We start from the raw sequence: 121,896 nt of genomic DNA on the forward strand, positions 1-121,896 counted from the left end.
ATTTATAAAGAACTCACCATCAATAAACCCACCAATGCTTTATTTATAAAGAACTCACCATCAATAAACCCACCAATACTTTATTTATAAAGAACTCACCATCAATAAACCCACCAATACTTTATTTATAAAGAACTCACCATCAATAAACCCACCAATACTTTATTTATAAAGAACTCACCATCAATAAACCCACCAATAAACTTTATTTATAAAAGAACTCACCATCAATAAACCCACCAATGCTTTATTTATAAAGAACTCACCATCAATAAACCCACCAATGCTTTATTTATAAAGAACTCACCATCAATAAACCCACCAATGCTTTATTTATAAAGAACTCACCATCAATAAACCCACCAATGCTTTATTTATAAAGAACTCACCATCAATAAACCCACCAATGCTTTATTTATAAAGAACTCACCATCAATAAACCCACCAATGCTTTATTTATAAAGAACTCACCATCAATAAACCCACCAATGCTTTATTTATAAAGAACTCACCATATTTATAAAGAACTCACCATCAATAAACCCACCAATACTTTATTTATAAAGAACTCACCATCAATAAACCCACCAATGCTTTATTTATAAAGAACTCACTATCAATAAACCCACCAATACTTTAAACCCACCAATGCTTTATTTATAAAGAACTCACCAATGCATCAATAAACCCACCAATACTTTATTTATAAAGAACTCACCATCAATAAACCCACCAATGCTTTATTTATAAAGAACTCACCATCAATAAACCCACCAATGCTTTATTTATAAAGAACTCACCATCAATAAACCCACCAATACTTTATTTATAAAGAACTCACCATCAATAAACCCACCAATGCTTTTTATTTATAAAGAACTCACCATCAATAAACCCACCAATGCTTTATTTATAAAGAACTCACCATCAATAAACCCACCAATGCTTTATTTATAAAGAACTCACCATCAATAAACCCACCAATACTTTATTTATAAAGAACTCACCATCAATAAACCCACCAATGCTTTATTTATAAAGAACTCACCATCAATAAACCCACCAATACTTTATTTATAAAGAACTCACTATCAATAAACCCACCAATGCTTTATTTATAAAGAACTCACCATCAATAAACCCACCAATGCTTTATTTATAAAGAACTCACCATCAATAAACCCACCAATGCTTTATTTATAAAGAACTCACCATCAATAAACCCACCAATGCTTTATTTATAAAGAACTCACCATCAATAAACCCACCAATGCTTTATTTATAAAGAACTCACCATCAATAAACCCACCAATGCTTTATTTATAAAGAACTCACCATCAATAAACCCACCAATACTTTATTTATAAAGAACTCACCATCAATAAACCCACCAATACTTTATTTATAAAGAACTCACCATCAATAAACCCACCAATACTTTTATTTATAAAGAACTCACCATCAATAAACCCACCAATACTTTATTTATAAAGAACTCACCATCAATAAACCCACCAATACTTTATTTATAAAGAACTCACCATCAATAAACCCACCAATACTTTATTTATAAAGAACTCACCATCAATAAACCCACCAATACTTTATTTATAAAGAACTCACCATCAATAAACCCACCAATGCTTTATTTATAAAGAACTCACCATCAATAAACCCACCAATGCTTTATTTATAAAGAACTCACCATCAATAAACCCACCAATACTTTAATTTATAAAAGAACTCACCATCAATAAACCCACCAAATGCTTTATTTATAAAGAACTCACCATCAATAAACCCACCAATGCTTTATTTATAAAGAACTCACCATCAATAAACCCACCAATACTTTATTTATAAAGAACTCACCATCAATAAACCCACCAATACTTTATTTATAAAGAACTCACCATCAATAAACCCACCAATAAACTTTTTATTTATAAAGAACTCACCATCAATAAACCCACCAATGCTTTATTTATAAAGAACTCACCATCAATAAACCCACCAATGCTTTATTTATAAAGAACTCACCATCAATAAACCCACCAATGCTTTATTTATAAAGAACTCACCATCAATAAACCCACCAATGCTTTATTTATAAAGAACTCACCATCAATAAACCCACCAATGCTTTATTTATAAAGAACTCACCATCAATAAACCCACCAATGCTTTATTTATAAAGAACTCACCATCAATAAACCCACCAATGCTTTATTTATAAAGAACTCACCATCAATAAACCCACCAATGCTTTATTTATAAAGAACTCACCATCAATAAACCCACCAATAACCATCAATAAACCCACCAATACTTTATTTATAAAGAACTCACCATCAATAAACCCACCAATACTTTATTTATAAAGAACTCACCATCAATAAACAAATAAACTCACCATCACCAAATACTTTATTTATAAAGAACTCACCATCAATAAACCCACCAATGCTTTATTTATAAAGAACTCACCATCAATAAACCCACCAATGCTTTATTTATAAAGAACTCACCATCAATAAACCCACCAATACTTTATTTATCAATAAAACCCACCAATACTTTATTTATAAAGAACTCACCATCAATAAACCCACCAATGCTTTATTTATAAAGAACTCACCATCAATAAACCCACCAATGCTTTATTTATAAAGAACTCACCATCAATATACCCACCAAAGCTTTATTTATAAAGAACTCACCATCAATAAACCCACCAATGCTTTATTTATAAAGAACTCACCATCAATAAACCCACCAATACTTTATTTATAAAGAACTCACCATCAATAAACCCACCAATACTTTATTTATAAAGAACTCACCATCAATAAACCCACCAATGCTTTATTTATAAAGAACTCACTATCAATAAACCCACCAATGCTTTATTTATAAAGAACTCACCATCAATAAACCCACAAATGCTTTATTTATAAAGAACTCACCATCAATAAACCCACCAATACTTTATTTATAAAGAACTCACCATCAATAAACCCACCAATGCTTCATTTATAAAGAACTCACTATCAATAAACCCACCAATGCTTTATTTATAAAGAACTCACCATCAATAAACCCACCAATACTTTATTTATAAAGAACTCACCATCAATAAACCCACCAATACTTTATTTATAAAGAACTCACCATCAATAAACCCACCAATACTTTATTTATAAAGAACTCACCATCAATAAACCACCAATGCTTCAATAAAAAGAACTCACCATCAATAAACCCACCAATGCTTTATTTATAAAGAACTCACCATCAATAAACCCACCAATGCTTTTATTTATAAAGAACTCACCATCAATAAACCCACCAATGCTTTATTTATAAAGAACTCACCATCAATAAACCCACCAATACTTTATTTATAAAGAACTCACCATCAATAAACCCACCAATACTTTCATTTACTTTAATAAAGAACTCACCATCAATAAACCCACCAATATTTTATTTATAAAGAACTCACCATCAATAAACCCACCAATGAACTCACCATCAATAAACCCACCAATACTTTATTTACAAAGTACTCACCATCAATAAACCCACCAATACTTTATTTATAAAGAACTCACTATGAATAAACCCACAAATGCTTCATTTATAAAGAACTCACCATCAATAAACCCACCAATACTTTATTTATAAAGAACTCACCATCAATAAACCCACCAATGCTTTATTTATAAAGAACTCACCATCAATAAACCCACCAATGCTTTATTTATAAAGAACTCACCATCAATAAACCCACCAATACTTTTTATTTATAAAGAACTCACAATCAATAAACCCACCAATACTTTTTTATTTATAAAGAACTCACCATCAATAAACCCACCAATGCTTTATTTATAAAGAACTCACCATCAATAAACCCACCAATGCTTTATTTATAAAGAACTCACCATCAATAAACCCACCAATACTTTATTTATAAAGAACTCACCATCAATAAACCCACCAATACTTTATTTATAAAGAACTCACCATCAATAAACCCACCAATACTTTATTTATAAAGAACTCACCATCAATAAACCCACCAATACTTTATTTATAAAGAACTCACCATCAATAAACCCACCAATACTTTATTTATAAAGAACTCACCATCAATAAACCCACCAATGCTTTATTTATATAATCAATAACCCACCATCAACCATAAAAACCCACCAATGCTTTATTTATAAAGAACTTCAATAAACCCACCAATGCTTTTATTTATAAAGAACTCACCATCAATAAACCCACCAATAAAGAACTCACCATCAATTATTTATTTATAAAGAACTCACCATCAATAAACCCACCAATGCCTCACCAAATAAACCCACCAATGCTTTATTTATAAAGAACTCACCATCAATAAACCCACCAATGCTTTATTTATAAAGAACTCACCATCAATAAACCCACCAATGCTTTATTTATAAAGAACTCACCATCAATAAACCCACCAATCTTTATTTATAAAGAACTCACCATCAATAAACCCACCAATGCTTTATTTATAAAGAACTCACCATCAATAAACCCACCAATGCTTTATTTATAAAGAACTCACCATCAATAAACCCACCAATGCTTTATTTATAAAGAACTCACCATCAATAAACCCACCAATGCTTTATTTATAAAGAACTCACCATCAATAAACCCACCAATGCTTTATTTATAAAGAACTCACCATCAATAAACCCACCAATGCTTTATTTATAAAGAACTCACCATCAATAAACCCACCAATAATAAAGAACTCACCATCAATAAACCCACCAATGCTTTATTTATAAAGAACTCACCATCAATAAACCCACCAATGCTTTATTTATAAAGAACTCACCATCAATAAACCCACCAATGCTTTATTTATAAAGAACTCACCATCAATAAACCCACCAATGCTTTATTTATAAAGAACTCACCATCAATAAACCCACCAATACTTTATTTATAAAGAACTCACCATCAATAAACCCACCAATACTTTATTTATAAAGAACTCACCATCAATAAACCCACCAATACTTTATTTACAAAGAACTCACCATCAATAAACCCACCAATACTTTATTTACAAAGAGCTCACCATCAATAAACCCACCAATGCTTCATTTATAAAGAACTCACCATCAATAAACCCACCAATGCTTTATTTATAAAGAACTCACCATCAATAAACCCACCAATACTTTATTTATAAAGAACTCACCATCAATAAACCCACCAATGCTTTATTTATAAAGAACTCACCATCAATAAACCCACCAATTTTATTTATAAAGAACTCACCATCAATAAACCCACCAATACTTTATTTATAAAGAACTCACCATCAATAAACCCACCAATACTTTATTTATAAAGAACTCACCATCAATAAACCCACCAATACTTTATTTACAAAGAACTCACCATCAATAAACCCACCAATACTTTATTTATAAAGAACTCACAATCAATAAACCCACCAATTTTTATTTTATAAAGAACTCACCATCAATAAACCCACCCATTCTTGATTTATAAAGAACTCACCATCAATAAACCCACCAATACTTTATTTACAAAGAACTCGCCATCAATAAACCCACCAATATTTTATTTACAAAGAACTCACCATCAATAAACCCACCAATACTTTATTTATAAAGAACTCACTATCAATAAACCCACCAATGCTTTATTTATAAAGAACTCACCATCAATAAACCCACCAATGCTTTATTTATAAAGAACTCACCATCAATAAACCCACCAATGCTTTATTTATAAAGAACTCACTCACCATCATCAATAAACCCACCAATACTTTATTTATAAAGAACTCACCATCAATAAACCCACCAATACTTTATTTAGAAAGAGCTCACCATCAATAAACCCACCAATGCTTTATTTATAAAGAACTCACTATCAATAAACCCACCAATGCTTCATTTATAAAGAACTCACCATCAATAAACCCACCAATGCTTTATTTATAAAGAACTCACCATCTATAAACCCACCAATGCTTTATTTATAAAGAACTCACCATCAATAAACCCACCAATGCTTTATTTATAAAGAACTCACTATCAATAAACCCACCAATGCTTTATTTATAAAGAACTCACCATCAATAAACCCACCAATACTTTATTTATAAAGAACTCACCATCAATAAACCCACCAATACTTTATTTATAAAGAACTCACCATCAATAAACCGACCAATGCTTATTTATAAAGAACTCACCATCAATAAACCCACCAATACTTTATTTATAAAGAACTCACCATCAATAAACCCACCAATACTTTATTTATAAAGAACTCACCATCAACCCACCAATACTTTTTATTTATAAAGAACTCACCATCAATAAACCCACCAATACTTTTTTTATAAAGAACTCACTTTCAATAAACCCACCAACTCACCATCAATAAAACCACCAAAACTTTATTTATAAAGAACTCACAAACAATAAACCCACCAATGCTTTATTTATAAAGAACTCACCATCAATAAACCCACCAACGCTTTATTTATAAAGAACTCGCTATAAATAAACCCACCAATGCTTCATTTATAAAGAATTCACTATGAATAAACCCATCAATGCTTTATTTAAGAAGAATTCACCATCAATAAACCCACCAATATTTTATTTACAAAGAACTCACAATCAATAAACCCACCAATGCTTTATTTATAAAGAACTCACAATCAATAAACCCACCAATGCTTTATTTATAAAGAACTCACTATCAATAAACCCACCAATACTTTATTTATAAAGAACTCACCATCAATAAACCCACCAATGCTTCATTTATAAAGTACTCAGTATCAATAAACCCACCAATACTTTATTTATAAAGAACTCACCTCAATAAACCCACCAATCATTTATAAAGAACTCACCATCAATAAACCCACCAATGCTTTATTTATAAAGAACTCACCATCAATAAACCCACCAATGCTTTATTTATAAAGAACTCACCATCAATAAACCCACCAATACTTTATTTATTCACCATCAATAAACCCACCAATAAAAAAGAACTCACCATCAATAAACCCACCAATACTTTATTTATAAAGAACTCACCATCAATAAACCCACCAATACTTTATTTACAAAGAACTCACCATCAATAAACCCACCAATACTTTATTTACAAAGAGCTCACCATCAATAAAACCACCAATACTTTATTTATAAAGAACTCACCATCAATAAACCCACCAATGCTTTATTTATAAAGAACTCACCATCAATACACCCACCAATACTTTATTTATAAAGAACTCACCATCAATAAACCCACCAATACTTTATTTACAAAGAACTCGCCATCAATAAACCCACCAATATTTTATTTACAAAGAACTCACCATCAATAAACCCACCAATACTTTATTTATAAAGAACTCACTAGCAATAAACCCACCAATTCTTTATTTATAAAGAACTCACCATCAATAAACCCACCAATGCTTTATTTATAAAGAACTCACAATCAATAAACCCACCAATACTTTATTTATAAAGAACTCACATCACCATCAAATACTTTATTTATAAAGAACTCACCATCAATAAACCCACCAATACTTTATTTATAAAGAACTCACCATCAATAAACCCACCAATGCTTCATTTATAAAGAACTCACTATCAATAAACCCACCAATGCTTCATTTATAAAGAACTCACAATCAATAAACCCACCAATGCTTTATTTATAAAGAACTCACCATCAATAAACCCACCAATGCTTTATTTATAAAGAACTCACTCACCAATAAACCCACCAATTTTATTTATAAAGAACTCACCATCAATAAACCCACCAATACTTTATTTATAAAGAACTCACCATCAATAAACCCACCAATGCTTTATTTATAAAGAACTCACCATCAATAAACCCACCAATGCTTTTATTTATAAAGAACTCACCATCAATAAACCCACCAATGCTTTATTTATAAAGAACTCACCATCAATAAACCCACCAATGCTTTATTTATAAAGAACTCACCATCAATAAACCCACCAACCAATACTTTATTTACAAAGAGCTCACCATCAATAAACCCACCAATGCTTTATTTATAAAGAACTCACTATCAATAAACCCACCAATGCTTTATTTATAAAGAACTCACTATCAATAAACCCACCAATGCTTTATTTATAAAGAACTCACCATCAATAAACCCACCAATACTTTATTTATAAAGAACTCACCATCAATAAACCCACCAATGCTTCATTTATAAAGAACTCACTATCAATAAACCCACCAATACTTTATTTATAAAGAACTCACCATCAATAAACCCACCAATACTTTATTTATAAAGAACTCACCATCAATAAACCCACCAATGCTTCATTTATAAAGAACTCCATATGAATAAACCCACCAATACTTTTTTGATAAGGAACACACTTTCAATAAACCCACCAAAGCTTCACTTATAAAGAACTCACCATCAAGAAAACACCAAAACTTTATTTATAAAGAACTCACAAGCAATAACCCCACCAATGCTTTATTTACAAAGAGCTCACCATCAATAAACCCACCAATGCTTTATTTATAAAGAACTCACCATCAATAAACCCACCAATGCTTTATTTATAAAGAACTCACTATCAATAAACCCACCAATGCTTCATTTATAAAGAACTCACTATCAATAAACCCACCAATGCTTTATTTATAAAGAACTCACTATCAATAAACCCACCAATACTTTATTTATAAAGAACTCACCATCAATAAACCCACCAATGTTTTATTTATAAAGAACTCACCATCAATAAACCCACCAATGCTTCATTTATAAAGAATTCACTATGAATAAACCCATCAATGCTTTATTTAAGAAGAATTCACCATCAATAAATCCACATATATTTTATTTACAAAGAGCTCACAATCAATAAACCCACGAATGCTTCATTTATAAAGAACTCAACATCAATAAACACACCAATGCTTTATTTATAAAAAACTCACTATCAATAAATCTACCAATACTTTATTTATAAAGAGCTCATCAATAATAACCCAGCAATACTTTATTTACAAAGAACTCGCCATCAATAAATCGACCAATATTTTATTTACAAAGTACTCACCATCAATAAACCCACCAAAGGTTCATTTATAAAGAACTCACTATCAATAAACCCACCAATGGTTTATTTATAAAGAACTCACTATCAATAAACCCACCAATGCTTCATTTATAAAGAACTAACCATCAATAAACCCACAAATGCTTTATTTATAAATACTCACTATCAACGAGACCACAAGTACGTTATTTATAATGAACTCCATATGAATAAATCCATCAATACTTTATTTAAAAAGAACTCAAAATCAATAAACCCACCAATACTTTATTTATAAAGAGCTCACCATTAATAAACTTACCAATCCTTCGTTTATCAAGAACTCACTATCAACAAGCCCACCAATACGTTATTTATAAAGAACTCAATATGAATAAACCCAACTATACTTTATTTACAAAGAACTCACTATCAATAAATCCACGAATACTTTATTTACAAAAAACTCACCATCAATAAACCCACCAATGCTTCATTTATAAAGAACTCACTATCAATAAATCTACCAATACTTTATTTAAAAAGAACTCACAATCAATAATCTGACCAATACTTTATTTATAAAGAACTCACCATCAAGAAACCCACTCATGCTTAATTTATAAAGAACTCCATATGAATAAACCCACTAATACTTTATTTACAAAGAACCCACCATCTATAAACCCACCAATGCTTTATTTATAAAGAACTCACCATCAATAAACCCACCAATACTTTATTTATAAAGAACTCGCTATGAATAAACCCACCAATACTTTATTTACAAAGAACTGACCATGAAGGAAATTCCTTGGACTAACTTATGCTTCAATATGAAAAATGTTCTGGATATGTTAAAGAGAACGAAAATCATCTACAAAAAGAAAACATTTTACAAATATCGACATCACACTGTAATGCCAGCTGAGTTTAATGTTTCTTAAATCTAAATAAAGAACGAAAAAGTAACGACAGCACTCTATGAACAAATAAGTTAACAGTCACCTGTTTTCGTAACGAGAAATATCAGCCATATATCTGATACACTTACGATAGGATGGTGAAATATTTCCGTAACAATTTATATAAAACGAGTTACAAAGTGAAATAAAAAGATACGTTACACCTGGTGGCAGTGCACTTATCCCCATTAAATACCTATATTAATTACAATAAATAAGCCACCGTAATAACTTTATTAAATATTGGCATACAACATCAGTAACGTATTACAGGTATTTTTTGTCAATGCACTCCTTGTAAGGTCATGTACGGAAAAATGTACAGTTAACGATCGAACTGTTAGCTTGGATAAAGATCTACCTTGTTAGTTTTTGTTTTGGAAATAAGCACAAAGCTGGATTCTTTTGGTGTGAATCTACAGACATATCGCTGTGTCATTGGGATGCCCTTGTTAAGTACAAAGTATTAACAGTGTACCATAGATGGGGAAGACGCAATGAGTGGATCATATAAAGCATTGAAATGAATGCAAACTCTAGCCCTTATGATGTACAACATTTACTGTACTACAAGAGAAAGGGGAGAGGTTATCAATGTACCTGACCCCCTTTCCCCCTTCTATGGTCGACGACCAAATACCCATAAATATACTTGACTGACTGATTCGCTGTTACGCCCGAAGTACATTGGGATTATTAAATAAGCCCTTGTAGTTCACACCTACAGCCCCATGTTATTATGAAAAGCAACAGTAAATGAAATACTGAAATACTTTCGAACAAAAATGGCCCGGCACGGTTAGGCCAAGTGGGGCGCTCAACTAGTAATCTGAGGGTCGCGGATTAGAATTCCCGTCACATCAAACATGCTCGCCCCTTTAGCCATGAGCCGTTATAATGTGACGGTCAACCCCACGAATCGTTGGTAAAAGTGTAGCTCAGGAATTGGCAGTGGGTGGTAATGACTAGCTGCCTTCCCTCTAGTCTTACAATGCTAAATTAGGGGCGGTTAGCTTAGATAGCACTCGTGTAACTTTGCAAGAAATTCACAAGAAACCGAAGAGAAATCATTAATTGTCATTAGTTTTTTAACACTTATTTTTGCTTTGGTATCTGTTACGTTAACTTATTTTACTTTTAGTTTCGGACATTATAGTTTTAACTTTCATTAAGTAAAACTCACTGGTAAAGCTACTTGGTCCGATGTTGTTGAAGTGATGTACTGTTCATCATCACTTCCTTCCTTGGGATTGGAGCATTACGTCAAAGAAGTCTATTCAATTTAACCTTCAAAAACTCGTTATAAATTTTAAATAGATTGTTATTTTGCTTTTTTCGCCGAAATCCTTCAATGAAAAGATGGTTTGAGGAACTGATTCATGGTTTACACACTTGTATGTTGTGTGTTAACAAAACAGTGTTATGTTTCTTAGTACGTCTTATACAGAGCTAACATTTAATATATATTTTTTACACCATAAATTATAATATTTAAGATAGGAAAACTGATTAAGATTCGTCAAGCCTTGTGGTAAAGTTATGTGATTATTAAACTAATATACATAAAATTTACTGAAAAGTAGAGCTTATTCACATATTTAACAAAAATCCTTATAACTAGGTTAAGGTAACGTTTAAATGTAATAACGTACAACTTTTCACAGTTTACGGAGTTTTTCTTAGGACATAATTGTCAATGGTCATATTTGATGTGACCTCCAAGTGCGTCACATGAAGTAGCATGCTCTTTACCATGGACACCAGGGTATGGGTTAGAATATCTCGCTATGCAGTGAGAACATGCATGTCGATAGGTTGACTAAGTATTTGATAAAACAATTGAGTTCTATCCTGGATTCCTCTACTTGATCGACATTTGGTGATACTGTGGACACACTCCATTATTTTACCTCTTACTGTAAATTCTGGATTATTTGGACTCTGTTAGGTCTAGTGTTGTTTTTTTGGAAAATAGGTTTGTTTTTTCTGAAAGGAGAAACAAAGTTGCCTCTAATATACACTTGTATTTGTGTTGATCCAAGTTTCCACCAACGATACAGAGGCAACTCTTATGTGCAGAGTAGAATCCACTCCATGTTTGCAAGATGCAATCATCACTGTAAGCATTGTTGATGTGTCTTCACATTATGACGTTGCCGACAAATCTAAAGTCAACACTAAACATCACATGCTGCTGGTGTCTCAGCTTCCATCTTAGCAAGGTGTTTGTTCTCGTTCCCACTGTATCATTATGGACTTTCTTAAGGGCGTTTTGCATGAAAAACCAACTTTCAACAGTCGATCATTTACCTGTTATTAACACGAGCACATTTCCAAGTTCCTTCCCTTTAGGGTATCATTGTTGGTAGATTTTGTATGGCTATTTGTATATAAACGATACAGCTGACGGTCATCTCTAATCGCGATCTTCCATGACCATGTATCTCTCGTTTTCCAGTTGCATTATTTCTTTTCATAACCTTAGAGACGGTCCCTTGGCTTATATCTATCCGGCAATACGATGGTCTTTAATGTCATCATTATCAAATATTCAATGACCCCGTAGTAAACTTCAGTATCTAACTGACCAGTCATTGTTTATAGAACATATTACAACGTTCTGAAGTGATACAATGACACTACGAAGGAATAGAGTGAATCCAACAAGCTATCATCAGTATATAACATAACCCCATATCAGAATATTATATCTTTGATTATGCCACACGCAATTTCACGTACCTATTAGCCTGAACATGTTATCTAAATACTCAAATGCATTTGCAATAGAACATGGCGGCTGAGATATATCTATATCAGAACGATTGGGTCCAACTAACAAATATCCAATTAAATGCCAACCCTGTAGCTATTATTTTGAAAGAACAATCGATATATTACTTCCAATACAATCAAACAATATTTCGGTTTAATATAACAACAGCAAAAAAAAAAAAAAAGACAATATGATGGTTACCAAATCATCAAAAACTCTCCTACGATTTCAACCAAAAAGTCGTAGATACACTCTTTTACTTACTACCTATATTCTCTTTTCAATACTAAAATTCTTTCTTTCTCCCCGCAAACTGCGGACTTATACTGCTAGAAACCGAATTTCGACACCCGTGGTAGGCAGAGCACAGATAACCCTTTGTGTAGGATTTCACAAAATAATAAACATATTTCGCCCTCTAATGGCTCGGCGGTAAGTTTGAAGGTTAAGACACCCGTGGTGACCGCGTAGCTTTGCGCTTAATAACAAAACAGACTTTTCTTTCATGTGAGTACTATAGAAGTAAAGAAAAATTAATAAATTATCAAGGTAGAGGAAAAAGTTACTGCTGTTTGATTGTATTGATTAAATATCAGCAAATATACATTGTTTCCTACGTGATAATACTTTGTTACGTATGGTAAACAACCAAATAAATATTTTTCTTTCTTCTAGTAATAAAATCATGAAATTTAAAGTAATGTATAATATGTACACTTATAAACTATAAACAGTAGTGCGAATAGAATAAAATTATTCCTTTACTGAAATATCCTGATAAAATCATTAGGGGCCCCGGCATAGCCAAGCGTGTTTAGGCGTGCGACTCGTAATCCGAGGGTCGCGGGTTCGCATCCCCGTCGCGCCAAACATGCTTGCCCTCCCAGCCATGGGGGCGTTATAATGTTACGGTCAATCCCACTATTCGTTGGTAAAAGAATAGCCCAAGAGGTGGCGGTGGGTGGTAATGACTAGTTGCCTTCCCTCTAATCTTACCCTGCTAAATTAGGGACGGCTAGCACAGATAGACCTCGAGTAGCTTTGTGCGAAATTCAAAAACCACAAAATCATTAGGTGATACTGTGTGTGTATGTTTCCTTATAGCAAAACCGCTCGGTGGGCTAAGTCCACCGAGGAGAATCAAACCCCTGATTTTAGCGTTGAAAATCCATAGACTTACCGCTGTAGGTGATACTGAAGCATCCACTATTTAAAAATAACGTGGGTGTTTAATTACTTTGTTTGAATAAAAATTCACAGTGGAAATTTTGGTCTGTTTGTATTACCCGAGTTAAAATCGTCTGGAGCATATAGATGTATTATCTTAAAACATTCATGTACTAAATTTATGTTTGGTTCGAGAATGCTCTAACATAATTAATATTCGTTACTACTAACTAAACTAATATTGCGATTATATTTCTAAGCCCAATTTCTATCAGCAGTTACTTTCTCAAATATAGGCCTACTCACTTTAAAATCATTTCTCCAATCCAACTCTTTATGTTACTTTCGACTCATGTTTATTCGATAGGTCCTAGACAGGCGTTAAAACATTTATCCAGCAAATGCGTCTTGCAGTACACACATTCTTGTCGCTATGCCTATTAGAAAACATTTCCACTTCAGAACGAGAAAACTTAATACATCACTAACAGTAATGCACGTCTGGCATATGTTCTTTTCGAAACATTAGCTGTATACACTTATTTGTTGCTAGGAGAGAACATAGTAGTAGCACAAACATGTACATGTAAAGAATGAATAAGATTAAAGGAAAAAGGTTCCTCACTGCCCTTGAAAAGGTTTCTTTTCTATTGAACTCTATAGGGAGGATTACCTTAATTAGGCTTAATCTTGTTGAAAACGGATTTAAATCACTACTTAAAAGTCTGTCGATGACAGTACCACCTTGCGATAAATGCAAGTTGTTACTAATTCATTCCTATAGAAATTCTGCAGGACTTTTGTTATATCTGGAAAATGCATGTTACGTAGAATTAAAATACAAAATCTTCATAAATAGCATTACAGGAAGTTGCAGATGATGAAATATAAAAACGTAACGTGTGAATTTCAAAAGTTTATTTACAAGATTACAATTATTATCTAAAGCAGTTTCATCTTTTAATTACTGTTCGTTGTTGTACAATGGTTGACGTGTCGGACTGAGGACTCAACCTTTACATCTAGTTATCGTAATAAGTAAATAAATAAAACTAAGGCTCATGTGGGGATTATAATATAAGGGAATTCAACTCTTACGATTCGGTCAGGCAAGAATAAATTAATGGTGGGTAGTGTTGACTCGGCTCTACTCTATAAGATCTAAGTTATGGTGGCCCTTGCCTAGACTTGTGCAAGCGTACGAAAGAAATAAACGCTTAATTATTTTTCTAGAAAAATTGATATACATACACAGCGTCCACATGTTATATACCTACAAATCGTCGAGGAACAAAGACCCTAGGAATAAAGGGGCAAATGTGGGGGTAAAGAGAGTTCGGACGTGACCGAGTGGTTAATGCCCCCGATTATAAATTCCATACGTTTTAGTCGCAGCTCCACATTTTCGGGCTGTAGATGGTGTTGAATAGTTTTATTTTTCTTCAAAATCAGAGAAGACTGGGAACACACAGCTCCTTTGTGTCGTTTCAAGTGAAAATTTCAAAACACGGAAATTAAAACGCTGAAAACCAAATTTCGATACCCATATTGGGCGCATGACAAATAGCCTATTGTTTAGCTTCGCGATTAAAAACAAATGAACAAACGTGTTGATTTAAAATAGTGTTAGATCAACTTATCAATTGATCAGTCATTATGGTGTTATACTTAATATGACAGACAAGATAACAGCATCAACTATACGTAGGGAATAAAATCAGCAATACAACACAGTAAACACGCATAACCGTCAATGTAACACACACACAGTTAGGGTTACATCAGTTGTTAGAATTAGCTTATAGTTTCAAAAAAAAGCCACATTGGACTATCTGCCGTGTCCACCTCGGTGAATCCAACACCGGATTTCAGAGTTGTAAGTTCATAAACTGGAGATACTATTTGTAGAAAGTTACCAAAACGTTATTTCCAAAAGACTACAGTAAATAACGTCTGAAAACAACAATCATACCCTGTCTGGAAAGAAATTATGTTTACATTATAAAATTATTACAAATAGATTAGAAAACGGTTCTAGAACTTAGACTCTTTGCTTTAAGCAAACACTTATACTTTGGAATTATTTAAATGTACTACACTATTAAGTATGAGATGAGTTAAGCTTCTACTGTGGAATGAAAGTGAAATAACACAAGAGTTTACTGAAAACCTAAATACATTGATAATAGGCCAAATACTACATCATCATGGTATCAAGGCGAAAATCATTATCAACATACTTTCCAAACTTAACCTAAGATTCATAGACTCCATAGTTTCCAAAATGAACCCAAGAATAAGAGACTTTATACTTTCTAAAATGAATGAAAGAATCATAGATTTCATAGTTTCCAAAATTAACCCAAGATTTATAGACTCCATAGTTTCCAGAATGAGCCAAGATTCAAAGGCTCCATAGTTTTCGGAATTTATATGTGTTTACTTATAGCAAAGCCACATCAGGCTATTTGCTGAGTTCACGGGGAGGTTTCCTGAATGAACAAGTTTTGCAGTATAGGAGGCGCTGAAAAAGGAAGGAAGAAAATGAATTACTAAATCTGCCGGCTAAAACATGTTTCTAAAAATACGCGATAACTAACGTAGTATGAAAGATATCAAAAATAAATTTAAATAAAATGACAGACATATTAGTCTAACACGAAAAGTTTGTAAACAGCATAAAGTAAGACGGTATCCAAAAGACAAACCACAATACAATAATAAATGATGCAATCTAAACCATTTAAAAACTCATTGGATACCCAAAACTCACACAGGTGGACTGTAATGGCTGTCAAGTGGTGTTAGCGACATGTAAAATATATCATAACATTCATACAAAGATTTGCCAAGTGATATTAGTGGCATGAAAAATATATCATAATATTCACACTGGTGGACTGTAATGTCTGCCAAGTGGTGTTAGTGACATGGAAAATATATCATACCATTCACACAGGTAGACTGTAATGTCTGCCAAGTGGTGTTAATGATATAGAAAATATATCATAACATTCACACAAAGCTTTGCCAAGTGGTGTTAGTGACATGGAAAATATAACATAACATTCACACAGTTGGACCGTAGTGTCTGCCAAGTTGTGTTAGTGACATGAAAACGTATAATAATATTCACACAGGTGTACTGTAATATCTACCAAGTGGTGTTAGTAACATGGATAATATATCATAACATTCACACAGGTAGACTGTATTGTTTGTCAAATGGTGTTGCTAACAAGTAAAATATATCATAACATTCACACAGGTGGACTGTAATGTCTGCCAAGTGGTGTTAGTGATATAGAAAATATATCATAACATTCACACAAAGCTTTGCCAAGTGGTGTTAGTGACATGGAAAATATAACATAACATTCACACGGTTGGACCGTAGTGTCTGCCAAGTTGTGTTAGTGACATGAAAACATATAATAATATTCACACAGGTGTACTGTAATATCTACCAAGTGGTGTTAGTAACATGGATAATATATCATAACATTCACACAGGTAGACTGTATTGTTTGTCAAATGGTAGTAAAATATATCATAACATTCACACAGGTGGACTGTAATGTCTGTCAAGTGGTGTTAGTGACATGGAAAATATATCATACCATTCACACAGGTAGACTGTAATGTCTGTCAAGTGGTGTTAGTGACATGGAAAATATATCATACCATTCACACAGGTAGACTGTAATGTCCGTGAAGTGGTGTTAGTGACATGGCAAATACATCATAACATTCACACAGGTAGACTCTAATGTCTGCCAAGTGGTGTTACTTTTGTTTGTTTGTTTGTTTGTTTGTTTGGAAATTTCGCACAAAGCTACTCGAGGGCTATCTGTGCTAGCCGTCCCTAATTTAGCAGTGTAAGACTAGAGGGAAGGCAACTAGTAATCACAACCCACCGCCAACTATTGGGCTACTCTTTTACCAACGAATAGTGGGATTGACCGTCACATTATAGCGCCCCCTCGGCTGAAAGGGCGAGCAGGTTTGGCGCGACGGGGATGCAAACACGCGACCCTCAGATTACGAGTCGCACGCCTTAACACGCTTGGCCATGCCGGGCCTAACGAGCAAACTATATCATAATATTCACACAGGTGGACTGTAATATATGTAAAGTGGTGTTAATGACTTTGACAAATGTGATTTTTTTTTTCTTATACTATTGAAAACAAGTCTATTGAAGTAATGTAGAAATTTCTATAACAATTTTAAAAGAAATTAAGTTGTTTTCTTTTTGTTAATAACCTGTGGATTTCTACAGGAACTGGAAATACTTCGTCAAGACGAATACTTTCAAGTTGATATTTAAACAACATATCTTCTACTGACAACGTAAGTTAGTTACGTTGTTCCAATATACTGACTCACAAATGTACCATTAAAACTTAAGGACTTACGTTGCTCGAGGCCACGTCTTCCCTATCTCTCGTGTTATTGTTGCGTCTTTATAGCCCCGTATGACCTCTACCAGGTCTTTAACCCATGTTTTCCCAGAAGACGTTCGTGGATTTCATAATTTCTTTTTGCCTTTATTGTCCTCTTAGGGAGGGAACTGTCGAACTAATTTTCATTTTGATTATTTTTCTTTCTGTGTTTCATGTAAACCATGATCATGTTTTCGTCTGATATTTTAATACCTTTTTGTTTCATCGTCGGCTGTTTTCCTTGTTGACGTTCTGTTGTATACTAGTTTAGTTCTCGTTCAGAAGTGTCATTCATTTTTATTTATGGATTAGATATGGCGTACATTTCGGTTTTGAACAGATTGGCAAGTTTTGTTTTTTGCTTTTTATTCAATTTCATTTTTTTCAGAACAATTAATCCAGTTTCAAATTTTCTTTATAAATAATAATAAACTGATAACAAACATTGTTTGTTAATTATTAATCCAGTTTCAAATTGTCTTTATAAATAATAATAAACTGATAACAAACATTGTTAATTATTAATCCAGTTTGATTTTCTCCCTAAATAAATAATACTAAATTAATTTGAAATATTTTAAAGTAATACTATTCCAGTTGCACATTTTGTCTACTGAACAACACTCAATGTGATAAATAAATAACAAAACACGTGCAGTTTTTATTATCAATTGAAGACCTTTTGATTTTTAGCGATTCGTCGACTTTCAGTACTGAAATCGTAACGTAAAACTTAACGTAGTTTAACACAAAGCTAAGCAATAGACTAGCTACGCTCTTCCCATCTCTGGTATCGAAATTCGACTTTTAACTTCATAACTCAGCACACTTGACGCTGAGCCAGCGTGGGTAGCCGATAAGCAGCCTAAACGTAGAACACAAATAAATTCATAATTTATAAACAAATTAGTAGTTATTTAACAATTAGACTCGTCTTATCTTAAAAACGGACATATCTTTAATTTATAGCTGTTTTTCGTTCATTACTAGTAAAAAAATGTTTCTAAGAACATTTATTTCACACAGATAGCAAGTTCGGTTCTAAACTCTGAGTGTAAGACGTTGTATTGTAACGCTTTTCAACATTGTTTACTGTAGCCAAGGCGACCACTTCCTACGGTAAAGTGAAACTAAAACCATTCTTAGTTCGAATACTTTGGTCAGTGACACCTGAAAGGATTAAAAGCACATTGTTAGGTGATGTTCTCACCCTGTTGAAAACAAGTTCAATACCTTCTAGAGGTGACGTCATATTTTATGCTCATAACCTGTGTAACCTTTTTCAGGTATTTTGTAGTAGGCTTAAGTAAACATATTTCATAAGTTACAGGTGTTTCCTCAAATTAATGTATGAACTGATTTTAACCAAGCAATGATTCATAAGGAGTATGTCAGAGAACACTATAAACAGTGAACATAGAAACAATGTACCTATAGAAACAGTGTAATATAAAAACAATGTACAATTGATAACAATGTACTTATAGAAATAGTATAATATAGAAACAATGCACAATTGATAACAATGTTTATCGAAACAATGAATCTATAGAAACAATGTACAATTGATAAGAATGTATCGAAACAATATACAATTAGAAACAATGCACAACTGGTAACAATGTACCTCTTGAAACAATGTATCGTAGGAACAATTTACTTGGCTCGCATGGACAGGTTGTTTAGGCACTCGACTCCTAATCTTAGGGTCGCGGGTTCGAATCCCCGTCACACCAAAAAGGCTCGCCCTATAGCCGTGGGGGCGTTATAATATGACGGTCAATTCCACTATTCGTTGGTAAAAGAGTAACCCAAGCGTTGGCGGTGGGTGGTGATGACTAGCTGCCTTTCCTCCAGTCTTACACTGCTAAACTAGAGACGGCTATCGGAGATAGCCCTCGTATAGCTTTGCGCGAAATTCAAACCAAACCAAACAATTTACCGATATCAACAATATATAATAGAAATAATGTAAATTAGAAATAAAGTGTAAGAGAAATAACGTAACTTAGAAACACTGTGTAACAGAAATCCAACTATCATAAAAAACTGTGTGGAAACTAGTGCGGTATAGTACGCCATTATATCCAGCAATATATAGCAGCCCCAGGCCTACTGTGTGTTTTTCTTATAGCTAAGCCACATAAGGCTATCTGCTGAGTCCATCGAGGGGGATTGGACCCCTGATTTTAGCGTTGTAAATCTGTAACTCACCACTGTACCAGTGGGGGACCCCAGATCTAATACCATGTAGTAATAAAATATCATGCCTAATATCGCGTACTAATATTAAAACAAAACGGTTAGTAACCATTTCCTTATCAACATCGTAGATAAATGTTAGACATAGACTCATTTCAAGCTTAGCGAGCTGAAAATGATGTATTTTATAAGATGTATGTCTTCTGTATAGCGTGTGTATATTGTCTGAACGTCATAATTCTGTGTTTACACAAACTTTAACTAATAATTTATCTAATCAAGCAGGACTATGAATTAATTACGCTATTAAACAACCTACATTGCACTCCAATCTTTGTTTAGTTATTATAGGCCCGGCATGGCCAAGCGTGTTAAGGCGTGCGACTCGTAATCTGAGGGTCGCGGGTTCGCATCCCGATCGCGCCAAACATGCTCGCCCTTTCAGCCGTGGGGGCGTTATAGTCAATCCCACTATTCATTGGTAAAGAGTAGCCCAAGAGTTGGCGGTGGGTGGTGATGACTAGCTGCCTTCCCCCTAGTCTTACACTACTAAATTAGGGACGACTAGCACAGATAGCCCTCGAGTAGCTTTGTGCGAAATTCAAAACATAGTTATTATATTGTCTTTCCAGTTTCAAATGAGCACGCTGCTAGTCCCCAACCGCAGGTAACCTTGAAATTTAAGTGATTAGGGATGTTTTCTATATCAAGTGACCACGGGGAAGAGGCGACCTTCAAATCACCTATACACTGAACCCATCGCTTGACAACCACAAGAATCTGTCACCTGAGCGAAAAAGTCAATTTAAAGTGTGGAATAGGAAGAGGTTGTTGACAAGTTGTAAGAGCTGCAATTAAAGTTTGGTTGTTGTGATCACATCCAATAGGTTATCTTCAGGAAAAGAAAATGAAACTTCAGCATTGGAATTATTTCCTGAAGTTTTTATTCATTTCTGGGCTGGCAAGTTGCGGTACGAAACAAATTTCTTTTACTCCGAATCTGCCAAACGTCCGAGTCCTGGTACCCATTCTTACAACAGAAGAGTTAAATCAGGTCATCCAAAGAGCTCATCTCAGGTAAGGAAACGTACAATCACGAGCTTTTACAATAAATTAAACTAGTTCAGACTTCCAATTGTTGGCACTATGATGTTGTGTCTTAAACTTTACCTCCTACATACTTGGATAAGATGTTTTTTTTCACTTCAAGTCTGATGACAATGTCACATGGCACATTGTACCATAATGTAATATCTTGTAGAAAACTAACCGTTTATATAGTGACAGTGTCACATGGTACATTGTAACATAATGTAATATCTTGTAGAAAACTGACAGTTTATATAGTGACAGTGTCACACGACACATTGTACCATAATGTAATATCTTGTAGAAAAGTATTAGTTTATATTGTGTCAGTATCGCACGACACATTGCAAATTACAGCTGGCTGTGTCTTGGGATGGTTTGCAAAGCTTCTTAAGTTTTGATTTAAGTTGTCTCCTAAGAGCCAAAAATTACCAGTAGGCTTTCTATGTTCTGCTCAGAGTAGGTATAAACCTCCAGTAGGCTCTCTATGTTATTTTGAAAACAGATAATATATATATAAACATGTTTTTTTTGACATAATGAAATATCAGATCTTTATTATACATTTCAGTTGACTAATTCCGATATCATAGTTACCGTCACCAAAACTGCATTACTGGCATTAGTTGGCTGATTAATTAGTTTTCATTTTTTTTACTCTACTATGGTAGTACAGTATGCTTGAGAGAAATTACAACCAACTGCTTATTGGTTCTTCATTTGTGGAATCTGTACAGAGATTAATAACAAAAATAATCATTAGCAGTTTTCAGGTTTCGAGAAATTCGTTAAACAAAGGTTCTTTTTTTAATGGAAATAATGGGCAAACATATAAATATAAATTTAATACGCATCGTGACTTTGCTATCGAAAGAAGAAACTTGTTTTGTCTCTGAACATTCGCTTAAAGCTACACTAAGATTACCTGCTCTAACCCTAAGTTTGGAGAGGTAGAAGGCAGTTAGTCAACAATACTTCTCTCGCCAAATACTAGGATTTAACCGTTACACTTTTAACGCACCCACAATTTTCTAGTACGAAATGCGATTATTTTCCGGTAATAGGTCTCACACATTTACAATCTGACTCGATAACGATTGAGCCACGCTCGAACCGCCAGGAAATAACTTTCAAACATAACTCAATACAATGTTTGTTTCAGGCATTTTAATGCAAAAAGAAAGCGTTGGTTTGAAAAGTTCATAAATGTTGTTTTAAAGCTGATATTTTTAAATAGTAAATAATGAAGTAATTGTACATATATATATTCAAGGTGCATGTGTTCTATAAAGATGAGCCATATATGTATATAAAATTACGTCTTTAAACTCCAAACGAGAAACCAATAAACTTGATAGTAGTGATAAAAACATATATTTTCCTTCTTTGTTTAACATAATTATAGATTTCATAACACACGTGTGTAAAACATAACTTTTCTATTCTACAAAAGGCCTCCAAGGCATTGAAAAAAAAATGCAGCGTAAGTGATATTTTCATCTTTGTGTAATTTTCGTTTTCTATATTAAAGGGAAGAAGAAATACGTAATGAAACGTTCGACAGTACCGAAAACTTTCATGAACTAAATAACTCTTCTTGTAACATCGACACAATTTTCAAAGCACAAAAAGACATCTCGAATATTTCTCAACTTGCACTTCTTGTAGAAAAGACGTCGCTGTTAATCCACGAAAACTTTAAGTCTTTTGGGTACAATGTTCGGCATGGACTACAGAAAGTCAACATAACTGGCACAGAAATTGACCAGAGCTGTCCTTTCAAGGAGACAGGACAATGTATACCTACCAAATACAGAAGTATAGACGGACATTGCAATAATCTAGACCATCCCTTCTGGGGTAACTCATACACTCGTTATATTCGACAACTGCCGGCTGATTATGGAAACGGTAAGTAGATGCGTTTAAAACGAGTAAACAAATACAAATGTAGACGCTGGACTTTGAAAAGAAGGATATAACTCGTAGACTAGAATTAAAGTTAAATATATAGGCCTAGCTGTAATGATACATGACTTTGAAAAGAAGGATATAACTCGTAGACTAGAATTAAAGTTAAATATATAGGCCTAGCTGTAATGATACATGACTTTGAAAAGAAGGATATAACTCGTAGACTAGAATTAACGTGTCTGTATATTCCATATAATGTATAACATTATGTAACAGAAATTTTGTTTCTAGATAGTATGTGTTATTTCTTAATTGCTTATGTTGTAAAAGTACAAAAAATGGCTAGTAATCCCTTCAAAGTTTGCTTTTGTGACCTGGATAATGAAATTTATAAATTAACCTATTTTCTATGTAAAACAGGCAAATTTGCACACTTTCATTTACATAAGGTCTGAATAAAACAATATATGAATCAAGATTTACATGTATTTGTACTAAAGTTACACAAAAATGTTTAGAAGTAAGAAGGTTTGAGACTGTAATGTAAATCACTTTCACGTATCAGCCCCCAAACATAGTCTCCCATCCTGTTCTCATTACACGCTCCTTGGTAGCAGCATTCAAAGTCCAGTATACATTGGTGGAAGTGCTAGCCCTGCTCTTCTGAGTATGTTCCCATGTTCTCCTTGAATTTATCAAGATGAGTGTCAAGGTTATTTACTTTCAGGGACATCCTGCAGCCCATATTGCCATAGTTCTTTACCAGAGCCTCAACCAGTTTCACATAATTTTTGGCCTTATGATTACCCAAGAAGCCCAAACCACTGCAATAAAGCTGCCCCAAGCATTTTTTTTTCCTTCCTACTAAGTTTCTTGGGGAATTCTGTGTACTCCAGAATCTTCTTTATTTGCAGTCCAACGAAGACACCAGCTTTGACCTTTGCCTCAGACAGCTTAGGGAAGAAACCTCGAAGGTACCTGAAGGCTGCATACTCCTTATCAAGAGCTGTGACAAATTGTTTCATACAGCCCAATTTTATGTGCAATGGTGGGAACAATGCCTTCTGGAGGCCCATTAATGGCTGACACTTGACATTGTGCCTCCCCATAGAGAAATCAGTCCGTTGTGGCCAGTGCTTCCTGTTGTAGTGCGCTGCAGTGTCCCTGCTGTCCCAAAGGCAAAGATAAAATGGAAACTTAGTAAAGCCTCCTTGGAGACACATCAGGAATGCCACTATTTTGAGGTCTCCAATAACCTCCCAGCCATACTAATCATACTTCAAGTATTCTAGCAAGGTCTTGACCCTGTTGTATTCCTCTTTAAGGTGCATCGAATGAGCCAGTGGAAAAGTTCTACAACACTCTAAAAAATTCTTGTAAGTTCTACGACATTCTAGAAAGTTCTTGAAAATTCTTGTAACTTCGAGAAAAGTCTCTCTCAGCTACTCAGTACTGAATCTACCTGGAATCTTCTGGAAAACTGGTAAATTTGAAACTTTCATTACCCAGGTCACAAATGCAAAGTTTGAAGAGAAAAATAGGTCTTTTCCATTTACTTTAGAGATAAGCAACTGGAAAATAACACTTTCTGCCCAGGAACAAGAAAAATTAAAAATTTGTTTTTACATCTTGTCATTTACACATTTTGTATCTGTATATTTCGCATGTGTAATTTACACACTTTGTAGGTGCATGTTATACCAGGTCATCCCATAAGTAATGTCCGAAAATTTAATACAGAAAGTGCATCATCATTTTTGTCTTTGTAGAAGGCATTTATGACTAAAATGTGTAGTAGAACGTGTATAAAAATGTTCAGACAAATAAAAGAAACTAACCTAACTCCACCTATTCAGATCATTAATCAAATAAACCCTTATATAAGATGGATGTGTTTGAGGAGCACATCAGGCATATAATGTTTTATGAGTTTAAAAAAAAGATAAAAATGCAGCAGAAACTACATGAAACATTCAAGGTGTTTATGATGCGCAGTCTCTCAATGAAAGAAAATGCCGAAGGTGGTTTCAGAAATTCAGATCTGGTGACTACAGCTTAAGTGATGCACCACAATCAGGTTGTCTTGTTGAATTTAATGATGACTTGCTGCTGGCTGCACTTGATGATGATTGTCCTGTAACAGTTAAGAAACTAGCACAGAAGCTTAATTCAATCCATTCAACAATTTACCGTTATCTGCAACAGTTTGGAAAGGTGTCAAAACTTACGAAATGGGTTCCCCATGAGTTGACAGAAACCAATCTTAGAGCAATCTGCTCTGCACTCTCATGAACGTAACACCTTTTTTGGATAGGCTAGTGCCTGGAGTTGAAAAATGGAAATTTTATGAAAATGTTAATCGCCACAGACAATGAATGGCTCAGTGCAGGTAGACTGGCTGAAGCACAGCTCAAAATGGACCTCCACCCAGAAAAATCTTGTTAAGCATTTCATGGGATATTGTTGATGTGATCCACTTTGAGTAGCTACCACGTATTATAACAAGTATATCATACTTCTATTGTCAACAGTTATAGTGCTTGAATGTTGTACTGAAAGAAAAGAGGCCTGCTTTGATCAATCATAAAGGTGTTGTGTTACACCAGGATAATGCACGGCCCCATACAACAAGGATCACATCTGCAAAGATTGAAGAACTAGACTGGGAAGTCTTTCACATCCTCCTTATTCTCCAGACCTTGCTCCATCAGATTATCATCTATTCCGAAGTTTGCAGATTTGATGGAAAAGAGCTTGGAACACATGAAGATGTCAAAATTACCCTCTCTACATTCTTTTCCTCCAAACCACAAGAATTTTATAGAAGTGGAATTCAGAAGCTTGTGAATCGTTGGCAGGAAGTAATTAATAATAATGAAACATACATTATTGATTAAATAACATTAAAAGCATTTGAAATCTTTTCTCTTTTTCTGAACCTAAAATCGGACATTACTTAATGGATGAGCTGATAGTTAGACCTACTTCTGTATAAAATTCATAATTTTTAATGCTCTTGTATGCTCCGTTCACTTTATACGCTTTACCTGTATATAATATATAACTTATCTTCAGAAACTCTCCATTAGTATGTAGCGCCATCCATTGGGTTGAAAAGATATTTTAGGTACGTGTATGATATGTTTACCATTTATATTATACCTGTATATGTACATATGTAACGAAATATCAAAAACAGATACTTACAGATCAGTCAAGTAAATTAGAGAAAGTTTGTAGTGATAATCCGAGCCGTGATTGGGTAGCTCTGTAATGGATAAAAAATTACTGATTTAGAAAATTTTAAATTGTTATACCGTAAATTTTAGCAACGTTTTATACGTATTATGAGTATATATGTACATAATGTATCGTAACTAATACTTTGAATGGTAGGTTTATCATTTAGTAAGGTGGTTTTCTGACGCGTGAATTATTTGGAAATCTTTTTTATTTCTACTCTCAAGTACTACTGTATTTAAAACCAAAATCAGTTTAACTTACACATCCTCTACGTCTGTTTTCACAAAGTAAGACAGAGGCCAATATTTGATATATAAGTTTGATGGTAGTTTTAACAATGCAGTTTACATCTGTGTTGAAGTTATTTAATTTTTGACATTTCAGTTAATAATTTATTTATTATGTAATTGACTCATCCTGCTTAGTTCCACGTTTTGACAAATTATATATCTTTTCTTCTTTAGAAATCAATTCTCCCCGTATTAGCACGAATGGAAAACCTTTACCGAGCGCTAGACTGGTCAGTTCTCAGCTGCTGGGCGGTAAGGACAATCACCCACAGGGTCATCTGTCAGTGTTAGCAGTAATATGGGCAAGCTTTATGTTAGATGACATCAGTCATACAACCAAATTCACAGGTTAGGTCACATATGGAGTTTTATTTATACTCACGTAAATGTGTTTCAATAAACAGAACTTGATATATACTCGAGCTGTCTTACTTGGTACAGAGACGATACTAATATAAAAACAACTTTTGACCATCACCAACTAACAGTCTTACTTATAAATAAATGCATGAAAATATAAAGGATCGCTGTAAGAGGAAAACATATATTTAATCAACATGTATAGGATTTTTGTCTCTCTTTTGTTTACACACAGGTTTCCGATCCACAAACTTGAAATGTTGCAACGTCACAGAAGAACCCGAACATCCAGAATGTTTTCCCATCGATGTAGTATCCGATGACGTCTGGTATGGTAAATACAATCAAACCTGTCTTCAGTATGGTCGCTCAGCCACAGTTTTAAGAGAAGGTTGTACCCTCGGCCCCAGGGAACAAATTAACCAAGCCACATCGTTTTTGGATGGATCTGTCATCTACGGAACAACAACTAAAGCAGGCCACAATCTACGAGTCTTTCGAGATGGTTTACTTAAAACCCGTCAAAATGAGGAAGGAAAAGAAATCCCCACAGCTAGTACGTGCACAGAGACTTGCTGGCACGAAACGAACAGTTCTTGTCTGGATCCTCGTCTGTGGTCAGATATTGGTACCATGGCTCTCTATATTGTGTGGGTTCGTGAGCATAACCGCATTGCTCGGGTTCTCAAGCAGCTCAATCCGTCTTGGAATGACGAAGTTCTCTACCAAGAAACCCGAAGGGTAGTCGTTGCTGAACTTCAGCATATCACCTACAACGAATTTATACCCGTCTTTCTTGGATTCGAAACCGTTTCTAAGTTTGGCCTTAGTTTAAGACGAGGAGATTATTTTCGTGGATATGATCGCGAGAAGATAGCTGGAATATCAAACGTTGTAGGCCTAGTGATGAGAGGAGCGTTATTGTCGGTCACCCCTGAGTTTTATGAACTGATAGGTCCAAAAACCCTGGGATTCGAGGGAAATGTATCATGGACTACAACGCTATTTCATTCTTCCAGTCTTGTCTACACTTCAAAATTACGTCACCTAATAATGGGGACTTTGATACAGAGTGCAATGCCTGTGGACATCAACGTCAATAATCAAGAGCTCTTTAGTGAAGGTACTAAATCTGTTTCTTTAATATAAAAGACACAGTTCTACAAAAGAAATAATTTTTCTTCAGTGTAAATGACAGAGGGTCGCAGGTTCGAATCCCTCTCGCGCCAAACATGCTCGCCCTTTCAGGCGTGGGGGCGTTATAATGTGATGGTCAAGCTCCCAATATTCATTGGTAAAAGTGTAACCCAAGAGTTGGCGGTAGGTGGTGATGATTAGTTGCCTTTCCTTTAGTCCTACTGCTAAATTAGGAACGGCTAGCGCAAATAGCACTCGCGTAGCTTTGAGCGAAATTCAAAAACAAACAAGCAAAAGTGAGAGAAGGTTGCTAAAAGAAGGAGAGCATAAAATACTGTAAAAAATAATTATTTTTAATTTTATCGTTTCTTGTAGACACAGTTATGCCCTCAAGTGGCACAACGGTATGTCTGCGAACACACGTAGCTTCAGACTGGGCAGAGCACAGATAGCCCATTGTGTATCGTTGTGCTTAATTACAAACAAGACACAATTATAGTAGAACGAGACAAACAATAAGATGAAGGTATAAATGAGATTTTAGTACGTTCTTTGTTAAGTGTAATATATGTTTCATGTTTTTGTTTTTACAGTTTACACTAATGCTAACGCATAGGTGCAAACATAGTTAAAATTGATAGTGAGGATATATGGAGTTTTATAAAGTGTTGTATGCTTAAAATATGGCTTCTGGTACCTGAATCATGAGTGGAACTTAAAGAATGTTTTGGTAGCTTCTGCGTGGTTGTTGTGCCAGTAATAAACAAATAAATATACATTATCTTAACATCAGAAAATACCAAAACAAATTGTTAAAATCGTCTCAAAAACAAATATCCGATCAACATTTCAACTAAATGATTTTTGTTTGTTTGTTTTTGAATTTCGCACAAAGCTACTCGAGGGCTATCTGTGCTAGCCGTCCCTAATGCAGTGTAAAACTAGAGGGAAGGCAGCTAGTCATCACCACCCACCGCCAACTCTTGGGCTACTCTTTTACCAACGAATAGTGGGATCGACCGTCACATAAAAACGCCCCCACGGCTGAAAGAGCTAGCATGTTTGGCGCGACGGGGATGAGAACCCGCGACCCTCAAATTACGAGTCGCACGCCTAAACACGCTTGGTCATGCTGGGCCTCGATTAAACGAGATAGAGCGATTTAAACGAATGTGATACACATATTTTATATTATAATTGATAGTAATAATGACGGATTCTATTGTTTCCATTTCCAGGTATAGATGTTATGGCTCTTCTTATCCAGCAAAGCCGCGATCATGGAATACCAAGTTACACCGCTTGGCGAACGTTTTGTGGGTTTCCACTTGTGAAGAGTTTTGAAGATCTCGAAACTTTTATCGACAAGACTATTGTAAAGCTCTTTCAACAGATATACAAAGTTGTAGAGGACATTGACCTTCTTCCTGGAGTACTAGCAGAAAGGCCCCTAGAAGGGGCGATGGTTGGTGAAACCCTAGCCTGCCTTCTAGGATACGAATTCTATCTACTTAGGGGCTCTGACCGATTCTGGTATGAAAATGACCTCCCCCCTTCAGCGTTTACGCTCGAGCAGCTTCAGGAAGTCCAGAAGGTCACGATGACACGGATATTGTGTGACAACATTTTTAACGACGGTTATATTCAGCCCAATTCATATCGAATCCCAGATCCATGGCTCAACAACTTCGTTTCATGTAAAGATAAACTTATTCCGTCAGTGGATCTTAGCAAGTGGCGCTCCGAGGTCTCGTTTGAAAACATTCCACCGGAAGCCATTGCAAATGCTCTCAGAAACACCTTGCGTTTTTTAGAGCCTTCGAGAGCAGAGGTGAATATCACGAACTTCTTTAATCAATCAGAAAGTCATCTGGAAAACACTCTTGATCCATCTCAAAGTCGGGGTCTTTTACGGGCTACTGTTCAGTCTCGTTTAGTCCATACTCAGTCCGTCCTTCTCGAAGAGGCAACAAGACATGTGATCCAAGAACTAACTAGAAACTTAGACCCCGTTAAAAAGAAAGAGAAGATATTAGATATACTGCCCTCTCTCCAGCACGTCCCTTTACTCCAGTACAACCTACATTTCGAGGAACCTAAAGTTTGTGACGATGTACCCTATCCTTGTGACTACACCACTCTTTACAGGACTGAGAGCGGACGTTGTAATAACCTGGATAACCCTGAATTTGGAAAAGTTGCTCAAAATTTTATTCGCCTTTTGCCTCCAGCATACGATGACGACATTTCTTCCCCCAGAATCCGGAGTGTCAATGGTTCAAGTCTTCCTAGCCCTAGGTTCATATCTGTTATGGTACATGAGGACGGGAATGATTCGCACTTGCGATACACCAAAATGATGATGCAGTTTGGCCAGCTAATTGACCACGACATCACACATACCCCGATTCATGAAGGTATGCTAGATTTTATGATGTGCACAAATACAACAGTAAGAGCAGCATCACGTCACACTGTATTATGATTTATCTAAAATACAACAGAAAGAGTAACGCCTTTTTTGTGTTATGATTTATCTAACATGCAACACTAAGAGTACATCGCGTCCCACTCTGTTGTAATTTATCTAAAACACAACAGTAAGAGTACATCGCGTGCCATTGTCTTATGAATTATCAAAAATACAAAGTAAGAGTACATCGCGTGCCATTGTCTTATGAATTATCTAAAATACAACAGTAAGAGTACATCGCTTCTCGCTGTGTCATCATTTCTCTAAAATACATCAGAGTACATCGCCTCTCTTTGTGCTATGACTTACCTATAATACAGAATATCGCTTCCCGTTGTTAAACACATGAATTGAAACTTTACACCAATTTCTCAACACTTTAATCGCCAGGAACCGGACCATAAACTGTAAGAACAACGAAACCCAATACGATTTACAGAAGAATAATCTGTCTGAAACAAAATTATGCTTAAAGTCAACTGTTCGGTCAAAAACAGAGGATGTTGTACACTAGTTTTATTCCCTCTGATCTGTAAGACTAAAGTTAGGGAGGATTTGACCAAAAGCATAAATAACACCTTACTTTACAGAGCTGATAATTATTAACCCAATTTCTCTCTAATAATTATTCTACTGTCTTAGCTGTCAATTTAATTAACCATTATCAGAGACTCAAAAACAACGGTAATAATTATTGTACTACATTGGGTGACAGTGTGATTGGTCACCATCAAAAACTCATATACAACGGTAATAATTATTGTACTACATCGGTGACAGTGTGATTGGTCACCATCAAAAACTCATATACAACGGTAATAATTATTGTACTACATTGACTGTCAATGTAAGTGATAGCCAAAGACTCAAACAAAACTTATGATTGAGTTGTCTAATTTTCTGATTTGGTTTATTTGTTAAGTAAGAATGATGAGTTTAATTTCATTTGTTGATAACCGTCCGATCTGATTTAAACGATTTTTGTTCTTTTCAAGGCATGAATAAAGAGAAACTCGATTGTCGAGCCTGCGATTCTGCAGTAACAGTTCATTCCGAATGTTTACCAATTTCCGTTCCTTCCAAAGACCCATATTATCCTGCAGTTCACAAAGCATCACAAGAAAAGTTCTGTTTGCCATTTACTCGCTCCATGTCTGGACAGAGGACACTAGGAGTTAGGGAACAGATTAACCAAGTAACAGCTTACATAGATGGTTCTGCTTTTTACGGGTCCGATGACTGTGAGGCCAGAGCTCTTCGCACGTTTCATGATGGCCAACTAAAGATGACAAAACATCCTGACGGAGGGGGACATAAACCTCTCTTGCCAGAAACCCTTACCATAAAGGATTGTGTTAGCCATAATGGAGTTTGTTTTCTCGCTGGTGATCCTCGCGTGAGCGAACAACCAGGACTCACGACAATTCACACAATTTTTGCACGAGAACATAACAGACTAGCCCTTCGACTGCAAGACATCAATCCACTATGGAAAGACGAACAACTGTATCAGGAAACAAGGCGTATAGTTTCTGCCTCTTTCCAACACATTATCTATTCTGAGTTTCTACCTAGGGTTCTCGGTTGGGAACTCATGGAGAAATGGGGACTTACTCCTCTCAAGAGTGGCTATTATTTTAACTACGACCCCAATTGCAATGCTGCTATCTTCAATGAATTTGCATCAGCAGCTTTCAGATTTGGACACTCGTTACTTCCTCCTAGTCTGAAACGTATGACAAGTATGTACGACAGCACCGAGAATATTACGTTGGTAAACAACTTCTTTGACAATCATCTGATGTACAACGGTCAGTATTTAACTTATGAATCAGTGACCAATGGAAATATATGTATTGTGGAATACGATATAAATACACGTAAACAACAGCTACCAAAGTAATACTTATTTTCAGTAGGAAAGTGTTATATATACATGTGTATATTTCAAGTAACGTTACGAAATAAAACTGGCTAAACATTTTTTCTATATGTGTGTATATACCGTATTTTACACACTTTTATCTTTAAAAATACTTTGAAAAATCTCCATGCGTCTTCCAACACAAAAGTAATGGGTTGAGACAAGAGGTTAGGTTAGGGTCTACTCAAAACGTCCTCTCATACAGATCGTAATCTAATTATTTACCAATTACAAGTATTTTCAATAACATAAAACATTCAAGTTAACTAATACTGTGGATATACTGTGAAGAATATGAGTTATTTGACTGTATTTACTCAGTAGGTTGAAAAAAAGTGAAGGCTACATCAAGATGTTGGTTACTGATTGAAAAACATTTTTGGTCTTAGAATTGTCTTTACAAAATTAGGGTGCATCTTCCACGATGTAGCGTCTTACAAGGCGTAAAATACCGTATATGGTTTCATTAATAATTTGTATCCTATAAAGGAAGTGTTTCAACAACATATAGTCAATGTTTTTGTACCATTAATCAAAACAACATGATTTCTATAACCACTCGATTTTAAACGTATTTGTTGTAAGTTGTTTTTGTTTCGTAACTATTAAAAAAAATTACTGTAGGAGTCGGCTAGAAAATATGATACAAACCTAATGATAAGTTCGTTGAAAAGATGTCGTTTAAAAACATTGTTTTGCTATTTACTGTCCCTCTAAAACTACCATAATTACTCATACGGCAGCATAATATATAAAATTTGTTCCCGAACCTATGATGTTCCTGGGTCCTAAGGAGGGTCGTGGACTTCGACCTCTAGCGAACGTTTAGTCGCTTCGTTTGGTAAGATGAACTCTGATGCTTCTCTTTAATTTGCTTCCTTCACCTGTCATTTATTTTAATGTTTTCCTACTTGAATGTGTACTGACAGACGTACTTGTAAATTCCAGGTGGTATGATAGACGACATACTTCGGGGGTTATGTGCTGACCCTACCCCCTCGTTTGATACTCAAGTGACAAAGGCAGTGACTCGACACTTATTTGAAGATAAGAACAAACACTTTTCGGGGCTTGACTTGGTAAGTCTCAACCTACAAAGAGGGAGGGACCATGGTATAAGACCATACAACGATTACAGAGAGTTCTGTAACATAACTCGTGCATCATCATTTGAAGATCTCGTGCAAGACATGCCAGAGGACATTGTTAAAAAGTTGTCTCTTGTTTACAGGTAAGTTAGTACAGACATCTGTAGCCTTACTTCTTTTATGTGTCTTAGTAAGCACAACATTATTAAACAACCGTTAGAGTAACAACTTCAAGACGTCACAGTAAAAGTGCATCACGTTATTTTGGACTTGAATCTCACGTTGATCCCTAAACACACGAGGTAATATTTGACTTATATTATAAAAACACGTTTATATTCACTAAATGAAAACAGCTATGAATTTAATCTTTAGACATTTTATTTTATCGTTGAAAATATTTTTACAGCTGGACAAAATCAAATCAAAATAATTCAGTTTCACACTCAGTGTTTTGAAGAGCTTACCAGAGGTACAGCGTTATGTTTGAGGGCCTATAACGTGACAATTCAATGTTTAATCCCTTCGATGTATGTATCAGTAACAACAAGCAGAAGATTTTTAAATGTTTTCTTTTCCTGTTATACCAGAAAAATGACTTGATCTGGAAAACTGATTGTTAAATCTGATACCCATGTATCACACACTAGGAAGAGACATCTGATATTGTGGACACATGTCATCTTGGGCAGCGTAGTTACGTGCTGTTTTTATTTTACAATGCACGAACAGTGTTTCATTTGCATCTGTGAACTGTCAAACAGTAATGCTGTTATTACAAGTGTAAGTTGATATAAGACCAGCATAATAAGTTCCACGTGATCCTGGATTACCTTATACGGCAAAAGACGCCTCAAGGAGCTAAGGCTTCATATACCGTAGTTAGAAACACAACGAATGATGTTTTAAGTCGATTTAATTATTTATTGCCCGATAAGTCTGTTAATTGAAATATGTAATTTTCTGTTTCTACTAAAAAATTTTGCAAACTTTCATTGGATTCTTGTAATTTTTAGTCACTGAATATCTGGAGTGGAAAAAATCAAAAGGTCTGTCAAATGGTCTTATAAATATGGGCTTATTTCACATAAACTCAGGTAACTTCAAGTCTTTGTTGCAAAGTTCAGTAGCATCTGGAACTCAAAGTTTGTGCTGTAAAGTAACCCTTCATTTTGTACTTCTGCCATTGAAACTTTATTGGTGTCAATTTAGTTCCTAGAGGTAAACAATAATGTGCTCACAGTTTGTGCAATGAACGGTTTGGTAAAACACAAAGCTTCTCAGTGGGCTATCCATGCTCCTCCCACCACGGGGGCACAAATCAGTAATGAAACTGCCACATAATATATTCACCATTGTCTTTTTCATCCCAGCTGTAAAAGTGTTTTATGTTTTTCTTATAGCAAAACCACAGCAGGCTATATGCTGTGCCCACCGAAGGGAATCGAACCCCTGATGTTAGCGTTGTAAATCCTTAGAGTTACCGCTGTCCCAGTAGAGGACAAAAATTTGTTGATTGAGCTTTAGTATGTAGAATACATAGAAAACATTTGGAATATATCAGCTATATTTTGATTATATCAGACATGAGAAATTTTTTAAATGTATCAGATATGGCAAACATTGAGAGTGTATCAGATATGGCAAAGATTTGGATTATATAAGATATGAGAAATTTTTGGAATGTATCAGATATGGCAAACATTTAGAATGTATCAGATATGACCAAAATTTGGAATCTATCAGGTATAACCAAAATTTGAAATATATCAGATATGGACAAAAATTTGAATATATTATATATGAACAAATTTTGTAGTATATCATATATGGCTAAAATTTGGAATGTGTCAGATATAGCAGACATTTGGAATATATCGGAATTAGCAAAAAATTGCATTTTTCATTACTAGGGTGTAAAAACCATGGCTACAAGTTTCTGTCGACACATTAGCATGTAATACTTTCAACAAGTATAAGTGACAATTTGAATAAAGATTTCTCAAGCATGTTCTTATGAAGTTTATTAGTTCCTTCCCTGTGACCTTTAATAACGAAATAGCCGACAGGTACCTTCTAGTTACTATTTAGAGAAACATTTATAAACAATTGCTTTGTCCATTTTTTACTGTAGCTGTGGTCTACAAGTACATGATTGTTAACGATGTTAGATAACTGGACCCTGAGCAACGTTATTTAGCCTGCTTGAATTGTACTGATGTTATTTTGGCAAGTTTCTAACAAAACATAACATATACTTACATTCTGTTTAATTGTTATGTTTATTAACTAACAACTCTCAAGTATAAAATTATTTTGTGTCTATATAGCCAGGCATAAAAAAAGCATCGTTGTTGGGGCTTACACAAAGCAATTTATTTTTTAAATAATAGTGGTATCATAACTAATTAATAAGTTTCAAATATATTTTTATTAATTTTACAAAGAACACAACACAATACCATGAATATTTAACTTCAAACACAAACAGTTTTATGTTGAATAAATTTTTGATAGCACTACTGTAAGCAATATTTTTAATCTTGTTTGCTAGATTTAGCTGGAGAACATAATGATGACGTTAAAATACAAGTGTTTAATAGTATAAACGAAGAAATGTTTGAAGATTGGACGTCAATATTTCTAGTAATTTCGAGGGTATATTATAAATATGAGGTTTGTAAAAGACAGTTAAGAAAATATCACTGTTTATCTTTTAATGGTTCTGGTTCCATAGTAAGACAGTTGAGAAAATATCACCGTTTATCTTTTAATGGTTCTGGTTTCATAGTAAGACAGTTGAGAAAATATCACTGTTTATCTTTTAATGGTTCTGGTTCCATAGTAAGACAGTTAAGAAAATATCACTGTTTATCTTTTAATGGTTCTGGTTCCATAGTAAGACAGCTAAAAAAATATCACTGTTTATCTTTTAATAGTTCTAGTTCCATAGTAAACTTTAAGGTTCTACATCTACCATGCTTCAGCCTGGTCTTCATACCTTCATCTGTTATGGCGTCTATAAATTGATCATTTGTCAATGAATCCATCACTTTATGAGGAGTCTGGACACATTAACTGGACAAGCCATTTGAAATCTGCAAATTTGATTGAGGTCTTTTCTCCGTACCCTCTTCTGGAACTTTGATCTTGATACCTCTTCATGGTGCAACACCCCAAACCTGTTAGATAAAGTAGCTACCATTGCTTGATAGTTGTTAAACTCTCAACTGGGAGATTACCTAATATTAATTTAAATGGATGGATTGTTGTTCACTGTTAAAATAATTTGCAAGTTACACTGGTATGACTTCCATGGCACCTCACCGTTACAGTTCCTTGGTTTGTTTATTGACCAATGTTGAACTGGCTGTCTTAGTTCTGGAACTGCTTTTGGTAATGACATGTCTGTTACTCCAGCAAGGTCCTACAACAACAGATGGTACGGTGGTAATATATGTTGGATTGGTTTGGTGTTTTATGGCGCAAAGCAACTAGGCTATCTACGCCGGTAATATCTGTAAAACAAGTAAGTTCTATTCTATATTTTTACTAGATGGCATTGCAGTTGGGAAATCCTGACCCGATAGTTTTAATCTTTGCATTTGTTAGTTCATATTATAAATGTGTTATTCTGTATTTAATAATTATTTGTTCCAGTTTTTGGTAAAGCTACGGCTGATAACGAGATGATGTATTTTATAGGAGTGTAGATGATATAGACTTGTTTACTGGTGGTTTGGCAGAGCTTGCCGTCCCTGGAGGACTGGTGGGTCCTACTTTCGCCTGCATTATTGGTTTTCAGTTTCAGAAGCTTCGAAGGTGTGACCGATTTTGGTACGAAAATGCGAATGTGGTCGTTCGATTCACGAAGCAGCAACTCCAGGAAATCCGGAAAGTGACTCTTGCCAAAATTATTTGCGAAAATGGAGACGATATTGATCAAATTACCACAGACGTTCTGGACAGGGAAAATCCGTTCCTGTGAGTCTTGTACTTAGTTATAATGTGTTCTATGTGTTTTCTGTCATGGATCCTTGAACTGAGTCTCGCTACTTTTCCTTGAACTAACTTTCGGCAAACTTTTACAACTAAAAATTATACAAGACTGTTTTGTATTTTATGACTTTACGTAAACATTGTTAGCCTCAAAATAAGTGATATTTTAGAGAATCTGGCTGGCCTGGTGGTTAGGGCGTTGTTTGACTTGCGAACTGCGGAATCGAAATCTATAATCAAGCATTCTCGCTTCTTCAGCGGTTAGGGTGTTATGATGTTACGATCGGTTTCACTAGTGGGGGGTGTTGACTAGAAAGTTCTGAAAAGTTGACGTCACGTTTTCTAGTAATTTCAAACGCATATTATAAACACGAGATGCAAAAAGTTGTTTCAGAATAGTATAAGTGTTTCGATTGTTATTTCTAACTGATAGAGTGAATCAGCCAATGTGTTTCACTCCAGTCGTTAAAGTATACAAGTAAGTTAATTTTTACATTCTTGTAATGTAATTAACGCCATTTTTAAAGGTGGTCTTCACGTTACTAGAAAGTTCAATCTTATAAATACGTTAAGAAAGAAAGAAACTAATTGTTTAACGTTTATATGGACTGAACTTCGAATTATGTTTACCAGATAATTTAAAATGACCCGCCAACGAAAGAACAGTATTAAAACAATAGAACTATTCATTAGTATGATGGTTTGTGACAATCCTAGCATGGCCAGATGGTTGAGACACTCATCTTGTAATCTGAGGATCGCGGGTTCGAATCACCGTCACACCAAACATGCTCGCCCTTTCAGCCATGGAGACAATATAATGTGACGGTCAATCCCACTATTCTTTGGTAAAAGAGTTGGCGGTGCGTGGTGATGACTAGCGCAGATAGGCCTCGTGTAGCTTTGCGCGAAATTAAAAACAAACCAAGTCAATCCTAGCAAACTAAACTTCATGATTTGTCCAGAAGTGTTCTACAGAGTACACAATAAAAAATTAATTACTAAAAAAATAAAATGAATGGGGCCAACTGTTCGTGAGGAAAAGCAATTTCAATAAGTAACAAATAAATAAAAACAATTCAACAACCAGGAAAATTTACTTGAGATAATTAACACTTAAACGAACTTTACTTATCCAGTAAACTATAGTTGTAATATCAAAGAATAGGTCCATTAAAATCAAGGAGTTTCCAGTTTGTAATTCTATTGATTCAGCTGGCCTTATGTTCAGACTGTACACGACATCAAAGTTAGCTTGATAATGAACTACTCTCCCAGACTTGTTAATGAAAAGAGAAAAATAATTCAGTTATTTCAAACAATGAAATTATGTTAACTGAATAAAATAATTACAGGAAATATCAGCCCCTAACAGAAACAAAAAACAACACATTTCTCTTTCAAAGCCGATGCTTTATATGAACAAACGGAATGTAAGAGTTGAAATATATAGCGAGAATAAGCGGAAATTCACTAACATGGGTGTCCACAAATTATGGGTCGTGACCTCATGAAGGCTGCAGTAGGCGTGAAAGAGATCGTTTTTATTGTAAATCTTAAATATTCAAAGTGGCTTCATATTCTCAGGCTCTTCGCCTTGTGGTTTTGTTGTAGAAAAGATTGTTGTTTTTTTTAGATATCTGTGCCTAGCCAGAATTTGAAGTGATAGACTGTAGAAGACAATCAATCGCTCGAACTTTGGATCTCGTTTGTAAACCGTTACAACGTTGGTATCCTAATAAGAACAATACTCTTTAGCAACTTTGAGTGGATTTTACCACCACTATTACAGTGCACTGTTAAAGTACAACGAGCATTTATTGCGTCAACAGGACTCCCAGACTTACGGTTTCGACTACGCATTCCTTGGCCATGCTAGTCGAAGTTAATCTTCTAGATTAACAGAGGCCCTTAGTTCATAAGGAAGTTAATCACTGGAAAGTTAAAGTGCTAAGAAAATCACATGAGTTGAATAAATAATTGTTTGTAATGTGTGTCATTCCTGTTTATAAAGTAATCTTAAATACAATACTTGGAGTGCGCCATTAAATTTCCTATTTAAAAAGAAATCTTCAATGTCCACTTCTCAGATACATGCCAGTTACTGTGCAATCACATGAGATTAATCAGTTAACATCTAAATGATTTAAACTTCGAATTAAGGATTCAATATATATACATAAGTCCAAGTTAAACTTCCCACATAAAACTCAAAGTTAAATATCCCAGATATACCTCAAGTTAAGAGTCCCACATGAGAGCCAAGCTAATGATCCCATGTATAACTCCAAGTTAAAGGTAAAACAATTAACTCAAGTTAAGGATACCAAATATAACTCCAGGTTAAGAACTTCAAATATAACTCCAAGTTAAGAACTTCAAATATAACTCCAAGTTAAGAACTTCAAATATAACTCCAGGTTAAGGATGTCAGATATAACTTCAAGTTAAAGATCCCAGATACAACTCCAAGGGTCCCAGATATAACTCCTTTACCAGGTCTAATTTCTACTTTGACAATCTTATATTTTTAAAATTATTTGGAAATATTTTCGTTAAGGTAGATTCAAATGACGGTTATAAAGAAACCTTTACTGTGATGAATGTACTGTGCATGCGTTTACTTTCTCATTCTGTTTCTTTCTGATAAATTGCTGTGATTTTCAGTAATCCTCGCCGATCGTGTGAGAGTTTGCCCTCCATTGACTTGGGCTACTGGATAGAGGCGTCGAAATGTCAAGTCGAAGGTCAGCTGATTGACCGTGGCAGATCTAAACTTGTTACACCGTGCATGTCATGCACGTGCACCACTGAAGGGCCGATATGTCGATCGCTGAAGATTGATAACTGTTCACGTCTTCTTCGAGATTTTTCGAGATACGAAATTATGGATGACATTGTATGCAGAATCCAGTGTGCACACATTCCTTTATAGTGAACTAATGTGTATTGTCAAATTACGTCCGATTTATGTACTGTCAAACATTAATATCTGTATAAAAAGGTTTCAAAAGTTGTTTATCTTTGCGTCTTATTTGAGAAAGGGATAACATTACAAACCTGGCATTACCTCTCAAAAAGGGAAATACAAAAGCTTACAAAACATATCATTACATAGATAAAAAGTTCGACTCGCTTCATTGTTTAATGTTGAATTATAATTTATCAACCAATAAAAATACACATTTTACAGATAGCCAGTAAATATTCAACTCAAGACAATGTCCAGATATGACTTGACCTACAACGTAAAGTTAGTTACAATGTCGGAGTATGTCATGGATGCGTCACACAAAATACGATGATTCAGTTCTTTCAAAGAAAGCCAACAATTGGAAAACTGAAAAAAAAAGAAGTTTTGTCTTTTGTTGTTGTTTTTGGAATTTCGCACAAAGCTACTCGAGGGCTATCTGTGCTAGCCGTCCCTAATTTAGCAGTGTAAGAACCAGAGGGAAGGCAGCTAGTCATCACCACCCACCGCCAACTCTTGGGCTACTCTTTTTACCAACGAATAGTGGGATTGACCGTTACATTATAACGCCCCCACGGCTGGGAGGGCGAGCATGTTTGGCGCGACGCGGGCGCGAACCCGCGGATTACGAGTCGCACGCCTTACGCGCTAGGCCATGCCAGGCCCAATGCATCGTAATCATAAGATTATATCATTGTTTTAAGAAAGACTTCAAAATTGCTGTTGTTGCCATAGCATGTGCCTCCATCTGCTATCAGAGAGGGATTTTAACACACTTTCATTTCCAAAACAAGCTTTAAGAATTTTCCACCAGCTGGTTGAGGCTGAGAAAAGCAGTGTAGAGATAAAATTAACTGCCACTTGACAGCATTCAACAGCACTACCAGGTTTAGTGAATGGGCTGCACAGGGCACATATATTGCAAACTTATTTCTTCATAAACTTATGCTGCATCCCCTTATAACGCCCAGACATGTCAGCAGCACTGTTGTAAGACTGACACTTACATTTTGAAAAATTAAGTTTGCAAACTTCACGTAAGTACTGCAATACCTAGTTTGCCATTTCCTCACTGATATGGCTTTCCAGTTTCAGAAAGGTTAAAAAGCGTTCAGTAGGCTGCCCATCTTTTAAGTATCGAAGTACAACACTTAATTGAGCAATATGTGATAGATCTGGCGTCAAGTCATGTTACTGCATCAACAATGAACGCGTGGGCTTTCTGAACCATTGGTTCAATTAGTTCTTCACAGGTGGTTTTGGACAAACAAGAAGAATTTACTTTTCCAGAATTTCCATATTTCGAAATGTGCCCTGCTAAAAATTGATCAAACTGACTTATGAGCTCAAGCAGCCCTAAAAAAATTCCATTCTGCAGTGAACCTAATTTTTCATCTGTTCCTTGAAAGGCTAGGTCACATTCAGCTAACGCACGAATAACAGCTATTACACGCTCCAAGACATATTCTCAGTAATTACACTCTTCTTTAATTTGTTTCTCAACTCTTTTCGCAAGCCTAAACCTTGTCTGTAAGTTAAGTATGTTAGCATAGAGTCTGGGTGAGTAGTGCTTCTTTCATGATGATCAATTATAATAGTATTTCGCCAGTCACTGAACCCTTCTCTTTCAACAATACATAAGGAAACTTTAAGGGCAAAAAGTTTACAAACAAAGCAGTAAACTACCCCTGTTGATGTTGAATACAATAACCACTCTCTCTTGTATTGCTCACCATTGGCTTTTACCCCAAAGAAAAGTGTTCGCAAATAGTATCTCGTTGGTTTGCCACTATTGAAAGTCCGGCAAAATTTGCCAAATGGCCCATTGTGGTATTGACAGTCAGTGGGTCCACAAACAATCCATAAGCCACATCATCAGCAGAGAAATCGAGCCACAAACCTGGATCTTTTGCTTTAGTTTTTTCATCTTTTGTGGACTAAAGTATTTTACCATAGTCTAGTAGATTGTCATTTTCAGCAATTATTCAACTTCAGACTGTCTGGTAGAGCATCTTGCATCAACATTAACACTAAAGATATCAGGAGAATTTACAGGCAAAGTGAAATCAGTTGTGAGACTTGTGCCAGTTGAGCCAGCCTGTGACACCTCAACGTCACCATGATGTTCTGACCTTGAAGTGGACAAAGTGGTACTTGTGGGTGTGAGAGCTTGGTTCAACTTCAATCTTGTTAGACTCAGAAGCAGTACAAGTGACTTATGATGGAGGAGATGGGTTTTGGTTTGGAATATCATGTTGTGTAAGTTGAGTGAAAAATTAGTCAGCTTTCCAGTCTTGGTTCCTTTTTGCCAGTTTTTTCTTTTGTGCACCACTTAATTGAACATGTTTCATCTTGCAGTCTGAAAAATACAGAAAAAAAACCCAAAAGAATATGGACCATATATAGTCATAATGATTAAAAAAAACACTGAAATTCATAAGGAAAAACGTTGGTAATCCAGTCAAAGATACTAAACTCTAGGTCTACATTTCGACAAATATTGTCAGAAAGTTATCCTAAGACCTAGTTCCTCAGCACATAAGTATGAATTCATAAATACCTTTATTGATTTGCTGCATTCTAATTGGTTGAAAACCATTCGAGACCAGTCTCAAATCAATTTGAAACTGGCTTCAATCTATTTTAGGAGAATTAGTTTTCAGCCATTGCAAAAGTTTCATTAAGGTTGTTGCTACGGTAGTTGTATGCAACAAACAACGTCAGTGGTAAGATGCAAATCAATTGTGAGTCAAAAAGTATTACAAAACAATTTGTGATCAACAACACATACTGTAGTAGACTATATACATAGTGATCATCCTGTACTGGTACACATACATAACATAAAGTCAATTGTAAACTGTACTGCACATTGAACTTCTAAACACTGGGTTAGGCCTAATCTAGAGTCGTCAATCCTAATAAAATATCTGAAGAATGAGTTCTAACCTCAACTTTGAGCTCAGTTTTGACCAACAAAATAGGCATATGTCTGAAACTTTATCTACATGTCTGGATGGGAAGGCAAATTCAAAACGACAGTCTTAAACTGGGAATAACCCACTTCATTATTCCAGGTTACAAGTGTTTCCAGTGTATTTACACTAAACTAGTCACAGTATTTAGGCTTAACATTATTGTCAGTCAGTTCTCAGATAACAACACTAACGTTAGGTCTAATGCTAATACATTGCAACTGAGGCTACTAACGTTAAGCCAAGTACTCAGTAATAACCTTGCTCACATGAACTTGTTCAATTCATGCACTTTTTCAGACAATCCTAAATCAGTTTTGTTGATTTGTCGGTTCTTCACAGTATCCTTGTATGACCATGTTGCCACGGTACTGTACTACTACTAGTAATATAGTGTATATATATATGTTGCCGTACATGTCGAAGTCTTGCGCAATTTTACCTAAAAGGTCGAATTATCGCCTTTAGACTGCTCCGATCAGTCAGTTGTTTTCAGAAATGTAATAGAACACATATTGATCTGAATTTATAGCCGCAAAATAGTTGAATTATACCTAAAAGTTTGTTGTCGTTGTCTCTGTGTTTTCCCCGGGATTGTTCGTTGTCTTATAAAATATATCACCAGAGGGCCGAGCTGGGTCGGGCATTATGACGTCAGGATAGGATCACGAAAGAAGTAAGGAGAATATAATTGTGATCACTATTTTTAGGTCTAAAAATGACATATTTAACAAAATTTTGTTGGTTATTTATGAAATGGGATAAAAACAAGGATGCCTGGTCTTAAATTACATTTAAACCCTTGTATTTATCCCCTATAGTAAATCTCAGCTTCAGATCTGTTTATATTATTACATAATCACAAGGGAATACATACACACCAAATACTCTTAGATGTGGCTAAATAAAGCAGTAAAAGGTAAAACTAAACAGTTCCACTGTCTATAATTTCTTATAAATATCCACAGAAGAAGAAATGATTGAGAAAAATATTTCATCTTCAAGGTCAGACATCATAACATACGATCGTATTTTACCTGAAGTTTTATCAACATTTTATACTGCCCTTTACAGTAATCTTTCGCAAATCAATGACTTCTTACTTCAAATACATAGTTTAGTAGTTTCGCGAAACTTTAGTCACTCACCGAGCCAAAGAAAACGTTATTATAACAATGCAGAGTAAAGTCGAACACGGCAGTTAATGACAGTTACAAAAAAATTGACTGAAGTTGAGTGTGGCAGTGAAAGAGTTAAGGGCATGATGGCTAGGGAAAAACCTCTGTGGTGCTCCCTTTCCCTTGGTGCTCTAAGCACGTGCTTATTTTGCTTAATAGTTAATCCAGAGCTAATCTCTACTCACTCATAAAAGTTCAGCTATGAGTATGAAACTTCTTGCTACTTTGTGTTGTCCTGGTCAAGAAACTAGTGTTTGATTTAACACTACCAAACCAAGTTACAGGATCTAACCAGACTCAAACACATAAATATTTACTATTACCTCATGAAGTTTGTTTTATAAATCAATGACGCAAGCACTCTATTACAAACGTTACTGCAAGTAAAAAAAAACCGCTAAGTTATAAGCACTTAATATTTCCTTTGAGCCTTTGAGAAACTTTACTTTTGGCCAATAGCCCTTAATAAGTTCAAGTTCTTAAGTTTACCACGTGGAATCGTGAAGGAATATGTTGACTTTCAATGTGTTTAAAGATGATCCATTCTCTAATTGTTAAGTTAAACTTGTGCAGTTGGTAATAAAATTATGTGTACACCGAATGTTGTTGACAAAAGCGAAAACTAAAAGTTGTAAGTCAATTAGTTACAAATATCAGTGCAGTAAAATTTCTATAAACTAAAAGAGGGCGCTAATGTATTATTAAAGTCGTGAGACCCGGCAGTTCGTCTGGTAAATCGTTGTCTGTAAGAACCAGTGCTAGGTAAACGTTAAACGGTAAGTGTATTGATGGTTTTATTGTGAATTATTAAAGTGTAAAACTAATTAATCATGCATGTTAAGAATGGTAGTGATAAATAAAAATGAAAGCAACTACATGAATATTGGAAATTCTGAGATACATCCATGTATCTGTTATTAATGATAACTTAACATAAAAGGTATTTGACAGATTTAAATTATCATACGTACGAGATGAAGCGTGTGGCACGTTCATTCTATAGTACTACAACTTTGAGATTGTAGTAAGTAGTAAAGCAACGTGGCGTTACTAGAAACAAGTTGTAATTGCTAGCTAAGCGGGGTAGCTGGCTATTAAAGTATAATTTGTAGATGTAATCGTGGCATGCTACATTGCCAGATTTCATTTTTTACCCCCCGCTATGTTTACTTTTGTGGATTTCAAGTTAAATATCAAGAATTCATTTAACAAATAATAATTAAAAGGTACCGTGACCTTTGTTCATAAGTTTGCATCTATCAAATAGTAATTATTATTTGATCCGAGGCGTATTGTGAGTAATCAGTTGATGACACGTTAAAAGATACACTAAAAATGAAGTCCGAAGACAAAATAATATTTTACTAAGAAAGGGCTCAGAATCATTCTGGAGATTTAAGGATTATCTTAAAATTTACATGGATAAGTTAAGACTTCAGACTTCAGTTTATTTATTGAAAAAAAGATGGTTAAGTGATGTTAACAGCATTCCTTAAATAACATTTACCCATAGAGTATGGGACCCGTACGTGTGGAACTATTCTTACACTCGCTTGCCCTAGTAAAAATAAATTATGATAAAGAGAGTCTCACATTTTGGTCACATTAGCAGTTTTATATTATGAATTTTAACCAGGTTAAACCAAGACAAATCCAGAATCATGCTGAGCTAGGAAATGTAGCTTATTTTACCAGTTTGTTCACTGAATATTTTTTTTCTCTGAAGGCAAACTTGTATTCTGTGTGCACACTTGACCATATGCTAGTTTCTCATTCAGATTCCTATAGAATATTTTCTATGGGGTCAATAAATAAATCTGATTTGTCCGAGCTATATTATGATGATAAAAGGACAGAATTTTTAAGATTTGAAAGTGATAGTTTTAGTCTTCTAATATGGTGCTTGTTTTATGGAGTGACGTCTTGTTGGCTGTAGTAGAAGCTGACACTTTATACAAGAATTGAAGACGATAATTTATGAATTCGTGAAAAAGTAAACGTGAGGTTTAAGATTTTATTTATACGTTTTATCAAGGGTAGGCATGGAAAAACAGCATGGCAACACTAAATGGCTCTTTATTGTCTGTTTGTTTTATGTTATTATGGCTTTACTGAAATGTAGAATTAATTTTCAATATAAATCTGAAATGTAAACGTTTAGTGAGTTGTACAGAGACATTCAGATGTCTTATGTTTTTCTGCTAAAGATACATCTATGAATTGAAAGTCGTTCTGACTTAGTGAAAGTACCAGATGGTATCTGTGTGAATATATTCTTCATAGCACGGTTTCAATATTATGTTTGTATAGAATTCTCTATATGCTTATCTACAGTTTTTTCAACATCATCATGTATCGTATCTGATATTTCCTCTAACATGAACTGTTGCAAAATCAGAAGTGTAATGTGAAACGTTCCAAACTCTGACGTTAAATTAATTAATGATACCATGTTTAATGACTAAGGTTTTAGCATGTGGACTTTGATCTCCACCTGTACTAATAGGTTTCAGGACATCCAAAATGCTCAAGAACCCTTTTTATCTTAACTTGTAACATACATACCAGTACTGCTATATTATATATTTTATCTTGAATATAACCTCTTTTTTAGAAAAATTCTTGCGTTGTGTTTGTAATTTTTAAACTTGTTGAAAGTTAATGTGAAATATTATTATTATTAAAAACGCAGAAAATTTTTGTCAAATACACATACATAGAATCTTACTAAAGAAAATAGTGATTTATCATTTTTTTATCTTGATAAAATTCACTATAAGCGTAATTCATTGTGTTTTATTATAAATACAGTGTGTAATCATACAACGAGCCTCTATCGCCATGCATTTTACCACAAGTTCATGGTTTAGTGAAGTGAATGGTTATGTTGGTGAGTTCAAGAATATTTAATACAGCTCTGTTAATAGAGACAACGGGTGTACGCAGTACTCCAGATTCATAGAGACAACGGGTGTACGCAGTACTCCAGATTCATAGAGACAACGGGTGTACGCAGTACTCCAGATTCATAGAGACAACGGGTGCACGCAGTACTCCAGGATAATAGGAACAACGGGTGTACCGAATACTTTAAAACTTTATCCCTATTAAATAGCCTATAACCATGTATTTGAAGAAATCTTCTGTCATCAAAATCATCTACATTTAACAATGTTTCAGTTATTCCCATTATATCAAAAATCAATCTTCCATTCCAACACTAAAGTTATCTATTTTATTTCTAGCATTACAATAGTTACAATTAAACCTAGCGTTATAACTCTTCTATACTTATTTCTTATGTTAAACTTTTCTCAGCTTCTTACTGTTTTTTGTATTCAGTTTTCCTGGCCCTCACCACTCTCATGGGTTAAAACCTCCCTTACAGCTGAGTTAATAGCAAACAAGCCAGCCCCTAGCCTATTGGAATATATGGTTTACATGGATCCCACTAGTTGAACCCCCCCCCCCCCTTTCCTTCATCTGTTCATTTCTACATACGAACCTAAGCCCAGCATCATATAGTTCGAGTGGTCTATATGAACTTCATTCTCACAGTTAATTCTAGGCAGTGTTCTTGACACAATTAAGTTATGACCTGTTTCTTTAAATAATTTTATCAACTATTTGTACGTATTAATTAGCTCCTCTAACCTAACTTTTCCTTCATCATTAGCCCATACATGCACCACGAAAAGTTTGCATCTCTTCTAGCTCTTATAATGGGGCAAGTATAACCACCGTTACCTTTGTACTAACCTCTCACGGCTAAAATAAATAAATTTTGTGAAATCAGGCTTGACCAACAACAACAAAAAAGTACAGTCGAGGTAGTCAAACGTCATGAAATTCCTTTATGAGTCAATCAAAATTAAGATCATTCATGAAATAAATTCGTGGCATATTCATAAAATAATTATTCGTAAAAATCAGTAAGATAAACAACAACTAATATACATAAAAACTAGTGTGTTTTGGTAACACTACGTCCCAAGAACGAGTGTTATTGTAGGAACGTCGAAGTGTTACCTAATTTATTTGTTAGTCTATATACTGAAAATAAAACGTACAGGCAACAAAACTGGAAAAATTTGTTGATTTCTTAATTTAGAGTCACCGTTCACTGAAGAGGTTTGTTTTTATTAAAAACATTGGTGATACAACAAAAACAATTCAGAAACAATACAAGTTTAATATTGAATCTATATTTACTTTCATGATAAATTGTAGACACTTGACTGTAGGCTAGGTGATCCCACACTACGTCTTGGAGCTTCTTATACCAACACTAAACCTTCACCAAAATTGTAATGAACAGACAGTAATTGAACTATTCTATTTGTACAAATGCATTTTAGGTTTTATGACTTGTCCTATTTCGAGGAGTCAAGTGTGACGAGAAACACAGTCTTTTATATAGGTTAATGAATTTATCAGTTACAAAACAGTCAACTAATCCTCCATGTACCTTTATAATAGTTAGTATACTAATTATTATTGATTATTAATTAGTAACTTATTTCTTATTTACAATTCTTCTCACTTCTTGAATCTGTAAACAGATTTTTATTGTCATATCTTTTTTTCTGCTCTTTCTTCCTGCAATAAAATATTCACAAATCGATTTTAAAGAATACTCTAGTTTTATAGAACATGACCTCCTGATACTCTAGTTTCTTATCAAATCTAAACATTTTGACGACATTTCATTAAGCACCACACCAGAATATTTCTCTTTTACTAGATCGTTTGTGTTCTGCTAAAAGATTGAAGTTTCCCTACCGGAGATGCGTGTATTCCACACTTCATTGTTAAAATATATTTGCTCTGATAATAAAAGAAATAGACCCAATAATATCAGTTACATATAGATTACTTACATAATAAATTTAACGAAGTATCAGAAATGGTGTTCATTCCCTTTTATAAAGAAATACATGTACCAACATCCTTCTTTTCAGGACACACATATACGCCTTGACCTAATTGGCTCCAGGCAAAACTAAAAGTATGTGATTCACTTGTACATATACTGCGTCTCAGCCGAAAGCTAATTTTCTAAGTGGGAAGGTACCTAACTCTCACTCTTATTGGCTAATTCGTTGTAGTCCTGTACAGTCTGATTAAATTAAACATGCTTTCAACCGTAGATGTGAAGCTAGACTAGATTATTCTGTGTTATTAAATGTTAGTTTTTGTAAATTCTGTATCACATTAAACAGTAAGTCTCGTGTCCTTTGGTAGTTTTGTTGTAAAAATAAAATTGTTTGCTCTCATGGGTAGAATATTGTGGATGTGAGAAGCTTAGAACTGTATTGTAGGTTCGTACTGAAGAAATTACGTGAACTGTAAAAATACTTATATTATGAGCAATTATAGAACTGTTACATTTTGTGAGTGGAAAAAGGGGTTGAAACTTGTAATTTAAAAATGTCAAAACTTGTGTGTAGTTATTAAATATTGTATATGTGTGTGTGTTTCTTATAGCAAAGCCACATCGGGCTATCTGCTGAGCCCACCGAGGGGAATCGGACCCCTGATTTTAGCGTTGTAAATCCGTAGACTAACCGCTGTAATAGTGGGGGCAGTTATTAAATAACAGAACAAGTTGATGAATGAACATCAAAGTATTACCTAATTTAGTTGTTAATCTATGTACGTCTGTTTCTTCATCTGAGGAGAGTAGTATTTGTTGTACAAGACATCTTTCCACTTTAACTAGAAGACTGATTTCACATTACAAATACTATTTTCTTCTGTTTCTTATAACTGACTTTCAAGGATATAGCGAACACTTAGTTGATATAAAATATGAATAAGGCACAAGGACACCATATTACTTTCATAATCGACTCAATATAATTTTTTCATGCTTGATAAAAGAAAAGAACAACATCATGGACAACACTAGTCTCACATTCCTACAAGTTTCAGACTATCAGGGAAATAAATACATGTGATTAGGTCAGTAAAGGTAATTTAAGTTAATTAGTAACATTAACAAGAGTTACTTTCATCATTAATATCAATGACAAATCTACCTTGTTACTTAGTTTTATAATTAGATTTTCTGCCAAACATTCATTTCTTCATAGAGAAAGTAATATAACTTTTCATAAGAGAATGATCAAAATATAATTTGTTGTATTTGGGTTCTCCCATGGAAACACTGATATCACCATCTAGATCATTACCATAGGTACGTTGATATTACCATCTAGATCATTACCGTAGTTACGTTGATATTACCATCTAGATCATTACCGAAGTTACTTTGATATTACCATCTAGATCATTACCGTAGGTACGTTGATATTACCATATAGATCATTACCGAAGTTACGTTGATATTACCATCTAGATCATTACCGAAGTTACTTTGATATTACCATCTAGATCATTACCGTAGGTACGTTGATATTACCATATAGATCATTACCGAAGTTACGTTGATATTACCATCTAGATCATTACCGTAGTTACTTTGATATTACCATCTAGATCATTACCGTAGGTACGTTGATATTACCATCTAGATCATTACCGAAGTTACGTTGATATTACCATCTAGATCATTACCGTAGGTACGTTGAGATTACCATCTAGATCATTACCGTAGGTACGTTGATATTACCATCTAGATCATTACCATAGGTACGTTGATATTACCATCTAGATCATTACTATAGGTACGTTGATATTACCATGTAGATCATTACCATAGGTACGTTGATATTACCATATAGATCATTACCATAGGTACGTTGATATTACGATCTAGATCATTACCGTAGTTACGTTGATATTACCATGTAGATCATTACCATAGGTACGTTGATATTACCATCTGGATCATTATCGTAGTTACGTTGATATTACCATCTAGATCATTACCGTAGGTACGTTGATATTACCATGCAGATCATTACCGTAGGTACGTTGATATTACCATGTAGATCATTATCGTAGGTACGTTGATATTACCATGTAGATCAGTACCATAGGTACGTTGATATTACTGTCTAGCTTATTGGCATAGATACAGTGATATTCGACTCTAGATCACTGCCATGGATATCTTATTCTTACAATAGAGCACTGTAACGGGTACATATAGGTGGCACCTTTCCTCCCTCGACAGTCTTCGGTTTCACTTTTGAAAGGGTGTTATTACATAACTGTTTTTGACGAACGTATATTCAGTAAGCAATTGTTCAATTATTAAAATAAATTTTTGCGTTTAAATTTGTAGTTTTATGAAATAAATGCATGCATGGTTTCCTTACTTTATATTACTTTTAATCGGGTAATTAATCTGTGAACTGTTTTTGTAATTAACTTTATTGTTTACATGAGAAGCAGTAAAGATGATATATATAATTGTACAAAAGCAGATCATGTGTGTTTGTAGATCTAAAAATAAACCTGGCACTGGAGGAGTCGTTTATCAAGAATACTAGTCATAGTGAAAGAGTAAAGGACTTAACTCTTTGGCTTATTACATTAATCACATAAACACTGGAGTATTTTTATTGTTTGTAGATTTCATAATTAATAAAATATTTTGTTTTGTATCTCAGCTTTCCTAATTCACATTCCAGTGACCAAAGTTACGAACTGAAGACTCCAGTTTTTCTAATTGTAAAGCATTCGCTTGTTTTCAATGTGTATCACGAGCCAAGTAGTTCATGGCATATATCAAAATAGTTCCAACTCTGACCGACACAGATATTTTACTAGTCACAAACGTTTCTGGTACTGTACCGAAAAACGTCATTGAATCCTGGTTTGAGCTTTCTATTTTCATATTTGTATATGCTAATATAACAACTTGAAAAAAGACGTTATTGAAAGCGTGAATATATTTTTACGATATATAAAAGTTAATTAACACTTTTACTTATGATATTTCTCTTTCCCGTATTAAAAACAATAATTAAATAGGTTTTTTTGTGTTTATTTTTCAAAAATTAGAATACAGATGTTATGATGTGGAAATTCAGCCAAACAACCGGAAGTGTGAAATTCGGTCATTTATTTAGAAATTGCAACTTTGATATTGGTCTTAGATGTAGCAGCACGGGAAAAGTAAGTTGGAGAATGTTTCTGGTTTTTAATATGCACGGTAATCAAGCTGTTGACGATCACATAGTTGCTGTTAATGTATACTTTTGTAATAAACACAAGTTATTTTCTTGACCAGAACTAGCATTCGTAAAATGCTGTGATTCCCATTACACTTTCTTCCTTTACTGTAATGAATTCTCTCATTAATATTCTGTTGTATAAAACTGTACAAATCAGGTACTTCAACATCACAGTGTTCTGAAAGTATACCAGTTTATTACTTGAAGATTACGAGAAATGTGATTATTTACTTCTTAGTTCTCATTTGTATTTGTAACATTCTAAACTTGGGCTTGTTGTCGTCAAAGTTATTACAGTTAGTATAGTTTAACTAAGTATAAATCTGCTTTGTCTCTTTAAGTTTTTAAAATAATTTACATCATTCAGATACACTTGAGTCCACGGAAATTAGCAGCATGCATAAATAGTTTTAAGAGACTTTAAGGCACTGAAATATACAAAATTATTTATTACTGAATAAAAATAGTAAACTGTATGCGAACGTGCTTGAGTTTTTAGTACTTTTTTGAAATTCATTGTTTGTTTGTGGATGTAGAACATCAAAGTTTATAGGATGTGTACATATTGGCTTCACCAGCCAGATGTATTCTGTTCTTGAAGCCTAACATACTTTGCTAAGTTCTGCCAACAAACATGTCTACATAACTAAATATGCTAGTGGTAAAACATTAGGCAGCTGATTGCCTTTTGTTGTGATATCAGTCTTTGTCATGTCTGAAGATATTCTCAGATGATGATTTGATATTCACTCAAACATCTTAGCATGTCACAAGTATAGTACTTCATTATTTCTTATTTAAAGCCAGAGCATATGTTTACAGTATAAGCCACAATTTTGTACAGGTTTCTGTATCACTTGCTTGAATAGGCTACATTTCTAGAAATATGTACAGAAATTAGCACAAACTAGCTTGAAATGTTTAAACAAAGGTTGCATTATGTCTGTCTGAAAGTATTTGCATGTTTAATAGCTAGTAATTTAGTGATGAATATAATTAACTACATGCAGTGATATTTATAAAAACATTATCAGAATATACCAGAATAAAGATATATCCCATACTAGTTATTGAAGGTTGAAATTACTAGCTACCTCAGCTATAAAATTAGATCAATTCTAGAACACCAGTCATACAGAACTTTCTAACACTATAGAAACATGTTACTGTTCTGTATGACTATGTGTTACATCATAGAATCAAGTGTGAAGGTTTCTTGTAAGACTTGTGCCTTCACCACTAACAAGTTTTTGTGATGTAGATCTGAGTCATACAGAATAGGAACCTGTTTCTATGGTAAAGGCATAATTCGTACAAGAAATCTTTACCTGTGTTTCTAATGTGTAACAGAGTCATACAGAACATTCTAACACATGTTTGTATGGTGTAGAATTAAGTCGTATTGAACAATTTAACATGTATTTTCATCAATAGTTCTGTGAATAATTTTTAGTTGGTAGCAATAAGACGAGAAGATGCTTCTGTGTGGGAACGTCGAGCACCACTGGCCCCTAGTCATGTTAAAAAAGTTGGTGCGAAAAGGTATAAAAGTGATAGTTCAACCCTCAAACAGAAGAGCTTATCCTATGTTGGTAAGTAAGGATGTACAAACTTGATGTTAGTTTAATATAAATAAACTGTTTTATAATTAAGTTGATGTAATGTAAATAGTTTTATAATTAAGTTAATGTAATGTAACTAAATTACACTATGTAACAAAATTTTTACTTTTTCTTGTTCCTGGGCAGAAAGTGTTATTTTCCAATTGCTTATGCCTAAAGTAAATGGAAAAATCCTATTTTTCTCTTCAAACTTTGCTTTTGTGACCTGGGTAATGAAAGTTTCAAATTTACCAGTTTTCCAGAACATTCCAGGTAGATTCAGTACTGAGTAGCTGAGAGAGACTTTTCTTGAACGTACAAGAATTTTCAAGAAGTTTCTAGAATGTCATAGAATCTGTAAGAATTTTTAAGAATGTTGTAGAACTTTTCCCCTGGCTTATTCGGTGCACTTCAAAAAGGAATACGACAGCATCAAGACCTTGATAGAAATCTTGAAGTATGGTGAGTATGGCTGGGAGGTTATTGGAGACTTCAATGGTGGCATTCCTAATGGGTCTCCAAGGAGGCTTTATTAAGTGTCCATGTTATCTTTGCCTTTGGGACAGCAGGGGCACTGCAGCACACTACAACAGGAAGCACTGGCCACAATGGACTGGTTTCTCTATGGGGAGGCACAATGTCAAATGTCAGCCATTAATGGGCCTCCAGAAGGCATTGTTCCCGCCATTGCACATAAAATTGGGCTGTATGAAACAATTTGTCACAGCTCTTGATAAGGAGTCTGCAGCCTTCAGGTACCTTTGAGGTTTCTTCCCTAAAGCTGTCTGAGGCAAAGGTCAAAGCTGGTGTCTTCATTGGACTGCAAATAAAGAAGATCCTGGAGTACACAGAATTCCCCAAGAAGTTTAGTAGGAAGGAAAAAAAATGCTTGGGGCAGCTTTATTGCAGTGGTTTGGGCTTCTTGGGTAATCATAAGGCCAAAAATTATATGAAACTGGTTGAGGTTCTGGTGAAGAGCTACAGCAAAATGGGCTGCAGGATGTCCCTGAAAGTTCATATCCTTGACACTCATCTTGATAAATTCAAGGAGAACATGGGAACATACTCAGAAGAGCAGGGTGAGCACTTCCACCAATGTATACTGGACTTTGAATGCTGCTACCAAGGAGTGTGTAATGAAAACAGGATGGGAGACTATGTTTGGGGGCTGATACGTGAAAGTGATTTACATTACAGTCTCAAAACTTTTACTTCTAAACATTTTTGTGTAACTTTAGTACAAATACATGTAAATCTTGATTCATATATTGTTTTATTCAGACCTTATGTAAGTGAAAATGTGCAAATTTGCCTGTTTTACATAGAAAATAGGTTAATTTCTAAATTTCATTATTATAAATTTCAGCTCACAAAAGCAAAGTTTGAAGGGAATAATGGCCATTTTTTGTATTTTTACAACATAAGCAATTAAGAAATAAGACATACTCTTCAGGAACAAAACTTGTGTTACATAGTGTTATGTTTTATAATTAAGTTTATTAGTTTAATGTAAATAAATTATATATATTCAATAATTAAGTTAAACATTTTAAGTTGTTTTTTCAAAATTCCCTTAATTTGAAGTTTGCATCTGTTTTTTGTTTTTGTAATTTGTATAATTTATATAATAAAACATTATAATTTCAGGTTAACAAAGAGTTTGCAACTGACCACTGCTGGGCACATGTCTTAGGGATGAGAGTATAAACAGGTGTGGGTGGTAAGGGGCATTGCAGTTGAATGTTAGGTTATTAATTAGTATAGATATAAAGATGTTCTTTTATATTGGTTTTGGTTATTGTATAAGTAGGGTTTCTTTGATTTTGGATTTGTTTATGTTTGTTTTCCTACTTAATATCAGGGTGTTTTCTATGGTTATGTTGTGTTTATTTGATTTGCAGTGTTCAAAAATGTGTGAAGGTGTTTGTTTGTGTTCTTTGAATCTGGTTACAATTTCTTTGCTTGTTTCTTCAATATAGAAGTTGTGGCAGTTGTCGTATTGTATTTTATAAATTGTTGGTGTTGTGTTTGACAGTGTAGTTTTTAATGTAGTATAGGTTCCAGTTTTGTTCCTGGTTTTTGGATAAATGTAGTGTTTACTGGAATGTTGTTTTGTTACAAGTTTTTTCCAAATGTTAGTTATTTTTCTCTGATATCAGGAGTATGTGATATACAGCAGTGTAGAGTTTTGTAGTTTGTTGTTTCTGGGATTTATTGTTGACCTTGTTGTTGATTTAGGTGTGTGTGTAATTTTTCATTGGTTTTTTGGAGGAAATTTGTTGTTGATGAAGTGTTTTATTTTGTTGATTTTATCAATAATTTTATCGGGTGAGCATAGTTTTGTGGCTGTGTTTATTTCATTTCTTAATGTGTTGAGTTTTTGTTTTGTTTCATGTACTGAGTTGCAGGGAATGTATAGTCTAGTGTGGGTGATTTTATTGTGAATTTCTGCTTTGAATTGTGTATCAGTTCCAGTGATCTTGAGGTTCAGAAATGCTATTTGGCTAGTTTTTTGTGTTCACAGGTGAACTTAATGTAGGGATGCAAGGAGTTGATGTGGTTGAAAAAACTAAGTGTGTGTTCTGTAGGTGTGAATCTCGCAACTGTGTCATCAATATACCTGTACCAGTATAGTTGTGGGTGTAAGGCTGAATTAATCACTTGAGATTCAATCTTTGTCATAAAAATGTTGGCCAGAACTGGTGACATGGGATTCTCTACATTTAAGCCATTTATTTGTAGGTAGTTTTGGTTATTGAACATAAAGCTATTTTGGTGGTAGTGAATTCTATAAGGGTTGCTAATTGGTTGCTGGGGATGTGTATCAATGGGTTGGGGTCTTGGATATAAAGTTCTAAAGCTATATTGCAGGCTTCAGTTATTGGAACGTCTGTAAAGAGGGAGATTACATCAAAACTGGCCATTAAGGCTTTATGATTTTGTTGATTAAGAATATATTTAAAGTTAAGAGAGTCTTTGAAAAAAGGATCTGGCTGATGTTACATATTTAGAAAATGACCACACTATATATTTACCGAGGTTGTAGTTAAATGATTCATAGGTTGAAATTATGGGTTGTAGTGGAGAATGAAGTTTGTGAGGTTTGGGGGTGCCATATAGTTGTGGTGTGTGTGGATTGGTCTTGGGTAGGTAAGAATAAAGGTTTTCTGAAATTGTGTTGGTTTTTCATTTGTAGTTGTATTTAGTTTAAATAGTTTTCATGGGTTTTGTTGGATTTTTGTGTTTAGTAGTTTAAATTTGTTTGCATCTGATAAGATGTTCATTTTTTGAATGTATTAATTTGTGTTCATTATAACTAACATTGCCTTTATCTGCTTTTAGAATTTTGATTTTGTTATCTTCTTTTAGATTGTTTATATAATTAATATTTTTTGATGTGAGGTTGTTTTTTAATTTCTCTCTTCTGTGAAATTATGTTGATGGTCTTGTGTGAAAATTCTTTGAAAAAGTTGTTTAAGATACTGTTTTGAGGTGTTTCAGGGAAATAGATGTTTTCAGTTCTGCCTGGAAAGTTAGATTGTTGGTTGTCGATGGAATTTTTCTATTCTGCACAAACTGAAAACATCAACAAAGCAATGGAAAACAATCAGCAGAAAGAAGATAACTAACAACCTAACTTTCCAGGTAGAACTGGGGCCCAGTATGGCCAGGTGGTTAAGGCACTCAACTTGTAATCTGAGGGTCTAGGGTTCGAATTCCGATCACATCGAACATGCTCACCCTTTAAACTTTCGGGCTTTATTAAATGGAGGTCAATCCCACTATTTTTTGGTAAAAGAGTAAGTAACCAAAGTGTTGGTGGTGGATGGTGATGACTAGTTGCCTTCCCTCTAGTCTTATACTGCTAAATTAGGGGTGACTAGCACAGAAAGCCCTTGTGTAGCTTTGTGCAAAATTCAAAAAGAAACAGAACATTACTAAATTAAGGATGGCTAGTGCAGATAGCCCTTGTATAGCTTTTCATGAAATTCAAAACATATCAAACCAGGTAGAACTGAAAACATCTATTTCCCTGAAACATCTCAAAACAGTATATTAAACAACTTGTTCAAAGAATTTTCATGCAAAACCATCAACAAAATTTTACAGAAAAGAAAATTAAGAAACAACCTCACATGGAAAGATATTAATTATATAAACAACCTAAATCTGGATAACATGAAACAAAACAAAAACTCAACATATTAAGAAACCAAGTAAACACAGCCACAAAACTATATTCACCTGATAAACAATGAAATCAATAAAATAAAACAATACTTCATCAACATCAACACATTTTCTCCAAAAATCACTGAAAAAATTATACACGCACACCTAGACCAACAATACGGTCAACAATAATTAATCCTAAGAAAAATCAAAATACCAAACCTTATACTGCTGGATACCATATATTCCTGATATCAGAGAAAAAATAACCAACATTTGGAAAAAAACTTGTAACATAATGCAACATTCCAGTGAACATCAAATTTATTCAAAAACCAGGTACAAAACTAAAGTTCATACTGTGTAAAAAACCACACTGACAAACACAACATAATTTATAAAATACAATGCAACAACTTCCATGACTTCTATATTGGAAAAACAAGCAGAATAATGGAAACCAGGTTCAAAGAACACAAAAAACACCTTCACACATTTTTGAACATTTCTAATCAAATAAACTCAACATAAACATAGAAAACACCCAGATGTTAAGTAAGGAAACAAATATAAACAAATGCAAAATCAAAGAATTCCTACTTATACAGCAGCTAAAATCAAAATGAAACCAATATACAGAAACACCTTTTTACCTATACTAATTAATAACCTAATATCCACCTGCAATGCCCCCACAATCTTGTACCCATTTACACTCATTCATTAAGACATGCACCTGGCAATGCTCAGATGTAAACTCTTAGTTAATTTGAAGATGACTTGAGGAGGTTGAAACATTGTTCTCTACTTTGCTGTAATAAAAGTTTTAGTACTCTTGTATCATAACCTTATGTTTTTGATCACAAGTATGGTTGTGGTGAAAATTATAATTACATGTACAGTTTTTATTTATTTAATTTTTTTCGCACCCACCTTCCTGAAAAAAGAAAAATAAATGATATTGTGAAATATCCAATTATTGATGTTTTTAAGTTTTCATTTAACATATTTTGATAGAATATTTATATCAACAGTGTCAATGAATTATATTCAAGATAAAATGTTAGAAATGAACAATAGTTAATAATTGAGTTGAAAATATATATTTTATGACAATGTATTGGTGTTTAGCCTTGATGTTGGTGTATAAGTGGGTGTAGATGAATATGAAAACAGTTGTTGAAAATCATATTCACACTTTCATTAGCTAATTGCAAGTGAATTTTTTGTTTTCTCAGGAAGAGACTGCTTTTATCATCTGAGAATTTTTACTCTCTTAACAAGTCTTAATGGATTTAGTTTTTAAAGCTTTTAAAGAAATTTATTATAGGATGAATATTGATGTTCATTTATTGAAAATGTATTTTTCCTACACTTGAGGTCAGATCTATAAAATCCGAACCTGATTGGTTTGTACTTATTATTGTTTTATCTTGTTAAACCTAACATATAAGGTTCACAAATAAATGCTGTTAAATTGTTTTTTTTTCAGGCTTATGTTAATGCAGGTGCTATTATTCAGGAAGATATTAGTGAAGCTTCCATTATATTTGGAGTGAAACAAGTTCCTGTTGATGCATTACAACCTAATAAAACGTATGTGTTCTTCTCACATACTATCAAAGCTCAAGAAGCTAACATGTCTTTATTGGATGCGATCCTAGAACGAGTAAGTGCACTTATCTCTTGAACCAACTTTTATATTACATCCCATTAATCCAAATATTATGTACAGTTTTGTATCTTGCTAAGAACTGTGTATGTGTATATTTTGTGTATATGTTGATAAAAACATGCTTCAATTTAGGCTTCATTTTGTAAGATTGGTAAACAGATCATAACCACATTAATCAGATTAAATAATTTGTACAGAGGGTTGTAACTAAGAAATTGACATTTTCTTCATTTGACCAATTGTTTCTTTGAATTTTAGAATATCAGGCTTATTGATTATGAAAAAATGGTTGATAGTGGTGGACAGAGAGTTGTAGCTTTCGGAAAGTATGCTGGTGTAGCAGGAATGATAAATATTCTCCATGGACTAGGGTTGAGACTGTTAGCCCTAGGACATCATACACCTTTCATGGTAAGAGTAAAATTTATTTCTGTATTATGGGGAAATGTTTAATTTTTTTTTATTTCTTATTTTTTGTAGTTACTGAATGGTTTATTTAATATATCTTCTGGTTCAAATTTGCAGAGCCTTTTATTTAACTCTGTAGTTTTGTTGTGCCCTTTTCTGCATAATTGTATTGTAATCAGTAATTAACTGCCAGATAAAATTATTACTTTTCATACTTGGTAAAAGCAATACTATATCAATATTACTGGATTTATAATTTTTTTGTTTTTGTTGCTTGGTAAGTTGTGGCTGTTGACTACACATTCTGATTAATGGTACTCCTTGAGTCTAAAGGTTTTTCTTGATGCAGTTTCATAAAAAAAACAAGTGTTAAGTTGCTGTAGATAGTAGAAATTCACTAATTATGTCTTTTCTTTAAGGAAAATATTTCATAATTTTATATAATACTGTATTATAAGTGCATAATTTATTTTTTCTGCATAATTGTCATATAATCAGTAGTTTAATAACATAAAATTATCTATTCTTTTGCTGTTGAAAACTGTGACTATGAATTATTTACAGTGTGTATTGTTAGACATTTGTTGTTGGTGTTGTAGACATAACACAAGTACAAATGGTATCAAAGGTGCATTCTTTTTGTGTTGCACATATTTACTAGATATTACACAGTTACCTGTGATATTAGAGGTGCCCAGTGTTGGCATTGGTGTGAGACTTGGAAATCAAAAATATTCATTCCACCCCAATCTGTATTGACAAACAAAAAATTAGTTTACATATTTCTTCATGTGGTTGGCAGTTACGTTTCATAAACTTCTAAAAATATATAACTTTTTTAAGTCATGTTGTACAACTAGATCACCACTAGACAGGTGTGTTTCCAACTAGATCACCATGAGACACGTGTGTTTATTGATGTTGTACTACTAGATCACCATGAGACACGTGTGTTTATTGATGTTGTACAACTAGATCACCACGAGACACGTGTGTTTATTGATGATGTACAACTAGATCACCACGAGACACGTGTGTTTATTGATGATGTACAACTAGAGCACCACGAGACACGTGTGTTTATTGATGATGTACAACTAGAGCACCACGAGACACGTGTGTTTATTGATGTTGTACAACTAGAGCACCACGAGACACGTGTGTTTATTGATGTTGTACAACTAGAGCACCACGAGACACGTGTGTTTATTGATGTTGTACAACTAGAGCACCACGAGACACGTGTGTTTATTGATGTTGTACAACTAGAGCACCACGAGACACGTGTGTTTGTTGATGTTGTACAAATATATCACCACGAGACACGTGTGTTTGTTGATGATGTACAAATATATCACCACGAGACACGTGTGTTTGTTGATGATGTACAAATATATCACCACGAGACACGCGTGTGTTTGTTGATGATGTACAAATATATCACCACGAGACACGCGTGTGTTTGTTGATGATGTACAAATATATCACCACGAGACACGCGTGTGTTTGTTGATGATGTACAAATATATCACCACGAGACACGCGGTGTTTGTTGATGATGTACAAATATATCACCACGAGACACGTGTGTTTGTTGATGATGTACAAATATATCACCACGAGACACGTGTGTTTGTTGATGATGTACAAATATATCACCACGAGACACGTGTGTTTGTTGATGATGTACAAATATATCACCACGAGACACGTGTTGTTTGTTGATGATGTACAAATATATCACCACGAGACACGTGTTGTTTGTTGATGTTGTACAACTGGAGCACCACGAGACACGTGTTGTTTGTTGATGTTGTACAACTGGAGCACCACGAGACACGTGTTGTTTATTGATGTTGTACAACTGGAGCACCACGAGACCGCGTGTTGTTTATTGATGTTGTACAACTGGAGCACCACGAGACACGCGTGTTGTTTATTGATGTTGTACAACTGGAGCACCACGAGACATGTGTTGTTTATTGATGTTGTACAACTGGAGCACCACGAGACACGTGTTGTTTATTGATGTTGTACAACTGGAGCACCACGAGACACGTGTTGTTTATTGATGTTGTACAACTGGAGCACCACGAGACCGCGTGTTGTTTATTGATGTTGTACAACTGGAGCACCACGAGACACGTGTTGTTTATTGATGTTGTACAACTGGAGCACCACGAGACACGCGTGTTGTTTATTGATGTTGTACAACTGGAGCACCACGAGACACGCGTGTTGTTTATTGATGTTGTACAACTGGAGCACCACGAGACACGCGTGTTGTTTATTGATGTTGTACAACTGGAGCACCACGAGACACGCGTGTTGTTTATTGATGTTGTACAACTGGAGCACCACGAGACAGGTGTGTTTATTGATGTTGTACAACTGGAGCACCACGAGACACGCGTGTTGTTTATTGATGTTGTACAACTGGAGCACCACGAGACACGCGTTGTTTATTGATGTTGTACAACTGGAGCACCACGAGACACGTGTTGTTTATTGATGTTGTACAACTGGAGCACCACGAGACACGTGTTGTTTATTGATGTTGTACAACTGGAGCACCACGAGACACGTGTTGTTTATTGATGTTGTACAACTGGAGCACCACGAGACACGTGTTGTTTATTGATGTTGTACAACTGGAGCACCACGAGACACGTGTTGTTTATTGATGTTGTACAACTGGAGCACCACGAGACACGCGTGTTGTTTATTGATGTTGTACAACTGGAGCACCACGAGACACGTGTTGTTTATTGATGTTGTACAACTGGAGCCCACGAGACCGCGTGTTGTTTATTGATGTTGTACAACTGGAGCACCACGAGACAGGTGTGTTTATTGATGTTGTACAACTGGAGCACCACGAGACACGTGTTGTTTATTGATGTTGTACAACTGGAGCACCACGAGACACGTGTTGTTTATTGATGTTGTACAACTGGAGCACCACGAGACACGCGTGTTGTTTATTGATGTTGTACAACTGGAGCACCACGAGACACGTGTTGTTTATTGATGTTGTACAACTGGAGCACCACGAGACACGTGTTGTTTATTGATGTTGTACAACTGGAGCACCACGAGACACGTGTTGTTTATTGATGTTGTACAACTGGAGCACCACGAGACACGTGTTGTTTATTGATGTTGTACAACTGGAGCGCCACGAGACACGTGTTGTTTATTGATGTTGTACAACTGGAGCGCCACGAGACAGGTGTGTTTATTGATGTTGTACAACTGGAGTGCCACGAGACAGGTGTGTTTATTGATGTTGTACAAGTAGATTACCACTAGACAGGTGTGTTTATTGATGTTGTACATACTGTGAGAGTTAAATAACACTGGAAACGATTATGTTTTAATGCTTTCCTTTTAGTATTAAGTAGTTTGAAAAATAAACGTCACCTACGTAAACATTCAGTATTATGTGTATTATAAATATACAATTTTTAGATCCATTGATTACATCCAATAGTATTCAGTCAGTCACTACTATTGAATACTATCTTTGAATGTTAGAACATGAAGGTTTCAACATTTCTAGACCAACTGTCAAATTCAACTTTTCTTTATTATTCATGAATATAGTTTTGTTTTTTTTTTATTTATTTTTAAAGTAATCTATTTTTGTCTTGTTAAAGTTTGGTGTTTGTATGGGAATGTATTAAATTGTTATGTGGTTTTCGTAAGTTCTTATTTCTTTGTTTTGAACAAGTTTAAGAAAGTTTTAAAATGCTATCAAACATTTTAAACAGAAAAGGGAAAAAAACAAAGAGTTAGTTTTGTTAGGTCTGATATTGTACATCAAAACAAACCAGAGAGCTAGTACAAGACACAGTAAAGTGGTGTGTTAAGTTTATATGTGTTGGCATAAGATAGGACTGATATACGTATTAATGAGACAAGTTCTCTGTTTCTTACTGTAGTTTTTATTATTCAACTTCATGTGGTATTAAACAGATGTATTTGGCATCTCTTTATCGTGATATTTACTTAACAGCACATAGGACCTGCTCATAATTATCGAAGTAGTGGAATGGCTCGACAGTCTGTAAGAGATGCTGGATATGAAATAGCTCTAGGAATGATGCCACGCTCCATTGGTCCACTGACGTTTGTTTTTACAGGATCTGGGAATGTGTCTCAGGCAAGTGAATATTTTTATACATGTAATATGTTAGGGAATTATAACTGTCTTTATACGTGTAACGTGTTAGGGAATTATAAATATTTTTATACATGTAATGTGTTTGTGAATTATACAGGGTGTTCGAAAAGTCACTGTGCAGTTTTGAAAGCAGCGGTAACAGCATTCATTCAGTCTATTTCGAGCCAAAAACTGATAGCAGTGTTTAGAAACAAAATAAGAAGGATCCAGGCCTGTATTGATGCCAAAGGGGGTCACTTTCAACATTTTCAATATTCTATATTGAAACATGTTTGTTAATAAATATATAAGTGCAGAGTGACTTTCCAAACTCCCTGTATATGTACACTGAACATTTATTGCAAAAGAAATATAATAATTTACAATTTGTAAGCATACTTGTCTTTTCTATCATTAATTAAAAATTCCTTTAAAGTGCACATTTGTGAATTTGTGTATTTTGTATATGTGTATAATATCTTACATATAATAGTTTTGTCTACATAGAATGGAAATTTATTACAAATAACTGACACCTGGATAAAGGTGTATGGTACATGTTAAAGCTAGATTTACAGAAGAACAGTCATGTTCAGACATTTTGTGTCATTTTGATTTTATTGTTTCATTGTATAAGAGTCTTGTAAGTATTGCCTCTTTCTGTTGTATTTACTCAAACAGACAGAGCTACTTCACTTTTACCTGTTAGAAAAAGAAAAGAAAAACCTATGTAAATCACAAAGACTTTTGAACAGTTTGAAGTTAAATATTCATGGTTTATATTATGTTGTTCACTGTACATAACACAAAATTCAATTTGGATATTATACACTATACATCTCATAAACGTATACATACATAACATTAAGGAAGCACACAGATAATATCTAAAATTTAAGAACTATGAATAACTGCAACTGTTTGATCTGTAGTAAGTCTGAGAGCTTATAATGATGAGTGTTTTGTATGGTGTAGCCTCCACAAGCCTAAATTGTAATCTCTACACATTTTTAATGTGTGATTTTTGTCCTGGAAGTTATAAGTATATTAAATCACACTACTGCAGAGAATTCTGTGAAGTAGGCCATCTTAGTTACATTAATTACACAAGTGTTGGGAGTTCTGTGGGGTAGGCCACTTTAGTGGCTTTAATCACACAACTGCTTGGAGTTCTGTGAGGTAGGCCATCATAGTAGCTTTAATCATTCATCTGTTGGGAGTTTTCTGAGTTAGGCCATCTTAGTGGCATTAATCACACAACTTCTGGGAGTTTGGTGAAGTAGGCCATCTTAGTTGCATTAATCACTCTACTGCTAGGAGTTCAGTGAAGTAAGCCATCTTAGTTACATTAATCATCTTAGTCATCTTAGTGTTATTAATCACACAACTGCTGGGAGTTCTGTGAAGTAGGTCATCTTAGTTACCTTAATCACTCTTTTGCTGAGAGTTCTGTGAAGTAGGTCATTTTAATGGCATTAATCACACAACTGTTGGTAGCTCTGTGAAATAGGTCATCTTAGTGGCTTTAATCACACTATTTCTTTGAGCTCTGTGAAGTAGGCCATCTTAGTGGCATTAATCACATAACTGTTGGGAGTTTAGTGAAGTAGGCCATGTTAGTTATGTTAATCTCTCTGCTGCTGGAAAGTGTTGTTTATCTTGATTAGTTTTATGAACATTTTTGTTCATATCTCATATATTTTATTACTGTGGAAAGTCTTGGTGTAGTTTTTACCTCCTTGTTTTTTACTGCAAACCGCAGGGTGCTCAAGAAGTGTTTCAAGAACTACCCTATGAATATGTGGAGCCAGAGGATCTTCCACAAGTTTCTGAACATGGATGTAAGTTTAAAGTGTTGTTTAACATGTTGTAAGAACAAACCAGTAAGTTTTGTATCCTTTCTGCTTTTTAGCTAGTCTCATTATTAAGACAGTAACTGGTCCCATCATTAACACTGTGAAAAATAAAAGTATAACTGTATATCTAATAAAGGTAAATTATAAACTCAGATGTGGTGCTTCAATGGGGTGTAAAATCATCTGAAACCATGAATTACCTTTCTGTAGAGATAATTAACTTATTTTAATAATATGAAGTAGTTTTACATAGTTTTCATTGCTACAACATCTGATTTAATTAGTAACAAGTTTGGTGATCCTAGAAGGCCAGGTATCACACAATCATATATAAAGGCTGGCTACAAAATAACATTTAGTTGGTTATTCTACAGGGTGTTTGGAAAGTCACTGTCCTGTTTTGTAATCATATTTTATTCAGTCTATTTCAAGCCAGCAACTGATAGCAGTGTTTAGAAACAAAATAAGAAGGATCCAGGCTTGTATTGATGCCAAAGGGGGTCACTTTCAACATTTTTATAATTGTCATTCATATTTACCTCCTGTATTCTATATTGAAACATGTCTTAATAAATATATAAGTGCTCAGTGCCTTTTCGAACACCCTGTAGAAGGTAAATTATTTATGGACTGCAACATCTTGTAGTAGCAGTGGTTGAAAAACCTTGGCTTACTTCCCCATCACATCTTGTGGTTTGGTCTGCAAGTAAGTTATGGTATATTTCTTGATAACTGACAAAGTGAACATGTCTGTTATTGCATGTTTTGTGATAAGACAGAGAGAACATAACTGTTATGGCATGACAATAAGTAGCAACTTCCATCAGTAAAGTTTTTTAACCAAACAGTTTTTTTTTAATGTCAACATAAGTATATACAGTTAAATAAGAGTTTTCTTTATTGCTGTTTTAGTTTTCCATTCTGTGCTTTAAACTACATTATCTCAAGGTGGTCCAGTGTTAGTGAGGAGCTGAACTCGAGCACTGCGTCACACACAACTGTTACCTGTAGTTTAGAATAAAAGCCAGTAAATGTAAATTTAGTGAGAGATAACAGTGTTTAACTAATACTAACGTATACTGAGAGTGAAAAATTTCTTCGGTGTTTTTATTGTAATTTGTAGTCATACATCTACAATGGTAATTATATATCAAAAGTATTTTTTTTTATATTGCAATGTCAAAACATATGTGTATGATCAAGTTTTAATTTTGAGTAAAATTAATTTATAACCATTTTGTACTTAGTTAAATAGCCAGCCTTTATTAATGGGTGGATATTCTGCATTATTTGATAAAAATAAATTATAGATTGGCATTTTGAATTACAGTAAAACCTGTTTAAGGTGGAATTGCATGGGACCGAGTAAAATTTTTGGCTTAAGCAGGGAACATGTATTTCCTCAAATATATGTATTTTTTTGAGTGGAATGTTATACTTGTTTGACTCAAGGAAAGTAAGACATTTGTGAATAAAGTTATTATACTGTTTATGCTATATTTATTAGAATAAGAACAAAAATAGACATTCAGAATATACACAAAATCTTAATTAAATTTATTTGAAGAAAGTATCCAATTTCAACTGTTGCTATCTGATGTGGTTAAAAGAGAACGCTAGTTCTACGGCCTTTTCATGAAGTCCATTTTCCCCCTTCATTTTTGCATACAATTTAATAGCATTAATATAATTTAACACTTGCAATGAAGAAGGAATTTCTGTTTCCTCACTATCTTTCCCATTTTGTTCACCTTATGAATCTCTTTCGCTGTTACCGTCTTTTGATTCTATTATATATTTTAAATCTATTTCATCAGTTTCTGTTAAAACATTCTTGTCAATGTTCACAAAACTTTCCACATTCACAGAATCATCTACATGAATCAGAGTTTGAATTTCACTAGAATCATCATAACAAACAACTTCTTCACAATCTCTGCCATTATCAAGAATAAATCCACAGTTTTGAAAGCACCTTGTTACACATTTGATTGAGTTAAAAATGCAATTGCATCTAACGTCAATTTTTATGGTCATTTCATATACTCTTACAGTCGTCCATGTTTGCAACAGTATGCTGAAGCATCAATTTTCTGTATTCCAATTTTATACACTGTATAATTCCATTATCTAGTGGCTGTAGAATTGATGTTGTACGTCGAGGTAGAAGGACTAAACAAACATTTGAAAGTTGAACTTTTGAGTGACAAGTTGCATTATCAAGGAAAAGTAGAATATTCCTATTTTCTTTTTCCATTCTTTTGTTTAACTTGTTCAAAAATTCCTTGAATATAACACTTGTCATCCATGCTTTATCATTCCCTTTCTATTCACAGGAAATTGATTCTTCCTGAAATTTTTGAAACAGCACATATCTTCACTTTTACTTATTACCCATAGTAAATTTTCCCTAAATTTTAAAATTAGGGAAGATATGAATTTTTTTTTGTGAGAATTATTTAAAGAGTAGAAATTTGCACTTAAAATTCAAATATATTTCTACATATCATGAATCTAATTTAACTGCAAAAATAATGACAGCAGAAAAAAGAACAGAATATATTTAATCAATACTTACTCTTACAAAATGTCCAAGAATTTATTAATATTTAAACAAATTATTAATTAAACAAGAATTTATTAATATTTAAAGAAAATCTTAATTAAATAAGAAATGAAAATTTAATCAAAAACATTTTTGTCTTACTCAGGTTCTAATCCTACTTGTTAATAGATGAGGTAGGTGAAAGAGTTTTCCATCTGCGTTACTTAGGTTCCTCCATATAGAGGGCCTTAATAAAGGTAAAGGAAAACTCTGGATTGACATTCTGCATTATTTGATAAATAATGGTAAAGGAAAACTGTGGATTGGCATTTTGAATTATTTTATAAATAAAGGTAAAGGTAAATAGTGGAGAGACATTTTACTATAAAGTTAAATACTTTTCAGATAAACAAAATAAAAAGAAATATAGTATGAAACCTTTGAATTAATTGACTTCATTTTCTGTTTATATTTTATGTATAATTGTAATTTTATTTTCTCATTTGATAGCAATGAACAAAGTATATTCAACAGTGGTGAGCCGAGATGACCATTTGGAACGAAAAGAAGGTGGCAGTTTTGACCCAGAAGAGTATGACCAGCATCCGGAACGTTATTTTTCAACCTTTGCTAAAAAGGTGTGGTAAAAGATAAAATCATTTTTAATTAGATGATATACACTAAAAAACATTGGACTTCATCTGATTATAAATAATTATTTGTGAAGTGAGTTTAGGGTAACGATCAAAGTGAGTGACCATTTTATGTTATTGTGATAATTATATTGTAAAACAATCTTCAACAGTATGTTTTAGATTCTCCTTTAACATGACCTAGTTTGTGTACATTTCAGTAAAGGTCAGTTTAACCTGTTTGAATGAGAGTTCTTTTGTAAATGGTGTCTACATCTTTAATTATGTCCCATAAAAATAGCACGTATGCTATGTAGCATCACAAACACACACCATACATTGTATATATGAATTTTTTATTTTTGTCTCTACTCATAAAACTGTATAAATTAATAAATATATATATATATATTTAAGTTTATGAATACTCAAAAAATACAGCCACATTAGAGGCTGTTAAGAAAGTAATACAATAGTTTTATGATAAAGCCACATTAGATGTTGTTAACAAGGTGATACAATAGTTTTGATACAGATGCATTAGAGGTTAACGAGTTGACACAGTCGTTTTATGATACAGCCAGATTAGAGGTTGTTAACAAGGTGACACAGTAGTTTTATGATACAGTCGCATTAGAGGTTGTTAACAAGATGATACAGTAGTTTTATGATAAAGTTGCAGTAGAGGTTGTTTACAAGGTGACAGTAGTTTTATGATACAGACACATTAGAGGTTGTTAACAATGTGATCTAGTTTTATGATACAGTTGCACTAGAGGTTGTTAACAAGGTGACAGTAGTTTTATGATACAGACACATTAGAGGTTGTTAACAAGGTGACACAGTAGTTTTATGATACAGACACATTAGAGGTTGTTAACAAGGTGACACAGTAGTTTTATGATACAGTTGCACTAGAGGTTGTTAACTAGGTGACACAGTAGTTTTATGATACAGTTGCACTAGAGGTTGTTAACAAGGTGATACAGTAGTTTTATGATACAGTTGCACTAGAGGTTGTTAACTAGGTGACACAGTAGTTTTATGATACAGTTGCACATAGAGGTTGTTAACAAGGTGATACAGTAGTTTTATGATACAGACACATTAGAGGTTGGGAAAAAGGCAATATAGAAGTGAACAGTGAATTCAGTGTTTAAGGAGAAGGCCTAGTTAGGTTGATAGTTTGCTAAAAGACAGAGGCCTAGTGAGGTTCATAGTTTGAAATTTAAAGGAGTTGGTGTGGATATTTACTTTGAGTTTAATATGACTATGTTTTAGCTCTCTTGATAAGTTTGGATGTCATGACATTTTAGAGATTGATGTCCAAAGGGGAATAAACTACTTTATAAATAAAGACATCAAAACATGTTTAATAAATCAAATTTTAGTACTGCATAAAAATTAACTTCCTAAATTCAAAGTAAATATTTAAAGAAATGATCAGTGTCTGAGTATGTGTAATGTGACATTTATTAACTCTGACTTGTCCATTTTCAATTTTTTCTTCACCCCTCTGTGATGTTTTGAGTTTTACATAAATTACACATCATTTACATATTACTAAGGTATAGCCTGATATTTATCGACTTTAATCTTTGCACTTACTACATTAAAACTTGTGGTATCTGTGGTTTAATGGTTACAAGGTCAGTCATTTTGCATAGCCTTTCTGTTGGTAGTATTGTTATCCATACACTAAAGATAACTGAAAGTTGCAATAACAATATAGGAAATAAGATAAATGATTATGAAGAGTTATTTGCAGAATATATTGGGAAGTATACTATATGAATAGTCTTTTATTTTGGAGAAATGGAAATATCCATGGAAATTTGCATTGTCAAATGATGAAACTGCTGTTTCAAGCATACGGTATTATAAATATTAGTTACATAAGAGTTTGCTAGTTAGCTCTGCTAGGATTTATAGAATAAATTTATTAAGCAAGGTTTAATAGTGCTTCCAATCTTTGTAAATGCCTTAAAATATCTCATGGACAATAAAGAATGTATTAAGGTTAACACTGTACTATAATGACCTATAAATATAAAATATGTAGCACTACATATAGTTGAAAAAAGGTTTTTGAAAATTAAGAATTTTGGTAACTGTTGGATTATCCTATTCACATTTTGTTTCATTCTAGTTAGAGCCAAAAGAAAAAATGTTTAATACTTATAATGGGAAATACATTGTTGCTTGGGAAGCAGTAAAACTCTACACTGGACACAAATATTTGGATTTTATTATCACTGTTGAGATAAGTAGTAGTATTTGTTAAGTTACAAAAACCATTTCAGATTGCTCCTTATGCATCTGTAATCGTAAATGGCATATACTGGGGAGTTGGTTCACCAAAGCTGCTTACCATCCCTGATGCAAAGCATCTCCTACAGCCAAGTTATACACCATGGTTACCTATAAGTGTTGGTTCTCCTGCTCTTCCACACCGTCTTCTGGCCATCTGTGACATCAGTGCTGATCCTGGTGGCTCCATTGAATTTATGACTGATTGTACAACCATTGACACTCCATTCTGTTTATATGATGCAGACCAGCACAAGAACAGTGAAAGGTAATCATTTAAACATGTATAGTAACAGTGAAAGGTAACCATTTAAAGGAATATGATGACAGTGAAATGTAACCATTTAAAAGTGTATGGTGACAGTGAAATGTAACCATTTAAATGTACATGGTAACCGTATAAATGTATGTAGTAAGAGTGATAGGTAACTGTCAGAATGCAAATAGTGACAGTAAAAGGCAGTGGTTCTTAACCTTTTCTGACTTGAGGCACACTACGACAATCTGAAAATTTTCATGGCACACCTGGAAAGCCTTAACAATTTTTTTAGGTACATGTTATACGGCAAGTGTTAAAAGCCTTAGAACGAAAATCATGGCCAAAGCAAGTGATCATCATGTCATTGTACATCATGTTTCGATACACGTAACACAGAAGAGTTAACTTAAAAAGTCTTAGAATGAAAATCACGGCCAAAGCAAGCAATATTAATGTCATCTGCACATTGACAATACTGTTGCTTGCTTTGGCTGTGATTTTCATTCTTACACTTTTTAACGATTTTGTGGTATAGCAGAAAAATCAAAACTTTTTATTTTTACATATATTTTCAATGTGACTCTTGTGCCTGCTTCTGAGAGCAAATCAAATTGAAGCGAGGCTCTAATGTTGAAAACAAGCTCACATTTCATCATCGACTGTAAGAAGTCTCTCTCTCTTTATGGCTTTAATTTCAGTCAATGCTGAAAATCCAATTTCGTAAAACCACGAAGATGCAAATGAAAGCAGAACTTCAACTGCTTTTGAACTGATTGCAGGATATGAATTTTTAATGGAGATCCAAAACTCATCCAATCTCTTTTCGGGAAACAATGACTGATAAAATTTGTCGTTTCGTAAATCAATGAGCTGTTCTTCCTCCTCAGTTGTAAGATTTGTTGTCTTGTTGATTCTGAATGGATATGTAACCCAGTTATTTTTGTCAACATCAAGTGACGGGAAGTAATGTTTTAGTGCAGACTGTAGGTTGCTTAATTTGTTCAAAATATGAGGGACAGTTTTCTTCAACAGACATCTGTTAACAGAAGGAAAATGATCAAGGACTCCTTTTGAGATCTTGTTCTTCCACAGCGTCACGTTTTCATCGAAGGCCTTCAGTTTGGACGTTGTAGTAATAATATTTCCAAATGGTACTTGGAGACTTAATTCAGAGAATTTAATTTGTCGAAGAAGACAGAGAGAAATTGAACCGTCAGTCACCAGATCTCATCACGAAAGGAAAATTCAAAATCTGCTTCCTGAACCTTCAAGAAAGAAATTACTTCAGTTTTTAGTTAAACAAGATGCTTTAACACCTTTCCTTTTGAAAGCCATTGAACTTCAGTGTGATACAGTAGCTTTTTGTAGTCTGAATCCATCGCCTCACAGAGAAGAGAGAAAATTTGAGATTGATGTGGCCAAGACTTGATGAAATTCACTACTTGAATAACTTGATTCATAACAGACTGCAAATCTTTCGGCAAAGATTTGGAGGCGAGCACCTCTGTGAATCGTGCAGTGAACAATCCTAATGTTTGGATTTTGTTGGCGCACCAGAGTAACGAATCCCTTCTTTTTTTGCTTGCACTGAAGGACAGCCATCGGTGCAAACGCTGACACAGTTATTCCAATGTAATTTGAAGACTAAAATATTTTCATTCACCAACTTGGAAATATCTTGGACTTTCGCTGCACTTTTTAAATCTTTGCAAAATAAGTATTTGTTTATGATTTTCCCATCTTTTATGAATCGAACAAAAGCCAAAACTTGAGCTTTTCCACTAACGTCAGTAGATTTATCAAATTGAAGAGACCATAGCAGAGACAATTCATCTTCAGGTGCTTTGAGGTGTGTGCAAACTTTATCCTTCAAATCCGACATCAAATCTACAATTCTGCATGAAATTGTGTCATTGGACAGTGGAACTTGCTTAACCTTTTTGGCGGCATCCGTTCCAAGCATAGTTTCAACAATGATTGCTAATGCTGGTGCAATGACTGATTTGGCCTCCATATGCACTTTCTTGCATTTTGCCAACAATTGAGCAATCTTATGACTTGCAATCAATCCTTTTCCGGGCAGCTTCATGTAGTTCACAAGCTTCCCTGATTGTTCATGTAGTTGATCTGTGAGATTCTCCAAGTATCCTTTTGGTTTGTCCTTCACAGCTGAATGTTTTGTTTCCAAGTGTCTCTTCAGTTTGCCAGGAACAAGCGCCTCGTTCGATAAAGCTGGATTGCAGAGTAGGTAGAATGGTAATTGAGAATGTTCCTATTCCAAAACGATAAAACCGTATTTGATGTATTCGTTTTTGTACTTTCATTTGATTTCTTGCTTTTGATTCAACACATTCTTCTTTGCAGCACCAGTCTTACTTAAATATTTTCCGTGGATAAAATGACAAAGCTAATTCATACACGATAAGCACGGAGTTCTGCAGTTGATATAAAATTCCTACCTACAGCGTAGTAGCTGTAGCTTACTGCAGAGTGAGAACATATTCCAGAAAGCAGTTTGATTGTTTGATGCATCATTTATGACGTACGAAGCGTTTGTTGTGCCACAATTGAACTAACAGTCGAACCGTTGCAGTCGAGAATGAAATTTGAGTATGAACTTCTCAGTGCTTCACTCAGGTTCAGTGAAAACCATCAACTGTTTGGAAAGGTTTTAGAGTGTTTCTATAGTAGCTTTTATTAACTGATGTGTTCGACTTGCTTGTAAAATCCCAAGAAAGTTAAATGTGTTTCAAAAACACCGAGGCACACCTGCCAATCTCTCGCAGCACACAGGTTGAGAATCACTGGTGAAAGGTAACTGTCAGAATGTAAGTAGCAACAGTGAAAGGTAACTATTAGAATGTAAGTAGTCAGATTGTGTGTACAACAATCTTGTTGTATATGTAATGTTGAACCTCATTTGTTGCACAAACAGGAATACCAAGAACATCATTTGACTTTCATAGAAGTAATTGTATATTGTTTTATAATTTTTAGAATGTGTGAGATGAAAGGTCAAATGTTTTATAATCAGTTGAATTCTGAGTTAGTCTGCATTGTTTATTGTTGTACTTCTTCATTTAAGCTTGAGTTTTTAGGTAGGTTATGAAACTATGCGGATTAGCATCTTAGATTTTTTAAAGCAGCCTGAACAGTTCTTCGTTGCTAAATCTTAAACCTGTTTTTTTTAACAAAACTACTTCCACTGTATGCCTCTTTTTTTCTTATTTATATAATTTTTTTTGTCCACAATAGCTTTGCTGGTCCTGGAGTTCTTGTTTGTTCAATTGACAACATGCCGACCCAGTTACCGAGAGAAGCAACTGATTTTTTTGGAGATCTTCTTTACCCACACACATACGATATGGTAGGTAGTTTTATAGTAAAAGTTTTACTCCAAACTCTGTACACCTGGAAAACAAAGAATATTTCAAAATTGTACAGTTAGTACTTAATTTCGTTGTTCATTTCAAACTTCCAACCATTATTAGAAATAATTATTTTATGAATACAGATTCATGGATTATTGATTATGCTTATTTTTATCTTACTAGATTAAGTCTGATGCAACCAAACCTCTTGAAGACCATGATTTTACACCTGTGGTGAGAGGAGTAAGTATTATGGTTATATTTCTTTATCCTTGGAGATAGTGTGATGATTGTATTTAACATAATGGGAAAGCACCATCTAGACTATCCTATTCACAATATGAAACTAAATCTCAAAGCCATATTTATCAACCTTTCCATTAAACTGCCTTAAATTAATTGCATCTACCACATCTAGAGGCAACCCATTCCAAAGCCCAACTACTCTGTTTGAAAAATAAAGCTATTTTCGTTAAAGATGATACCTACCCTGCCAAAACCTATATTTGTTTCCCCTAATCTTACCATTAAATATGAAGAAAAGCTGGTGCACTAACAGTATTAAACACCTCAGCTAGATTCAAGTGTACTAACCTGTCTTTTGTGTGACAACCTTGCCATTGTGAGTTTTTGTAGCTTTTACACTGGAAAGGGATATATATTCTAGCTAACCAATATTTTCAATAATTCTATATGCAGTGAATTATTGAAAATAATGCTGGTTTATTCATTAAAAGGTGCATGTAGTGTTATGCACATTAAGGCAATTTGTGCCCCTAGTGGCACAGTGGTATGTCTGCAACTTGCAACAGTAGAAATTACATTTTGATACCCATAATAGGAAGAGCACAAATAGCCCTTTGTGTAGCTTTGTGTTTAATGACAAACAAACAACCATTTAAGCCAGACATACCTGTTCAAGTACAACAATAGAACACCCATATACTTTAATTATAGTGCTATTGAAACCAGTTTCCAACTCTGAATTCTGGCTTTAGATCTGTGCTGCTACTGTATGCAAATTTTATTAAATAATGGACAGGTTTGGCACGCTATTAAATAATGAACAGGTCTGGTGGTTAAGACACTCAATTTGAAATTGCAGATTACAATCCTTGTCATAATGTATGTTCATGTGTTTAGCTGTGGGAGTGTTGCAGTGTGATGGTCAATTACATTATTTGTTGGTAAAAGTAGTTTCAGAGTTTTGTGGTGGGTGGTATTGCTAATTGTTTTCCTGTAGTCTTATCATTGCTAAATTATGGACAGGTAGTGTAGATAGTCTTTGTGCAAAATTTAAACTAAACTAAATGATGAACGTTACTATTTACCACTTAAACAGTTGTCAGTTATGAAATGGCTTATGAAATATAGTTGTCCATTAGACTTGGTGCAGTTGACATAAAATGCTAGGCAGTAGTAGTGGATTTGGCTGGAGCCTTTTTGACAGGTATTATTGAGCTTTGACAGTTTTTAACTTTAGTATCACTAATGTGTTTGCATGCAACTTTCTAGAGAATGGGAATGCACATTATATGATATTTAATAATCCTATGTTTTTGTCTGTTGTAATACTGTGAGGAAAGTACTGTTCTAAGTGTTTGGGTTGCTCATCTTCTAAATAAAATATATGTATAACACCCTTGCATTTGTTTAAAGACAATATTGATGAAGTCTTTGTTTATCTTTATTGTAACTTGTATGTATTTAGACATCCTGTAAACAAGATTACTTTTAGAAAGGCAACTTAAACATTATGAAATATTCTCTTTATTAGAGTTCTGTAGTGCACTTATATTTCAGGTCACATTCTAAATGCTCTGCTAGTACAGTGGTAAGTCTATGGATATACAACACTAAAATCAGGGGTTCGATTTCCCTCATTGGGCTCAGCAGATAGCCTGATGTGGCTTTGCTATAAGAAAACACATTATAATACTTGAAGGTTACAGTAAGTGCTGTGAAAGCTGAAAGTAAAATAAGCTACTAAATTATTTGTTCTATGTAAGTGACACTGTGGTGATGGTACAAAAAAACGTTTTCTTAAAACCTCTGTTGGGTCTATGAACACCTTGCAACCACTATTAATGATGCATGATTAATTGATTGATGTTTGTTGTAACTATTACTTACATATGATATGGTACCTGGTCTTTTAGTTTCCAGTAGTTTCATGTTATACTGTATGGTGTATTGTTTGCATGTAACCATAGACACCAATAAGTTTGGTAGGAATGATGTGTTCAGACTGTGTTACTTATTTATCTAGATCTCTTTAGATTACTTGTTTCATGAAAACTTATCCCAGCAATTTCTAAGGAAATGCAAGTTATAGCTTGTAGACAGTTTCAATCAGATCTCTTCCTCTTTCTTTTAAACATTATGTTGTTTGATGGTTAATTACTGTTATAGATGAAGAATAGACCAATTATATATTCTATATTTGTTTGTGTCAATACATTATGGTTACTTCTCAGTTTACCTATATTACTGTATAAACCTTTTCATACTATAACTAGGCCATCATAGCAAGTAACGGACAACTGACTCCAGATTTTGAGTACATCAGAGAACTAAGAAAGGTTTCAAGGTTAGTTAATGTAACTATTATGAATTCCTTTTTATATAAACATCCAGAAAACTTTGGTTGTAATGTTAAATGCCCCTCTAGTTGTCAGTTGGAGGTAATGTATAATATTCGTCATTTTATCCTGGTATTTGAAGTTTTTCTATTCTTTAAAATTTAGCCATAGACAAACTTTGTATCTTGTGTGTATTGCAAATCCTGGTGTTTGTCTCAGCACTTATATGTCTGTAGTTTACAATGGCTGCTTCCCACACTGTGTTTGGAAAGTAGCATATGTAAACAAAATTCAGCATTCACTTTTGAAATGACAGGAGAATATTTATGAATTATGTTATTGTTAAATTTCAATTCACTAGTAGGATATTAATTGTGAAGAATTTCAGTCATGCTAAGAGCCACTGAACAATTACTTTTCACAGTGGGTGGTATAAGTAACTTGGAGTTTTGACTGTGAGTGAAACCAAGAGTACAACACAATTAACCTTTTTAAAGATCATGAAATGATTTAAATTGATACAATAACATAACCTTTCCTTGTCACTGGGGATGAGTACTTTTAATTGTAGTATGTTAATTTTTTGCCACTGAGTAGGTTAATAATACATACAATGCTGGAGTAGATTTTGCTGTCATTTTTCTGTTTGAATAATTCAGAATAAATTTTGAAGTATTATTGTATTAAAATTCTGTGTTCCAAGACACTGCACATGTGATATGTGAAAAACGTGATGTGTAAAAACACACAAGACATGGTAAACATAAGACACATTTCACTCATGATGGTAATATTCAATTGTTTAATCCCTAAAGCACTGAAGGTAACCGAGGTTATGTTTTAATCCCTGTGTGTGAATGTTTTGCAAATGTCTGAATGGACTTGGATGATAGTTGCTGTACATTTGGACTATAAGCAGATGTAGTGATTAGTTTTTGGAGGGTCAAAGTCACAAAATAAAACAAATATTTCTTCCTGTTAATGTAGGAATTTATTATTCACACTATTTGTGTAATTCAGTAAAGAGTGACTAGAATTTGATGAAACTTGTTGGACATATGTTACATATTATTCCTCATTGTTCTTCCAAAATGGTTTGTGTTTGTTTGTAATGATGGACATATTTTTGTATTTAAGGTTCAAATATGATAAATGCTGCATGGTGGAAGGATGTGTGTAGTTCCTCTACTTCATGTTCTAATGTTCTTAGAATTTACATAATATTTCTAATACATTGGGGTGTGTAATAATGCTTATGTATAGTGGTGACTGTAGAATTTACAGGATATTTCTAATACATTGGCGTGTGTAAGAATGGTTATCATGTGTAGTGGTGACTGTAGAATTGACAGAATATATCCTAATACATTGGGGTGTATAATAGTGGTTATCATGTGTAGTGGTGATTGTAGAGTTTAAAGAATATTTCCTAATACATTGGGGTGTATAATAATGGTTATCATGTGCAGTTGTGATTGTAGAATTTACAGAATATTTCTAATACATTGGGGTGTTTAATAATGGTTATGTGTAGTGGTGATTCTAGAATTTACAGAATATTTCTAATACATTGGGGTGTATAATAATGGTTATCATGTGTAGTGGTGATTGTAGAATTGACAGAATATTTCCTAACACATTGGGGTGTATAATAATGGTTATCATGTGTAGTGGTGATTGTAGAGTTTACAGAATATTTCCTAATACATTGGGGTGTTTAATAATGGTTATAATGTGTAGTTGTGATTGTAGAATTGACAGAATATTTCCTAACACATTGGGGTGTATAATAATGGTTATCATGTGTAGTGGTGATTGTAGAATTGACAGAATATTTCCTAATACATTGGGGTGTATAATAATGGTTATCATGTGTAGTGGTGATTGTAGAGTTTACAGAATATTTCCTAATACATTGGGGTGTATAATAATGGCTATAATGTGTAGTTGTGATTGTAGAATTTACAGAATATTTCTAATACATGAGGGTGTTTAATAATGGTAGTCATGTGTACTGTTATACCTAGACTTTACAGAATATTTCTTGCTGATACTTTGTCAAGTAACTTATTATAGCTGTTAATTCAATAAATAATCATTTTTGACAAATATCTCATTGTTGGTAATTCATGTTATAATAATTTATCAAGTAACTTATTGTAACTGTTAATTCAGTAAAGAACCATAATTTTTGATAATTCATGTTATAATTTAACAAACAGCTTATCCTATCGTAATTAATGAAAATAAAGTTGTAGAATTAATGGGGAATGTCATAGGTGTAATTTGTAGTCTGTGGCATGACACTAATGAAATACCATTTTTGTTACTTGTATTTATTTAAAAGTAGGATATATTTATGACATTTGTGATTCAGATGATGCGAGGATAACTTTGTCAGATACGAAATTTAATTTTAAGGTTTTTTCAGTTCACATAAGAAAGTGACAGGATCATTAAGGACAATGAAGAAGGTTCTGGTGCTGGGTGCCGGGTATGTCTCGGGACCACTGGTGGAGTACTTAACCCGTGATGAATCCATATTTGTTATAGTTGGTTAGTTTGTAGTTTATTAAATAATTGGTTTTAATAGAATGTGACTATCTACAGAGCTTTGAAATGTTATTTTTGTTTTAAAAATCAACATAAGCTGATTTACATTAACAATTTTATTCTTGTAACAGTTAAACATTAGATAGAATTAAAGATTTGTTAGTACCAATTCAGTCACTTTAACACTCTCTTTACCTTTCAAACTAGAAAAGAATTTAGCTAATTAGAGATGAGCATGTTTAATAATTTCAATTGTTGGTTTACTTGTACACAGTTATTATTGTTAAGTCTACTATTTTGTTTAAACCTACAGTTGATGTTAAGTTTACTATTTTTATTGTTTAAGCATACTGTTGGGTTATTTAGTTTACTGATGATATTATTAAGCTTACTGTTGATACTGTTTAAACTACAGCTATTTGTATCTAATTATATATTTAAAAATGGCTGGTATGGGTAGAGAAAGCACCAACAGAGGAGCCAACAACATTTCGACCTTCTTTGGTCATCGTCAGGTTCACAAAGAAAGAAAGGGTTAGTAACCTGTAGCTAACCACATGTTTGCTCCTTTATTTGTGCTTTCTCTATTCATACCAGCTGTTTTTAAATATATAATTTTCTCTTCAAGTGGGTTTTCTTGTCATCATGGATTATTTGTATCTAAATCCTGTTTGAAATATTGCAATATATTATGGGCTGTAATTTTTTTTACATGATCATTCTGATCCATAAACTTTAAAACATAAAATATCCAATATTAAAAATATACATAATTTATTGTATAAAAAAACCAAATTTATAGATGGTAATATAAAAAAGGAAACAAGAAATTTATCTTTCAATAAACATTTAGTTGGAGATGTTATAAACAGTTTATACAGTATACTTAGGTAAGTTAGCAAAGGAATGAATGTATTTTAATTTATTTATGAAATTATAGCTTATTCTGTGGATCTGTTTAAATAACTTATAAATGTTGGTAATGTATTCTAGTCATTGTGAGATATGTGAAATGAAACCAAATTGCAGTTGGAAACAGACAAGAAATCTGGAAATACACCTTGCTATAAATGTTAATCAGTCAGTTTGATAGTCTTGAAAAATATAATTTAGCATTTTAGTAAATGTTACATTGCGGTACCACTTCACAAACGTTGATTGTTTGATAGAAATCATCTACTTAAATGGCTGTTTTATCTCTGTTAATAACTTAATAATGTACTTTTTTATAACTCAGACTAGATATTTAGTGTCTTAATAAAGTTTGATTCCATCTCTGTACCAAAGCATGCATCCCTTCAAATGGTATTTGATATTTAGTCCATGGGAATATTAACACATCCACCTACCAAAGAGAGGGGAATAAGAATATTTTAAATGAACAGAACCAGGTAAATAATTTACATTGTGTATTCTTATCTATGTTTAACTGTAGGTTCGGCTCTACAGAACCAGGGTGAGGCCTTAAAACAGAGGATGACAAACACAGAATATGTAGTTCTGGATGTTACCAAAGGAGAGGACAAACTAGATCATCTTATTAGTGAATCAAGTTTGGTGATCAGGTAATACACTTCACCTGTTTAATTCTAATTAATCATCTTCAAAGTGATTGTAAGACTTGTACTGTCTTTATTATTATTGATAGTTTTTGTTTTTATGTACTTTCTTCACTCTTTCAGTGAGGCTTTCTTTACGTACCTTCTTCACTCTTCTAGTGTGTCTTTCTTTATGTACTTTCTTCACTCTTCTAGTGAGTCTTTCTTTATGTACTTTCTTCACTCTTCTAATGAGGCTTTCTTTATGTACTTTCTTCAGTCTTCTTATGAGGCTTTCTTTATGTACTTTCTTCAGTCTTCTGATGAGGCTTTCTTTATTACTTTCTTCACTCTTCTAGTGAGTCTTTCTTTATGTACTTTCTTCACTCTTCTAATGAGGCTCTCTTTATGTACTTTCTTCACTCTTCTAGTGAGGCTTTCTTTATGTTATTTCATCACTCTTAAATTTTAATGAGGCTTTCTTTATGTACTTTATTTATTCTTCTAATGAGGCTTTTTTTGTTCTTTCTTTGCTCTCTTAGTGAGGCTTTCTTCATGTACTTCACTCTTCTAATGAGGCTTTCTTTATGTACTTTTTTCACTCTTCTTGTGAGGCTTTCTTTATGTACTTTCTTCAGTCTTCTAGTGAGGCTTTCTTTATGTACTTTCTTCACTCTTCTTGTGAGGCTTTCTTTATGTACTTTCTTCACTCTTCTTGTGAGGCTTTCTTTATGTACTTTCTTCACTCTTCTTGTGAGGCTTTCTTTATGTACTTTCTTCACTCTTCTTGTGAGGCTTTCTTTATGTACTTTTCTCAGTTTTCTAGTGAGGTTTTCTTCACTCTTCCAATGATACTGATACATCAGTAGTATCATATTGCAGAAGAGATTAGTTTTTACTTCATGTTTTCTTTATTGAAAAAGATATTGTGGTGAAGAAAAGAAATTAACAAATAATTATTTTTATTGTTAGTTTTTCTGAGAGTTGTTTTCATGTTGTTTTGGTTAATAAATTTGCAACTGAAATATAGCTGTTTGGTTTTCTTCACATGTATGATTCAAATATAGGTGTGTGGTTTTCATCATATGTATGATACAGATTTCAAGATAAAACGTTGACAGTATAAAATCTGGCCACCCGTGAACTGCAGGTCATAGGTTTACTTACATCTACTTTGAGATTTAGTTGACTGATAGCTTAGAAATTTGTACACTGTTATTAAAACGAGGTAGAGAAGCACATGTTGAAGTGAAAAGAAATTAAATGTACCCCTATACTTAAGTGTATATAGTTTAAAATTTTGTTTCAAAACCTGAATATAAAAAGAACATAAACCTTGTGTATAAACAGCAGTGGCCATTAAGAATAACCTGACATATATTTTACATCCATCAAACTGATATAATTTTTTATTGTCCACTTTATAGTTTATTTTCTTTGAAAGAATAGAATGCTCATGTTTGAAAATGCATGTTTAATTATGTGTTTTTCATTGTTGTATACCAATTTTTCCTTTTCTCAGCAAGTATAATATCCAGCCCTCTATAATTTGTTATTTGTAAAGATAAAAAAAAAAAAAAAAAAAAATAGAAATTAACATTACCAAATGTGTACTTTACTTTTACTCGTGAACAGGGACTTGCTTTATGGAGATCACAATGCAAGTTGAAATATTTTTCTCAAATAATTCTATCAACAATATTTTGTTCAAAAGTAAAGTATAATCCTGTCATATAGTTCAGGTACAGTTACAAGGTATAAACATTGCTTAAAAATTACAGCAATGATTACGTAATAAGTACTTATTTAGTATCCTTAAGTTGTGAGGTAAATTAATAACTTAAGGGAAAGAATGTTTGTTTGTTGAATACAGTTCTTCCTCTATGTAACATGCACACCGTGGACTAATTCTGAAAATGTAAGTGAGAATTTTGAGATATTTATTTTGATTTTGTTTTTCATTAGTTTTGTTTTTAAAAAAACCCAGAAATTGTAATCAGTGTAAATTACTTGTTTTTTTGAGGAAAAAAAAAATAGGAAGTGGAAAATGGAAAGGAAAAAAAGTATTTAACATTTCTGGTGAAAGAATGTTTTGTGCACTTGTGTAAATGAACAGTCTTGCAAGGATGTTTAAATATCTTTTTGGAGACTATTAAAAATATTTTCCATCAGATTTTAATGTTTAGAAATTTTTTTGTTGAAGAAATAAAAGTGAAATATATATTTGTTATTGTCAAAAAGTTGTGTATTTTAATTGGAGAACAAGGAAATTAGTAACTACAATGCATTTTATGATACAGATGATATATTTTCTAGCTTGCTTCCTTATTCATTGCACCCTCTGGTGGCAGAGAAGTGTATTAAACTCAAAATCAACATGGTGACAGCGAGCTACCTCACTCCAGAAATGAAACAGTTACATGAAGCGTAAGTGTGGAACAGTTTTCTTTTACACCAGTATCTTTCTGATTACTGTTGCAGTGAATTTAATGTTTGTGTGTATAAACCTTGTTAACATGAGATTTGTTTCACTTCAGATAGACATTATATTCTTGATGTATTCTTCTAAAATTTAAAAACGAAAAAATATTTTATGATTTGTTAAAAGAGAAAACAAAAATAAGTATGTATCAACTTGAAACAAATGTCTTGTAGAATATATACATGTGAGATAGAAGGCTTTAAATTTCCTTTGTCAACACTTTCTTTATTGAGTTTCATAAAGAGTAACCGAGTACCACAAGGGTTATACCAGACAGTAGTGGAAAATTCATGTGTGCAACAACAAGTAACATCTGAATGAAAGAGAGAAACATTTTCATCATTTAGAGAGAAAATTCTGACTTGTTTAGAACTAGTTTTTTATATAAATTCTTATGAGTCAAATAGTTGTAGTTAGTTGCTCTTGAAGAAGTTTCATAAATCAAATGTTCAGTAGAGAAATAACCACAGTTTTCTGAAGTTGTTGTCATTCATGTGATTATTTTATATCTTGCATTAGTACTTCAGTGTTTTAATTACTGTACTAGTTATTGAAGATTACTTATGTCTTCAAGATCATAGCTCGTGAAGAATTGTTATTTCATTGCATGTTGAAGAAGTAAGGTTAAATCTGGATATCAAGAAAACAACTTGTGTTTTAATTACTTGTTAATGATGAAAATCATCTTGAGAACCTTAACATTCATGGTTAAATATTTTGTTTTATAAATTTAAAGATATCAGACTGTAACACATTGGTTTTTAACCTTCAAACTTTAATGAAGTTCAATTTTCCATGTTGAATCTACTTTCATAACATCTCAATCCTTTTATTGTGATGCGAGTCTTTGAATGGGCTTTGGGAGACTTTAACAGACTTTGAGAGCATTGTAATGGTTTTCATGAGTCTTTTATTAGCCTTCACATTAGTTTGCTATATACTCAAATCAAATTTTTGATAAGGAAAAACTTTTATGATATGATTTTTAATATTAGATTTGATTATAAGACTGGAAACATGCATGAGAACAGTGAATAAAGTATTTTCAATTCTGAACTCAGAAGTGTTGGTACTGAATACATGGTAGATGTATTATAGAAAATAACTGGGTGAAGTTAAGCTTACGTACAGGGTACGTAGACATAGGATGTATAAAGCTTACGTACAGGGTACGTAGACATATTATGTATAAAGCTTACGTACAGGGTACGTAGATATATGATGTGTGAAACTAGGTACAAGATATCTGGGTTTAGATACAGGATGTATGGAACTAGGTATAAGATAAAGGATATTTGGATCTACTGGTTACACAGTTCTTTGAATCCTTTCATGTTGAAACATTTATTAAGTAATCAGTGCTCAGACGAAACACAACTGTAACACTGCACAACAAAACTTTTGCTTCTTGAACACTGTTGGGTGTTCCTTATAAATTTTGGTTGCTGATCACGAAAATCACATCCAAATTTGCCCATCTTGTACTGTTTCATTGAAATCTTTAGTTTTGTCATGTTTTTTCTTATATTTGTGTCCAAAAATTTTCGTTTCTGTAAGAGACCTATGAACAATGTTTTGTGCAGTTTGGGCATGTCCAGGCATGAAATCAGGCCAGATTGGAAGTTGTTCTGTGGAATTATGCAGCTCGGGCATGGCTGGGCAGGCCAGAGCCAGCTTGACACTGTCTCAGCATACACAGATGCTGCTCATTGCATTAATATAGACCTTATAGTGTGTATGTATTGTTTCAGAATATAGCATTGCCTCAGTAGCACTGTAACAAGTAAGTTACATGTTATAGCCGTTTTACAGGACGATTGGTCTTGGTCAGCATGTCTCGTCAGGGTCATAACAGCCACGATACATTCTGCTATATTTGTGACGGGTATACTCTTGTTCATCAGAGACGTTCAATGACTGCTCTTGTGAAGAAAGCATATCATCTCTACTTCAGCTGTAAAATTGATGATCAAGACCAGGAATGGACGCCTCACATTTGTTATACAACATGTGCTGTCTGTCTGAGAGCTTGGCTCAGAGGCACTCGAAAGACAATGCTGTTTGCTGTTCCTATGGTATGGCTAGAACAGAAAAACCATGGGACGGACTGTTACTTCTGTTTGACTAATGAGTCTGGTTTCTCTGTCAAAAACAAGTCAATGAAATACCCTAATCTGCCTTCAGCAATGAGACCCATGCCACATGACAACAGTCTTCCAATTCTGAAACCACCAGGGAACTGGCAGTGACATTGATCAGGATTTTGAACCATGCTCCTCAGGTGATCCACATCTCATAACACAGTCAGGATTAAATGATCTGGTCAGAGATTTGGGTCTGTCAAAAGGAAAAACCGAATTGCTGGGTTCGAGACTGTAGGAGTGGTGTTTGCTGTCACCAGGTACGAAAATTTCTGTTTTTTGAAGCCGCCAACATGATATAATAAAATTCTTTGCACAAGTTGGCAGTCTCTGTTTCTGTGTTGACATTGAAGAATTGTTCTCTGCTTTGGGTTGTGACCATGGCCTGCAAGAGTGGTGTCTCTTTATTGATTCATCAATGTTAAGCCTCAAAGCTGTTCTGTTACAAAATGACAACATTCACCCTTCAATACCTGTTGGCTATGCAGCACACATGAAAGAAACATGGAAATGTTGCTGAAGCACATCCAATACACCAAGTACAACTGGAATATCTGTGGAGATCTGAAAGTCGTTGCTCTGTTACTGGCAACACAAAGTACTGTTGTTTCATCTGTGAATGGGACAGTCATGCCAAAGGTTTACATTATTCTAGACAGAGCTGGCCACTCCGTAAAAAGTTAGTTCCAGGACAGAAAAATGTGGTGCATAAACCGCTTGTCGACCCGGCAAAGATTTTTTTGCCTCCTTTTCACACAAAATTGGGACTAATGAAGAATTTCGTGAAAGCATTGAACAAAGAAGGTGAAGGTTTTTGTTATTTTAGACAGATGTTCCCAAGAATAACTGAAGCCAAGATCAAAGAGGGCATTTTTGTTGGCCCTCAGATCAGGCTTGTTATGAGTAACAAGTGGTTTGAAGATCTGTTAGTTGGGCCAGAAAAGATTGCCTGGAAAGCCTTCAAAGACATTGTTGACAATTTTCTTGGCAATTACAGAGCCCCATATTACATTCAGCTGGTAGACAAACTTCTCAAAACATACAAAATAATGAAATGCAACATGTCACTCAAGATTCATTTCCTCCACTCACACTTGGACTTCTTCCCTGCAAATCTTGGTGCTGTCAGTGACGATCATGGTGAAAAGTTTCAGTAGGACATTGCTACAATAGAAAAACGATATCGGGGCAACTGGAATCCATCAATGCTTGCTGACTACTGTCGGACACTGCAACATGATGCACCGCACATTGAATACAAATGAAAATCAGGAGCAAAACACTTTTAATTATGTTGAACTTAATAGTGTATTAGAAACATAAATGCAATTAAATACGTTATTGCCGGTGAAAAGTTAACTGTCTATTTCTCAGTTCATATGTGATGAAGCAAAACCAAAACTATTTGTGCACACCCACCAACTACCTGTCACAATCAGCAAAAACTTTTCAGGAAGCAAAACTTTTCAAAAAACATTGTTTTACAGTGAATCAGTGCTTGGATGGTACTTGACCATATTCAGTGCTCGGACAATACATAAGTATCCTGAAATGCATGTATTAACTTAATACCACATTGACATAAACATTCTTTGCATGTTCTTTATTTTATTAGACAATATAGTATTGATATCTTTATATGAACTAGCACAAATGCCATCCTACAGGGAACTGTACTCACCTTATTGGTAGCTTTTTTCGCTTATAGTATTCATGATAAAAAATTAAGATTTTGTAAAAATAAATTTTTTTAGGAAACTATACAGGAAAAGTATGTGGATTGTGCCCTTTAGACATATGTAACTCAATGGATCAAAATAATCCAGTGTGCAGAGCTCAAAGTTTTACTTATATAAAATGTAATGTTCTTATGCATTAAAAGTGGTACTGTTTATGGAAGAAATCATAGTTTTTTAAGAACTATAGTTTCTCAGTATTACATTTAAAAATTACATGAGTAACAATATAATCAAACTCTTGCTACAGTCCTGGTGAAAGTCCTGTTCTTATTGGGATAAAAGTAATTTTATTGAAAACTTTGTTCTGTTATAAATAAATGTTTGATTTTATATACCACTGTTATCTTTTTGATTCTCTGAATATTGAAAACCTAAAGTATGAAATTATTTTTCAATAGATGGAGCCACATTTCATAAACCTCACTCACCATTTTTGACAAGAAGTGTATTTCAGCAAAATGGAATGCTCCATTGTATTTATTTCAGTAATGTAGGTAATTAGATATAAATGTGACCACATCATTGCTCGGTTATAGACTTTATAGCTGATTTATTAGATGTGATCACTGTGTATGACTATTTTTACCATTTTGTATAGAGCTGCAGATGCTGGTGTCACAATCGTGAATGAGGTTGGTCTCGATCCTGGAATTGATCACCTTTTGGCAATGGAATGTTTTGATTATGTTCATCAGAACGGTGGAATTGTAAGTGATACGATCTGTTTGTATTTGTCTGAGAAAGTTGTTTTTGTTTTGTAGCACATTGATATTTATGTATGTTATGATTATAAGTTATGGTTCTGGTTGGAAGGCATTACAGCCTTATTAGATGATAAGTTATGGTTCTGGTTGGAAGGCATTACAGCCTTATTAGATGATAAGTTATGGTTCTGGTTGGAAGGCGTTACAGCCTTATTAGATGATAAGTTATGGTTCTGGTTGGAAGGCGTTACAGCCTTATCAGATGATAAGTTATGGTTCTGGTTGGAAGGCGTTACAGCCTTATTAGATGATAAGTTATGGTTCTGGTTGGAAGGCGTTACAGCCTTATCAGATGATAAGTTATGGTTCTGGTTGGAAGGCGTTACAGCCTTATCAGATGATAAGTTATGGTTCTGGTTGGAAGGCGTTACAGCCTTATTAGATGATAAGTTATGATTCTGGTTGGAAGGCGTTACAGCCTTATCAGATGATAAGTTATGGTTCTGGTTGGAAGGCGTTACAGCCTTATTAGATGATAAGTTATGGTTCTGGTTGGAAGGCGTTACAGCCTTATTAGATGATAAGTTATGGTTCTGGTTGGAAGGCGTTACAGCCTTATTAGATGATAAGTTATGGTTCTGGTTGGAAGGCGTTACAGCCTTATTAGATGATAAGTTATGGTTCTGGTTGGAAGGCGTTACAGCCTTATTAGATGATAAGTTATGGTTCTGGTTGGAAGGCGTTACAGCCTTATCAGATGATAAGTTATGGTTCTGGTTGGAAGGCGTTACAGCCTTATCAGATGATAAGTTATGGTTCTGGTTGGAAGGCGTTACAGCCTTATTAGATGATAAGTTATGGTTCTGGTTGGAAGCGTTACAGCCTTATTAGATGATAAGTTATGGTTCTGGTTGGAAGCCAGCCTTATTAGATGATAAGTTATGGTTCTGGTTGGAACAGCCTTATCAGATGATAAGTTATGGTTCTGGTTGGAAGGCGTTACAGCCTTATTAGATGATAAGTTATGGTTCTGGTTGGAAGGCATTACAGCCTTATTAGATGATAAGTTATGGTTCTGGTTGGAAGGTGTTACAGCCTTATTAGATTATTTTAACATTTTTCGTAATTCCTTCATCACAGATTTCAAATATAAACCTAGTTTCTTCTTACTACACAAATCCTTGAATCTTGGTAAAGATAGATGGTGATAATATTAGTTTAACACACAATTCAGATTTTAAAACTGTGATGGATGAATTAAAGAGAAGTTGGTAAATGTACACCCTAGTTTGATTTATGAAAAATACCAATTCATGTTTTTTTAATATTTCATCAGTGTTTGATATTCAATGTTTTATTTGACTAGTCAAACATTTAACTTTACCAAAATATATAATTCTAATCTTTGTCAGCAAATGACATTAAAACATCTTAAAGTGGCTATCTAGTTCATTTTACAAACAAAACTTTTAAAATGTCTGAAAGTTAGCTTGTGTAGATATCTGGGTATGTCTGAAATGAATATTTTATTTATTTATTTGTTTTTCTGATTATCATTTTATATCATTATTTATCGATAAATTGTACTGAATTATAAATAAAGGTATTGTGAGTTGAGTGCTAATTTTATTGGTTGTATGTATACCGTCTATGGAGAGACTTGACAAATGTATACATATCTCAAGTGTGAAACTAAATTAGGGAAATGTGTTAGATGTACATATATTATCCATAGAGAGCTTGACAAATGAGTATGTAACTCAAGTTTGAAACTTCAATTAGGTAATTTTTAATCGAAAATGATTTAAATATAGCAGTTGTCTCTTACAACACTTTTTTACCCACAAAAAATTTGAAGTAGTCCAGTAATGCTGCTGTTTAAGATTAAACATGGCATATTAAAAATAGTTTCCAGTTAATTAACATAAAGGGAATTATTTCTTATAGTTTTTGGTGATGTTTTTTTTATTGCTGATACTAGGTTTGTGTTATATTATTTCTGTTCGAAAGTCATAACATGAATTCAGTTTAGGGTACTTAGAGTTAACATGTGTTGGGTTTAGAGCTTTATGTTCATGTTTAATTATTAGTCGAGCGTAATTTAGATTCAGTAATTGCATCATTAGGTAAAATAAACATACAGAAAGAAAATATCAAAGGCAAATAAATTATCTTACTTCTTTTTTGACTATTTTTTACATTGCATAGTTTAGTGATTGTGTGTAAATTTCAGTACATTTGAATGATGTTATTAGGATAAACAGAGAGATTTAGTTTTATTGAAACAAGACATGATTTGATATATTAACAAGGTATTTAGTTCACAAACTACAAATTTATACAAATGCTAAATATAACAGTATATTTTTTGTTACACAGGGACTATATATTCTGTAGAACGTTTGTATTAATTTTCCTTTAGCTTGTTTATTTAATGGGAAAACAAATCTACAAACATTTTGTAATGGACATGTCAAATTTGTTTTGCACAAGTTTTTCATTATCTTAATCCTCTCTAGTTGGTAAGTTCTGATATTGAATGAAAAGTTGTGACTTGTGGCAGGTGATAAGTAGATCTGAAACATTATTTTATATGCAACTAGGATTTGAAATCTGTACTGACAAATGCGAGAAAATGTACCTGTCTCCTAGCATAGTTTTCATTATGAATATCAGGCTTTATGTTTCAGTAAATCTAGCTTCCTTTTCAAGGGACTGTTCTTGCCTATTTCTAGAGGGGAATGATTTAGGCTTCTATGCTAAGACTTTCATGTTGTAGTTATTAATTCTCTAGTGTCTTGATGCTGGTTAGCATGGTTTTGTTCCTTCCTGTGTACTTGTTTTTTGATATTAGTGTGATATCATCATCATTTTGTCTAGTTTGCTAATAAATACTTGGTCTTGGTTAAGTGTAAATGATATGATGTATAGGAATCCCTTAATTTTCTGATTTCCTAATGTGGGTTCTAGTTTATAATATAACATGTTTTGTAATTATGTTCTGTTAATAGTGGCTTTTCCCTTGTGTCAGTCTGGCTGTGTCCCTATGTACTTTTAGTCTTTGTTTGGTCACCTGCTCTGTTTCTCCATTGTGTGTATTTACACAGAAACCTTGTTTTGTTGATTTGTTCTTTTCTCTAATCTGTTGTTTCATTAGTGTTTGCAAAGTTTTTCCAGATGTGAACTGTTTCTCATGTAATGCAAGGATGCATGATAGTTATGGTTTTCTGTTGTGGCTGGGAACATGGAGACATGAGGGGAAGCTTGTTAGGATAACCATTATTTTTAAAAACTTCTTCAAATGGTCTACAGTAGAAAGTTTTCTGACTCTGTCAAACATTATTGTGGAGAATCTTGTTTGTTTTGCTGAGAGTTTGTCTGTGAATAAGGATGTCCAGCAATGGAAGATTTTCACTTTCTTTGTGAAGTGTATGTTTTGAGTTGATGGAATTTAAATGTTAGATGCAACTAAATGATAAAGGTATTATCTACATAGTTCTTATAGTACACATTTGTAAGACTGGTTTGTAATAATTTCACATAAATGTCATTGAGGATTTGTGAAGATAACGTTCCCATTGGTATGCCATTCTTTGTTTAAAGAACCTATTTTGCTACTGAAAAGTAGGTAAACTTTGTTGTACAATAGGAGAGAAGCTTCACAGTATTACTTACACTGATGTTAGGAGAGCTTACAAACTTCTAAGCGTTACCTACATTTCCAAAACTATCGTACTTTCCTTGCACTACATCTATTACTTAACTGCCAGGGTTTTATCCCTTTGTCCATCTAAACATTGGTCTGAATTTTTTTCACTTGCTTCAGTCTTCTATTCCCTACTTAATTGCCCCTTACAAAATTTGTTACACCTACGTCAGTGTACTCTCTAACTTAATATTGTATATAAACACACTATTCAAATAATAAAATATTTTTTTAACAGAGACCTCACTAACAGGTTTCTGTAATATGATTATTGTAAATAACATGAGAGTTCTCACCTGCTTGTTGTTTGTAAAAAAAAAAAAAAAAAATCTTTTCACTTGACAAGCTGATATATGGCACAAATTCCCATATTAATGTAGTGTGCCAATGCAAGTTTAGCACCCTAGTGGGGGAACCATAATATATCCAAAACAAGTATGCTGTTTATTCAGAATCTAAATCATACTATGCAGGTGGAATTTGGCATGATGTTTTATCAGTATAGACAAAATCCCAACCAGACAGCCAAGGGCTGTGGTTCCTAAATCCCATATTGGTGGCTCAGGCGTTTGGACTGCAATACATGTATGTGTATGTTTGTAAATGAATCGCAATCTGTGACCATAAAGTGATGTGTTCCAAGCTACCAGAATCATGATGAGAAGGTAAGCAACACCGAAGTAAACAAACCTTCTCCTTAACCGAAGAAGTGTGAAAGACAACATCCGAGTCTCGAAATGACAAGATGCTGTATACCATCATCAACCTGAGGAAATAGAACTTATCCTCACTCCTCAGCCATGTGAGCAAGGTAAATTCCTCTTGCCCCATGAATTACAAGTAGGACTTGGAACAAACTGTACTCAACCAAGAACCCAATATGATCTGGGAATTGAGGCCATATATTGGTTTGCCAGATGAAAAAAAAACAAAAAAAAAAAACATCAAACAGATAAGAACTCAAATTACTTCCAACAATCACAGTACAAAGAAACATGTTAGTGAGCTCTCTGTCAAGAAAAATTATAATATTATTTGAATGATGTGTTTATATACTGTACCAGGATAGAGGACACATTGACTTAGGTAGAGTGTCATGTAACAGATTTTGCCAAGGGCAGTTAAGTGAGGAATACAAGAATGAAACAAGTGAAAAAAATTCAGAACAATGCTTAGATGGGTGAAGGAAAGTAACAATAGCAGTCAAATAATATTCAAAGCATGAGAGGGGTAAGTATTATTTAAGAGTTTCTTCTAAATACTAGATGCTAAATTCAGTGAGAAACTCAAAAAGCTATTCTGCATGTTCAAGATGCATTTATTTTACATTTGGAAAAGAACAAAGTTGAAAACACCTTAATGAAAATGGAACAACCCATCAACATGTTTAAATAGAGAGAACCAATCTGTAGAATACTTTATTTGTACAGAAACACTAAACAGGTTTGCTTAATAGACTTTGAAAATGAAACAATATCAGGAAACAATAACTATTTATAAAACAAGAGCATTATATACTGATGTGATGTTAAAAATGACAATAATTGATAGTTTTATATACATAATAAATTTGTACATGAACCAAGATCAATAAAAATGCATTCCAGTGGCACGGCAGCATGTCTGTGGACTTACACTATTTGATAATGGTGGGCAGAGCACAGATAGCCCTTTTTGTAGCTTTGGCTGAATAACAAACAACAACAATTAATAAAAATTATATGAGCTAGAAAATTTGAAAAGGTATAACATTTTATTAAAAGGAATAATTGTACCACAACACTGGAATTGCTCCAGTTAATTAACTGGAAAAGTTGTTTCAGAAGAAATAATTAAATTACAAGATTTTATTTTAAAGTTAAGACTCGATACTCTAGCCTGCAACATGCTGAGTATAACTATTTATCTGCAGCCAGCTGTAGTCATGGTGGATACTCTTTAAAAACTGTATTAGATAATAATACTGATGTTCTGTAGACATTATTACAGAATAATATAGACCTGTAGTACCATTTTGGTATAGTTCCATGTCTACCATTGTAGATATTGTTGCAGAATAATATAGACCTGTAGTATCTGTCTGGTATAGTTCTATATCTATCACTGTAGATATTGTGACACAATGATGTAGACCTGTAGTACCCTTCTGGTATAGTTTCATGTCTACCACCATAGATTTTGTTACAGAATAATATAGACCTGTAGTACCCTACTGATAAGAGTTCCACATCTACCAATGTAGATATTCTTTGATAGATTGTTTAGGCAGAGTATTCATGATAAAACTTTGTAGAATGGATGGCAACTGCCTGTTGTGGAGACACAAGTGTAGAGGACAACATTTTGAAAGTCTTCTGCCTTTCTTCTTCAGGTCAGTGTGTGTTGGTGTTGTCAGTCTTTTATGTTGTCCTGGTGGATTGTGGAGAGCATGTTATGAGTGGAGGAGAGATTTCCTGTAGATTCAACCAATGGCAGCCACAGGTTACTCACCTCTAATCCAGAATATCTGTTTAGTGAAGGTTTAATAGTGTTAATATAAAATGATTCTATGATTTTTCTTGTTTTCCAGAATTTGTCTGTGCCAATGATTCTAGTTTTCTCCCAGTTTATTCTGTTTCCAGTTGATGTGGCATGCTCTGCAATGGCTGAATTATTTGTTTTCATGAGTCTTGTAGTATCTTTATGTTCTTTTATTCTTGTTGCAACATGCACACTGACCTGAAGACGAAAGGTGGAAGACTGTTGAAACGTCATCCTCTACATTTGTGTGTCCACAACAGGCAGTTGCCATACATTCTACAAAGTTTCAACAGTGTAAATATTGTTACAGAATAAAGTTGAACTGTAGTACACATTACAGTATAGTTTTATGTCTATCAACATGATATATGATACTATCATAACTATATCAAAATAAAACAGAAGTATTTTTCTGATCTGAATTTCAATGTTTAAGTTAAACATTTCTTGCAGGTTACATCTTTTGTGTCGTACGCTGGTGGTCTTCCAGCACCAGAAAATTCTGATAACCCTCTGAGATACAAGTTCAGGTAAATATACAGCCATTTTATTTCCTACAGTGTCTGTAAATACACAGCTGTTTTATTTCCTACAGTATCTCTACATATTTTGCTTGTGAAGTAAAACATGTTAATAAAGTGAAAAACATTATTACTAGTGGTTTTTTTTGTACAGTATTCTTAGACATTAGTAATTTAACAACAGCTTACTGACTAGACTTATAAACAAATTAAAAAAATATTTGCTTATTCTTTAATACATGTAATATTACGTGATGTTGGCTGAGTATTTACTTAACTTTCAGAGCGACCTCATACACCCTCGTCAGTTTTAGTGTTTTGTGACATTTTTTTGTTTTGTGTTAAACAGTTGGAATCCAAAAGGTGTCCTTATGAACACTATGGGAGCTGCAAAGTATTTGGAAAATGGTAAAGTAAGTACAAGTTCTGAGGTTTATAAATCATTGATAACTGAAGTTCCAATACTTGTGGTATTCTTTGCATTTTATTCTTCTGTCAGCTCCTTTTCTGACTTGAGGAACACGTTTCATGTTCCCACCCTTCATCAAATGTTGTAGACACATAATGTCAAGACACAAGTCTCTAACAAAATACGCCTTGACAAGAATTTAGCTGAGGACAATAAATAAGTATAGCATGTTTGACAAGTACCAAACACACGTGTAAGTACTTGTGGGTAGTACCAATTTACCATGTGTGTATCAGAACTGATAGACATTATTTTCATTATTGGAAAACAGTTAATTTGTGTGAGGACATTTTGAAGATTTTTTCTTGTTTTGACACATTTTTCTGTTTTATTGAAGGATTTATATTTATTTATTTTTTTACATGCTTATTCAATAAAAATCATCAAACATCACATGAGAAATTAACATTTTTGTTCTAGGTAAAAGAGAGACTTCAGACTCTGTGTATGGTATTCTTGGTATACTAAGTTTCAACTTGGACTTTTACCTGTCATGTATGTTAATTTTATAAAGTTATCTGTGTAACACAAACCTTGCTAACACTGTAAAGATGAGTGTGACTTATCTGTGGAACATAAACATTCCTGAAACTGTAAACATGGCTGTGAGTTATTTGTGTGACACAAACATTTCTGAAATTCTAAATATTATGGTGAGTTACCTGTGTAATACAAATATTTCTGAAACTGTAAACATGAGTGTGAGTTATCTGTGTAACACTTATATATCTACACTCAGTTTTTAACCTTTAAAAAATGACTTCTTATATCATACTGTGAAATGGATTTACTAAACCTATAGTGGAAGTCATGTACTCATGTGTTATGGTAGTTTAACCTTCAGATTACCTCACATTTCTGCACAATATTGTATTATGAATTTTGGTATGTTGTGTACACTGTCAGATTTTTTAAGTGTTACTTTATTGGTGCATACAGAGATATTTCATGTAGTGTTACTGTGTGTTGGTCCACATTTTTTTTTTATGAAACATTTTAATATATTTTTAGGAGGTGGAAATACCCCATGGAGGATCCCTGATGAGTTATGTAAAGGATATCGACTTTTTCCCTGGGTTTAACTTGGAAGGCTACCCAAACAGGGACTCAACAGTTTATAAAGACATTTATGGTATCACCAGAGCATCTACAGTGTTGAGAGGAAGTTTGAGATTTAAGGTATGAATGTTAGATAATCTCTTTGTAAAGTTTCAGCTGTTTTATGTAACTGCCTGCACTATATACATACTGACATAAAATATTGGTTTATTATAGGCCTTAGTAAAAAAATCATTTCTCTAAATTTTAATTAACTAGTTATATGAATAAAAAAATAAAAGTTTCAGAGATTTGGGCCATGAATAACACATCACACTTAAAAAATGAATGAATCCATTCAGGTTAGGATTTAAGTGATGAAAATGCTAAAATACATCTTTGCATGATAAGTATCTGCAAAATAAGATGTTCATGAAATTATAGATATACTGTTAGATTTTACTTTTATTTACATGTCTTGTTTGTAAAATACATTCTCACACTGCACAGAACCAGTTATTAGAATTAATTGGTACTCAACTACATATTGTCTTGTTCTGTGTACAACCAGTTGTTGGTATTAATTGGTACTTTCACTCATTTTATATCATACAGTATACAACCAGTTGTTAGAATTAATTGGGACTTTCACCCATTTTTTCTCATGCTGTACTCAACATGCTGTACTTTTTCTCATTAATTGGTACTCAACCACATATTGTCTCATGCTGTATATATTTATTGAAAGACAATATTATTTGTAGACAAATGGCTAGGTAATTGTTTACTAAAACTTTTTTTTACAGGGATTTGTGAATGTTGTTAAAGGGTTGCAGAAGTTAGGGCTATTGGATGACAACCCTCACCCAAGCTTACATGTTAGAGGTCCTGAAATAACATGGGTAAAGTAGTAAGCTTTGTTTTAAAAATGTTGTTATAATGCTTGGTTTATAACTTGGTTTAGTTTGAAATTGAACTGAAGTAAGATCGGTTTAAGGAAGTTTATAAAAATTTCAAATCTTAAGATGTTAAAAAAAAAAACTCCTGGCTTCTCATTAGTGGTATTAACTTCATGGAACCATTTGAACTTTATAACATGACTGTTGCTTGAATAATTTAATGTACATATTAACCATAACCTTCAGATTATTAATGTTGCTTTATTTGATTTTTTGTATTTATTAATCATGATCTTTGACATCTACATGACTGGTGGATGTAATGGAATAAAGTTACTTTATAATGTTCCTGGTATGCGGTGTAAATAAATGTATGAAACTAAATTATTTTAATTTTGATATGTAGCTTACTAGACATCTAGACAACTAAATACAATTTATATAAAATTATAGTTTTAATACAGTCAGTTTATTTCATCTTTATCTCTTCTACATAGTTAATTATATTTTTACTTTTATACACTTTTACATTGTTTAAAAGATTCTTTTGTACTGTTTAGAAAAGTAAACTTGATGTTTATGATAAGAAAAGTATTACTGAACTGGTTTAGCAACTGGACGTGTTCAAAGTTATAACAAGTTAGTAACTTGACATGTTCATTGTTATAACACAAGTTAGTAGCTGGACATGTTCACTGTTATAACACAAGTTAGTAGCTGGATATGTTCACTGTTATAACACAAGCTTGTGGCTGGACATGTTCACTGTTATAACCCAAGCTTGTGGCTGGACATGTTCACTGTTATAACCCAAGCTTGTGGCTGGACATGTTCACTGTTATAACCCAAGCTTGTGGCTGGACATGTTCACTGTTATAACCCAAGCTTGTGGCTGGACATGTTCACTGTTATAACCCAAGCTTGTGGCTGGACATGTTCACTGTTATAACCCAAGCTTGTGGCTGGACATGTTCACTGTTATAACCCAAGCTAGCGGCTGGACATGTTCACTGTTATAACTCAAGCTAGCGGCTGGACATGTTCATTGTTGTAACACAAGTTAGTGTACAAGAATCAGTTTAACTTCAAGTAGCTGAAGTAGTTTCTCTATATGTTTATTTCTCAGAAACAATTTATATGTACACTTCTGGGACAAAATGATAGTAATATCCTTATGAGTAACCTGAAAAATCTGGTTTATGAAAAGCTAGGCAAATCAGAATCTCAAGTAGAAGCTATTGAAAGGTAAGTCTTTTGTTTTGACTCGTACAACATGGTTTGTGTTTCATTCTGTGTATAGGACAAATAATGTTTCTGTTCTTAATGGTTGATAAACACTGATTTACAGGACTAGTGGTTCATAATCAACATTAGAAAAAGTTGAGAACCAATGATTTACAGGACTAGTGGTTCATAATCAACACTAGGAAAGATTGAGAAACAATGATTTACAGGACTAGTAGTTTGCAATCAACACTGGAATTTAATCTGTAGTAAATTATCAAGATCCCCTTTATCATAATTTTCCAACCAAATAAACTCAATAATGATACAGGATTTGTGATAACGAGAAAACCCACTTGTAGAGAAAATTGTATTTTTTTTAAAACGGTTGGTATGGATAGAGAAAGTACTAGTAGAGGAACGAACAACGTTTTGACCTTTTTCTTTGTGAACCTGACAATGACTGAAGAAGGTTGAAATTTTGTTCATTCCTCTACTAGTGCTTTCTCTATCCATACCAACCGTTTTTAAATATATAATGATACAGGGTTATTACAAAATCAGTTGAAAAATAATTTCCACTTCTATGGGATCTTGATAATTTATTACAGATTAAATTGTAAATTTAAGAGATGAATCATTCAGCTAATATTATTGTGTTTCACTTTAACATAAGGTAAATGATGGAATTGTCACTGGTGTAAATAGAAATGAAGATTAAATTATTAATGTATATGTATTAAAATCATGACTGTTTAACTTTATTACTTATTATAATTTTTAATAAGTAAATATAGAAACTTGTATCATTTCAGAGTGCTCAGCCCAGTATCAATTTACCAGTTAACTTGTTTTGTGTTAGATGTACATTATGTAACCAGCATGATAGTACAGTTTAGTAATGCAGCATTACACTTGTCTGTTTCTTTGTTCCATTTAGTCCTTTTTTGTTTTCTGTGTTTTTCATAACTGCTTGTTATTTTAGGTTAGGTTTGCTTGTGGATGAACCTGTAGTCAAGTTAACAACACCCTTGGACACAATAACCCATTTTCTGGCCAACAAGCTTGCTTTTAGTAAGTTAGAATTAAAAGTAAAACACCTGTTCCACTTAGATTAGACTCCATACACCTTAACCCGGACAGAACATTCTGTTATATCATGTAATAGAGTTAAAGGATTGAGGAGGAATTTGGTAAAATTTAACATTTCTCGAATATTGTGGTTTCTCTGTATTTTTCAGTGTCTATCAATGCTTCCTGGCAATTTAGAATATTTCTTTTGGACAAGGAATATGTTTCTATTTTACAGATTTTTTTTTATCAAATGTTTAGTTTCTGGATATGAAAAGTTGATTGTGTGTATGTTTTGTTTGTGGCCTAGGTTAGGCCTTCTAAAAGATAAGCTTCTTGTCAAGGCTGGAACTCCTTTAGACACATTGACAAATTACCTGTCAACGGTCCTTTGTTATAGTAAGTTGTCTTCTATCTCAACATGTTGCATTGTTGCCTGACCCAGAACGTCGTCATTGCACGTATCTTTTACTTTCTTTATCATGATAGGAGGAGAAATAAAACATAACACTGCTTGAGTTACACATGACGTTCATGTGCTTCCTGTTACTCTGGTTTTATCTAACACTGATGTCTGTCAGATTAAAACAATATTGATTGTGAATCATTACTGACATTTTTAGTAAATGTATATTGGCCTAATGTCTGACATTATTAAATATCCACTAGCCAACAATGTGTGTGTATCTTATTATCAGATAACACAATTTTCAGTATTGAAGCATGTACTAATACAAATCTTATTTTGCTGGATGTGTAGAAAGAACAGTTTGTGCATTGGGTTTTAAATGAGCTCGAAGAACCAATTCCACTGAGAGCCTTCTTTCACCATTATTTGTAACTATGTAGTAAAATTTGATTATGTGTTTGGGATGTTAACTGTAAGTTAACCTGTCAGAACTTGTTGTGCACTGCAAATTAACCTGTCAGAACTAGTTGTTGTGCACTGTAAGTTAACTGGTCAGAGTTGTTTATTTAAAGTTCACTTATCAAAACTAGGTGTTGTAACCTAAAAAGAATGGATAAAAATTGTGTAAATATATATATGAAATTTAAACTTGTTTTTGTAAAACATTAAACAGAAAATTACTCTTTCTTCTGAAGTTCAACATTATGAGATTAGACTCATTTATTAGCTGTGAAGATAACTCATCAATAGAATCAATTACTAACTGATGTAGAAATAACTCAATATAAATTATAACTCATGAATATAATAAGTGATTAGCTCACATGGCAATGGCTCCCAGATGTGTGAAATGAGTTGATGTTTATACTGTAATGTTGTAGTGTGTGTCCACTTCTTGTTAATTGAAACATGAAAGATTTGTTTCTAATCATAATATACTGATAGTGTTATACTGTATTGTGTTTCATTTTTGTTTAACTAATCTTAATTAACTGATAGTGTGAAACTGTATAATGGTTTTTTTGTTTTACTAATCATAAATAAATTATGGTATTAAACACGTATGATGGTTTGTTTTGTTTTACTAACCATAATTAAGAGATAGTGTTAAAGTGTGTGGTGATTTTTTGTTGTTTAACTAATCTTAATTAACTGATGGTGTGAAATTGTATAGTGGTGTTTTTTTGTTTTACTAATCATAATTAACTGACAATGTAAAAGTATATAGTGATTTTTTGTTCTTTAACTAATCTCAATTAACTGATAGTGTGAAACTGTATAATGGTTTATAGTTTTACTAATCATAATTAACTGATAACGTTAAAGTGTATGGTGATTTTTTGTTGTTTAACTAATCTTAATTAACTGATAGTGTGAAACTGTATAGTGGTTTTTTTGTTTCACTAATCATAATTAACTGATAGTGTGAAACTGTATAGTGGTTTTTGTTTTAATAATCATAATTAACTGATAGTGTTGAAATGTATGGTGATTTTTTGTTTTACTAATCATAATTAACTGATAGTGTTGAAATGTATGGTGATTTTTTGTTTTACTAATCTTAATTAACTGATAGTGTGAAACTGTATAGTGGTGTTTTTTGTTTTACTAATCATAATTAACTGATAGTGTTCAAGTGTATGGTGATTTTTTGTTGTTTAACTGTACTTAATTAACTGCTAGTGTGAAGCTGTATAGTGGTTTTTGTTTTAATCACAATTAATTGATAGTGTTGAAGTGTATGGTGATTTTTTGTTTTACTAATCATAATTAAATTATGGTATTAAACACATGATGGTTTGTTTTGTTTTACTAATCATAATTAACTGATAGTGTTGAAGTGTATGGTGATTTTTTGTTGTTTAACTAATCTTAATTAACTGATAGTGTGAAATTGTATAATGGTGTTTTGTTTTACTAATCTTAATTAACTGATAGTGTGAAATTGTATAATGGTGTTTTGTTTTACTAATCATAATTAACTGATAGTGTTGAAATGTATGGTGATTTTTTGTTTTACTAATCATAATTAAATTATGGTATTAAACACATATGATGGTTCGTTTTTTTATTACTAATCATAATTAACTGATTGTGTGAAACTGTATAATGGTTTATTGTTTTACTAACTATAATTAACTGATAGTGTTGAAGTGTATGGTGATTTTTTGTTGTTTAACTGTACTTAATTAACTGATAGTGTGAAATTGTATAATGGGTTTTTGTTCTACTAATCATAATTAACTGATAGTGTTGAAGTGTATGGTAATTTTTCTTGTTGTTTAACTAATATTAATTAACTGATAGTGTGAAACTGTATAGTGGTTTTTTTGTTTTACTAATCATAATTGACTGATAATGTTAAAGTATATGGTGATTTTTTGTTGTTTAACTAATCTTAATTAACTGATAGTGTGAAACTGTATAATGGTTTTTTTTGTTTCACTAATCATAATTAACTGATAGTGTTGAAGTGTATGGTGATTTTTTGTTGTTTAACTAATCTTAATTAACTGATAGTGTGAAACTGTATAATGGTTTTTGGTTTAACTAATCACAGTTAAATTATGGCATTAAACACGTATGATGGTTTGTTTTGTTTTACTAACCATAATTAACTGATAGTGTTGAAGTGTATGGTGATTTTTTGTTGTTTAACTGTACTTAATTAACTGCTAGTGTGAAACTGTATAGTGGTTTTTGTTTTACTAATCGTAATTAACTGATAGTGTTGAAGTGTACGGTGATTTTTTTGTTTTACTAATCATAATTAAATTATGGTATTAAACACATATGATGGTTCGTTTTTTTTTCCCCTCTGTGTGGATTCCTGTACGTGGTGAGGGGACCTCCCAGGGAATGTTCTGTTCTATCTGGTTACCTTCTCTGGGATCTAAACATCCACCCACGTGTTTGCCGTGCGTGGGGACCCGTGAAGGGGAGGAGAGGATCCTGGTGGTTGAGGGGTCCAACCCTAACACTCCACTTTGGCCTCAAATTCCTGTAGGTGGCCTTTGAGTGGCCCCCCTTGGGTCAATCGGCTGGTCCATTTGGGCTAGAGTCAACCAAGTACCAGTGTTGGAAGTTCTCAACGGGTGTTGTGGACATTGTGCCTGATGCTGGTGTTTGGGTATAGTACTCATGAAACCCTGGCGTTGCTGCATTATCCTTGCATGACTTTGTAGTGTGTCCCCTTGTAGGGCTCCATGGTGGGTGGGGTCAGTGGGTACCGAAACTTTTTCTTTTTCGTATGGATCCTCCAAAAAATTTAAATAAAATTGTAAAAAAACAGTCAATAGGTAAGCGACCACGTCTTGAATACTCAGAACAGCAATCTTCAACATCAGTAACACACGTACCTCATTTTCGTATATTACATTCTCTTTCGGAAAAACCTTTAGGGCAAATGTCCCCTTTTTTTATTCAAAAGGGACTAGAGGGACTTGCTGGCTCTCCAAAGTCAGTAAAGAAGCTTTGATCTGGAGACATATTGGTTGAAACATCCACATCCCAACACAGTGAACTCCTCTTGAATTCAAAAGCAATTGGGAATATACCTATTGAGGTTACACCCCATTCTACCTTGAATTCTTCACGAGGAGTTATTGTTGAAAGGGATTTGAAGAACGTTCCCGAGTCAGAGATTCTTGCTGGTCTCTCCACTCAAGGAGTTTCTGCAGTGAGGCGCATCTCAACTCGCAAAGATGGAGTTACACTGCCAACAAATACCCTCGTTTTAACATTTACTTCACCACGTGCACCTGCCACCATCAAGGCAGGTTATCTCATTTGCAGGGTTCGGCCATACATACCAAACACTCTTTGATGTTTCCAATGTCAGAGATTTGGCCACTCAAAGACATCTTGTCGTGGTTCCCTGACATGTGCTCGTTGTGGAGGCAAGAACCACGATGCCTATGACTGTGACATGAACCCACATTGCGTAAACTGCAATGGTTCTCACCCCTCTTACTTTCATTCTTGCCCAAAATGATTGGAGGAAAAAGAGGTGCAGCGTTTGAAAACGACACATAACATTAGTTTTCCTGAGGCTCGGAAATTGCTGTCCACAACTCCATCTCGGACATATGCTGCTGCACTTCATTCCACAACTACAGTGGGAGTGCAGACAGATCTCTCTGTGCCTCCAAGAGAATCGTTTTCAAAACAAATGAAAAGCCTTTTGACCTCCGTGGTTAAAAAGGTTGATGAATCGACTTCCACACCCATCTCTGTTCCTCCCGTACCTTCCAACAAACCTCAAGATCCACGTCCTTCAGTTTCAAATACAGGCATTTCTTCTGATACATCTTTTTCTCCCACCGCAAGAGACAAAACAATTATTCGTTCGCATCCTCAGTCACTGGATTCCCCTTTCAATAACAAAAACCTGCCCACCCGACCCAGAGCAGGATCCATGGAGGTTGATAGACCTCCTCCGACTAAAGACAGTAAAGAAAAAAGACGTGGTCGTAAACCGAAGGGTTCTCCAGCCACTTCACCTACCCGTTCTTAAAAATGGCCACCTTGATACAATGGAACTGTCAAGGTTTACGTTCTAATCTGGATGATATCAAAACGCTGATTGCTTCCTACCATCCTGTTTGTCTTTCTTTACAAGAAACATTTCTCAAAACTGCTGATACTGTCTCCATTCGGCAGTTTTCTCTGTACAGAAATGGCAGGTTGTGTGATGGTCGAGTACATGGAGGGGTGGCACTGTTGGTTGATCAACACGTGCCCACCCTGTCTTTGTCACTTAACACACCCTTGGCGGCTGTAGCCATCCGTGTTTCCTTGGATCATACCATCACTGTTTGTTCTCTGTACCTGTCCCCTGGAGAGACATATGATCAATCAGATCTTGATGCTCTCGTTGAACAGTTTCCATCTCCATTTCTAATCCCAGGGGAATTTAATGGACATTATCCCCTATGGAAATGCTATTATTGATGGGAGGGGCCAATCTGTAGAGCGGATGCTCTCTGATCACAATCTTTCTCTTTTCAATACTGGTTCTTCCACTTACTTTCATGCACCTAGTCAGTCCTTTACTGCTATTGATCTCTCAGTTTGCTCCCCTTCATTATTCTCCCATTTTTCATGGAGGGTTGACAGTAATCCACTAGGCAGTGATCATATTCCGATCCTTTTGAGAGAGACTGGCTGTGGTCGATGCCACCCTACCCGCGTGCCCTGGTGGAAGTTGGATCAGGCAGACTGGTCCACTTTCACTGCTCTTGCAGAACTTGATCCTGCCATCGTAAATCAGCCATCAATAGACGACTGTGTAGCAGTGGTAACTGACTGTATTACACATGCAGCTGCTCAGTGTATTCCTAAAACCTCGACATGTTTTCCACAATATCCTCGACCGTGGTGGAATCCTGCTTGCCACTAAGCACAGAAGGCTCAAAAGCGGGCCTGGGATACTTTTCGTAGATATCCCACACTTTCAAATCGGGTTGCTTTCCAACGGGCCCGTGCACATGCTAGGTGGGTAAGACGTCAAAGCCAGAAGGAATCTTGGATTAAGTTCACAACCAGCATATCTTCTACCACCAGTTCCAAGATCATATGGGACAGGATTCGAAAGGTTAATGGGCACTACAATTCTGTCCCCCTCTCAATCTTACTCTCCGATGGTCAGGAGGTGACTGATGTTCGGAACATCGCTAACACTCTAGGTGAAAGCTTTTGCCGGGTATCTAGCACTTCTGGTTGTTCCTCCACCTTCCTGGCCATCAAGATTCGGGCAGAGCAATCACCTCTTTCCTTTCGAACTGACTGTTTCTTTGACTATAATTGTCCCTTTACCCTGGTGGAACTAAAAATGGCCCTACATCGGTCTGCCAGTACGTCTGTTGGACCTGATAATATTCATTATGACATGCTGCACCATCTATCTCCTGCTTCTCTTGATGTCCTTCTGATTGTTTTCAACCGGATCTGGCAGGAGAATGTTTTTCCTGATGCCTGGCGCCAGGTTATTATTTTACCTTTCTCTAAACCAGGGAAAGATCCCAAGATTCCTTCAAACTACCGTCCAATTGCTTTGACGAGCTGTATCTGTAAGACATTAGAAAGGATGGTTAATGCTCGTCTTGTTTGGTTCCTTGAATCAAACAACCTTCTCTCGCCCACCCAGTGTGGGTTCCGTCGACAGCACTCCACCACAGACCACCTAATTTGTCTTGAAACATCTATCAGAGAAGCCTTTCTCAACTGCCAACATCTTGTATCAATATTCTTTGACATAGAGAAGGCTTACGACACAACATGGAGGTATGGCGTTTTGCGAGACCTCCATACATATGGGTTACGTGGCCATCTACCCATGTTTATTAAAAATGTTTTAATGGACAGGAGATTCCAAGTTTGTGTGGGTTAGACACTTTCCTGTTCTTTTGTACAGGAACTTGGAGTCCCTCAAGGCTGTGTATTGAGTGTTACACTCTTCAGTATAAAGATAAATGCCATCACTGAACAACTCCCTCTCACTGTTGCGAATGGGCTGTATGTCGATGACTTTCACATCTCATGTCAGTCGTCAAAGATGAGATATATTGAGCAGCAACTACAAACTGCCCTCAATTGTGTACGGAAGTGGACTCTGGCGAACGGCTTTAATTTCTCTCTCTCCAGAACTGTATGCATGCACTTTTGCCGTCGACGGGGTATTCACCCTGATCCTGAACTTCATATCGGTGAAGTTTTGCTGCCAGTGGTCCCGGAGATCAAGTTCTTGGGACTTATCTTTGATCGTAAACTGACCTTTATACCACACTTAAAGCAGCTTTGGGTCAAATGCACAAGAGCACTGAACATCCTCCGTGTTCTCTCTTCTACCAGTTGGGGGGCAGATCGCTGTTCAATGTTAAAGGTATATCGTGCTCTTATTAGATCGAAACTCTATTATGCATCAATGGTCTATGGCTCTGCCAGACCCTCGGCCTTAAAGATGCTGGACCCCATTCATCACCAAGGACTTCGACTCTGCACTGGGGCTTTCCCGTACCTCTCCAGTTCAAAGTATATACATTGAATCTCATGAACCTTCTCTACACCTTCGCCATTTGCAACTATCTTTACAATATACTTCGAAACTTCATTCCTTACCAAAGCATCCCACCTGGAAATGTGTTTTCCTTCCTCGGTGGGCAGTACTTTTTCAGAACAGACGATCTGTCATTGCTCCGTTTGGCCTTTGCATCCGGCAGTTGGATGAATTGGGTCTGTCGTTGGATAACATTGCAGATTCCACAGGTCGCCCATCCCACCATGGCTTATTACAGCCCCAAATGTGACCTTTCTTTCAGTCACCTAAAAGGCAGATACTCCTGATTGGAAGTACCGTCTTTTATTCAATGAATATCTTTCAAACAATCATTCAGTTTCCATTTATACAGATGGTTCCAAATCAGGTAATTCAGTGGGCTCTGCTATGGTTTGCTATGGGTCAGTAGTTGTGCGCAGAATCCCTTCTACAGCTTCTGTGTTCACTGCTGAACTGTATGCCATATCTCTTGCCCTGGATCATATTGCAGCTGAGCAGTACTCCAACTGCACTATTTATACTGATTCGCTTAGTTCTATACTTGCCTTGGAATCGCTACACATTAGCTCACATCCTATTCTCGCTGATATTCGAAACCGACTGACCCATTTCTCATTAGCAGCTACTTCAATCCAGTTTTTCTGGATATCAGGCCATGTTGGTATTCGGGAACGAGCTTGCAGACATGGCAGCTAAATATGTCTGCTTCAGCACCATCACTCCTATGCCTATTCCGTACATGGACTATGGGGTTGTCTTCAAGGCTCGGCTACGTGCCAGCTGGCAGTCCACTTGGAGTGAGCAACGCGACAACAAACTTTTTCAAATCAAACCCAAAATTGGACTTTGGCCATCTAGCTTCCGTAAAGTTCGGAAGGAGGAAGTTGTTCTCACTAGGCTACGCATTGGTCACAGTTTTTTAACTCATCATTTTCTTTTATCTGGAACTGATGCACCAATGTGTAGTTTGTGTAACACTCAAATCACTATCAGCCACGTTTTACTTTCTTGCCATCGTTACAATTCTCAACGACGGCAATATTTTAAACATATTTTTTCCCAGGGTCAGTCTGTAACATTGGACAGAGTTATTGGTGATGGTGACTCTGTCCACCTTGATAATGTTTTTAATTTTTAATGGCCATTAATCTTTTAATCTCATTTAAGTGTTGCATATTTATTCATTACACCTTTTTAATTGTGGTTCCTTTTATATAGTTTTAATCTCTCTCATTCAATTTGACATTGGGCAATGGCCAGAACATTAAATAACTCGACACCAGGACTGGAAAGACCAACTTCAGGTGACTAACGCTACTGTTTGAACTATCCGTTTTAACTGCTCGTTAGTCGTCCTGGCGAGTTGTTATTATACTTTTGCTGCATATCATTTCACACTTTTACTACTTTACTTTTTAGTACTGGCCATATTGACTCATAACCTGGTACCAGGACTGGAAAGACCAACTTCAGGTGACTGACAGTGGTTTTTATACTTACCTGTTAGTCTTCCTGGCGGGTTATGATCATTACCATTCTGCTACAGGTAGTCCTTTACAACTTTGTTGACTGGATGTCAACATTGGTTTTTACGCCATTTTCTGTTTTAATTGCCGTTTTGCTTTTATCTTCAATTACTTTTACAAATTTTACTCCATTTACTTGACTTTTATCTTTTTACTGGACATTTGCCTACTCATTATTATGATTTTGCGGAGTGTCTTTTAAAACTTTTATTCTTTTACATTTTGATACTGGTTGCTATGACACATAACCCGGAACCAGGACTGGAAAGACCAACTTCAGGTGACTGACGGTGGTTCTTGAACTTACCTGTTAGTCTTCCTGGCGGGTTATGATCATTACCTTTTTGCTAGAGTAAATACCTTACAACTTCTTATACTCTGCCTTCTATCTTAACATTGTAGACTAGGTGTCAACATTGGTTTTATACTTTTTTGTTTTACCTTCATTTCCATTTATGTCTATTACTACATTTATTTATTTATTTTTTTTTACATTTTTACCGAATGTCTGGCGCAGATAGCCTCGCTGCTTTGTGCCATAAAACACTAAATCAATCAATCAATCAGGTTCGTTTTTTATAACTAATCATAATTAACTGATAGTATTGAAGTGTATGGTGATTTTTTGTTGTTCAACTAATATTAATTAACTGATAGTGTGAAACTGTATAATGGTTTTTTGTTTTACTAACCGTAATTAACTGATAGTGTTGAAGTGTATGGTGATTTTTTGTTTTACTAATCATAATTAAATTATGGTATTAAACACATGATGGTTTGTTTTGTTTTACTAACCATAATTAACTGATAGTGTTAAAGTGTATGGTGATTTTTTGTTGTTTAATTTTAATTAACTGATAGTGTGAAACTGTATAGTGGTGTTTTTTTGTTTTACTAATCATAATTAACTGATAGTGTTGAAGTGTATGGTGATGTTTTGTTGTTTAACTAATCTTAATTAACTGCTAGTGTGAAACTGTATAGTGGTTTTTGTTTTACTAATCATAATTAACTGATAGTGTTGAAGTGTAATATGATTTTTTGTTTTACTAATAGTGTTAAACTGTATTTTTTTTACTAATTATAATTAACTGATAGTATTGAACTGTATGATGTTTGTTTTTTGTTTTACAAATTATAATTAACTGATAGTGTTAAACTGTATGATTTTTTGTTTTACTAATCATAGTTAAGTAATAGTATTGAACTGTATGGTGATTTTTGTTGTTTTTTATTAAATATAATTAACTGTGTGTTTTATTCCAACTGGCTTGTAGAGCCCTGGTATTGGACAATAGATCTGGTCACAATCCACTACCACGTATGTTTTATTCTAGCTGGCTCCTAGAGCCCTGATCACATTCCACTACCATGTATGTTTTATCCTAGCTTGTTAGTAGAGCCCTGGTATTGGACAGTAAACCTGGTCACAATCCACTATAATGTATGTTTTATGCCAGCTAGTTTGTAGAGCCCTGGTATTGGACAGTAGACCTGGTCACAATCCACTTCCCATGTATGTTTTACCATAGCTGGCTCGTGAAGCCCTAGTATTGGACAGTAGACCTGGTCACAATCCACTACAATGTATTTGTTATCCTAGCTGGCTTGTAAGAGCCCTGGTATAACACAGTAAATCTGGTCATAATACACTACCATGTATGTTTTATCCTACCTGGTTTGTACAGTCCTGGTATTGGACATTAGACCATGTCACGATCTTCTGCCATGTATGTTTTATCCTCGCTGGCTTGTAGAGTCATGGTATTGAACCTTGTCATAACTAGGTAAAGTGTGGTTGACATATTAGTTTTCTTTAGTTTCATGCGGTAGAATGTTTATGCCAGTAATTACCAATATAATTTACTGTTTTTACTTGACTAGCAGAAGGATTTAGAAGACAACCTTACTTGTTTGCCAGTTTGTCAGTAATTAGTTAATTCAATATAGTTTACTTCTCTAAATAATATAAAACTAATTAAACCTTACACAATGTTTCATTAGTAAAATTTTTGAAAAATTACCATTTGCTGACACAATAGTTATGAAATTATTTCAAAATTATTGAAAAATATTTTCTAATCTAAAAATAGTTTTATTTATTACATGAGTGTTGGACTGATGTATTGTAATTCTTGTATTTATATGATTACGGTATCTTACTTTTATGATGAAGTTTTAATATCGTATGTCAGTTTTAGAGATTTGTTGTTCTAATAACATCGTATTTTTATACTCTTTCATTCAGTCTTTTTGTTTTTATTACACGAGTGTGTCTGTCTTTTCCTGGTATAGCGTACATACAAACACACTACAAGTTAAATTTCAGTAAACCCAGTGTATGATTAGGATGTGTTTGTGTTGCCTTATGTTTTCTCATTGACTGTTTGTAACAACAGTTGATGAAGTCTCTAAGGTTCATTAACTTATCAACTGTAGGAAAAGGATCTCAATTAAAACTTTACAAAATATGAAATCACTTCATGAAACTTACTAGAAACAATAAGAAGCCATATTCAGGAAATATATTTCACCTGTTAGTGTGGGCAATTAATCATGTTTTCTTTCTGTGTTATGAGATACCAGAGTTTATGACTGTCTAGTAATTCATTAAATCTGTTGTTTCCTGTAATTTTGTTTGACAATTCAGGTAATTCACTAATCTGTTGTTCCTTGTATTTTGGTTTATGACTGTCAGGTAATTCACTGATCTGTTCAGTGATGTCGAGAAACCCACTTGTTGAGAAATTTATATGCAAAAACGGCTCGTATGGGTTGAGAAAATATTTTACATAGAAGAGCGAACAACGTTGACCTTCTTCGGTCATCGTCAGGTTCACAAAGAAAGAGGTAACTGACCGGAAGCTGACCACATGTTTGAAAGGGGTTGTGTAACTGTGTGTCGAAATGTAGAGGGCGGTATTAGATGTTAGAATATATAATTTTGTTTATTTTATTATATTAATATAGGTATAAAGGCGTTCCTTTATATTGGTTTATTTTGGGTTTAAGTTGTTGTATAAGTAAGGCTTCTTTAATTTTGCATTTGTTTATGTTTGTTTCTTTATTTAGTATTTGAGTGTTTTCTATGGTTATGTTGTGTTTATTTGACTTGAAGTGTTGAAAACGTGTGAAGGTGACTTTTATGTTCTTTGAATCTGGTTTCCATTTTTCTACTTGTTTCTCAATATAGAAGTCGTGGCAGTTATTACATTGTATTTTATAAATAATGTTGGTGTGGTGTTTGTCAGTGTAGTTTTTTACACAGTATAGACCTCAGTTTTGTGCCTGGTTTTTGAATAAATTTGGTATTAACTGGAATGTCATATTTTGTTACTAATTTTTGCCAAATGTTGGTTATTTGTTTGCTGATGTCAGGAATATATGGTATACAGCAGTATATGGTTTCGTGGTTTTTTGATTCGTGAGCTGTATTTACTTTAGTTGATTGATTTTGCTTTCTGTCTAGGTGTGTGCGTATAATGTTTTCTACGGTTTGTGGAGGAAACTTATTGATGTTGATGAAGTATTGTTTTATTTTGTCTACAAACTGTAGAAAACATTATACGCACACACCTAGACAGAAATTAGACAAAATAAACAACTTTAACCCAAAATAAACCAATATAAAGGAACGCCTTTATACCTATATTAATATAATAAAATAAACAAAATTATATATTCTAACATCTAATACCGCCCTCTACATTTCGACACACAGTTACACAACCCCTTTCAAACATGTGGTCAGCTTCCGGTCAGTTACCTCTTTCTTTGTGAACCTGACGATGACCGAAGAAGGTCGAAACATTGTTCGCTCTTCTATGTAAAATATTTTCTCAACCCAAACGAGCCGTTTTTGCATATAAATTTCACTGATCTGTTGTTCCTTGTATTTTGGTTTATGACTGTCAGGTAATTCACTGGCTTTGTTGCTTGCTGTATTTTGGTTTTTGGTGTGATAGACGTGTTATGTATTGGTTTTAGTGGATGCTGTTATAGATGTATTGTGTATAGTTTTTACTGGATGCTGTGATAAATGTTTTGCATATTGGTTTTACTGGATGCTATTGTAAATGTGTTTTATATTGTTTTCCCTGGATACTATGATATATACGTGTAGTGTATCAGTTTTACTGGATGGTGTTATAGATGTGTTGTATGTAGTTCTTAATGGATACTATTATAAATGTATTTTTATGGTTTTCACTGAATGCTGTGATGCATATGGTGTATATCATTTTACTGGATGCTGTGATAGATGTGTTGTATTTATTTCTAAATCCAGTTACTTTCCAAATAACTGAGATAAAGTCTGTATGTTACCTTTTTGTGTAAAGAAAAAGTGTATTAAACCTTACACTCAAAGGTATATATTAATATTTCACTCTTACTGATTTTCCTTTTTTGTCACTTGGAGACTCCAGTGAGAGAGATTTGATAATCATGAGACACAACATTGGTATCCAGTGGTCAGATAAAAGAAGGTAAGTAGGTCAGTTTGACTGGACACATTCTATAACTGCTAATAAACTTCCTGTGTCATGATTGAACTGTTTATATTACTCAAATACACCACATGTTATGTGGAACCACAATCTAGTGTTTAACACAATAGCAGAAATGCCAACCATTACGATTTGAGCATAATCATTACGATTTTGGTGCATACATTACGACTATATGCTCATACAGACAAATATCATGACTTGTTGCAACTCCCAAATTATTATATATTATCTAGGCCTATACAATAAAGTGATAAATTGTTCCCTCAGGGCTTGAAAGGAATGAAAAGAAAATTTCTAGTGAGATACAAATACATTTTGATAATAAATAAAAGACTTTGTCCAAATGGCTACTTGCAATAATCATGTTTGTGCTTGAATTAATAAAAAAATATTGGTATCTCCAACGTCTACCAATAGTTTGAGTGCGGTGCTTCTCCATACTGGATACGTGGGGGAATCCATAGTTACGTCATCAGTGCTTGTCAGCCAATAAGCGCTCGTGTAGATGGGTATTTCTTGTTTTTAAGCAGCATAGAAACACCAATGCAATCATTCACAAGATGGAAAAAAAGAGGCCTCGTTCATTGGATTGTCTTGTTTCTGGCAAATCTAAATGGACTAAAACTGTGAAAGGGCTCTGTCTACAATCATTATGCTCAGTCATTTGAAATAGTTGGCATATCTGCAATAGTCTTTATTCTACTACATACTACGTTTATGTATCACATATGTTTAGTAAACACCTGTTGTTTGAACTCTACACTACACACATCCAGAGTAGACACCTTGCTTGGACTGAGACTCTACACACATGCCCACAGTAGACACCTTAGACTGAGACTCTACACACATGCCCACCGTAGACACCTTGGACTGAGACTCTACACACACACACACACACACACACACACACACACACACACACACACACACACACACACACACACACACACACATTATATACACTTAAATTGAAGTGATATAAATAAGCAGCAAGCATATCTATTTATCTGAAAAGTTTCAGGTATCTGGGTTCTTAGCTGTATACTCCATGTTAACATTACCTAACTTTAGTTTTAAATGAATTAACATGAATAGTTCAAGATTTCCATAATATTGTAGTTTTGCCATTATGGTTTTTTTGTTAAGTTATTGTAGTTTATTCTCTATTCTTCTCCAACAGGAAGTACGGCACATTGACATGGTAGTGTATGGTGATCCTGTCGGCTATTCAGCTATGGCAAAAACAGTTGGTTATCCTGCTGCTATAGCTAGTAAGATGGTTATAGAAGGTAAGTTTGTTTCAGGTAAGGTGTTTATAGAAAGTAAGTTTTTTCAAGTATGATGGTTATAGAAGGTACGTTTGTTTTGGGTAAAATGATTATAGAAGGTAAGTTTGTTTCTCTTTTCATGTAATCCTGATGTTAGGAAAGGATGTAGGTTGAAGAATTAAATTAAGCACTAAAGTTTGAGACCCTGTAATGTGAGTAGTTGCTAAAGATGGATCAGACTAAAAAAATTACTTTCACATGACATATTTAAGTTTAGTACCTTTCACGTAACGTATTTTAATTTTCATCATAAACAAATGTAGGTAACCTTTACAGAAAGGAATCAATATATTCTCAATTATCTATGTTTATGCAGAAAAAGATGATAGATAAAACATTTGAAATTGTAATATAGAGAATATGCATTTTGTTATATAAGTGTAGCATTATAGAATACATTTTATTGTATAAGTGATATCTAAAAGTTTCAGTTTGTTATTGGCATTGGAAAGTTTCTGACCAGTTACTGTTGCAAGACAGTTGTCTAACTTGTCTCCAATTATAACATGTAAATGCTAGTAAAGTAAAAGGAATCCTTTCAGCATGTTTTTCCTTTACTGTTTGTTTTCACCACTATCTGATCACCTATTATAATTTATAACAAACTTTTGTATATCTTGTGCTTGCTTGAAAATTAAATTTCAAAGTTCAGTACTAAGGATAAGAAGAAAAACAATTCTTTAACCTGCAGTATTTATGTGAATGACATTTCCTGTAGGTGAGATACAGACCAGAGGAATGCTGGTGCCGATGGCCAAAGAAATCTATCAACCAATGTTGAAACGTCTGAAAGCAGAAGGAATTACTGGGGTAGAATACGTGTCGCAACTCTGAAGAGAACGTTTGTCTTCTGACTTTTTCTTGTGCATTCTTTTGTCTGTGACAAAGAACTTTTTTGTGCCATTGATAACTGGTCATCTTTAACTTAATTGTTTTCTTTAATCTTTTGTGTTCTGTAGTTGCTTTCATAATAACAGTTAATGTAGGTTAGTTAACTGAGTGGAGGTTTATCAGAATAAAGTGAAACATTTTTTATTTGGTAATGTAGAAACCTGTAATATGGTGATGCATAGAAAAGTAGAAACATGTGACGTGGTGAACATGTAGTAATGTAGAGCTATGTGACATGGTGAACATGTAATGTGGAACTGTGTAACACTGTGAATATGTAATACAGACACATAGCATTGTGAATGCATAGTAATACGGAAACATGTAACACTGTGAATGCATAGTAATACGGAAACATGTAACACGGTGAATGCATAGTAATACGGAAACATGTAACACGGTGAATGCATAGTAATACGGAAACATGTAACACGGTGAATGCATAGTAATACGGAAACATGTAACACGGTGAATGTGTAGTGATGCAGAAACATGTAACACGGTGAATGTGTAGTGATGCAGAAACATGTAACACGGTGAATGCGTAGTGATGCAGAAATGTGTAATGTGGTGAATGCATTGTAGTGCAGAAACGTGGCACGGCTAACATGCGTAGTAGCACATAAACGAGTGGCACGGCTAACGCGTAGTAGTGCATAAACGAGTGTCACGGCTAACGCGTAGTAGTGCATAGACGAGTGGCACGGCTAACGCGTAGTAGTGCATAGACGAGTGGCACGGCTAACGCGTAGTAGTGCATAGACGAGTGGCAACGTAGCTAACGCAGCGACTAGCGTAGTAGTGCATAGACGAGTGGCACGGCTAACGCGTAGTAGTGCATAGACGAGTGGCACGGCTAACGCGTAGTAGTGCATAGACGAGTGGCACGGCTAACGCGTAGTAGTGCATAAACGAGTGGCACGGCTAACGCGTAGTAGTGCATAGACGAGTGGCACGGCTAAGCGTAGTAGTGCATAAACGAGTGTCACGGCTAACGCGTAGTAGTGCATAAACGAGTGGCATGCTACCTATGTTAATATTTTTATCTTATATTTGCTTTGTATAATAAAATTAACTACAGATGTTTTTCTCAGTTTTCAAACACCGCCACTTTGTTAAGTATTAGTACAATTGTGAATTTCAAGTAAACTGTTAATGTTTTGTTTCTAGATGTAGTGAAAAGGTATTTAGTGTTTTTATACATAGAGTGATTGGAACTCTGTTGTTTTAGTTTATGTACAAACATACATCTAGGTGTCATAACTGTAGATTGTCTCTTGCTAATGTATTGAACCATTTACATCTGACTTCTTTGAAGACAGATTCCTACTGATGGCTGTTATCTTGAAAAAACAATAAATTAGAAAATAGCATATAATACGGTATTTCAGATGTTTGAAACTATTTAAAATTGTAATTTCCTGGGCTCCAGGATATATTTGTTACATTTCAACTTTGCAGATTGAAGCCTGTTTTTAGTATTTGTTTTCTCAACAGTATTCTCAACACTAAAAACCCTTTCTGATATCTGTACATAAATTCTATATTCTTATTTTCACTTTCTTAGACTGTTTATATTATTATACTTTGAGCCAAAGCTAATGAATTGTTTCACAGTCCAGTAAAAAAAATAACATGAATCCAGATACCACAGTTAAACTGCAAATAAATATTATTTATGTTTGATCCATCTAATGGGGCTGTACATAAGCAATTCTCTACTTTTTCCCCAAAACATGTCGTAAGATATCAAACCTGTGTTTACTGTTTTGTGGTTGATATAAGATTTCAGTACTGTTGTTGTTTTAAAGAATGATCCAAATATTAGGTCTGTAATTAATCATAAAAATGCTTGTGTAGTGAGTGATGTTGGGAAAACTTGCAGTTAAGAGGTTTCCTTGTGGACTAGGAAGTATTTAACAAGTCCAAAACATGTTGTGATTTTGAACATGAAATGTTTTATTCCAATGATTTAAATGGTTTGACAGTACATGACTTTAGTTGCCAAAACTTCATGTATGTAGTTATGTAATTCTCTTAATTTATGTTGCTAATGTTTTATCACTGCCAGCTTACAGTTCTGGTGCTTTGGATACAACTATTTTGTGATACAATAATGTAGGTAAAAAGGAAAACAACAAGAAGTTAGTTACAGGTAATTTCACAGGTTTGTGTGTAACAAATATGGCAGAGATGGACAGGAATATTACATTAGTATTTTTGAAGTAAACAATTACCACTTGTTAGTGAAGTATTAGTATTAGTTCATGAGTAAACTGTTACTTTTTGGCAGTTCTTTGACTGAAAATCATTTAAAGAAAAAATTACATTCTGACAAATTAACTTAAATAGTAAATAATAGATTTTTTGTCCCTGCTCAGATTGTACACTTCATATCTTTTCCTTACTTTCAGTTTATTTTGTAGTAAATGTGCTGATAAATTGGTACATAAACGTGTTTTCTTCATCTGTTTATATAGTAAGAATCTTGCAGTTAAAATCAAATAATAAATGATAATATATATACATTTTGGAAGGTAAATTACTGATGAAATAAGACACAACATGAAGTTTTAATAAAAATGATAGTTTCTTTAAAGAATTCAGATACAATGTATTTTATCCACATACATATTTTAGTTCAATGAAAATGTCGGCTTTTTCCAAAAACAAACATCAAATGTTATTAACTCGAGACTGTGCAGGAAAAGAAACATTAACTTTTCTATGAAACATATCTATTTATTCATTTACTGCGTGCCAAAAATTTGAATTTTTTTTTGAAGAAGGGTTCTTTCCATTCTTTGTATAACCTATATTAGGAACAAACTTTGAAGGATATTCAGTTTAAAACTTAACATGTAGTAAATGGAAAGTGTATTTTGAAACTATACAAATTTCTTTGTAGTAGCAATTGAAAGTTCTCTTACTTTTTCTAAAATTAGTGTTTGAGATTTAGCTTTCTCACATTAGTACTGCTGGCTGACTTTGTAATTCATTATTCTATGTAATGTATTTCTCACATTTGACCACAAAATAAAATAATGGTCCTTTATATCTTTCTAAAAGTTAGTCAAAATGATTATGGACACTTTAAATTGTCGGAGCACCAAACATTTACTTTGAAGAACAAGAGCTCAATGCTCTTTGCCAACACAGACAAGGAATGGTTAGTTGCAAGGTTTATTTATTTATTGCTTCAGGTTTATTAAAAGTAAAGATTTACATATACTCTTAACAGTGCATGTTCATCAATAGTGAACTCACAATTCCACAAAGAAATGCTAAAATTAACTTTAACATAAACAAAGAAATACCACTTTAAATTTTCCTACATTTTATTTTCTCCCAGGAATTTTGCCAATTGACTTTAAGATATTTGGATTCTACTGAGGAATGTACATTTGGTTGAACTAGACCATATACATTTAACTGTCACATTTTGGTAGTTATTGGACTTTAAGAACTTACAAATGAAGGCAAAGAATACCTAATAGAATGTTGACCACACTATATTTGCTAAATCCAATACTGATGAGGCCTTTTGCTAAATATGAGGACTCATTGGGTTGGCTGAATATAATATGTACGTATCTCTGTCTGAGAACTATTTATATTATCACAATATCAAAGTAAGAATATTGTATACAGTATGTGGTATTAGAAATTGGGATGATAATCTTTGATTTTTCAAACATAATGTTTATTTGTAAAATAAATATAATTCAGTGTCAGAAATTTACAGATTACATTAGTAGAGAATAAAACCATTTACAGTTTTATGTTAGGAGGTGCAAAACCTTGGTTAACTGGAAAGTGTGAGCTTTTTGTCGAGCTATTACAACATCATACCAGACTCAGTGAACCACATGTACAGAAAAAATTCTTATTTGTATTTTCAAAACCTCTTTTGGTGTGAGAGAAGAAAGAGAAAAAGTTGTGCTGGGTGAAGTTCAGGTCAAGAATGTGATTTGTTTAACTTCTTGAGGATTGGCAAGAAAGATAATGATTGTAGAAAATGAATGACTCTAGAACCACAGTGAGTCAAGAAGGATAATATCCAACAAGGAAAAAGACTCAAGAACCACAATAACCACTGAATCACAGTGACCCTAGAAGGATAATATCTAACAAGGATAAAGACTCAAAAACTACAATAACCAAAGAATCACAGTGAGCTAAGAAGGATAATATTCAACAAGGACAAAGAATCAAGAATCACACTGACCCAAGAAGAATAATATCAAAGGACAAAGCCTCAAAAATCACAGTGATCCAAGAAGGATAATACCCAACAAGTGCAAAGACTCAAAAACCACAATAACCAAAGAATCACAGTGGCCTAAGAAGGATAAAAACCAATAAGAATGAAGATTCAAGAACCACACTGACCCAAGAGGAATAATATCTAATGGGAACAAAGACTCAAGAATCACAGTGATACAAGAAGGATGAAAACCAACAAGGACAAAG

At 34.0% G+C, this 121,896-nt stretch overlaps 2 protein-coding genes across 2 annotated transcripts; both read left to right on the forward strand.

The window, feature by feature from the left end:
* Positions 1 to 21,504: 21,504 nt before the first annotated feature.
* LOC143238887 (uncharacterized) lies at positions 21,505 to 41,246 on the forward strand. Its single transcript, XM_076479509.1, has 9 exons — positions 21,505 to 21,805; positions 23,349 to 23,728; positions 27,439 to 27,612; positions 27,860 to 28,747; positions 30,000 to 31,178; positions 32,230 to 33,045; positions 34,107 to 34,389; positions 37,952 to 38,230; positions 40,913 to 41,246. The coding sequence occupies exons 1-9, from the start codon at positions 21,636 to 21,638 to the stop codon at positions 41,178 to 41,180; spliced, it is 4,437 nt and encodes a 1,478-aa protein (XP_076335624.1). The 5' UTR covers positions 21,505 to 21,635; the 3' UTR covers positions 41,181 to 41,246.
* Positions 41,247 to 46,023: 4,777 nt separating this feature from the next.
* LKRSDH (lysine ketoglutarate reductase/saccharopine dehydrogenase) lies at positions 46,024 to 120,491 on the forward strand. The gene is given in 26 exon segments (XM_076479415.1): positions 46,024 to 46,145; positions 53,344 to 53,457; positions 54,970 to 55,038; positions 55,040 to 55,108; positions 60,783 to 60,959; positions 61,224 to 61,376; positions 65,392 to 65,533; positions 67,296 to 67,379; positions 70,450 to 70,577; positions 72,875 to 73,149; positions 76,396 to 76,507; positions 76,695 to 76,754; positions 79,031 to 79,101; positions 81,525 to 81,649; positions 83,082 to 83,211; positions 85,501 to 85,611; positions 90,145 to 90,253; positions 96,930 to 97,006; positions 97,347 to 97,410; positions 98,478 to 98,645; positions 99,311 to 99,406; positions 100,530 to 100,648; positions 101,613 to 101,701; positions 115,111 to 115,181; positions 116,385 to 116,493; positions 117,251 to 120,491. Coding segments are annotated over 25 exon segments (2,826 nt in total). The 5' UTR covers positions 46,024 to 46,145; positions 53,344 to 53,355; the 3' UTR covers positions 117,367 to 120,491.
* Positions 120,492 to 121,896: the final 1,405 nt, after the last annotated feature.

This window comes from Tachypleus tridentatus, chromosome 13, assembly GCF_004210375.1.
Source record: "Tachypleus tridentatus isolate NWPU-2018 chromosome 13, ASM421037v1, whole genome shotgun sequence".
Taxonomy (NCBI): domain Eukaryota; kingdom Metazoa; phylum Arthropoda; class Merostomata; order Xiphosura; family Limulidae; genus Tachypleus; species Tachypleus tridentatus.

Coding starts and splice junctions, on each gene's coding strand:
- LOC143238887 (XM_076479509.1), top strand. CDS start 21,636: ATGAAACTTCAGCATTGGAATTATTTCCTGAAGTTTTTATTCATTTCT. Junction 21,806..23,348: donor ATCCAAAGAGCTCATCTCAG/GTAAGGAAACGT, acceptor TCTATATTAAAG/GGAAGAAGAAATACGTAATG. Junction 27,613..27,859: donor TCATACAACCAAATTCACAG/GTTAGGTCACAT, acceptor GTTTACACACAG/GTTTCCGATCCACAAACTTG.